Raw genomic sequence first — 144,179 nt, 5'->3', positions numbered from 1 at the left:
TGATACTAATATACATTATAAAATGCTCACTACAATGAATATAGTCACCATCTGTCACCATACAAAATTATTACAGTATTATTGACTATATTCCCTATACTGTACTTTTCATCCCCATGACTTATTTATTTTATACCTGGATGTCTGCAGCTCTAATCTCCTTCACCTATTTTGCCCATCACCACCCTCCCCCTCTGGTAACCACCAGTTTGTTCCTGGTATTTATGGGCCTGCTTCTGCTTTTTGTTTGTGTTTGTTGATTTGTTTTGATATGTGATTTTTAGATTCCACGTATGAGTGAAGTAATATGGTATTTGTCTTTCTCTGTTTGACTTATTTTACTTAGTATAATACCTTCTAAGTCTATTCATATTGTCACATCACAAATGGGAAGGTTCCATTCTTTTTTATGGCTGAGTAATGTTCCATTTTGTGTGTGTGTGTGTGTGTGTGTGTGTGTGTGTGTATACACCACATTTTTATATATTCACCTATTTATGGACACTTAGGTCACTTCCATATCTTGGTTATTGTAAATAATGCTACAGTAAACATAGGGGTACATATATCTTTGATGTTTATTTTTTGAGAGAGAGAGACAAAGTGTGAGCAGGGAGGGGCAGAGAGAGGGAGACACATTTTCTTTTTGACAATAAATTGTCAGCCATTCTGACAAGTTACAGATTCCTCACTGTGGTTTTATTTGCATTTCCCTGATGATAAATTGAGCCTCTTTTCAAGTGTCTGTTGGCTATCTGTATGTCTTCTTTGGAAAAATGTCTGTTCAGGCCCCCTACCCCTACCCATGAAAATGTGTATTCATTACCCTACTCGGGGTAACATGGACCTAATAAAATAAGTTGGGAAGTATTCTCTCATCATCTATATTTTTGAACAGATTGATAAAGTTAGTTTTCTTTTTTTGTTTGTTTGTTAATTTTTGAGACAGAGACAGAGCATGAGCAGGGGAGGGGCACAGAGCGAGGGAGACACAGAATCCAAAGCAGGCTACAGGCTCTGAGCTGTCAGCACAGAGCCTGACACAGGGCTCAAACTCACAAACCATAAGATCATGACCTGAACCGAAGTCAGGCACTTAACCCACTGAGGCACCCTAGCATCTCACTAAAGTTGTTTTTCTTTGCTCTGAAGTCTACTTTGATATGAATATATCCATTTCTTTTTTGATTTATGTTTACATATACCTTTTGCTTTCAACCTGTTATTAATTTGAAGTAAATTTCTTATAAGCAACATTATTAGATGTTTTTGTTTTATCCATTCTGCTTACCTCTTTTAATTGGTGCATTTTGACCACTTCCATTTGAAATCTTTATTGTGTTAGGATTTAAGTCTGCCACTTTATTATTAGTTTCCTGATTGTTTTTTCTGGTACTCTTTTCTTACTTTTCTGTCAGTTTTATGAATATTTTTAGGATTCCATCATAATTTATTTGTAGTATTTTTGAATGTATGGTTCTGTGTAGTTTTCTTAGTGGTTGCCAGAAGTATTGTTGTATACACACATAACTAATCACTGTCTACCATTATCAACATTGTATCATTTCCAATGAACTATAGTAATCTTACTCCCACGGAGGCTCATTTCCCCTCCCCACTTTATCATTGTCTAAAGTGTTTTCTCTATCTACATTAAGCACCATATCAAAATTTTTTAAATTTTTGTTTCAGTCATCAAAAATGATTTAAGACATTCATGAGAAATGGATAATCTATTATATTTACCCTAAATTTTACCCATGCCAATGTTCTTTCTTTATGAAAGTCCAGACTTTTTTTGTCATCATTTCTTTTCTCTTTAGAAAACTTTCTTTAGCCACCCTTTAAGGGTAAGTTTGTGAACAATATATCTTTTACTTTTCCTTCAACTAAAAACGTCTTTATTTTCCCTTCATCCTGAAGGAAAAAAGATACAGGCTTAGCAGTTGACAGTCTGGCCTACATTGCTCAGACGACAAACTCCTTGTTAGGTGTACCATTTAAGGAATGTATGTTTGCTCTCTAGTTGCTCTCTTTAGTTTTCAGAGGCTTAACTGTGATATGTCTTAGAAATCATTTCTTTGGGTTTACCCTATTTGTGGTCCACTCAGTGTTTTAGTTAGCTTGGGCTGCCGTAACATAATACCACAGACTAGGTAGCTTAAAGAACAAAAACATTTATTGCTCACAGTTCTGGAGGCTAGAGGTCCAAGATCAAAGTGCTGGCCGATTCAGTGTTTGGTGAGAGCCTGCTTCCTAGTTTTGAGATGGCTTCTTGCTGTATCCTCAAGGGCAGAAAGACAGATCATCTCTCCTGTGTCTTTTCTTATTAGGGCACTAATCCCATTTATGAGGGCTTCTCCTTCATGTTACCTTCAAATGCCATCACACTGGCGATTAGGGCTTCAACATCAGTTGAGAGGGGACATAAACATTCAGTCCATAGCATGAAGCTTTTTGAATTTGTGAATTCAAATTTCAAATTTCACTGAATTTGGGAAGTGTTCAGCCATTATTTCTTTAATACTGTTCCAATCCCATTTCTCTCTCCTCTCCTTCTAAGACTCTGCTCTTTTGATATCAGCCCATGGGTCACTGGGACTGTTTTGTTTCAGTCTGTTTTCCTTCTGTTGTTCAGAATGAGCAAACTGTATTGATCTATCCTCAAGTTCAATGATTTTATCCTCTGTCATCTCCATTCTACTACTGAGCCTATCCAATAGGTTTTTGTATCAGTATTGATTCTTTTTTGGCTCTTTTTATAGCTTCATTGTCTGGTTTTTTTATTTGTTTCCAGAAAATATGTAACTGATTATTCAAGTATTTTTATAATGATTGCTTTACATTGTCAGATAATCCAACATCTAATTTATCTCAGTGTTGGTATGTTGTCTTTTTTCATTCATTTTGTGGTTTTTCTGTTTCTTTGTATAATGAGTGATTCTCTTGTATCCTCTATATTATGTGATGAGACTCTGCATCCTATTTTACTTTCTTTCTTTCTTTTTTTTTTTTTAGCAGTTAGTCCCCCTGATGAAAGTTGGGTACTCACTGCGTCATTGCATTTGGGTGGGGTAGAAGTTTATCTCCCTCTTCATCCCTACTTACAACTTCCTGGTAAAAGTAGGGCACCAACTCTACCATCCCATTGCTTCCAGCATGTAAGCTCAGCTCTCTGCTGGCCCCTGCCAACACAAGGAGAGAAGAAACAAAGTGAAATACCAGTTAGTCTTGACTCCCTTCTCTTCCCCTGCCTCATTACTGTCCAGTAGGTATGGAGGTTCATTTCTCCTATCTATCTGACACTGGGGCAGGTAGATATTAAAGTGGTAACTACTCCTGATTTACATGACATCATTCAGTCTCATTCATGCCAATTGTGGTAGACAATCAACCTAGCTGCACCCCACTGACACAAGAGTGAGGGCAGTAAAACCTGTTGGTGCCTCACCCCACCTCACATTGCTTCCTTGTCTGGTTCTTGCTTCCTGAGGGTGAGGCTCAGCTCTCCACTGCATCTACAGACACTACTCTGGCAAGCAAATTGGCTCACCAGTGTTTGCTTCCCCCAGGCAAGGGATGGAAAGTCAGTTCCCTGCTTGGCCTGCTAACACCACTCATGGGGAAATTAGAGTGCCACCTACTTCTGCCTGGAAAAGAATAAAAACTTCCCACTCATTTCCATAGACATCACTGAGTGGGACATTACCTGCTTCTGCTTGGTGCAAGTTGGAATATAGCTTCCTGTTCAGCCCCACCAAACCACCTGAGAGGGGAATCAGAGCATGCCATCTGCTTCTGTGAGACAGGAAAGTGGGGTGAAAGATTAGCTCCCTGCTTGGCCCCACTTTCATTTCATGCTGTTTCTTTTGGTCTAAGCAGGTAGTGATTTTGCTGGTATAAAATTCTTAAGAACCTTTTGGGTCTCCCATGTATGCCACAGGGATTCCCTCAATTAAACAAGAGGCTCTTCCAAAGATCTTTCTGTTTTTGGCTTCTTTTGATATGGCTAAGGGGATCTTTGAGTCACGTGCTTAGTGTCTTCAAAGATCCTTTTGTATGACTGAATACTCTGACTTTCAGTATTTCTGAGGTATTAGCAAAAGGTAGTCTAGACACTCCGTTTTTTCTCTAGACCTAGTTTTCTGAAAGTGATCTCTTAACTTTAGTATTTTTTGCCATCTGGGTAAGCTGAGAATTTCCAAAATCATTGAGCCCCTGTTCCTTGTTGTTCAGTAGTTCTTCCTTCTATTTATTTCTTTCTTCTTGCATTTTAGCATAAGCAGCAAGAAGAAACTAGGCTGTACTTCTAACACTTCGCTTGGAAATCTCCTCACCTAACTATCCAAGTTCATCATTTACCAATTTGCTCTCTATATAACTACAGGGCACACTTATGCTTAAGCATCCTACCACTAAATGACAAGGATTCTTATTTCCTTCTGAGCCCTCACTAGAGGCACCTTTAATCCATTTTCTATTAACAGTCTGTTCAAAACATTTTAGTTGTCCTCTAAGGCAATTTATGTTTTCTCTGTCACGGTCCTCACTCCCTTCTGAGCCCTCACTGCTAAGCATGACTTTAACATCTATGTTTCTACCAACAGTCTACTCAAGGAAATCTAGACTTTTTCTATCATGCTTTCCCAGATTCTTCCAGCCTCTGCCCATTGCCTAATTCCAAAGTCACGTCCACATTTTTAGGTGATTATTACAGTCACACTCCACTTCTAGGTTCCAAAATCTCTACCCATTTCCTATTTCTGCTATAACAAATTACCACAAATCTAATGGTTTAAAACAACACAAACCTATTATCTTACAGTCCTGTACCTTGATAAGGTAAAATCACATCAGTAAGGCTGTGTTCCTTTCTTAAGGACCTAAGGGAGAATCCATTTCCTTGTCTTTTCCAGCTTCTGTAGGCTGACCATATTCTTTGTCTTCTGACCACTTCTGCATTTCAAAGTCATCACCATGGCATCTCTCTGACTGTTCTGTAGTTCCCTCTCTCTCTGAACCTGACCTCTGCTGGGAAATGTTATTTTAAGGACTCAAGATCAGGTTGGGCCCACCTAGGTAATCTCCCTCTCTCAAGACCCTTAACCTTAATCATATCTTCAAGGTCAGTTTGTTTGGTAAGGTAACAGGCAGGGATTAGGATGTGTGTACAGCTTATATTATTCTGTCTACAACAGCCATCCTTCTTCTAATGTTTTCTCCCTTGTTTAGGGGAAACAAGCTTTTCTTTGAGTTTTTCTTGTTTGTGCCTGTCATTGGTTCTGGTTGGAGGCTTCTGCACTGCCTTGTCTGGGATATATGAGAGGCATAAGGAGACCAGGTCACTCAGCACCCTGTTGCCTCACAAGTCTTGAGGTCTCTAGACAGCCCACCTTCTTTCTACCTTTCAGTCTTTCTACATTTGTTTGTTGTATTATATCTGGAAGTTTAGTTGGAAGAGGAAGGGCCTTGAAAGAGTGGGGCTACTCCATCCTAGCAGAATCAGAAATCTCTAAAAGTTTGCTTTTTAAGAACTAAGTGTTTTTTGTGGGGGTAGTGAGGGGGTCCCTAAGGCACATTCAGTGATGTGCTAAAAGGACTCATGAGACTTAGCATATAATCATGGTGAGGCTTATTGCAGTGAAAGGATGTATGGTAGGATCAGCAAGGGAAAAAGACACAGGTGGAGTCTGGATAAGTAACCCACAAAGTCTTTCCATGCTTTCTCCCTCCTATAAGGGTTCACATTGAGCTTGCTTCTTTCTCCAACAGGAGAGAAAAATGCAGTACCATGTGCCCAATGCTTCTGTCCAGGGAAGCCCATTAGATGCTGAGAGTTTAAGGTTTTTATTGGAGGCTGGTCACACAGCACCCCCTTGCCTAACACATACTGAATTTCAGAATACTAGAAGGAAAGCAGGTGTTTGGCATACAGCACACTATACAATTGAAAACTGTAAGTTCTCACTTTAATTTGTTGATATATAAAAATTGTACACAGAGCCCAGGCACAGGTGAACCCATCCTTATCAGTTAGGGAATGGTTCAAGAGCCTTCCAGATGCCAGCCAAGATACCAACCTTGTACACAGGCACTGGTAAAGATAACATCCTCAGGTCTGCTCTTTGCTTTTTTCTGCATGTGAGTAACAAACTTATTTGGGATATTATCAGATAGTACCTCTAGTCAACAAAATAATGGAACAAACAGCTTAGGATCTCACCAAATCCCACACCAGGGAAAATGCACACCTATAGCTGGGAATCCAAGGGAGAATGGGTTAAGATTCAGAAATGGGGATAGTGCATAATATAAGGTCTTTTTACCATTTGACTATAACTCTTAAGGTGGAAGTGAATATAGGAGACAGTTATACATAACTAAAGGTCAGAGATATAAATTGCAAATTTATATCTTATAAATTATAAATTAAAAGTATTGTTTTACATTTTGAAATGAATGTTTTGATGCAGCTGCTACTGCAAACTGGCCATGTCAAAATGGTCACAAGTCAACCCATGAGTATAAACAGTTTTGTTATAACAACAATCCTGTGAGGTGGTTATTATGTACTTGTTTTACAGATGAAGAAGCTGAGATTCAGAGACATTAAGAAACTTGTTAAATTCTAAAGTCATATGTTGGCAGAGACAGGATTTGAACCCAATTTGTGTGTCTCCAAAGCCTTTTCTCTTCCTAACTTGCATTGTTTCATGTAGGTTATGGCATGATGGGATGAAACTTCACATATTTTTTACTGTAAGTTCTCATTTTAATTAGCTTATATGTAGAAAAATTGTTGGAAGTGTGTAACCACATAGGGCAAGAACAAATGCTGCATATTTAATATGGTACTTCTCTGGCTTCTAGACTCCCGATGAAAGGTGTACCTGCCAGAATCACTGTCTAAAGAGGAAATAGCTCAATTCTAGCTACACTACCAGTTTTTCATACTAAGATTTATACTGCCGTTGGGGAGGAACTCACTTAACAGTCAATGCATTTCAGTTTAAAGGAATAATTGAAAACTGATCTCCCACCAAAGGCCACATTCCTGTCTGAGACTCAAAAGCAGAGTCCGGACACTGGTGTTCCCAAAGACTATATTTGCCTCCAGCACCCAGAATCTCAGAAAGCCTCTTCTCATTCCTCAGTGCCCTTTGTGTCTGGTGACTCAGTATGAGCTAAGAATGTTTTCCTCCATGCTATTCTAACAATCAAAGAATGATTTACCACTAATTTTTATGAGGAATCTACAAAGTTTGAAACTAAATACAGTTCCTTATTATTCATAGATTCCATATTTTTTAATTCACCTACTCACTAGAATTTCTTTCTAACCCCAAAATCAGTACTCAAGCCACTTTTGCAGTCATTCACGGGCATGTGCAGAGCAGCAAAACATTTGATTCACCCAATGCCAGGTCCTCAGGTCAGGTTGAACAAGGTGATGTTCTGCCTTTATGTTTAAACTCTTTTACTAAACAAATGTCCTTTTGTGGTCTAGTTGGTATTATGTTTTTGGCGTTTTTGTGCATATTGTTGATGATTTTGCTGCTTAAAATGGCTTCCACACCTAGTGCTGAAGTGATGTCTAGTATTCCTAAGCACAAGAGAACTGTGATTGCCTTACAGAAGAAATAGATGTGTTGGATAAGCTTTGCTCAGGCATGAGTTCTATTGCAAGTGGCCATGAATTCAATGTTATGAATTAATCATATGGTACATTCAGAAAAAAGAAAGAGGAAATTTACTGATATGTATATGAAGTCATTCTGGAAGATGCTAAAGTAAACAGCTGTAGTGTTATGATGTAACTATGGAAAATATGGAAAAGCAGCTAAAATGTGGACTCATGAGATGATGAACCATGAAAAAGTGTAGTGGGCAGCATGTTGTAAGACTGAAAGCCAAGGAGGGGAGCCTGGGTGACTCATCGGTTAAGCATCTGACTTTGGCTCAGGTCATGATCTCACAGCTTGTGGGTTTGAGCCCCGCGTCTGGCTCTACACTGATAGCTCACAGCCTGGAACCTGCTTTAGATTCTGTGTCTCCCTCTTTCTGCCCATCTCTCTCTCTCTCTCTCTCTCTCTCTCTCTCTCAAAATTAATAAACATAATTTTAAAAATTAAAAAAAAAGACTGGAAACCAAAGAAATTTATGGTCACCTTACCTAGGGTCAGGAAAATGTTAAACCTATCTACCTAGTGCTGCCCAACTCACTTGTTTCAAAGGGCTATATCATATAAGAAACATTAAACTTACAGGTGAGGCAAGTTCTAGGATCAGGAGACTTCAAGAAAAAAATGTAAACACTGGCTAAGTGTTATACAAGAAAAGGGTTATATGGAAGAGTGGGTTTTCAATGCCAATGAGACTTGCTTATTTGACAAGGATGTTGACAAATGATACAATGTAATGCAAATAGTGTTTTGGTTGACAAAAAATTGTGTGACTAGAGGCTCACAGGAACCTATTTCCCCCAGGAATGAGGATTCAGTATTTGCCAATTCAATGTTTTCAAAGACTTTGTAAAATATGCATAGCACAAATAGTGAGAATTGACTATAATTGGAAGACCACAGCTCCAGGAAGAGAGTATGCAGGAAGCATAGGGATGTGTGGATAGAAAGTTGTGGCTCATTTACTATTTTTATAATAAAAATCTTTTTCCTGTGGGATGCAGTCCCATTCCCTGCTTTTGTCCCTCCCACAACCAGACTGAACTTACAGAATTACCAAGGTTTTGGACCTGTTACTCCTGCTGACAGGATGCTGTCCAGTGTTTATCAAGGCACTACATTTTACCTACTTAAAAGAGCTAGAAGCTAGATACTGAAAATATCTTGATTGAAGTAGAAGTTAGGGGACACCTGAGTGGCTCAGTTGGTTAAGTATCCAACTCTTGATTTCAGCTCAGGTCATGATCTTATGGTTCATGAGGTTGAGCCCCACATCAGGCTCTGCACTGACAGTGTGAGCCTGCTTAGGATTCTCTCTCTCTCATTCTCTCTCTCTCTCTCTCTCTCTCTCAGCCCCCTCCCCTCTCTCTCTTTCAAAATAAATAAATAAATAAACTTAAAAAAATAAAGTGAAAATTAGTTTTACTTATTCAATATGTTTAATTTTAATATATTAGTAGTAGTAGTTAAGGAAGTACCTCTCTTTAAAAAAATTTTTTTAATGTTTATTTATTTATTTTGACAGAGGATGTGTACACGCACGCGTGAGTGGGGTAGGGGCAGAGAGAGAAGGAAACAGAGAATCCCAAACAGGCTATGTGCTGTCAGTGCAGAGTCCAACTCTCAGCTTGATCCCACAACCCCATGACTGTGAGATCATGACCTGAGCTGAAATCAAGAGTCAGATGCTTAACTGACTGAATCACCCAGGCACCCCAACATATATTTAATTTTAAAAATAATGTATGGAGCACTAACATTGTTCTGGGTGGTGAAAATATAAAAATTAAAACACTACGATAGAGGAATGCAAGGATGGGGGAGGGGAGATGGGGGTGGGTCACAGGAGGAATGCTGAAACCAGTCTAGCAATGTAGATGTCCCCTGGGCTGAGTCCTGAAAGCTGTGTAGGTTACTCAGGAAAGAAAGGAATGCAAAAAAGCTGTTAGAGCAGAGAAAACATCCTTAGCACAGATACGTTTGTAATTTTAAGGAGTTAGATTACCTAGTAAATAAAGTATGAGGGGAGTGGCAGGAGATGGAACAGAGGATTAGGTCAAGGCCAAGACATAGAGCATTCTAGATGAAGAGTTTATAGTTTGTCCTTTGGCCACTATGTGGCTTTTAAGTGCAGAAGCAATATAGTCACTTGATGCTGACAATTGCATATCCTATTTAAAAAAAAGGTACTTGGAAGCAGAGTAGAAGATGAATTTGAGGGAGACACAATAAGATATGAGGACCTGAATTAGTCAAGTGGTAGCCAGCATAGATAAAATTATAAAAATTGCTCTAGTATTTATCAAGCATGTTCTATGTAATAGTCACTAATTGATTCAAATGAAATAACACATTCATTCCTACAGATGGCATAAGATGCAAGTATTAATATTATTCTCATTTTTCTAGTAAGAAAATCAAGGCATAAAAAAATAAGGAGTTTGCCCAAGATCACATAACTAGCAGATAGCAGGGATATGATTCAAACCTAAGAAGTCTGGCTCCGGCGCCCATGTTTCAACCACCACATGTTACATCCTCTCTAGGAGAAGGTTGGAGATGTATTTAATAAAGAAAAGTCTAAATATCATATGATTTCACTCATATGAGGACTTTAAGATACAAAACAGATAGACATAAGGGAAGGGAAGCAAAAATAATATAAAAACAGGGAGGGGAACAAAACATAAGAGACTCTTAAATATAGAGGACAAACAGGGTTGCTATAGGGGTTGTGGAAGGGAGGATGGACTAAATGGGTAAGGGGCATTAAGGAATCTACTCCTGAAATCATTGTTGCACTATATGTTAACTAAATAAATAAATTATTCGAAAAATAATAATACATAAGCAAAAAAAGAGAGGTAAAAGTCTATCAGATTTAGTTATTATTGAATGTGAGAGATGCAAAAGGGGAGAAGCTAATGTTGGGTTTCAGCCAAACAATTGTGTAGATGAATAGTAACAGCATTCCCTGAGAAAGGAAATACAAGAGGAACTGGGATGTAGAGAAAGGAGTAGAATATTAAGTTCAGGGTACTTGGGTGTCTCAGTCAGTTAAGCATCAGACTCTTAATTTCAGCTCAGGTCATGATCTCATGGTTCATGGGATTGAGCCTCACATCAGGGTCTGTGCTAACAGCACTGGGCTTGCTTGGGATTCTCTTTCTCCTTCTCTCTCTTTGCCCTTCCTCTACTCAAAATAAATTTTTAAAAAAGAATAAGTTTGATTTGGTACTTTTTCAGTCAGGGGTACCTGTGGCTCATTCAAATGTATATATTCAGGAATCAGTGTTGAAATTATGAGTCTAAAGCTTAGGGAACAGGTCAGGGCTAAAATGGAGATTAAAGAACCATGGGAAGTTTGTATTCTGTCAGAAAAGGAGGAGGCAGAACCCAGAATGCCAACATGAATCATTACAAAGGAAGGAAAGCCAAGAGAGAAGGAAAAGGAATAGAGCAGAAACAGTGGAATGATCAGCAATGTCAAATACAGCAGAAAGCACTGAAAGTGACTCACTGGATTTCACAGTAAGAACTTCGTTATTGAGCTTTGTAAAGCAGTGTGAGTATAGAGTGTAGACAGAAGTCAAACTGAGTGAGTAGTAAAATGAGGAAAGTAGTGGGGCGCCTGGGTGGCGCAGTCGGTTGAGCGTCCGACTTCAGCCAGGTCACGATCTCGCGGTCCGTGAGTTCGAGCCCCGCGTCGGGCTCTGGGCTGATGGCTCAGAGCCTGGAGCCTGTTTCCGATTCTGTGTCTCCCTCTCTCTCTGCCCCTCCCCCGTTCATGCTCTGTCTCTCTCTGTCCCAAAAATAAATAAACGTTGAAAAAAAAAATGAGGAAAGTAGAGGAAATTAAGCAGTAGAAATGGAAATACAGTTTTATTTCAAAAAGGATGGTCCAGAGAATAAGGAGATTTGAGGCATCTAGCTTTGCTTAACCTCTTTGAACCTTTTTCCTCATCTGGAAAATGGAGATGTTAACTTCTTTCTATCTTGACTTGTAGGAATTAAATGAGAAATGATGAATGAACTGTGCAGTACATACCAGACACATATAAATTGCTTAATGAAAGCTATCCCATTTCTCTCTATCAGCCCCTTCCTGAATAATGAGCTTGATTCAGAATCATATGATATGGATAAAAGATGAAGATAGTCACTTTCCTCAGGGAGCTTATAGTGTAGCTAAAGTGCCAACACAATAATAAAATATATGTTGTAATTCACTGAACACAAACCATAGAATAACCATACTGCAAAACAGATGCTGTAGTGATATCAACAGAATACTGTTAACAGAAAGGAGATGTGGGTAATTCTGTGTGGAGGGAGCATGGGAAATACCTTGCAGGAAGGGAGATACTTGCATGAAAAACTGATAAATTTTCACCACAGAAAGCAAATTTTCACCACAGAAAGCCAAGTCAAGGGCATGGTAGGGGAAGTTGGTCCAAGATGGTGGTGTAGGAAGAAACTGAACTCACTTCCTCCTGTCCACACCAAATCTACAGCTACATATGGAACACTTCCATCTGAAAAAGAACTGGAAACTAGCTGAAATGTTTCTCCACAACAATGGATAAAAAGACCACATGGAGATGAGTAGGAGAGGCAGAGACATAGTCTCTCCAAAAACCCCACCCCAGAAGCAGTGACACCCAATAGGGAGGGATCTCTCAAGCCCAGAGTTTCTCTCAGAGGAGGGAGGGGTTTGTGCCCCACATCAAGCATCCCAACCCTTGGGACCTGCACCAGAGAGATGAGCCCCCAAAATGTCTGGCTTAGAAAACTAATGGGGCTTACATCCAAGGGACCCAAAGGACTGTAGGAAACGGAGGTACTCCTTTTAAAGGACTTATATGTAGTCTCACTTGCCCTAGGAACCAATGTAAAATCAGCAGTTTGAAAACCACTTTTACTACATACGAAGGGGATCCATTTGCTAATCTTAGGAGCAGGGCACAGGTGGGACTCTAGAGGCCAGCAGGGTACATGATTACAGCCCCCCAGGACTGGATATATTTGCATACTTTGAAAGCTACTGCCTGAGAGTCAGACTTCCAATAAGCCTGAAACTAGGTGCTCAGATCTTTCTCCTTGGATCATGACAGGTCTTGGTGCACTCTCAACAATGGGGAACTATCAAGAATAAATCAAGCAGCTTAGACAACCAAAAATGTTTGAAAGACATTCATCACTTCCACAAAGCCACATTTTATCACTTCCACAAAGCCACTCCTTCAAGACTTTAGAGTAGCTCTTTTTCATAATTCATAGAAACAAACACAAGACAGTCAAGCAAAATGAGGAAACAGAAGAATATGTTCCAAGCAAAATGGTAGGATAAAACCTCAAATATTATAAGTAATCTCTCTGATAAATAATTGAAAGTAATGATCATAAAGATACCAAACTTGGGACAAGAATGGATGAACACAATGAGAAGTTAAAGAGATAGAAAAATATAAGAAAGTATATTCTTTAAACAGAAGTCACAGAGCTGAAGAATACAATAACTGAACTGAAAAATACACTAGAGGGGTTCAACAGCAGACTAAATGAATCTGAAGAAAGAATCAATGATCTAGAAGACAGGGCAGTGGAACTCACCCAAACAGAGCAAGAAAAAAAAAAAGATTTTAAAAAGTGAATATAGTGTAGGGGATCTGTGGAACAAAATCAAGTGGGATAACATTCACATTATAAGGGTCTCAGAAGGAGAAGAGAGAGAGAGAAAGGAGTAGAAAAATTATCTGAAGAAAACATTGCTGAAAACTTCCCTAATCTGGGAAAGGAAACAGACAGCCAGATCCAGGAAGTTCAGAAAGCTCCCAACAAGGTGAATCCAAAGAGATCTACCCAAGACACATTATGATTAAAATGTCAAAAGAGAGAATCTTAATGGCAGCAAGAGAAAAACAACTTGTTACATGCAAGGGAATCCCCACAAGGCTATCACCAGATCTCTCAGCAGGAACTTTGCAGTTTGAAAGAGAGTGGTATTATACAGTCAAAGCTCTGAGAGGGGGGAAAAGAACTTTCAACCAAGACTACTCTACTCAGCAAGATTATCATTCAGAATTGAAGGAGAAATAAAGTTTTCAACAAACAAAAGGTAATTAAGTCCATCACTACTAAACTGGCCTTACAAGAAGGGTAAAGGGGACTTCTTTGAGATGAAAAGAAAAGGCACTAATTAGTAACTAGAAAATATATGAAAGTAAAAATCACAACAATAAATTTAAATGTACAGTAGAGGTAGTAGACTAACCAGTTATAAAGCTAGTATGAAGGTTAAAAGACAAAAGTAGTAAAATTAACCATAACTACAAAACTTAGTTAAGGGATACACAAAAAGATGTAAAATGAGATATCAAAAAAAAATGCTGAAGGGAAGTAAAAATGTGCTTTCACAATGCATTCAAACTTAAATTGCTGTAAACTTAAAATAGACTATATATATATGTGTGTGTGTGTGTATATATGTATATATATATATATACAGTATTATATATAGACTATATATATGTATATGTATATATATATAGCCTACTATGTGTATATATATATATATAGTCTACCATATATATATATATATATATATATATATATATATAGTATTATATGTGAACTTCATGGTTCCACAGAGCAAAACGCTATCATAGATACATGAAAGATAATGAGGAGTCTATACAACACTAAAGAAAATCATCAAAGCACAAGGGAAGAGAGCAAGAGAAGAAGAAAGATACATAGAACTATAAAAGCAGCTAGAAAACAACAAAATGGCATACCTATCAATAATAACTTTAAATTTAAATGGACTAAATTCTCCAATCAAAAGACATAGAGGCTGAATGGATTAAAAACAACAGTCATCTGTATGCTACCTACAAGAGACTCACTTCAGACCTAAAGATACATAAAGCAAATGGGAAGCAAAAGAAAGCTGATGTAGCTATACTCATATCAGACAAAATAGACTTTGAAAGAACAACAACAAAAAAGCTGTAATGAAAGACAAATAAGGGCGTTACATAATGATGAAGGGATCAATCCAGCAAGAAGACATAACATTTATAAATACATATACACCCAACATAGTGGTACCAAAATATATAAAGCAAATACTAACAGACCTAAAGGGAGAAATTGACAGCAATAAAATAAAGGTTAGGGACTTTAAAACCCCACTTTACATCAATGGATAGGTCATCTTGAACAAACTCAATAAAGATACATTGACTTTCAACAACACATTGGACAAGATTGACTTAACCAATATATACAGAACATTCCATCCAAAAGCAGCAGAATACACATTTTTCTCAAGTATAGACGGAACATTTTCCAGGATAGATCACATGTTAGGCCACAAAACAAGTCTTAACAAGTTTAAGAAGAATGAAATCATATCAGGCATCTTTTATGACCACAATGATAGGAAACTAGAAATCAATTCAAAGAAGAAAACTGAAAATATGGCAAATGTGCAGTGACTAAACAACATGGGTTAATGAAGAAGTCAAAAGAGAGATCAAAAACTACCTCAAGACAAATAAAAATGGAAACACAACTTTATAGAATCTAAGGGACAAAGCAAAAGCAGTTCTAAGAGAGAACTTCATAGCAATACAGGCCTATCTCAAAAACAAGAATAATCTCAAATGAATAACTAAACCATATACCTAAAGGAACTAGGAAAAGAACAAATAGAACAAAATTACTAGGAGGAAGGAAATAATAAAGATCAGAGCAGAAATAAATAGGGACTAAAAGACAATAAGGAAAGATCAGTGAGGGGTGCCTGGGTGGCTCAATTGATTAAGCATCCAACTCTTGATTTCAGCTCAGGTCATGATCTCACAGTTCCTAAGTTCAAGACCCACATTGGGCTGTGCACTGACGGTGTGGAGCCTGCTTGGGATTCTTTCTCTCTCCCTCTCTCTCTGCCCCTCCCCTACTTGTGTGCTCGCTCTCTCTCTCTCTCTCTCTCAAAATAAATAATAAATAAACTTAAAAAAATATCAATGAAACTGAGAGATAATTCTCTGAATAGATAAACAAAACTGACAAACCTTTAGCCAGGCTCACCAAGAAAAAAAGGGATAAGAGAGGGGACTCAAATAAATAAGTGAAATGAAAGAGAAGTTACAACTGATACCACAGAAATACAAGGACTGTAAGAGACTACTAAGAACAATTATACACCAACAAATTGGACAACCTGAGAAATAAATTCCTAGAAACATACAGACTTCCAAGACTGAATCATGAAGAAATAGAAAATTTGAATAGACTGATTAAAGGAGATTAAGGAGATTAAACAATAATCAAAACCCTCCCAACAAACAATTCATGACCAGATAGCTTCACTGGTGAATTCCACTAAACATTCAAAGAAGACTTAATACCTATCTTTCTCAAAGTCTTCCAAAGAATTAAAGAGAAAGCAACACTTCCAAAACTCATTTTACAAAGCTGCAGTACCCTGATCCCAAATCCAAAGACACCACAAAAAAGAAAATTACATGCCAATATCTCTAATGAACAAAGATGTAAAAATCTTCAAAAAAATTCTGAAGCAAGCCAAATACTACAAGACATTAAAAGGATCATACATCATGATCAGTTATTCCAAGAATTTGTGGATGGTTCAAAATCTGTAAACCAATGCAGTACACCATTCAACAAAACGGATAGAATCATGTGATCATCCCAATACATGCAGAAAAATGATTTGACAAAATTCAGTATCCATTCATGATAGAATTCTCTCAACAAAGTGGGTATAGAAGGAACATAACTCACCCTAATAGAGGCCATTTAGGACAAGCCCATAATAGCTAACATACTCAGTAGTGAAAAGCTGAAAACTTTCCTAAGATCAGCAATAAGACTAGGATAGCCACTGTCACTACTTTTATTCACCTTAGTACTGGAAGTCCTAGCCAGAGGAATTAAGCAAGAGAAAGAAATACAAAACATATAAATCAGAAAGGAAAAAGTAAAACTGTTATTATTTTCCGGCAACATGGTATAACTTGTATAGAAAGCCCTAAAGACTCCACCAAAAAACTGTTAGAACTAATAAATGAATTCAGTAAAGTTGCAGAGTACAATGTCAATATACAAAAAAAACTGATTACATTCTATATACTTATAACAAACAATCAGAAAGAGAAATTAAGGGGTGTCTGGGTGGCTGAGTCGGTTAAGGATTTGATTCTTGATTGTGGCTCAGGTCACAATCTCACAGTTCATGAATTCAAGCTGCACATCAGGCTCTGTGCTGACAGCATGGAGCCTGCTTGGGATTCTCTGTCTGTCTGTCTGTCTCTCTCTCTCTCAAAAGTAAATAAATAAACATTTTTTTTAATAAAGGGCATTAGAAAAAATATTTTTAAAAAAGATAAATTGAGAAAACAATGCCATTTACAATTGCATCATAAAGAATACATTCTGGGGGACCTGGGTAGCTCAGTAGGTTAAGGGTCCAACTTCAGCTCAGGTCATGATGTCATGGTTTATGGGTTCAGCCCTGCTTCAGGCTCTGTGCTGACAGCTCAGAGCCTGGAGCCTGCTTTAGATTCTGTGTCTCCTTCTCTCTTGGCCCCTCCCCTGCTCTCTCTCTCTCTCTCTCTCTCTCTCTCTCAAAAATAAAATAAAACATTTTAAAAATTAAAAAAAAATAATACAATCCCTAGGAATCAAAGACCTCCATGGTTAAATTACACTGTACACTAAATTATAAGACATTAAAGAAAAACATTGAAGAAGACACAAATAGAAAGATATACCATACCTATGGATTGGAAGAATTAATATTGTTCAAATGTCCATATTACCCAAAGCAATCTACAGATTCAGTGTAATCTGTATCAAAATTACCATGGCATTTTTCACAGAAAGAGAATGAACAATCCTGAAATTTGTATGGAACCACAAAATATCCCAAATAGCCAAAACAATCTTGAGAAAGAAGAACAAAGCTGGAGACATCATGCTCCCTGATTTCAAACTATATTACAAAGCTATAGTAATCAAAATAGTATGGTATTTTAGTTTTTTTGAGGAACCTCCATACTGTTCTCCATAGTAGCTGCACCAATTTACATTCCCACCAACAGTGACTGGGTTCTCCTTTCTCCACATCCTTGCCAAAACTTTTTATTTTTTGTCTTTTTGATACTAACCATTATGACTGGTGTGAGGTTAAAGCTCACTGTGGTTTTGATTGCATTTCTCTGATGATTGGTAATGTTGAGCACCTTTTCATGTGTCTGTTGGCCATCTATCTGTAAGTACTCTTTAGAAAAATGCCTATTCCTCTGCCAATTTTTAATTGGATTATGTATTTACTTGGTGTTGAATTGTAGGAGTTCTTTATATTTTGTATATTAACCCCTTATCAGATATACCATTGGCAAATACAATTGTTTGTTTGTTTGTTTGTTTGTTTGTTTTAGAGAGTGTGTGAACAGGGAAAGGGAAGAAAGAGGGAAAGAGAGAGAATCCTAAATAGGCTCTGCACTGTCAGCACAGAGCCTAATGTGGGGCTCAATCTCATGAACATGAGATAATGACCTGAGCCAAAATCAAGAGCCAGACATTTAACTGACTGAGCCACCCAGATGCCCCTACTTTCTTCTATTCAGTAGGCTGAATTTTCATTTTATTAATGGTTTCCTTTACTATGCAAAAGCTTTTCAACTTTATGTAGCCCAATTGTTTATTTTTGCTTTTGTTTCCTGCCTGGGGAAACATAGAAAAGTACTGCTAAGGTTGATGTCCAAGAGATTACTACCTATGTTTTCCTTTAGGAGACTTATGATTTCATGCATTAGAGTTAGGTCTTTAATCAATTTTGAGTTAATTTTTGTATATGGTATAAGATAGTGGTCTAGTTTCATTTTCCATATAGCTGTCCATGTTTCACAGCACCATTTACTGAAGAGACTATCCTTTCCTTATTATGCATTCTTGCCTGCTTTGTCATAAATTTATTGACCATACATGCATGGGATTACTTCTGGGCCATCTATTCTGTTCAATTGATCTGTGTTTGTTCTTATGCCAGTACAATATGTTTTTTTTAACTGAGGTACAGTTGGTATAAAACATATTAGTTTCAGGTGGATCACATAGTGATTTGATAATTACGTAACAAAATGCTCACCACAGTAAGTTAGCTACTGTCTGTCACCATACAAAGTTATTTACAATATTCCCTACAACAGTATTCCCTATGTTGTACTTTTTATCCCTGTGACTTATTTATTTTATAACTAGAAGCTTTTACCTCTTAATCCCCTTTTATTTCATCTATTCCCCCACTCCCTTCCCCTCTGGCAATCACTAGTTTTTTTCTCTATATTTATGATTCTGTTTCTCTTTATTTGTGTTGCTTTTTAGATTCTACATATAAGTGAAATCATATATTTGTCTTTCTCTGACTGATTATTTAGCATAAATCCCTAGTTCATCCATGTTGTCATGAATGGCAAGATTTAATTCTTTTTTATGGCTGAATAATATTCCATTGTATGTCTTCATTATCCATTCATCTATCAACGGACACTTGGGTTGTTTCCATATCATGGCTATTATAAGTAACACTGCAATAAACATAGGGGTGCATATATCAATAGTATTTTTCACAGAACTAGAACAAAACAAATCCTAAAATTTGTATGAAACCACAGAAGAATAGCCAAAGCTATCTTGAGGAAGAACAAAGCTAAATATAAATACACAGTGGACTATTACTCATCCATAAAAGAAAATGATATCTTACCATTTGTGACAACATGGATGGACCTCTAGGGAATTATGCTAAGCAAATTAAGTCAGACAGAGAAAGATAAATACTGGATAAATGTGCTTATATGTGGAATCTAAAAAACAAAACAAAACTCATAGATACAGAGAACACAATGGTGGCTGCAGAAGGGAAGGAATGGAGAGTAGGCAAAACAGGTGAAAAGGGTCAAGAGGTACAAACTTCCCATTATAAAATAAATAAGTCATGGGGACATAATATACAGCATGGTGACTATAATCAATAATATCATAGCATATGCTCAAAATTTGTCAAAAGAGCTAATTCTAAAATTATCTTTGTATGGGGACAGGTAGTAATTAGGTTTATGTGGTGATCACTTTGCAATATACATAAATATCAAATAATTATGTTGTATGCCTGAAATCAATATAATGTTATGTGTCAATTATACCTCTATAATTTTTTAAGGGCATGATAGTATGGAATTCATGGAGTATCAGGCAGTAGTGAGTGGTCGGTTCTTGGTGGTAGAGAGGCAGATAATAGTGGTTGCCACAGTGGCTAGAAGACAAAATGTGAAAAAGTTGGCCCCACATCAGTCAATCTTAACTTAATCCTATAAGGAATGGCAGGCTTTTAGGGCTTAAACAGGGAGTGGCATGACAAATATGGTGTAGAGGAAGGAGAGAAGATTTAGGAGAATGTTTTAGTAATCCATGTGAAAGATGGCTTGACAGAAAGTTTTGGAAAAATGATATAGTGTCACCAGTTTATATGACTATTTTAAAAATCAGGTGTAATTGGACCTACACAAATACATGTGTGGGGTCCATTGCCCCCTTAACCAGGACTAAAGTAGATTTCTAGAGAATTCTAAGTCTGAAATTCTCTGATTTTAACAGGTTTGGGGGCCTAAGAGAGAGTCCTGATAATTTAATGGGAAGTGGAGATTATGTACTAGTTGAGTCAAATAATGGTCTGATAGTTTCTACTAGTAAACACAAAAAGAATACTACAGTGTAACTTGAAAGAATCAGAACATTAGGAATTAAAAAAGCATATGTTGAAGGAATTGGAAAACTGGATTACAGTTCTCAAAGTGTGGTCACTGGACTACCATGGATTATTTTGAAGTGTGTTGCTTAATTTCTAAGTAGAGATTCTCTAATTAACTTTCTATCACTGATTTCTAGTGTAATTCCATTATGGAGAAGCATACTCTGTATGATTTCAATCCTTTTTAAACTTACATTGTTGTTGTTACCATTGTTATTATCATTATCAGCAAGGATATAGTCTTTCAGTGAATATTCTGTGTGCACTTGAAAACAACGCGTATTCTGAAATTGTTGGGTGGACCGTTCTATAAGTGTCAGTTCTATTTGGTGGATGGTGTTGTTCCCTTCATCTGTTCACTTGCTGTTTCTTTTATTTTTTCACTGCAGTAGAAGTGTTAAAGTATCCAACCATAATTGTGTCATTTCTATTTCTCATATATTTTGAAGGTCTGTGGTTATATGCATACATATTTAAGGTTGTCCTGCCTACTTGGTGAATTCACCCTCTTGTTATGTATGTAGTGTCCTCCTGTATACCTGGTAATTTTCCTTGCTCTGAAGTCTGTTGTGTCTGATATTAGTGTTTTCTTTTGATTAGTGTTTGTGTAACATATGTTTTTCCATCCTTTTACTTTTTACCCACCTTCATCATTTTGAAAGTGGATTTCTTATGATAGCATATGGTCAGGGTCTTTTTTTTTTTCATTAATCCATTTTGAAAATCTCTGTAATTACATGTTCGTATTTAAATGTAATGTAATTATTGATGTGTTTGGGATTAAGATCTACGGTGTTCTCTGCTTGTTCCTCTGATTCATTGCTCTGTTTCCTTTTACTGTCTTTGGATTATTTTTAAAATTTTCAATTTTAACTTATATGTTGTTTTCTTTATATATTGTTATGTGGATTTTTTTCTTAATAGCCAGGCTAGGAATTAATATACATCCTTAACTTTTCATAGTTCACTTATACTTGGTATTTTACTACACCAAGAGAGATGTATAAAATCTTCCATCAGGGGGCACATGGGTGTCTCAGTCAATAGAGCATAAAATTCTTGATCTCAGGGTTGTGAGTTCAAGCCCCACATTGGATGTGGAGCCTACCTAAGAAAAAAAAGAAAAAAGAAAACCTTCCACCATACAGGTCTCTTTAATATACCCCTTTAATGCTGTAGTTGTCATAGGTCATCTGCATATATCGAAAACCCTATCAGAAAATATTGTCATTTTTGCTTTTAAGTCAAACATACTTTAAAGAACTTAGAGAAAAATATCTATTATACTTACCTATATATTTACTATTTCTATTGCTCTTCCTTTAATTCCTGACTTTTGAAGTTTCTCTCTAGTATCATTTCCCTTTAGTATGAAGAGCTTTAAAATTTCTTTAGTGTAGGTCTGGTAGTGACAAATTTTCTTAGTTTTCTTCATCTAAGAATGTATTTATTTCACTTTCTTCCCTAAAGTATTTTTTTGTTGGATATAGAATTCTGGGTTGACAGTTGGTGTAGCATTTAAAAAATACTGTTCCACTTCTTTCTGGCTTCCATGAAAAATGTGTAGTCATTTGAATGATTGTTCCCTTATATATACATGATTTGTTGTTAGTTTCTGGCTGCCTTCAAGATTTTTTTCATTGTCTCTAGTCTTCACTAGTTCAGTTATGATGTGTTGGGCATTGATATTCTTGGGTTTTCCTGTTTGAAGTTTGCTGAGTTTCTTGTACTGTAAGCTAAGGGTTTTTTTTTTCATCACATTTAGAATGTTTTCAGAAATTTCTTTTTTTTCTTCCTCATTTTTTTTAATTTAAATTTTAGTTAGCTAACATACAGTGCAATATTGGTTTAGGAGTAGAATTCAGTGATTCATCACTTACGTACAACACCTAGTGCTCATCACAAGTGCCCTCCTTAGTACCCATCTAGATCACTGCCTATCCACCTCCCTCCATCAACCCATATTTTGTGCTCTATAATTAAGAGTCTCTTGTGGTTTGTTTTCCTCTCTTCCCCCCACTTTCCCCATATGTTTGTCTGTTTTGTTTCTTAAATTCCACAAATGAGTGAAATCATATAGTATTTGTCTTTCTCTGATTGACTTATTTCACTTAGCATAATACTTTCTAGCTCCATCCATGTCACTGCAAATGGAAAGATTTCATTCTTTTTGATGGCTGAGTAATATCCCATTGTGTGTGTGTGTGTGTGTGTGTGTGTGTGTGTACATATATATATATATATACACATACATACCACGTCTTCTTTATCCATTCATCAGTCGATGGACATTTGGGGTTTCTCCATAGTTTGGCTATTGTTGATAATAGTGATATAAACACTGGGGTGCATGTACCCCTTTGAATCTGTATTTCTGTGTCCTTTGGGCAAATACCTAGTAGTGCAATTCCTGGATGGTAGGGTAGTTCTATTTTTAGTTTCTTTTTTTTTTTTTTTTTAATTTTTTTTTCAACGTTTTTTATTTATTTTTGGGACAGAGAGAGACAGAGCATGAACGGGGGAGGGGCAGAGAGAGAGGGAGACACAGAATCGGAAACAGGCTCCAGGCTCCGAGCCATCAGCCCAGAGCCTGACGCGGGGCTCGAACTCACGGACCGCGAGATCGTGACCTGGCTGAAGTCGGACGCTTAACCAACTGCGCCACCCAGGCGCCCCTATTTTTAGTTTCTTGAAGAACCTCCATATTGTTCTCCACAGTGGCTGCATCAATTAGCATTTCCACCAACAATGCAAGAGTGTTCCTCTTTCTCTGCATCCTTGCCAATACCTGTTGTTTCTTATGTTGTTAATTTTAGCCATTCTGACAGGTGTGAGGGTGTTTATCTCATCATGGTTTTGATCTGTATTTCCCTGATGATGAGTGATGGTGAGCATTTTTTTCATATGTCTGTTAGCCATATGGATGTCTTCTTTGGAAAAGTATCTATGGATGTCTTCTGTCCATTTCTTAACTGGCTTATTTGTTTTTTGGCTGTTGAGTTTAATAAGTTCTTTATAGATTTTGGATACTAAACCTTTATCAGATATGTCATTTGCAAATGTCTTCTCCCATTCCTAGGCTGTATTTTAGTTTTGTTGATTGTTTCCTTCACTGTGCAGAAGCTTTTTTTCTTGATGAAATTCCAATAGTTGATGTTTGCTTTTGTTTCCTTTGCCTTTGGCAGTGTGTCTAGTAAGAAGTTGCTCCAGGTGAGATCAAAGAGGTTGCTGCCTGGGTTCTCCTCTAGGATTTTGATGGTTTCCTGTCTCACATTTAGGTCTTTTATCCATTTTGAATTTATTTTTATGTATGTGTAAGAAAGTGGTGCAGTTTCATTCTTCTGCATATTGCTGTCCAGTTTTTCCCAACACCTTTTGCTGAAGAGAATGTCTTTATGCCACTGGATATTCTTTCCTGCTTAGTTGAAGATGAGTTGACCATACAGTTGTGGGTCCATTTCTGGGTTTTCTATTCAGAACACCAAAGTTCTGTAGGGGTTCTGTATTCAGGGTTTTGTTTTCTGAACCCCTTAGCTGAGGCTAAGACTTCCAGTACTATTTTAAATAGTAATGATGAGAGTGAACATCCTTGTCTTGTTCCTAACTGTAGAGAAATGGTTCTCAATTTTTCCCCTTTGAGGATGATATTAGCTGTGGATCTCTTATATACAGCCTTAATGATGTTAAGGTATGTCCCATGTATGCCTACTTTGTTGAGAGTTTTTATCAAGAATGAATGTTGTATTTTATCAAATGCTTTTTCTGCATCTATTGACAAGACCATATGGTTCTTATCATTTCTCTTATAATAGAGTGTATCATGATGATTTATTTGCAAATATTGAATCAGCCCTGCAGCCCAGGAATAAATCCCACTTGATCATGGTGAATACTCTAATGTACTATTAAATTCGATTTGTTAGTATCTTGTTGAGAATTTTTGCATCCATATTATCAGGGATATTAGCCTGTAATTCTCCTTTGAGTGGGGTCTTTGTTTTGGAATCAAAGTAATGCTGGCCTCAATAAAATAAGTTTGGAAGTTTTCCTTCCATTTCTATTTTTTGGAACAGTTTGAGAAGAATATGTATTAACTCTTCTTTAAATGTCTGGTAGAATTCCCCTGGGAAACCATCTGGCCCAGGACTCTGGTGGGAGATTTTTTATTACTGGTTCAATTTCTTTGATGGTTAAGGGTCTGTTCAAATTTTCTATTTCTTTCTGTTTCAGTTTTGGTAGTTTGTGAGTTTCTAGGAATTCATCCATTTCTTCTAGATTGCCTTCAGTTTGTTGGCATATAATTTTTCATAGTATTCTCATAATTGTATTTCTGTGGTATTGATTGTGATATATCCTCTTTCATTTGTAATTTTATCTATTTGGGTCCTTCCTCTTTTCTTTTTGATCAGTATGGCTAGGGGGTTATCATTTTTGTTAATTCTCTCAAAGAACTAGCTCTTAGTTTCATTGATCTGTTCTACTGGGTTTTTTGTTTGTTTCTGTATCACTTATTTCTGCTCTAATCTTTATTATTCCCCTTCTTCTGTTGGCTTTACTTTATTTGCTTCCTTTTCTATCTCCTTTAGGTGTAAGGTTATGTTGTGTATTTGGGACCTTTCTTGCTTCTTGAGATAAGCCTAAATTACAATATACTTCCCTCTTAGGACTCCCTTTGCTGCATCCCAAAGGTTTTGGACTGTCATGGTTTCATTTTTATTTGCTTCCATGTATTTTTTTTAAATATTTATATATTTTGAGACAGGGAGAGAGCATGAGCAGAGGAGTGGCAGAAAACGAGAGACAGAGAGAGAGAGAGAGAGAGAGAGAGAGAGAGAGAATCCCAAGCAGGCTCCACTGTCAACGCAGAGCACTACGCGGGGCTCTATCTCATGAACTGTGAGATCATGACCTGAGCCCAAATCCAAAGTCAGACACTTAACTGAGCCACTCAGGCACCCCTGCTTCCTGTATTTTTTTAATTTCTTCTATTTCCTGGTCAACCTATTCATTCTTTAATAGAATGTCCTTTTACCTCCATGTACTTGAAGGTCTTCCAAACTTTTTCTTGTGGTTGACTACAAGTTTCATAGTGTTGTGATCTGAAAATATGCATGGCATGATCTCAATCTTTTTGTATTTGTTGAAAGCTGATTTGTGACCCAGTATGTGATCTGTCCTGGAGAATGTTCCATGTGTACTCAAAAAGAATGTGTATTCTGCTGTTTTAGGATGAAATATTCTGGATATATCTGCAAAGTGCATATGGTCCAGTGTGTCATTCAAAGCCATTGTTTCCTTATGAGGAGGTATGTCCTGTGGTTTTCTGCTTAGATGCCATAACTGTAAGTGGGGTGTTAAAGTCCCCTACTATTATTGTATTATTATCAATGAGTGTCTTTATGTTTGTGATTAATTGACTTATATATTTGGGTGCTTTCAAGCTGGGGGCATAAATATAATTGATAGATCTTCTTGGTGGATAGAACCCATTATTATGATATAATGCCCTTCTTCATCTCTTGTTACAGTCTGTTTTAAAATCTAATTTGTCTGATGTAAGTATGGCTACTCTAGTTTTCTTTTGACGTCCATTAGCATGTTAGAGGGTTCTCCATCCCCTCACTTTCAATCTGCAGGTGTCTTTAGGTCTAAAATGAGTCATAGGCAGCATATACATGAATCTTGTTTTTTATTCATTCTGATGCCCTTTGTCTTTTGATTGAAATATTTAGTCCATTTACATTCAGAGTGATTATTGAAATATATGAATTTAGTGACATTGTGTTGCCTGTAGAGTTGGTTTCTGGTGATGCGCTCTGGTCCTTTCTAGTGTTTGTTGCTTTTGGTCTTTTGTTTTCTCCACTCAAAGAGTCCTCAAAATTTCTTGTAGGGCTGGCTCCTGTAGTTTTTGTTTGTCGGGGAAACTCTTTATCTCTCCTTCTATTTTGAATGACAGCCTTGCTGGATAGAGTACTCTTGGCTGCATATTTTTCCTATTTAGCATGTTGAATATATCTCGCCAGTCCTTTCTGGCCTGTCAAGTTTCTGTGGACAGTTCTACTATGAACCTGATCTGTCTTTCCTTGTAGGTTAAGGACTTTTTTTCCCCTTGGTGTGTTCAATATTCTTTCCTTGTTTGTGTTTTTTGTGAATTTGACTATGACATGTCTTGGTGATGGCTGGCTTTTATTGAATTTAATGGGAGTTCTCTGTGTTTCTTGGATTTTATATCTGTGTCCTTTCCCAGAATAGGGAAGTTTTCATCTATAATTTGCTCACATAAACCTTCTGTCCCTTTTTCTCTCTCTTCATCTTCTGGGACTCCTAGGTTATAAATATTATTATATTTTAATAAATTGCTGAGTTCCCTAATTCTGCCTTCAGGATCTCTCACTTTTGTTTTCCTCTTCTTTTCAGTTTCATTATTTTCCATAATTTTATCTTCTATATCACTATTTTGCTCCTCTGCCTCATCATCCATCCTCATTTTTATGGCCTCCATTTGGGTTTGCATCTTGGTTACAGCAATTTTAACTTCAGTCTGACTAGATTTTACTTCTTTTATCTCTGCAGAAAGGGATTATCTTGTGTCTTCTATGCTTTCTTCAAGCCTACCTAGTATCCTTATAATCATTGTTTTAAATTCTAGTTCAGACACTTACTTAATTCTGCATTGATTAAATCCCTGGCTGTCATTTCTTCTGTTTTTTTCTTTTGAGGTGAATTCCTCCTTCTTGTCATTTTGGAGGAAGAAAACAACAACAACAATAATAGTAATAATAGAATGAAATAAAAATTTAAATTTTTTAACTATCAAATAAAGGAAGCTGGATCCTAGGTGTGTTTTGGTCTGCTTGTTAAGAGAAGCTCGATTAAAAAAAAGAAAAATATGGGGCGCCTGAGTGGCTCAGTCGGTTAAGCGGCCGACTTCGGCTCAGGTCATGATCTCACAGTCAGTGAGTTCAAGCCCCGCGTCGGGCTCTGTGCTGACAGCTCAGAGCCCGGAGCCTGTTTCAGATTCTGTGTCTCCCTCTCTCTGACCCTCCCCCGTTCATGCTCTGTCTCTCTCTCTGTCTCAAAAATAAATAAACGTTAAAAAAATTTAAAAAAAAAATAAATAAAAAATAAAAAAAAGAAAAATATTAAAATTAAAAAATAAAAAATAACAAGGTAAAATAAAAATTTTTGCTCTTTTTGTGTCCAAGAAACAAAAGAAAAGAAAAACAACAACAACAACAAAAACAAAACAACAAAAAAGTGAACAAACCAACAAACAAAAAAACCCAAATGAAGCTAGATCCATTTTCCTCTAGAGCTGAATCTTTGCAGCACTCTATGATCAGTAGGCTAAGCTCCCAGAAGGGATTTGTACTGGTCCTCTGGGGGAGGGGTCTGCTGATCTGATTACAAGGCCCACTTGCCCTAGTGGAGTTGGACCTGGAGGCAACAGGGATGCAAGGCTTGGTATAACAGCCCTGTTCTCCACTTAGTGGCACTGTTTTGCTCACTGGAGTCAATCAGTGTTGATGGGCTAATGGTGTAAATGGCTTCACCCTGCTCTCTAGTCTCCGAAGTGAGAAGCTCGCACTCTCACAGACACACGGATCAGTCACCCATCCTGTGCCCCCTGCTTCTGTCAGCTCTCTGCCTTCCTCCTGTCTGTGTCTGAGCTGTCTGCCTACCAGGTGGCACCTCTCTCCAGAGTTTTATCTCAGGTGCAGTTGTGTTCCAAAACCACACATCAGAGACTCCCATGGTTCAGACCTGCAGTGATCTTCTGGGGGAGGGTCTCACTGTGCTATAGCTGGGGCCAGCTTGTCCCAGGAAATAGTCATGCCACTGCAGAATGGCAGAAGTTCAGAGTTTATGGTAAATCACAACACAGAGCTGGCACCAGGATTTGCTGCCCTTAGCTGTCATCCTTTGTTCCTGTATGGGTGCCATGTGGCTTGATGGTGCCTACTGGATCTTTTGCCTGTGGAGAGGCCATATAACCCCTACCAAATGCACTCCAAGGAAGGGAACATCTTCTCCCCACATGATCCGGGGGATCCTCAGACCTTGCTGCCTGCTCCCAGGGCTCTGCCCTGCTTCCTCACCAGAGCACTGCCAGGTGCTGACCTCTGAAACTTCAGATTCAGTGCTCTAATGTTTATAAAAAACTGGCAGTATTGAAACTCTCTCCTTTTTCTCTTGTCAGTGGTTTTGGGGAACAGTTGTTTTGTGCAGTCCCCAGTTCGTGTTTTCACTCTTTCTCTCTAGTTGCTTTCAGAGGGAGTGCTTTCTTGTGCAAACCCAGTGCACTGCTCTCTCTCCCCCTCTCTTTTCCTCTCCCTGAAAACAGCCTCCTCCCCTCTGGGGCACTGCAGCTCTTCACTTCCCCAGTTCCCCTCTCTGCACTATGTACCTGCTGTGTTCTTTCCTTCAAATTATGCAGACTATTCTGTTAATCCTCAGACTGATTTCCTAGGTGTTCAAAATGGTTTGATGTTGATCTCGCTGTGTTTGAGGGACAGACAAGTCCCCTTACTACTCTGCCATCTTAACTCTTCCTCCAAGAAATTTGTTGATATTGTTCTCCACCACACTTTCTCTTCTGTTCCTGCATCTCTGATGGCAGAATGTTAGATGTTTATTGTTGTTCTATAGGTCCCTGAGGCTCTGTTCATTTTTTCCAATACAGTAAAACCTTGGTTTATGAGTAACTTGTTCTGCGAGTGTTCCACAAGATGAACAAACATTTCTAATAAATTTTAACTCGATAAACAAGTGATGTCTTCCAATACAAGCAGTGTGTGATGCTGAACATTGCATGATCACAACTGAGCCAATGGTTCTTGAAATTCACTTTGATATATGAGTGCTTTGGATTACAAGCATGTTTCCAGAATGAATTATGCTAGCAAGCCGAGGTTTTACTGTATTATTATTTCTCTGTTCTTCAGACTTGATCATTTCTTTTGAGCTATTTAGTTTACTGATTCTTTCCTCAGTAATCTTATGTTGTAATTAAAATTTACCAGTGAATTTTTTATTTCAGTTATTATATTTTTCAGTTCTAATATATCAATTTCATTCTTTTTTTTCATCTATATTTAACCCTTGAACAACAGAGGGGTTAAGAGTGCTAACTTCACACACAGTCAAAATCCACACATAACTTTTGATTCCCACAAAATTTACCAATAGCCTATTGTTAACCAGAAACCTTACTAACATAAGCAGTCAGTTATCACTTCTTGTTCATGTTGTATGTATTACATACTTTATTCTTACAATAAGTAAACTAGAGAAAAGAAAATGTTAAGAAAATCATAAGGAAGAGAAAATACATTTACAGCACTGTACTGTAGTTATCAAAAAAAAAAAATCCACATGTAAGTGGACCCGCACACTTCAAACCTGTGTTATTCAAGTGTCAACTATATCTCCCTGCTGTTATTTTCCATTCAGTTCAAGAGTATTTACCCTTACTTCTTAGAGTCTGGTTATAAGAGCTGCTTTAAAGTCTGATAATTTCAACTACCATGTTACCTTGGTGTTGAGATCTGTTGGTTGTCCTTTCCCTTAAACATTACTGAGATTTGCATAGTTGTTTGTATGTTAAGTCATTTTGAATAATACCTTGGACATTTTGAATACTATGTTATGAGACTCTGGACCTTGTTTAGTTGCTGTGGAGAATGATGGCTATTACATTTTTTAAGAAGTTGATCCAATTTAGACTACAAGTTCTTACTGGCCTTCAGGGTCTATGTTTCTTAGGTCATTTCAGTTTTCAAGGTGTTTTCAGTGCTATTTGGATAATGTAGATCACTCAGTGGCTAGTCTGGGACCTGTAAAATATTCTATTCCATAGTTCAGTCCTCAAAGACTTTCTACCCTGTTTAGGCTCAGATCCACCCATGCACAGTTTGGGGTAAGTCCTGGAGTTTATACACTTTTTGGGATCATTTTCTTGAATTCCTTCCTCTCTGAATTCTTCCAGACACTTTATGGTTCCAGAAGCCCCTATATTCCTGATCTTTTTGCAAGAAAGATGGGCTTTTGTTTTCCTACTTTGCAATATACTTCCTGCAAATGTGTCTGCCTCTAGAGCCAAGCAGCTGGAAAACAGAGATAGAAAAATGAAACAGGATTCTCCTCCCACCTCCATGTTCTTAGGACCAGAGCTCCTCTAGTCGTGGAGGATTCCCCTTCCTCAGGGTTTTAGGTGCCTATCGGGCTGTCATTGCCATACTGCAATAGGATTTCCTGGGAATTGGGGGTGGGAGGAAACAACAACAGAGAAGATTTCCTCCATTCGTTCATACTCTTAGGGGCCCCTTTTCCTTCTCTTCAGACCAGAAAGGGCTTCTTTTGGAGTACCTTTTGGGCACACCCAGTTTCAAGTTGCTGTTGAGATCAAGCCAGAGGATATCATAGGGACAACAAAAGAATTTTCTAAGCACTACTTGCTTAATCACTTCAGGGATACAAAAGAGAAGGGAAAGGAACAAACATTTATTTGAATACATACCAAATTTAAAAATTTCTTTTAAACATTTATTTATTTTTAAGACAGAGAACACAAGCAGGGGAGGGGTAAAGAGAGAGGGAGACACACAGAAATCGAAGCAGGCTTCAGGCTCCAACCTGTCAGCACAGAGCCTGACATGGGGCTCAAACTCACAGACTGCAAGATCATGACCCAAGCCAAAGTCAGACGCTTAACCGACCAAGCCACCCAGGTGTCCCTACATATGAAAATGTTTAAGCTAATCTAATAACCTTACAAAGTAGACAAAACTGGAAGGGGCCAATTTTATATCTGGATGATGGGATGATAAAGAATGGGACAATATCCCTTGTCTTCCCAAGACCCTATGCAACACTGGTCCTTACAATTTGAAGGGTAAGTCTGTCTCATATTTATGAAATGCCCAGGACTTCATGGGTAGTGTTTTACTTAAGCACCCCTAAAATAATATGCCTTAATTAAAACTAACAGTCATGCTTTTGGAGAAATGTCAGGCTGTGTGACTGAGCAGCTGGAGATTTGGGGGTTTGGAGACCTTCTCAATAGTCCTTATTTCACATTGTTGAATGACAACCTGTTCTGCCACAATTATCATATATGGCCATACAGGTTACAGACTCCAGGAGAAGTTTTCTGGGTTTTTTCCTCATGGATTTTGATGTAAATGGCACCTCCTGAAGCTGTGTGCATTTTGGCTGTGTACCCTGCTCACAGCAAAGATCCTGGACAATGAAAAAAGTACGATGTGGCAATGACAGCATATCATCTCTTTTCTTCATTTACTCTCTGCCTCTTTCCTCCTCTCCCAGTGTTGGAGGAAGATGACTGTGACCTCTCCAGAGTCTTTGAGTCTCGCTAGAAGAAACCATCCATTCTCCCAGAGTGCCCCAACAGGACTGAACTGCATGGGCTGGCCAGAGTACCTACCAGACACTGGTGAGTCATGTGCCTCTCTCTTTTGTTTTATACTCTGGTGTCCTAGAAAGAAGGACAAGAAATGAGAGAGTATCGTTGACTGCTATGTTTACTTGTCTGGCAGAAGTAGCTTGAAGGTGAGACAGATAAACCAGTGTCTCTTATCCCTTCAGTTAGGAAGAGGTCCCTAGCACCCAGAGAAAGGGAATTATTGGCTTGGGGAAGATTCCATTATTGAATCCCCAAACCTGCCTCCGTTCATTTATTTTGAGTAAAACTAATGTTCATCTCTTGGGTCTAGCAATAGGATATAATTATAGGATATATAACTTGCAGAAGAAATAATCACATAGAGAGTTGTCTTTAGTCTAGAATGGAACTTGAGTGTGTTTTCCCTTTGACAGACAAGCTTCTTCTGTGAGTTTTATGGCTGCTTCTCTGAGTCTCTTACCCAAATCTATGGCAAACAGCATCACATCATATATTTGCCCATAAAAGCACTGGCCTTTGTGCCAGAAGGAAACTGGGCCAAGATAGGGCATCCTCATGCATAGCCACCACCTTTCCCAGACCTAACCTAGGAGGGGCTTGCATATGCTGAAAATGTTCAAGGGCTCCCGGTGTCAAGTGTCAGATCTTGAGCAGGTGCAGATTTTATTAGCAACCTTATTGTCTGAAAGCTGGCTGGAAGGAGAGGCCAATCTGGTGTTTAGGAAAGACAAAGAATGGAGGGCACCTGGGTGGCTCAGTTGGTTGAGTGTCCAACTTCAGCTCAGGTCATGATCTCACGGTTCATGAGTTTGAGCCCCACATCGGGCTCACTGCTGTCAGCCTGTTAGTGCAGAGCCTGCTTCGGATCCTCTGTCCCCCTCACTCTGCCCCTCCCCGGCTTGCACTCACCCAAAAATAAATATATATGTTTTAAATATAAAGAATGGTAAATCCCTAGACAGGGTTGAAAAAGCAAAATAGCTACACCTGTCAAACATGTACTTCATCCAGACTTGGGGAGTGGGAACAGGACTGACATTCCAGGCAAAAGATGATAGGAGCAGAGTGGCTAGGCTCTGGGGGTTCAAGTGCAGCATATGCCATCCTGAGGGAGGTCAGCTCTGATGCAGAACTGAGTCCTGAACTCTGAATCCAACTCAGTGCATACTAGGTGCTGGTCCTGGGGGAGCTAGCTGCTCTGATTAGGTGGTGGACATGATTATTTTCCATTAGCAAATGTATGTGCTTATGCTGCATCATGCAGTGGACTTATTCTTTCCCAGATTGGTTGTGATTTAAATTCACAGTAAGCAAAGTCATGAAAAGGTAAGTTTGACAACTGCTGAAAGAATGTTTTCAAAGGAAACAGATATTTCTAACATAGGTCTTCGTTAAGTTATGGGATTATTTACAGGCTCATGGAAGGAGCAGTAATTGGTGACAATAGTGTTTTTCCAGTGATAATTCTCAAGGCTGAATTTGCCCTTTGAAGTTAGAACTTTCTTACAAATCCAAAGCTTAATAATCATATGTGCCTAAAATTTCAGAGGTTCATTTGAATTAACTGACAGGTGGGGGTGCCTGGGTGGCTCAGTCAGTTAAGCGTCTGACTCTTGATTTTGGCTTAGGTCATGATCTCACGGTATCATGGGTTCAAGCCCCACGTCGGGCTCTGCGCTGACCCTGCGGAGCCTGCTTGGGATTCCCTCTCTCTCTCTCTCTGTCTCCCGCTCTCTGCCCCTTCCGATTCACGCTGTCTCTCAGAATAAATAAATAAATTTTTAAAAAAATTGACAGGTGTGGGCGCCTGGGTGGCTCAGTCGGTTGAGCATCTGACTTCGGCTCAGGTCATGATCTAGCAGTCTGTGAGTTCCAGCCCTGCATCGGGCTCTGTGCTGATGGCTCAGAGCCTGGAGCCTGCTTTGGATTCTGTGTCTCCCTCTCTCTCTGACCCTCCCCCACTCATGCTCTGTCTCTCTCTCTCTGTCAAAAGATAAATAAAACATAAAAATTTTTTTTAAAATTGACAGGTGAATTTATTGCAGAATAATCAAAAAAACCTCAGTGACACATATGTCCTGACATGCTTGCACCCCAAGGATACTGCTCTGGATGTAAGAGATCGGGGCTCTGGCTCTAGCTGCACTAGATATGGGGGTGAGAAATCGTGCACATCCCTCATTTCTCTGTATTTCAGATTCCTTCATTATTCAAAAAAGGAATAATAATTCCTCTTTTCCCATTTCATCAGGTTAATATTGACAGTCAAGTTAATATGGACTTGGGTCTCTGTATTTAGGAAAGCCTTCTTTTCTTTATCACTTCAATTCCAACTGTTCTGTTCCAGACTTCTGGGGTTATATTTCCAGTCTCTATCCCAAGAACCTCTCTCATCATTTTCATTATTTTAAAAAATATTTCCGCTTAGGTCTTGGAGAATTTCTGTTTTATCTTCTACTTTGTTTTTCTGGTTTTACTACCTGTTCATTGCCTCCTAGATTTGTGATTCAGTGATCACACTTTTAATCTACAGTAAATCTTTCCAATGTCCTATAGAAGTTTGGTAAAAACAGAATATTGAGAATTTCGTAAAAACTTTCTCCTGTTCATGTTTTATAAATGTATTTGCAAATTCATCTGCATTTGTTTTGACTGGTAGTTTTTCTATAGGTGAAATTTCTCTATTTGCTTATCCTTACAGACATCAATCTTTCCCCAACAAGGGCTTGTTATCAAGTAGTTGGAGACAACATCCTTTCAGAGACTGCTATAGAGTGCTATTAAACTCCTTCAAACACAGCTGAAGCAGGAAGTGAAAGGCTTCCCCGTAATGTGTATCACAAGTTCAGTCACCTTGGAGGGAGCTGTAAGCAGTGCCACCAGGAAACTTTCCTTCTTTTCAGCATTTCTTTTACATGTGTGGAGTAGCCAAGAATTATCCTGATGTGGGAGCATGCCACCCTTTGCCCCACAAGTTGGTGCCCAGAATAGATTGCACCACATCCACTCCACTCTCAGTGGAACCAGCAGAGCCAGATACAACTCTGCAAGTTGCCAGCACACAGATGCACACAGATTAGTGTAAAACCCTCTGCACCTCCAGAGCCCATGCCCATTACTTAGGGAGGTTGGTGAGGTTCTACCAGGCACTTTCCTACTTGCCTTCTGTTTCCATTGTTATTTCAAAGGTATGGGTCACTTCTTTCTTCAAGCCAATTATATCTCATGGGTGAATTTCTCTACTTTTTAAATAGCTTTATTGAAATATAGTTCACATTCCATAAAGTTCACCCATTTAAAGTGTACAATTCAGATTTTATTAGTCTGTTCACATATAGGTGTAATCATCACCACAAATTTTCCTATTCTGGATTTGCATATGAATGGAATCCTATAGGACCTAGTCTTTTGTGACTTTTTTCACTGAGAATAGTGTTTTCAAGGTTCATCCATGTTGTCACATGTATCATTCCTTTTGATGACTGAATAATAGCCCATTTTATACAGATGTACCACAACTTACTTATCCATTCATCTACTGGTGGACATTTGGACAGTTTCCAGCTTTCAGCTATTATGAATAATGCTGCTATAAAAATTCATGTACAAGTTTTAGTGAAGCCTTATGTTTTCACTCACATACATAGGACTAGAACTGGTGGGTCAGATGTTAACTTTATATTGAATCATTTGAAGAATTGCTAAACTGTGTTCTTTTCTTTTTTAATATATGAAATTTATTGTCAGATTTGTTTCCATACATCACCCAGTGCTCATCCCAACAGGTGCCCTCCTCAATACCCATCACCCACCCTCCCCGCCCTCCCACCCCGCATCAGCCCTCATTTGTTCTCAGTTTTTAAGAGTCTCTTATGCTTTGGCTCTCTCCCACTCTAACCTCTTTTTTTTTTTTCCTTCCCCTCCCCCATGGGTTCCTGTTAAGTTTCTCAGGATCCACATAAGAGTGAACACATATGGTATCTGTCTTTCTCTGTATGGCTTATTTCACTTAGCATAACACTTTCCAGTTCCATCCACGTTACTACAAAGGGCCATATCTCATTGCTATGTAGCACTCCATTGTGTATATAAACCACAATTTCTTTATCCATTCATCAGTTGATGGACATTTAGGCTCTTTCCATAATTTGGCTATTGTTGAGAGTGCTGCTATAAACATTGGGGTACAAGTGCCCCTATGCATCAGTACTGCTGTATCCCTTGGGTAAATTCCTAGCAGTGCTACTGCTGGGTCATAGGGTAGGTCTATTTTTAATTTTTTGAGGAACCTCCACACTGTTTTCCAGAGTGGCTGCACCAATTTGCATTCCCACCAACAGTGCAAGAGGGTTCCCGTTTCTCCACATCCTCTCCAGCATCTGTAGTCTCCTGATTTGTTCATTTTGGCCACTCTGACTGGCGTGAGGTGATATCTGAGTGTGGTTTTGATTTGTATTTCCCTGATGAGGAGCGACGTTGAGCATCTTTTCATGTGCCTGTTGGCGATCCGGATGTCTTCTTTAGAGAAGTGTCTATTCATGTTTTCTGCCCATTTCTTCACTGGGTTATTTGTTCTTCGGGTGTGGAGTTTGATGAGCTCTTTAGAGATTTTGGATACTAGCCCTTTGTCCAATATGTCATTTGCAAATATCTTTTCCCATTCCATTGGTTGCCTTTTAGTTTTGTTGATTGTTTCCTTTGCTGTGCAGAAGCTTTTTATCTTCATGAGGTCCCAATAGTTCATTTTTGCTTTTATTTCCCTTGCCTTTGGGGATGTGTCGAGTAAGAGATTGCTGCAGCTGAGGTCAGAGAGGTCTTTTCCTGTTTTTTCCTCTAGGGTTTTGATGGTTTCCTGTCTCACATTCAGGTCCTTTATCCATTTTGAGTTTATTTTTGTGAATGGTGTGAGAAAGTGGTCTAGTTTAAACCTTCTGCATGTTGCTGTCCAGTTCTCCCAGCACCATTTGCTAAAGAGACTGTCTTTTTTCCATTGGATGTTCTTTCCTGCTTTGTCAAAGATTAGTTGGCCATACGTTTGTGGGTCTAGTTCTGGGGTTTCTATTCTATTCCATTGGTCTATGTGTCAGTTTTTGTGCCAGTACCATGCTGTCTTGATGATTACAGCTTTGTAGTAGAGGCTAAAGTCTGGGATTGTGATGCCTCCTGCTTTGGTCTTCTTCTTCAAAATTACTTTGGCTATTCGGGGCCTTTTGTGGTTCCATATGAATTTTAGGATTGCTTGTCCTAGCTTCGAGAAGAATGCTGGTGCAATTTTGATTGGGATTGCATTGAATGTGTAGATAGCTTTGGGTAGTATTGGCATTTTGACAATATTTATTCTTCCAACCCATGAGCACGGAATGTCTTTCCATTTCTTTATATCTTCTTCAATTTCCTTCATAAGCTTTCTATAGTTTTCAGCATACAGATCTTTTACATTTTTGGTTAGATTTATTCCTAGGTATTTTATGCTTCTTGGTGCAATTGTGAATGGGATCAGTTTCTTTATTTGTCTTTCTGTTGCTTCATTATTAGTGTATAAGAATGCAACTGATTTCTGTACATTGATTTTGTATCCTGCAACTTTGCTAAATTCATGTGTCAGTTCTAGCAGACTTTTGGTGGAGTCTGTCAGATTTTCCATGTATAATATCATGTCATCTGCAAAAAGTGAAAGCTTAACTTCATCTTTGCCAATTTTGATGCCTTTGATTTCCTTTTGTTGTCTGATTGCTGATGCTAGCACTTCCAACACTATGTTAAACAACAGCGGTGAGAGTGGACATCCCTGTCGTGCTCCTGATCTCAGGGAAAAAGCTCTCAGTTTTTCCCCATTGAGGATGATGTTAGCTGTGGGCTTTTCAAAAATGGCTTTTATGATGTTTAAGTATGTTCCTTCTATCCCGACTTTCTCGAGGGTTTTTATCAAGAAAGGATGCTGAATTTTGTCAAACGCTTTTTCTGCATCGATTGACAGGATCATATGGTTCTTATCCTTTCTTTTATTAATGTGATGTATCACGTTGATTGATTTGCGAATGTTGAACCAGCCCTGCATCCCAGGAATGAATCCCGCTTGATCATGGTGAATAATTCTTTTTATATGCTGTTGAATTCGATTTGCTAGTATCTTATTGAGAATTTTTGCATCCATATTCATCAAGGATATTGGCCTGTAGTTCTCTTTTTTTACTGGGTCTCTCTCTGGTTTAGGAATCAAAGTAATATTGGCTTCATAGAATGAGTCTGGAAGTTTTCCTTCCCTTTCTATTTTTTGGAATAGCTTGAGAAGGGTCAGTATTATCTCTGCTTTAAACGTCTGGTAGAACTCCTCTGGGAAGCCATCTGGTCCTGGACTCTTATTTGTTGGGAGATTTTTGATGACTGATTCAATTTCTTCGCTGGTTATGGGTCTGTTCAAGCTTTCTATTTCCTCCTGATTGAGTTTTGGAAGTGTGTGGGTGATTCGGAATTTGTCCATTTCTTCCAGGTTGTCCAATTTGTTGGCATATAGTTTTTCATAGTATTCCCTGATAATTGCTTGTATTTCTGAGGAATTGGTTGTAACAATTCCATTTTCATTCATGATTTTATCTATTTGGGTCATCTCCCTTTTGTTTTTGAGAAGCCTGGCTAGAGGTTTATCAATTTTGTTTATTTTTTCCAAAAACCAACTCTTGGTTTCATTCATCTGCTCTACAGTTTTGTTAGGTTCTATATTGTTTATTTCTGCTCGAATCTTTATTATTTCTCTTCTTCTGCTGGGTTTAGGGTGTCTATGCTGTTCTGCTTCTATTTCCTTTAGGTGTTTGTTAGATTTTGTATTTGGGATTTTTCTTGTTTCTTGAGATAGGCCTGGATTGCAATGTATTTCCCTCTCAGGACTGCCTTCGCTGCATCCCAAAGAGTTTGGATTGTTGTATTTTCATTTTCATTTGTTTCCATATATTTTTTAATTTCTTCTCTAATTGCCTGGCTGACCCATTCATTCTTTAGTAGGGTGTTCTTTAACCTCCATGCTTTGGGAGGTTTTCCAGACTTTTTCCTGTGGTTGATTTTAAGCTTCATAGCATTGTGGTCTGAAAGTATGCATAGTATGATCTCAGTTCTTGTATACTTATGAAGGGCTGTTTTGTGACCCAGAATGTGATCTATCTTGGAGAATGTTCCATGTGCACTCGAGAAGAAAGTATATTCTGATGCTTTGGGATGCAGAGTTCTAAATATATCTGTCAAGTCCATCTGATCCAATGTATCATTCAGAGCCCTTGTTTCTTTATTGACCGTGTGTCTAGATGATCTATCCATTTCTGTAAGTGAGGTATTAAAGTCCCCTGCAATTTCCACATTCTTATCAATAAGGTTGCTTATGTTTGTGAGTAATTGTTTTATGTATTTGGGGGCTCCCGTATTTGGCGCATAGACACTTATAATTGTTAGCTCTTCCTGATGGATTGACCCTATAATTATTATATAATGCCCTTCTTCATCTCTTGTTACAGCCTTTAATTTAAAGTCTAGTTTGTCTGATATAAGTATGGCTACTCCAGCTCTCTTTTGACTTCCAGTTGCATGATAGTTCTCCATCCCCTCATTTTCAATCTGAAGGTGTCCTCAGGTCTAAAATGAGTCTCTTGTAGACAGCAAATAGATGGGTCTTGTTTTTTTATCCATTCTGATACCCTATGTCTTTTGGTTGGCGCATTTAGTTCATTTACATTCAGTGTTATTATAGAAAGATATGAGTTTAGAGTCATTGTGATGTCTGTAGGTTTCATGCTTGTAGTGATGTCTCTGGTACTTTGTCTCACAGGATCCCCCTTAGGATCTCTTGTAGGGCTGGTTTAGTGGTGATGAATTCCTTTAGTTTTTGTTTGTTTGGGAAGACCTTTATCTCTCCTTCTATTCTAAATGACAGATTTGCTGGATAAAAGATTCTCGGCTGCATATTTTTTCTGTTCATCACATGGAAGATTTCCTGCCATTCCTTTCTGGCCTGCCAAGTTTCAGTAGAGAGATCCATCAGGAGTCTTATTGGTCTCCCTTTATATATTAGAGCATGTTTATCTCTAGCTGCTTTTAGAATTTTCTCTTTATCCTTGTATTTTGCCAGTTTCACTATGATATGTCCTGCAGACAATTGATTCAAGTTATGTCTGAAGGGAGTTCTCTGTGCCTCTTGGATTTCAATGCCTTTTTCCTTCCCCAGATCAGGGAAGTTCTCAGCTATTATTTCTTCAAGTACCCCTTCAGCACCTTTCCCTCTCTCTTCCTCCCCTGGAATACCAATTATGCGTAGTTATTTCTCTTTAGTGCATCACTTAGTTCTCTAATTTTCCCCTCATACTCCTGGATTTTTTTATCTATTTCTCAGCTTCCTCTTTTTCCATAATTTTATCTTCCAGTTCACCTATTCTCTCCTCTGCCTCTTCAGTCTGAGCTGTGGTTGTCTCCATTTTATTTTGCAGCTCATTGATAGCATTTTTTAGCTCCTCCTGGAAGTTCCTTAGTCCCTTGATCTCTGTAGCAATAGATTCTCTGCTGTCCTGTATACTGTTTTCAAGCCCAGGGATTAATTTTATGACTATTATTCTAAATTTACTTTCTGTTATATTGTTTAAATCCTTTTTGATCAGTTCGTTAGCTGTCATTATTTCCTGGAGACTCTTTTGAGGGGAATTCTTGCATTTCGTCATTTTGGATAGTCCCTGGAGTGGTGCAGAACTGCGGGGCACTTCCCCTGTGCTGTCTTGAATAACTTGCGTTGGTGGGTGGAGCTGCAGTCAGTCCTGATGTCTGCCCCCAGCCCACCGCTGGGGCCACAGTCAGACTGGTGTGTGCCTTCTCTTCCCTTCTCCTAGGGGCGGATTCACTGTGGGGTGGTGTGGCCTGTCTGGGCTACTTGCACACTGCTAGGCTGTGGTGCTGGGGATCTGGCGTATTAGCCAGGGTGGATCGGCAAGGTGCACAGGGGCAGGAGGGGCAGACTCAGCTCGCTTTTCCTTCAGTGATCCGCTTCAGGAGGGGCCTGCAGCACCAGGAGTGAGTCAGACCCGCCGCAGGAGGGATGGATCCGCAGAAGCACAGCATTGGGTGTCTGCGTGGTGCAAGCAAGTTCCCTGACAGGAACTGGTTCCCTTTGGGATTTTGGCTGGAGGATGGGTGAGGGAGATGGCGCTGGTGAGCCCCTTTGTTCCCTGCCAAGCTGAGCTCTGTCATCCAGGGCTCAACAACTCTCCCTCCCGTAGTCCTCCAGCCCTCCTGCTCTCCGAGCAGAGCTGTTAGCTTATAACCTTCCAGATGTTAAGTCCCGCTTGCTGTCCCAACATACTCTATCTGGCCCCTCCGCTTTTGCAAGCCAGACTTGAGGGCTCTGCTTTGCCAGTGGGCTGCCCCTCGGCCCGGCTCCCTCCCGCCAGTCCGTGTAGTGTGCACCGCCTCTCCGCCCTTCCTACCCTCTTCCCTGGGCCTCTCGTCTACACTTGGCTCTGGAGAATCCATTCTGCTAGTCTTCTGGTGGTTTTCTGGGTTATTTAGGCAGGTGTGGGTGGAATCTAAGTGATCAGCAGGACGCAGTGAGCCCAGCGTCCTCCTACGCCGCCATCTTCCTCCCTTGCTAAATTGTGTTCTAAAGAAGCTGTGCCATTTTACATTTCCACCACCAGTGTAATTTCTCCAACATCGACATCCTCACCACACTTGTTATCTGACTTTTTGATTCTTTCAAACTAGTGGGTGTCAAGTGGTATCTCATTGTGGTTTTGATTTATATTTCTCTTTTTATATACTTATCAGCCATTTATATGTCTTCTATTCTTCTAAGAAATGTCTACTCTTTTACTCATTTTTTAAGTTTTTATTTAAATTCTAGTAAGTTAACATATAGTGTAATGTTAGTTTCAGGTGTATAATATGGTGATTCAACATTTCCAATAGGTGGTGCTTATCACAAGTGGACTCCTTAATCCCCATCATGTATTTCATCCACCGCCCCCCACCCACCTTCCCTCTGGTAACCATCAGTTTGTGTTTTAATTGGGATATCTGGCTGTTTTTAATTGAGTTGTAAGTGTTCTCATTACCTTAGATGCACATGAATTATCAGATAAATAATCTTTACAAATATTTTCTCCTATTCTGTGGTTTGTCCTTTCATTTTCTTGATGGTATCCTTTGAAGCACAGAATTTTTTTTTATTTTTTAATGTTTATCTATTTTTGAGAGAGAGAAAGAGCACGAATGAGGAAGGGGCAGAAAGAGAGGGGGATACAGAATCCAAAGCCAGCTCCAGGCTCCAAGCTGTCAGCACAGAGTCCGATGCAAAGCCCAAACCCACAAACGGCGAGATCTTAACCCGAGCTGAAGGTGGACGCTCAACTGACTGAGCCACCCAGGTGCCCCGGAATTTTTTTTTAATATTGATGAAGTCCAGCTTATCTATCTTTTTCCTTTGTTGCCCATGCTTTTGATATCATATCTAAGAATCCTTTACCAAATCTAAGGTCATGAGTATTTGCCTTTATGTTTTTTACTGAGAGTATCATAGTTTTAGCTCTTACATTTAAGTTTTTTTATTTGAGTTCATTTTCATGTGGATATCCAGTTGTTCCAGTACCATTTGTTGAAAAGAGTATTCTTTCCCCTTTCAATGGTTTGGTAGCCTTGTAAGTTCATTATAGATACGGATTTATTCCTGGACTGTCAGTTCTATTCCACTGATCTGTGTCTGTCCTTGTACCAGTACCGCACTGTCATGTTTGCTATTGCTTTGTAGTAAATTTTGAAATTGGGAAGTGGAGTCTTTCTCTTCCTTTACCCTTCCTTTTAAGGAATGTCTTGGCTATTCTGAGTCTCTTGCAATTCCATATGACTTTTAGAATCAGGTATCAATTTCTACAAAGAAATCAGCTAGGGTTAGCATGAGGACTGTGTTGAATCTATAAATGAATTTGGAGAGTATCTTAAGAATGCTGAATTTCTTGATCCACAAACATGGGATTCTTCCCATTTATTTAGATCTTCTTTTATTTCTTTCAACTATGTTTCATCACCTTCAGAATACAAGTTTGTACCCCTTTTGAAAAATTCACTCTTAAGTATTTTATTCTTTTTGATGCTTTGCAAATGAAATTTTCTTAATTTTCATTGAAAGTATATAGAACTATATAGAAATATAATCGATTTTTGTATATTGATCTTGTATCCTGCAACCTTGTTGAATTCATTTCTTAGCTCTAGTCATTTTTTTAATGGATTCCTTAGGATTTTCTACATACAAGATTGTGTCATCTGTAAATAGAGGTAGTTTTCCCATCTAGATGTCTTTTATTTCTTTTCCTTGCCTAACCGTCCTGATTATAGCCTCCAGACAGTAAAGTTGAATAGAAATGGCAAGAGTAGGTATCCATACCTTGTTCTTGATCTTAGGGGTAAAGTATCCCATCTTCACCATTAAGTATGTTGTTAGCTGTAGGTTTTTCATAGACACCCTTATCAGGTAAATTTACCTTCTATTCCTAGTTTGTTGAGTTGTTTGGCTTTTTCCTTAGTTTTTTGTTTTTTTACCATGAGAATGTGTTGAATTTTGTCAGTGCTTTTCCTGGGTCTATTGAGATAATCATGCAACTTTTGTTCTTTATTCTGATATGGTATATTACATTAATTGACTTTCAGATGTTACTCCACCCTTGCACTTCTGGGATTTATCCCACTTGGTTAAGATATATAAATCCCTGTATGTTTTGATGAATTTGGTTTACTAGTATTTTATTCAGGATTTTTGCATCCATATCCATAAGAGATATTGGTCTGTAGTTTTCTTGTAATATCTTTGTCAGTTTTGGTATCAGGGTACTATTGGCCTCATAAAATGGGTTGGGATATGTTCCTTCCTCTTCTACTTTTTGCAGTAGTTTGTAAAGAATTGGTATTAATTATTTTTTCAATGTTTGGTAGAATTCAGGGATAAAGCCACTAGGGTCTGAACTCTTCTCTGTAGGTAGTCTTGTGATTACTGATCCAATCTCCACTTGTAGGTCTATTCAGATTGTCTCCTTCTTCTGGAGTGAGTTTTGAAAGTTGTGTCTTCCTAGGAATTTGTCCATTTCATTTAAGTCATCTCAATGCCTGGTATACAATAGTTTATAGTAGTCCTTTATCATTCTTTTCATTTCTGTAGGGTCAGAAGTAACATCCCCTCTTTTATTTTTGATTCTAGTAATTTGAGTACTCTTCTTTATTCTTGATCCTCCTCTTCTTGAGTCTTCTTTCTTCAACTGAAGGTCTGCCAGTTTGTTGATCTTTTCTAAAAACCAGCATTTGGTTTCTTTTATTTTCTCTATTCTGTATCTGTTCTCTATTTCTCTATATTTCTGTTGTCTGGTTTTTTCTGTAATGATTTCTACTCTAACCTTTATTATTTCCTCCCTTCTGCTTGCTTTAGGTTTTGCATTTCTTCTTTTTCTAGTGTTGTAAGGTGCAAATTTGGTTGTTGACTTGAGAGCTTTCTTCTCTCAATACAGGCATAAGCAGCTGTAAACTTCCCTATAAGTGTTGCTTTAGCTGTGTCCCATAAGTTTGGGCATATTTTGTCTTCATTTTCATTTATCTCAAAGTGTTTTCTGATTTTTCTTTTGGTCTGTTCTTTGACTCATTGGTTACTTAGGAGTGTGTTGTTTAATTTCCACATATTTGTGAGTTTCCTAAAGTTCCCATTACTGATTTCTAATTGTATTCCATGTGGTCAAAAAACATGCTTTGTATTATTTCTATCCTTTAAATTTACTGAAGTTTGTTTTATGGACTAATATATGGTCTATCCTAGAAGGTGTCCCATGTGCACTTGAGAAGAATATATCTTCTATTGTTGGGTGGTATGCTGTATAGAGACTAGCAGGTCTAATTGGTTTGTAGTTTTGTTCAATTCTTCTATTTGTGTGATCTTCTGTATAGTTGTTTTATGCATTATTGAAAGTTGGATATCCCTTTCTCCCTTCATTTCTATTGGTTTTTGCCTTATGTATTTTGGTTCTCTGTTATTAGGCATATATGTTTTTTAATTGTTATATCTTCCTGATGGATTGACCCTTCTATTGTTAAACTCAGCTTTTAAATTCCACTGATTGGCAGCTGATTAGTCTACTGTTTACAACAATGCCTTGGGGCATAAGCTGCTCAAATTCTGGCTCCTTTGAAGGAATAGTTTCAGAGATCTGTGTTTGGTATTTGTTCTGATCCCAGAAGGGCTTATTCTTGGTTCTTTCTTGCAAAGAAATAGCTCATTCCTGGTTCTTTCTTGAAAACTAATGGGCTTATAATTTTAGGCTGTATTTTCATTAGATCCATGAATATGTTCCCAAATGCCTTTCACCAGAAGCTTCACTGCTCTGGGGAGCACCTTTAGGTTTAAACTTCTCCATGCTCTAATACAAATGAGGGCAGTTCTTCTAGGAAAAAAATAGCAATAATCTGTTTACAGCCTTCCCACAGTCAAAATTCTACCCCTAGGCAAAATATTTGAGCAAGAGCTCTGGATCTGGGGATGGGGATAATGGCAGGCTTCTCTCTGAGTGACAATCACTGAAGGAGTGTACATTGGTCTATGGTCCCCTGGGCTTGCCTGGCATGGAATGACAGCCTCACAAGCAGGGGGAAGAGATATCAGAGCCTTAATATGCTCAGTGTGCTGAAGAAGGGAGTCCCCACTGCTCAACCATTCTCACCCAGGACTTAGCCTCAATAGCAGGTAGTTGGGGACAGGGTGAAAAATACTGCTCTTCTAGGGAAGTAAGCTCTCCATCTGGGAGATGAGAGAGGGAGCCCCAAGTTTTTTGCTTTAGCCATCTGGAGTGAAATCTCCCAACTCACTGAGCTGGGAAGAAGGGGAGAGGCAGTGGTACTGGTTCCGATATCACAGACTCTCACCTTTCTTAGTAAACTTTCACTGATTTTCTTGAACAGATTTTTTTAATTTTCTATTTTCCCCTAGGAATATATCCAGAGGTTTTAAGTGGCTATTTTTAAGTAGTTTCCACTAGTTTCACTGGGGAGTGGGTCAGTAGAATTCGTCATTGTCCTGCTTGCCTGAAGACAATCTCAATTTTCCCTATTATTATAACCTGTTAGTCATCTCAGGAAGAGTCTTAAAGGAGATAATTTGGATGGCTGAGCCTATATCATACTTATTCAATATCAAGATCCATTGCTTAAACTTCCTCATTATATCCCCAACAGCTAGCAGTATGCTATGTACAAAGTAGGCTCACAGTGTCTCTTGCCAATGATAGTGATAATATTCCAGCAAGAACTGTCTAGAGAATCCTCAAAATCAGGAGGAAAGGAATTAACAATTACATAGTGGTTCAAAGCATAGTTGGTGAGCACTGGAACCAATTCCACCACTTCCTAAATGTGTGGCCTTGGGTTATTCTGAGCTTATTATTTTCAACTGAAAAATGAGGCTAATAATGGTACCTATTAAAGTTGTTGTGGAAGTTAAATAATTATGCAAAGTACTTAACACCTAATATATACTTAATAAATAGCTGCTAATAGTTCAGACATTGCTAGGCACTATTGTATATGCACATATCAGTTTATATAATCCCTACAATAATCCTGCAAAAATAGTTCTCAGGAGCATTATTTGATGGGTGAAGGGAGAAAGACTTAAGAAGTTTCAATAATTTACCCAAAGTCACAAGTAGTAAGAGAAAAACACAACTTGAACCCAGATCTCTCTGGTTTTAAAGCTTCTGTTTAACACTTTTGTAGAAACTGAAATACAGGGTTAGCTAGAAGAGACAGGACAGAAGCCAATCTCTAAATTTAGACAACTGTCTGTTTCTACATGTACAGCTGAACATTGCAGCTCCTATTTTCACATCATTGAACCAGTCTCAAACAGTGATCCTTCTGTGCTGACCTTTCTCATAAAGATGCTGTATTAACGTTAATTCAGATAGATAGATAGATAGATAGATAGATAGATAGATAGATAGATAGAAATAGAGATATAGAGATATAATTATAAACTTACCATGTGATGGCAAGAGAACCAAAATCTCATCTCTCCCTTATTGGTATCAGAAATGGATGAGTTTGGAGGGTTTCCCATATTAGGGAGGCAGCTAAGTCTCATTGCATCAACTTTCATCCCCCAAGATTCCCTTATCCTTGGATATTATGTAGTAATTTCAGCTGCCATCACCACCGTGGTCTTAAAAAATGTGGATCCCTTTTTCATACTATAGCTCAAATGAGGACACTCTGATCTTCCCTACAGCAGAGCTGAGACCGGGATAGCTGGTTCAAATAAGAATTTACTGAAGTCTCAGGAAGACTTAAAAGAAAAATGGACTCAGAAAAAGCATGGTGCTTGGCTGTCTGGTTGACTGTGGCTTACACAGGCTAGATCAGCCCATGCTGCTGTCATCTGGAGGCACCACCTTTGTTACCATCCATTCAGTATCACACATCATCTGCTCATCTGTTCTGAACCCGCAGAACAAGAATGTTCTTCTCGTCCTGCTTAACTGGCATCTTGTTCAGTTCCATGCCCCCACTCATTCTCCCACAGGCACTTACCAGGCACCCAGCCTGCAACAGGTGCTCTGCTCACACTGAGACACAGTGATAGGTAAGGAGCTGCTGCCCTCACAGCATCCATGGTCTATGGGGGCAGACAACAGATAAACAACAAGCCATTGACAGATGAGTCCTAGGAAGAAATAAATGAAGTTTCACTGAGGAGATAACATTTGCTAAGATCTGATGTTGAGAAGGAGCCAGTACCTTGAAAAGCAAAAATAAGAGCATTCCAGGTGAAAGGAACAATAAGTGCAAAGGCCCTGAGGCTAGAAGGAGAAACAGCAAGGTGGCCACAGTGGCTGCAGGGCAGAGAGCAAAGGATGGGGGAGATGATCAGAATTGGAGAGATAGGTCAGGTCAGTACACGGGTTTTGCGGGTCTGGCTGATTGTGAAGAGATGCTTCTGAAGGGTTTGAAGCAGGAGCATGACATGGTATGATTTATATTTTAGAGCTCTCTCAGGCTGCTCTGTGGAACAAGTTAAAAGACTAAAGCAGTCTTCCAAGCACAGTATGATACTGGTAGCAGTAAAGTAAATATGGACAACTTTGACACTTATTCTGGAGGCAGAACCCAGACTTGCTGATGAGTTGGGAGTGGTGTCTCTTGATCTGTGCCTCCTGCTGGCAATGACCATCTCCTTCCTGAGCAGTTCTTCCCACCCACAGGAACTTATCTCAGAGCCCTCAACCTGACAGCCACTTAAGAACATGAGGGGGGCCCTTCTTGCAGAACCTCCCATAATCAGGAATAAGGGGAGGACAGAATTGTCCTTCCCAAGGGCAGGAAAGGATAGAGGCATGGATAAGAAGTGTGCATTCCAGGTATGGAGTGGTTAGGAAAGCACACAGTCTCCTGGAACAAGTACAGTAAGTTGAGGGAGGAGCTTCAAGATGCGGATTGGCTGAGTCACCCCCCAGGGCCCATCAATTGAACACCCAACAACGCCGGCATTACCTTATGCTTGTATAGGGTTTTGTACTTTATATAAATGTTGGCATACCATTGTCCCCAGCCCCTGAGTCTATTAAAAGCAGCAGATATTAATATATTAATCTGATAGAGGAGATAACAGAGGGCCTACAAAGAGAGGAGATAGATATTATGAAGACACAGGGTTCCCCATGGTACAGCGCTAGGAGCACACAGAGGAGACAGGCAACAGGAAACGGACCCCAAATGCAAAGGGGAGAAAATGACCACTTTTGCAGCATCCGCCCTATACCAGCTGGTATGTGGCCTCTCATTTCATCCTCACTGTTGTTAATACTTCTTCCACTTTACAACCAGCTTGCTAGGGCTTGGAGGAGTTGGAGGAGGGATGCTGCTGGGGGAGGGGGGTGGGGTGGGTAGGAGGTTGGGAGGGAAGGGTCATTAAAAAGCTGATAAGTCCATATCAATCCATATTAGGACTTCCCTCACACATCTCACGTCCAAGACCAAGTCTCCCACTGTTTTCACCTCCCAGATTTTGTATTTCCTATAAGTACTTCTTGATGTATTGTCCTTGTATGGAACAGTGGATGTACTTCACCCTTTAGGTACACTCCAAGAACCTACAAAACACTCAGGAGTGTCTGGGAGGGTCCGAGGAAACAGCAACTTTTTCCCCTAACAATCCCTATCCTCCCGCAAAACAAACCCCTGTAATCCCTGGCTGTCTTGTGCTTTGGGGCTCCCATTCTCATCTGTGCCTGCTGCTAGGCTGTTTCAGGCACTTTCGTGGCGGGGACCATGCTCCTGAGCGGGGCAGATTCCTGCTGACTGGCTCTCGGGAGGATCGCGGTGCCGCTCCCCTCCGCACACCGTGCTCGCGGCAGGCCCGGGGGCTGGGGGCGTGTCCCGGCCAAGCGCGCTCCCCCGAGACGGTGTTCGCGGAGGTCAGCCGGAGCCCGGCCCCGCGCTCCCGCCTGCGTTCCCGCCCCCACGTGGGCACGGACGCGCTGCCCGCAGTCTGAGCTGGGTCCCTGCGGAAGAGAAGCGAGCGCCCACCGGCCCTACGGGTGCGTCCCCTTGTCAGATGACCCCAGCCTAACTAACACACGCGCGGGAATGCTGGCGGCGGGGCGCGGCCCTGCGGGCACCCAGGGTGGCGGTGCCCCCGCGCGCCGCGCCCGCGCCCGCCGCCGCCCCCGCCGCTCCAGGTCTGCGTGCGCGCGTGCGTGAGCGCGAGCCGACCGGGCCCGCGACCCGCACCCGGGTGGCCGCCGCTGCTGTGCGCCCGCCAGGCTGGCCGGGGGCGGGCGGCGAGCGGTGGCGCCGCGCCCTGCCTGCTCGGCGCCCGACCGCGCCCCGCGCCCGCCCCGCGCGCGCCCCGCAGAGCCTGAGCGGGCGGCGGCCGACCGCGAGCCTCCTTAGCGGAGCCCCATGATGTCAGCCGGGCCGGAGCGGCGGCCGTGCGGCGGCGGGGATGGGGCCGGGGACGCCGCGCTCCCGCCCGCACGCCCCTCGCCCTCCGACGGTGCCGCCGGCCCCAGCCCGCTCGCCCCGCCGCCCGCGGCCCAGCCGCCGCCGAGCCTGTGGCTGGAGCTCGGGCCCGCCTGCAGCCGGGCGCAGCAATGCCCGAGCGAGTCGAGCGGGCAGACGAGTGGCGACCTCGGCACCAGCAGCAGCAGCGGGGGCAGTAGCGCCGGGCTGTCCCCGGGCTCGGACTCCGACAGCAGCGGCGTGGTGTGCGGAGGCCGCGGCGGCAGCGGGGGCATGCGCGGCGCCCTGTCGCGCTCCTGGAGCCTGGAGAGCCTGCGCTCGGCCACCGCGGGTAAGGGCGCCGTCCGCGCCCCTGCCGCGCCCCGCGTCTGTCCTCTCGTGACCTGCCGCTCCCCCTCCCCCGCGACACTGTCTCGCCTCCTCTTCTTTCCTGTCCTCTCCTCCCTCACTCTCTCTGATTTTCGCTTCCATTTTCTGGTTCCTTGCTGCCCGCTGCGTCGCCCTCCAGATTCCTTTTCTTTTCCCTGCTTATCTTCTGATTTACCGCCGCCCCGCCTCCTGTCATGCCTGTCCCTTCTTCCCCCACTTTCACCAGTGGGCTACCTGTTACAGCTGGGACCTTGTTTGCACCCCACTCCCGTAGCAGGGCGCGTCGTCAGCCGGGAGACTGAGTGTTTAAGGTGAGAATAGAATTTGGTCCTTGATGCAACTGTTCTTGCTTGACCAACGGCACGTGGCTGGCTTTCCGAACTGCAGTTTTTTGACCTCTAAAACGGAAGAAGGTGGGAAAGGGCTCGCTGGTCAAGGGTGGACCAGATTCATTGTGTTTGGTCCTGGCTTCAGGACAGAGGCGCCCCACCCAGAGGAGGGGGCTTGTCTCGGGCCCTCTGAAGCAAGCAGTGCTGTTTCTCCGAGATAGGGTTGCTCTGGGGTCCCCAGGACCATGTGCTCCCCGCTCTAGTCGGAGGACCGCGTTCTGGCTACAGATTGAGAAGACTTTGACCCTACGTATTAGTTAAGCAAGTCCAGAGTGGTTTTATAAATGGTGATCCCCAACCCTTGGTTAGTTGGCAAACTGGATTCTTTGTATTTTACTTCTTGCAAACATTCAAAAAGTTATTTTTGAGCCCCTGAAGTGGGAGCTGTAAAGGAAGACAGGTACTGCCCAGAAATCAGAAATCAGGCGGTAGGGGGCAGGAGGTAATGTGTGCATTATGCTTATGCATGGGGTAGAGGGTACAGTCTGTGGTCATACCCAGTGGTGGAGGTGGAAGTGAGGCGCTGTGTGTGCTCTGGTCAGAGCCGCCAACCCGAGAGGAGCAGGGGCTGAGGGTTGGGGGGGTGGCATGCAGACAGCAGTTCCCACCCTCCCCCAGGGGTGGAGCATAGACCACGTTGAGGAGTAGAGTCAAAGGTTGGCTCCCAAGGGTTGTACCTTTACTGGCAGATACAGGGTTGGGACTCTGCTCTAAAGTCAGTGGGTTTAGACAAGGATGGTGATGCCCAGACCCTTGTATTGAGCACTCCACGATTCTCATCTGCGCTGTCCCAAAACAAACACATGAAACTCAGAAAAGTTGGTGTCTCCTCCAAATAAAAGGTTTTCAAAATTCTGCAGCTCTGACACCCTCCCATCTCAATTCCCTTGAAACTCTCCTTCCTCTGTGGGGTACTTAAGTAGAAACCCCACTTGAGAAAACCAAACTAGATAATACCATAAGTGAGACTTTAAGGAAACTGGCAAAGGACTCCTTTTTTTCTCTTTGCCCAAATGGCTTTCCTTCCACTTCCAGAGTGAGAAGACATACCAGCTCCACCTTAGCAATGGCAAACAGGCCCAGAGAAGCTGGAGGAGGTGCCCTGGTGTACCCAAGGATTCCTTTGCCCCAGAGCAGGGGTGAGGCAGATGGAAATGGAAGAAACCCAGGTTTATTAGGTGACTCTGAGATTCAGGGACTCTCCAGACCACAGCAGGGGCATGGAGGCAGCCTGGATGAGTTTCAGAGATAATAGCTGTGTGTGTGTGTGTGTGTGTGTGTGTGTGTGTGTGTGTGTGTGTGTGAAGTTCTGGGGTGATGTGTATGTGTGTGTTGGGGGGTGGGGCAAGGTAAAAGCTAAGGCCCAGAAAACTGCTCCTTGAGGGACTCAGAGATGCCCCTATAATGGGAGGGCAGAGTTTAAAGCAGCATGATATTGGAAGAGTTTATGTGAGGCCCAAAAGCAAATGCCATGCCCCTCACAGAACACAGGTATCACTAGACTTATGGACAGAACAATGCTCGTGCTCAGGGAGTGCTGGTCAGTAACCAACTATGGAGACCCAGGGCTTGAAAGCATTTTGAATCCCCTCTTCATCCTCAGTCCCATCCCTCAACCCTCTACCACCTGCCTTGTTTTGGGAACCCTGTATCAGTAATATCCAAAACCAGATTTGTAACAGTGTACTGCCATGAACCCTGTAGAGCTTTGTGAGTCCATGAAACCATCTCAACTGGATTCCTACAGAGAATTAAGCCCTAATGTCCCAAGACATCTACTGGATGCAATGCAAGAACTCTCTTCTCTTCTGGAATGGTACTAGCTATTTGCCATCCTTAGGAGGAATTGAGAAAATAAGCACTCAAGTAATACTCTTTGGATTTGTGGTTTAGATGAGGAGATCTTGGAAAGGCTGCCATAGATGGGGAGTCAATGGGAAGAACAAAGGGAGAGTAATTTTTTGAGTACCTTCTATATGCCAGGTATGATGCTGCATGTTACCTCCTTCACCACATAAAATCCAGTGAGGTAAGCATTATTATCCTACAACTCAGGTACAACAACAGGCCCAGAGAGATGCAGTAACTCATCCCAGTCTGCCTAGCTAGGTCATGTCTCCCTAGAGCTCTAGGTCTGGATCCATGTGATTTGATAACGGCTCTTTGCCAGATTTGGAGTGGAGGCTGGGCCAGGTACAGAAAGGAAAGGTTGTGTTGTGTGGGGGAGGACATATCAAAGTACTGTCTTGGCTATTTCCATGCTATTATCTTTATTCAACACTCATGGCTTTTTTCTAGATCCCAGTTACCCCATTTTCAAAACGAAGACATTGAAATCAAAGACCTGACCTCTTCTCTAATCAACTATAAAATTCCATGACTCTAGTCAGAGCTATTGATTTGGGGTGGATACCGTCTGTGAGTCGGCATTTATTGTATGCTGTGTTTCTGTTTGGTCTATGGCTCTAAGACAAAGCATGTGTGTGTTTAATTGAACTACGTTTTTCTCTTAAGAAAAATTAAGAATTACCAGTAAAAGATCCTTAGCAAACTTAATTGTTGTTTTAGTGATTTTGTAATGGAGTGTATTGCTAAACATTTGTGTAGTTGTCATCAAGAACCAGAAAGGCTAGTACTGGAGTCTGGAATTGCAGCTTACCGGCAGGGCAGAGCATCAGCCACGGAATCTACCAGAGACCTATAGATTCTCCTTATTTCCAAAAGACTTCTTGAATTTTAAATGTACACTCTTGGCATTTTCCATTGAAACCTCACTTTTTCTGGTGCAGAGAGGGCTTTCCTTAAAGGCAGAATCTGAAAATAAAACATAGATGACAAGGTGGAATTTCTGTAACCCTTCTTTCTGTCCTGCTCTTCTCATCTCCCCCTAAGCAACCACCTAGTCTCCATAGCCCTCAGCCATGTTACACACTGCCACTCCTGAGCTAAGGCTTTTAAAATTCCTACTCTGGGTGTCTTGTCTGACAGAATTAATTCTCAGTTCAGGCTTCTGGAGTTGACAGTTTTTACTACCTGTGCTTTTGCATGGTTAATGCCTTATGATTTCTTCTTAGGAGAAAAGGCTTGCTACTTCCACATTCCTCTGCAAGTCCCTGAGGCATTTTTCTGACTTGGATAGGAATCAGACTTATGAGAAGGCTAGGCCTCTCTTGCAGTCAGACATTTATTTAACACTCATCATGTTCCAGGCACAGTACTAGGCACTAAGATGGTAGGCAAATCATACAAGGTTCTTGCTCTTAAATAAATGACAGCACAGAAAGAGACAGACAGTGACAGCTCATTATAAGTGCTCTGATAGAAGTAAACCCAGTGGTATGATGTGTCAGGGGGAACCCATGGCCCCAAGCCACTCTCAGTGGAGGATTCTCTAGAAAGACTCACACAGCTCAGAAAAGCTGTTCCAGTTTATTATGGTGGAAGCATACAGATTAAAATCAACCAAGGCAAAATGATCATAGGCCATAGTCCAAGGGAAACCAGGAGCAAACTTCCAGATGTCCCCTCCCATGGAATCACATGGACCATGCTTGGTTCTCCCATCAACAGCGTGCGTGTGACAACATGTAGGAAGTATTGCCAACCAGGAGAGTATGCTGAAGCCTTGGTGTCCAGGGTTTTTATTGGAGGTCAATTACTTAGGCATGTAGTGCCCACAAGACTGACCTTAACTAAAGTTTCCAAGCTCTCCAGAGTCACACTGATACAGTGTAGCCCAGGGACCCCATGGTCAATCACACTGTTAGTATAAACTGTCTGGAGTGGCTGAAGGCCCAGGTATACAAAGCCACACTTATCAGGCAGGATATTTCAGACCCTTAGAGTCAATCTCCCTCAAACCAGCTGAAGGCCAGGCCCTTCTTCAAAATGTGTAAGGTTTGAATATCCCCAAGCCTTTATTGCACAGATGGGGAAGCTCAGAAGAGAGGTACCAGAGTCCACCTGTTATGAGGCGCAGAGATGGGGAGGAAGTGAGTCAGAGAAACCCTTCAGGAGAAGGTATTGCCTGAGTCTTCATGCCTGCAAGTTAGCTGGAGTGAGGAGTAGAAAGAGCCTTCATGAGAAAGGGCCAACATAAACAAATGCAGAACGATGTTCAAATGAAGAGAGCCTGTGTTTACTGAGTACCCGCACTGGGTACTGTATCAGGTGCTTTAAATATGCAGGAATTGCAAATAATATGGAATGAGGAGCATAACAAGAGAGAAGGAGGACCAGGCTGTGGCTCCATGCTAACAACTGTGGACTAACAGTTCTTGGAGCTATCGAAAGGTTTCAAGCAGGATGTTGATGTGGTCAAATTGCTTGCATACTTTCTTTCCTTCTTTATTTTATTTTTGAAGTTATACACAGTAAAAGTTACTCTTTTTGCTGTATAGTTCTAAGAGTTTTGACAAATGTATACAGTCAGGTAACCACCATGATAATCTAAATACAGAAGAGTCCCATTAATCTAAAAACTTAATGCTGTCCCTTTGTAGTCAACCCCTCTCCCCACCCCCAGTTCCTGGTTAGTCTAGTATCCATCCATATAGATTTGACTATTCCAAAGTGTCATATAAATGGACTCATTGTATTGCCTTTTGAGGTTGACTTCTTTCACCTGGCATAACGCATTTGAGGTTCATCTGTGTTTTTGCATGTATCAAGTTATTTTTCCTTTTAATTGCTGAATAGTATTCCACTTAATGGATATACCACAGTTTGTCTATTAGTTCACCAATTTAAGGACATTTGGGTTTCCAGTTTTTGTCTATTATAAATAAAGCTACTATGAACATTAGTGTACGAGTCTTTATATGGACATAATTTTATACCTAGGACTAAATTACTGGGTGATTTTCTAAGTGTATCCTTAACTATAAGAAGCTATCAAACACTTTTTCAAAGTGGATGTACCATTTTCATTCTCACCATCAAAGTACGATGGTTCCCATTGTTCTGTATTTTTGTCAGTACTTAGTATTGCCAGTGTTTTATCTGTGTGATATCTCATTTGGTTTTAATTTGCATTTCATCAGTGAGTATGATGTTGAACATTTTTTCATATGCTATTTGCCAGATATATATCTTCTTTGGCAGAGTGCCTGAATGTTTTGCCCAGTTTTCATTGGATTATTTGTTTTCTAATTACTGAGTTTTGAGAATTCTTCATATATTCTGAATACAGATACCTTGTCAGATATGTGATTTGCCAATAGTTTTTCCAGTCTATGGATTGTATTTTAATTATTTAACAATATCTTCTGCAGAGCAAAAGTTTGTAATTTCAGTGGAACCCAATTTATAATTTTTCTTTTATGGACCATACTTTTACTGTTGTATCCAGGAACTCCTTTGATGAACCTGAGGACAAAGTGTTTCCTGTATTTTCTTCTAGACAGTTCCATAATTTTACATTTTATACTCAGATTTTTTTTATCCATTTTGAGTTAATTTCTATATAGTTTGAGATGAGGGTCAAATTTCTTTCTTTTTTTTTTTTTTTTTTTTTTTTTTGCTTTTGTGTGTCCAGTTTCGTAGCACCCTTTGTTAAAAAGACTATCCTTTCTCCATTGAATTGCCTTTGTCCTTTTGTCAAAAACCAGCTGTCTACATTTGTGCCTCTATTTCTGGACTCTCTGTTCTGTTCCATTGATGTAAGGGTCTATCTTTTTGCCCATACCATTTGTCTTGAGTACTGTAGCTTTATAGTATGTCTTGAGAAAAATATATGAACCCTCTCATTTTATCCTTCTTTTTCAGTATTACTGTAGTTATTCTGGGTTTTTTGCCTTTCCATATGCAATTTATAATCAATTTATCAATATCTACAAAATGTCCTTCTGCAGTCTTGATACAGATTGTGATGAATCTGTAAATCAGTTTGAGGAGAATTGAGATCTTGACAATATGAAGTCTTCCAATTTTTGAACATTGTACATCAGAGGCTAGGAAGCCAAGCCATGGACTGCCCACCAGATATCACCTCTAGTACCTACAGATTTGGGTGAATTCCTCCCTTCTAAAAGTTTCCTAAATATCCTCATGTTCCTGGGCCTGCCAGAAACTGACCTTCCTCACTGACCTATGGGGCTGGGAACTGTAAAAGCCCCAAATCTAACCAGTTTTTCCAAGAAGGCTTTATGAGCATTGGCTGCATAAAGGCAGTTTTAGTTCCTTAAAAGCATTTCAGTGTACTTCATTAAATTCATATTCTTAAATACGATATTCTGTGCAAGGCTTTGGTTGTATAGCCAAGTTTCCAGGTGTGCCTCCTGTTAACAAGGAGGATAGATACTTATTGAACCTATGCAAACAATTATATTGCTATGAAAATAAGAATACTCAGAGTGTCCAAATTCTAGAGGGCTCAGGCAGGGAGAGAAAGGTGTAATTAACAAATGTTTAATTTTACAAAAGCATGGTCTACCAAATGGTTATTCTTCAGCTGAAGGTAACTTAAGAGGAAAAAAAGTGGTTCCTTATGTATCCAGAAAATAGAACATTAAAATATTAACAATATTTCAAAGAAACCCCACAATCATCCCTCATCAATTCATATAGTTTAATATAATTAATTATTTCTCTGGTCTGTCTTGGTATTGCAGTCTCTAAAACCCATCTGCTTCTCTGCTAGAGTTTTAGGAATCCACTATTGCAGTCTCAAAGCCGATTATGTAACATCATCAGAACCCTACACTCAAAGGTACCTGTCATAGTCCCTTTCATGGGATTCTGAGACACTTCGCTGTTGCAGCAGCTCTTGGGCCAGTAGCTGAAGCATCAGAATAAAACAAAACAAAAAAACTATCTGCAGAAGACTTAAAGTGTCTGTGGTTAAATTATTACTAATAACTTTAAAAGTGAGAGATCTCATGAGATTCAAAATAAGAATAATATAACAGACAAGGAGTTTTGGATCTTTCTGCAGTATACAAAACAAGATAATAAAGTCAATCAAAACATTTGAGACATAATTATAAACATAATGATTATCCCTATTTTCAAAGAAGATGGTTAACATTATAGCTAATTTATTAAAATAAATGAATATAATCTGTACAGAGAAAAAAATCCTCTGATATATAATAATCCTGAGAAAATTTATTATGAATATACAAACCATGTAGTTAGAATATAGCAAGAATACCTATAAAGAGATTGAATAGTTTGGAGCAGGTCCTAAACATCTGTATATTAACAAAATTGCTGCATACATCTTATTATTTCAATCCCTAATTGAAAACTACTGGCCTACAAAATGCTAGATTCAAATTAAAAAAGTAAAAGTTGCAACCAAGTTAACATTTAAAAATAAATGAGATCATGACTTATAATGCTATGTTATTGTTGTATGATACCAGGCAAAGTAGGATCAATACTCTGATAAATAGGAACACATCATGGATAGGAAGGGCATTGGCAATTCTCTATGAACTTGCCATAAAGCATACAATTTCTGAAATACTTATGTTAAGCTTTTATCCATTCACATTTAACCTAGGGAAGGTCAGATATTTCTTTTGGACTTGACAGGTCTTCCCATCAACTCATCTATGGTAACATATCAGATAAACATAAATATTTATAACACTTGTATTTTTTACAAGGTGAAAGAACAAATGCTTTGTGATTTTCCAAGAACCCTCTGGGAGATCCCAAAGGCAGTTTCAGGTTCAGAAGTTATCTTTAAGAATTTAATTTTGGAAAGACAAAATATCAAAAGTTGTCAAGAGATTTGAACAGTGATTATGATAAGATCATGGGTTACTGAACAACACTTGACTATCTGTGTAACCAAAGTGTATTTCTAAAATAAACATGATTACGGGGGCACCTGGGTGGCTCAGTCAGTTAAGTGTCTAACTTTTGGCTCAGGTCGTCATCTTGCGGTTCATGAATTCAAGCCCCATGTCGGGCTCTATGCTGACAGCTCAGAGCCTGGAGCTTGCTTTGGATCGATGTCTCCCTGTCTCTGCTTCTCCCTGCTCACACTCTTTGTCTCTCTCTCTCGATCTCTCTTTCAAAAATAAATAAGCATAATTGTAAGGAATCTTAGCTCTTGTCTAATTAAGAGATCTTTGTGATCTGGAGTGATCAGAGACATGGCGAAGTCAACATAAACACAAAGATTGGTTTCATAATATACAGAATCTCTGCTGTCTAGGCAAAGTACACAGAAAGCAATAAATAACCCCACACAACCTCATATTAAGAGAAAACCAATAATCCAAGAAATTTTTGTCGTTTTAACAAAGGGAAAACCAAATTCTTCTTTTTTTTGCATAAGTATAATATTTGATACTATAGCTCCTTTTGCTAATCTTATAAAACCTAGCAACTCTTCATCAGCTTTGACCATGACAAGTTGAACTCTTCTCTCACAACTTTCTAGTTCTATCTATACCCCTCACGGAATACTTCTCAAAGTAGAGAAAGGAAACACATTCATTAAAAGACCCAAATACATATATATAGTCTCTCCGTAGCATTAAAAGAACAAGAATACATAAACTTTATGTTTAGTAATCAATGAACGATTCAGTATTCTATCTTATTGAAATAATCTAAGTATCTATTGACTATCCATCAGTTAACTCGAAGGTTAAGTGACATAAAAATCTTGGAAATTATATTCAAGTTGACATACTTAACTATTGAAAGAAAATTTGTTAGAATAATGATTCAAATTTGTTAAACACAAATGCATATTTTTCATAATGGTAAACATTTAGTAACAGTAATGCTAGCTTACTAGCATTAGCTTACTAGCTAGCTTACTAGTCAGTAAGCCTGTGTAAGTTTAGGAGGAACATACCCAAGTAGAATAAAAACCTACACATATATTAGTTAACACTAATAATTATTTAACATATAAAAAACATCACTCCATTTATTAAGTCACATATTAAACTAGTCTTGTCTGCCAAAGATTTACCTAAATTATCTGAACTTAAACAGTTAAACTGTTTCTGAGTTATTTTTTTCACGTTGAAAATATTTTAGGTTCAGGGCACCTGGCTGGCTCAATCACAACAGCATCCAACTCTTGAACTTGGGGTTGTGAGTTCGATCCCCACACTGGATATAGAGATTACTTAAATAACTAAAACTTAAGAATATATAGGGGCGCCTGGGTGGCGCAGTCGGTTAAGCGTCCGACTTCAGCCAGGTCACGATCTCGCGGTCCGTGAGTTCGAGCCCCGCGTCGGGCTCTGGGCTGATGGCTCAGAGCCTGGAGCCTGTTTCCGATTCTGTGTCTCCCTCTCTCTCTGCCCCTCCCCCGTTCATGCTCTGTCTCTCTCTGTCCCAAAAATAAAAAATAAACGTTGAAAAAAAAATTAAAAAAAAAAAAGAATATATATATATATATATTTGAGGTTCAATTTCCTTAACTTCTTTAATATTAGGAATATTCAATTATTACAAATGCTAATTTATTTTCAAGCTGATCAGAATAGAACTCCTTTAAGAGATTTTATGATCTAATTTGGTAATACTGCCTGAAGTTAGGAAAATATTACACACCTACACAGTAAGAGGGAAAGACCTTTCTGATTACAAAGAGAAAGCTTATAAAAATTTCAGGCACAGGTCAAGCATACACAGAAATACAAAACTCGCCAGTCCAGATATCCACATGCTGGTGGGCATGAAATTCTTAATTGATTTGACATTAACATAGACAACTAGACAAACAGAAGACAAACAAACCAGATTCTCTGCCATCTTCACTCAACAGAAACAAGATCTCTATAAACCATTATCTGTTTACAGAGATCACCAAATGGTCAAACCAAGAAACCGAATGAAGCCAGCACCAGAAATCAAGTGAGCACTCAAAAGGAATCAAAATCAAATCCTTACCATGCTACTGATGGACACAAGTGCAGAGCCCAGGACCAGGAGCCCCACACACCACTGTTTCCCCATCACCATTTGGAAAGGAGGGGCTCATCAACTGCGTGGAGCAAACAGGGATCAGAAGTCAGGCTCTGGCGCTGTACACGTCACAGAACCAAAACTGCCAAAGATGAAGAGCACTGGGCAATAGAGATGGTTTTATTCAGGCTACTGCAGTAGGGAGAATGTTCCTTACTGAGGAAAGTCTTGGAGAAGAGGGAGAAAACTTGGGCTTTTATAAAACAAGAGAGTCCTTACAGGACAGAAGTAGTCTTACCTTAGGATATGGGTGGTACTTTGTGGTAGCCCTTTCACAGAACACGAAAGGATCACAAAAGGGGGGAAGTTTTTCTGTTTTCTGGGACCACAGGGCTCAGCTGAAGTTCAGCATTGTCAGAATTGTTCTTTTCTTTTCAATTTTCAGGAGATTATGTAGATTTGGGATTATTTTTCCTGCAATATTTGATAGAATTAAGCAATAAAATTGTCTGGGCCTTGGAGGATTCTGCTGTTGTGGTTAGAAGGGTTTGTTTTACTATGAATTCAGTTTCTTTAATAGACATATGATTATTCAAATCATGGACCTTTGATAGTTGGTGTGTTTCAAGGAACTGGTCCACTTCAACTAAATTTTTGAATGCATAGGCATAAAGTGTTCATAGTTTTCCCTTATTGTGGTTTTAATGCAGGTAGAGTGTCCTTGCTTTTCTTGTTGTTATCGGTAATTTGTGTCTTCTTTCTTTTTTTATTTTTCAGTCAATCTAACTAGAGGTTCTTCAGTTTTATTGACTTTCCAAAGAACCAGCATTTGGTTTCGTTGACTTTTTTCTATTTTTCTGTTTTTAATTTCATTGATTTCTTCTCCTTAATTATTCCCTGCCCTCTGTTTTCTTTGGGTTTATTCTGCTATTTTTTCCTAATTTCTTAAGGTGTAAGTGTAGATAATTAATTTGAAACCTTTCTCTTTTTCTCATAGAAGCATTTAAACCTATGAGTCTTATTCTAAGCACTGCTTTAGCTATATTTCACAAATTTTGATATGTTGTGTTATTTGTATCCAATTAAAAATATTTTTTAGTTTCCCTTGTGACTTCCTTTTTTATCCATAGATTATTTCAATTTTTTTAAACTTCCAAATATTTAGGGATTCTTCCAAATATCTTTTATTGATTTGTAGTTAAATTCAATTATTGTCAGAAAACATATTTTTGTATGATTTAGTTCCTTTAAATTTTTAAGGCTTTATTTTGTGGCACAGAGTATGGTCTATTTTGGTTAATGTTGGGTGCAAATTCCATCTTAAAAGATCATTTTTATTGTTATACAAGAAGAACAATTAGGAGTCCATCATTAATTAAGCTGAGCTGGAGAGAGTTGAGCTGCCAGGTTTTGGAGTAACTAATTAAGACATGCCAAAATGAAGCACAAGTCCAGCCTTTAATCACTCACTATGATATATAAGCAAGAAGAGAAAGTGCTGGCTCCCCCAGTGTTCCATTTTCCCAACTATCGGGGCAGATGGGGAGAATGTGTCACTACTGAGAGAGGACAAAAGACTCCTATTGTCTAATGGACAGGGGGGCAGGGGTTGGGAGCAGGGAAAGGATAGGAGTACTGGGTACTGAGTCAAAGTGGAGAAAAACATCTTCAAAATTTCTCTCCCCCCCCCCCATTAGGAGGTTTCTGCAGAGGCACCTGAGGAAGGCTAAAGGTCCCCAATAAAGAGGTCTCCAAATGGAGGCGCCTGGGCTAGAAATGCAAGTATGTGTGGGAGCATGGCTGGCCAGGAGGCCTGAGCCTTAACTACAACTCCCTTCAGAGACTGCAGTGCACTGTCTGCTGTGGGCAATGGGCGGGGCGGGGGTGGGGTGGGGAGGGACAGCTTTCCCCAGGAAAAGTCTTTGTGATTGCCTGTGATCAGACCTAAAAGATCCCACATAGGTTTCTGGCCAGAAACCAGACTCTTCACAGTCTCTTGTGGATATCTAAGCAAGTCAAGATGGTGGCCATGAACTAAAACACTAATAGTAGGGGAAGACTTGAAAGATTTCACAGATGTGGAGTAGAAGATGTTGCCAGGACTTGGTAATAGATTGGTGTCATAGTTGTGTTACCTGAGAAACAGACTCAGAGAGAATCAACATCCATGAAAGAAGGGGAAGGACCTTCAGACTTGTCTTGATTTGGGCCAAGATGGCTCAGCCTTTAGCCTTCCACATTGACTGACTGTGGGCAACTGGATAGAGGGGCAGGGACTTTGGTAAAGGGTCTCCTTAAGGCTTTGGCAGTCCCTGAAAGGACTGTTACTGAAGACTGCCATCAGTTTCCAGCATTGGGCAGCAAGTCTTTTATCAGAAGGAGAACTGAGTGGTGGCTCACAGCAAAAGAGAGTCTATAATTCCAAGATATTTGATCTAGATACCTGGGTAGATGGAGATGCTCTCACTGAGGTAAGCAGTCCAGGACAAACATGTTTAGGAAAGGAAGATGATGAGTTAAGTTCTAAACATGTTGACAACTTTGAAATCAATAAATAGGATCACATCCTCTTCTTCTAAGCGTACAAAGAATTAATTGCATTAATCATGTTTTTATTTGCTAATGCTTTGATGTCTTGGGGCCTTGCTGACACCGTGGAGAAAGCCACTCCCAGATTACCTCTTTCCCAGAGAGCAGACACTCCATCTGAGACCATTCTCTTCTAATGAAGACTGACCAATCCAGAGCCCACACTCCCAACCCCCTCTTTTATGGAGCTCTCACGCTCAGTGCCACTATCTATTCCCCTGCCCTAATCATCCCAGGGTCAATATGCTGAAATTATTCACACAAGCCCATTCTAGGCCTAGTTACCCCACCTCACCTGAAACCACCCATGTTTTCCCCCACTCTACGTGCCTCCTTACTGATGCTGGTGCTTCCCCATGTGGCCTTGCATGGCATACCACACTTCCTGTTTGTAGGGAACTCTGAGTATTAATTTATTCCTTCATGAAAATCGTTTCCATGTTCCCATGTCTTAACGTACCTGATTAAAACAAATCTGAGGTACATTTTTAAACACCAACTTAGGTGATCTGGGCTTCCAGACTTACCAGTTAGGTACCTCTCCACCCACCCTCTGCAGTCAGTAGTTGAAAGGTGCAGATGAGGAAGAGAAAGAAGAAAGGCCACTTTAAGGATTTTTCTATGTACCTCACAGCTATCCTATTTCATAAATAAGAAAAATGGGATCTCACAGAGTTTAAGTAACTAATTTACAGTGATCACATCACAGCTGCTTGATTATCTTAGCGTTGACCTTAGGTCTATCAGATTTCTGGAACTGTTTGTTCATTTTAGCTGCCTCTGCTCTGAGGCTTCTATTTAGTCTCTGCTGAAAAACAAGGAATTAATGCATGGGGAGCTTGTCTGAGGCCATTCACATGAAAGTGAAGCTAGAAATGTGTACCCGAGAGCATGTGGCCTGGAGCACTAGTCTTGAGCACTGTTCAGGGAAATCCATAGATCAAATCAGTTTGGAAAGCGCAGGTTAAAATGTATCAGAAATCATAATTTTCTTATCTGCATGTAATGCTTTCAAAATTCATTTGACTCCACAATTCCTGTGTGTGTGTGTGTGTGTGTTTGCACACACACACATGTATGTGTACATCTGAGGTACACACAGGAAATGCTGACCTCACCCTTCAGTTTCCTGCTTGCATGGGCACCGTGGGATACCATAAGCCTTTCCTGGGCTGTGAGGTCTCTGACAGGGATGGTTAGATAGTCGGGTGAGAAGTTATAAGGGAACCTTCTGAATAATGCTCGCTAAAATCAGCAAATAATAGTGCCAGCAAATAACTGACTTTGAGGGGAGGAGGAAAAATGAAGCCAGATGTGGAAACTCTTACTCCAGGAAGCTTCAGAAAATCAGATAGACAACTCTCAATGAATCCAAAAGTCTCTACTGAAAACCTGACATATGTTAAGATGCATTGAAGAAGAGATGGGACCCCATAGACTGGAGGCTGGCAATGTAAAATAAGAGATACTAGCTTAGGTAAAAGAAGGGATATGCTGTAAGAAAGGCAAATGCAGTCTGGCCTGCAGAAAGCCTGGGAGTCAGGCAGGTGTGTGTGTGTGTGTGTGTGTGTGTGTGTGTGTGTGTGTGTCTATGCTGCTTTTCTGTGCATCAGCTTCCTTCTTAGTCTGCTTAGGAAAGCCTTTTGCAGGTTGCCTGGAGCAGCTCACAGTGTTCAAGGTCAAATGTTGCAATCTGTCCTCACATTCCCAATTTGAGGTCCCTTGAGGGGAATCCATGCCTTAACATGTGTAATCATCTGAAGCCAGCACAGTCACGATTGCCTATTTCCAAGAGGTACCTACAGCAGGGATTTTCTAGTCTCATTAAAAAGCTGCTATTTATACACAAGAAGCAGTGGAGACACTGTTGCTGGAAAGCAGCTCAGACACCACTGTTGAGGAGGCTGAATGGGGAGAAGCTCCTGTGCAGGCTGGCGAGATTGGCTCCGAGAGGTTTGAGCTGGATGGATGTGGAAGTGCAGCTGGTCTGTGCTTGTGCTCAGGAAGAAGGGGGCTGGGGGGCTGCTGGATGGAACTCAAGACCTCCACTAGCAACTGCGGGGGCAGGTTGGTTTGGGGCCCAGCAAAGGGAGCTCTTCTTATGGGCACACTTCATTTCATCAGTGCCTCTGCCTGCTTTTCAGGTTGCAGCCATCTCCCCCAAGAAAAGAAAGGATCTTAAACGGGCTAGATGTGAGAGACAGGTGAAATTTTGGGAAAATAATTGGCAGTAGGTACCTAATAATAATTGCTTCCAAGTACCTGCAGTCCCAGTGCATCCCTTCACCTGGCTTCTCCCCCTTTCTCCTGCTTCAGGCAATTCATCAGTCTTTGAAGCAGGCTTCCCTCCCTCCCCCTCTCAACACTGTCTGGAGTGCCTTGGGTGCCCTGCCCGAGGTGGTCTGCATTGATGGGGGAGGGGCAGTTGGGAAGAGCACTTCCCTGGCCCTGAAGCAGCCACAGGGAGAATGAGACCCCTTCAGTGTGTTGTCACATCTCACCCACAATGCAAGTAGACCGGCTCTTCTGTATTCCTACACGGCTTTCTTTTACCATGTCTGTCATGGTGCTCCAGCAAGAATGCAGCTGGACACAGGGGGCCCAGGACACAGCCCAGGGAGCAGAGGGCAGTGCAGGGCTGTACTGTGCTGTCCTGGCCCTGGATACATCCATTCTGGGCCAAAGGGAGACAGTTCTGTGAAGTCTGAAGGCAGCCAGCTTTCCCAGATTCTGGAAGGAGCTCTTCAAGAGCCCAACGTGATGGTGAATCTCCACATTCTGATGCTGCTTCTCATGGGGGTTGTAGGCTGAGAGCCTGCAGATCCTCAGCAGTAGGTGCTATGAGGTGTGTCAAGGCCACATTCACTGTGAGATTTTAATGGAAATGCAGCTTGTGAATGTAGTGAAAGATATGGATTAATGTTCTATGCCTCAAATATGATCTTCTAATGTTTTAAAAAGAAATACCCTGTGAGAGGTACTGGAGGATTGCGAAGGACACTGGACTTGTCAGCCACACAGACAGAGGGTTTGGATCTCACCTGTGCCTCTCACTGTGACAAACTGACAAGGGACCTAATTCCCTGCCCTCAGGTTTGTCATCTGTAAAATCAGATGCACGAGATGATTCCAGTGGTTTTCATGAGGAATGAAGACAGTAATGTGTGTGAAGTTCCTAATTTATTGCCTAGCACATAGACACTAGGTGCTCAATAAATGTATGGAATGAATGCCTGAATTTCTGGCAGTCTGCTGTGAATGAGATCTATGTGAGCCCCCGGAGTACCCAGGGAGCCTGGCTGTGCACCTGCAGGCCCTGGCAGGCAGCCAGAGGAGGCCTTGGACACCCTGAGTGCTATCCCGGGGCCCTCACCAGAGTCTGTCTCAGATTGGCAGCTTCCTCTTGGCCATGGATGACCAGAACTCACAGTTCCAGAGCTGCATCTGTGTATGCAGTATTTCATCCCTGGAAGCAGCTCAGGCCCAATCACAGCAGGTTGGAAATTAGTCACCTGAGAAGTTGTGCTGCATGGACACAGAGAACTGAAATGGATCTGGGGTTTAGGAGATTTAAGAATTAACTTTTAGTTGACTTTTATTGTTACAAAAGCAATGTATGTTCATTATAGAAATTTTTTTTAATCACTTATAATCTCCCAACCCAGAAACCATTGCTGTTAACATTTTGGTGTATATTTGGCCAATCATTATTCCATGTATTAACTTTTTTATTTTTTTTTTAAATTTTTTTTTCAACGTTTATTTATTTTTGGGACAGAGAGATACAGAGCATGAACGGGGGAGGGGCAGAGAGAGAGGGAGACACAGAATCGGAAACAGGCTCCAGGCTCTGAGCCATCAGCCCAGAGCCCGACGCGGGGCTCGAACTCACGGACCGTGAGATCGTGACCTGGCTGAAGTCGGACGCTTAACCGACTGCGCCACCCAGGCGCCCCTAACTTTTTTATTAACAAAATGGAACACTTTCTGTATGTTCTGTTTCAGGACCTGTTTTTTTTTCTCCACTCAATATATTGTGGCTTCTCTAGATGTTATTAAATATTCCTATTATTTTCACGGCTACACATTAGTCTATTTTATGGATATGCCATAGTATTTTTAGTTAATAATGCTGTTGTTGAGCATTTAGGTCTTATTTATAATTTTTTAGTATTTTAAGTAGCACCTTAATGGGTATCCTCCATATATCTTTGTATTCTTCCATCATTCTTTTCTTTTTTTTAATTTTATTTATTTATTTTGAGAGAGAGCAAGTGGGGGAGGGACTGAGAGAGAAAGAATCCCAAGTAACCTCAACAACTGTCAGCACAGAGCCCAATGCAAGGCTCGAACTCACGAATCGTGAGATCATGATCTGAGCTGAAGTCGGATGCTTAACTGACTGAGCCACCCAATCAATAAAGCCTTCCATGATTATTTTCTTTTTTTTTTTTTTTAATTTTTTTAATGTTTATTTATTATTGAGAGACAGAGAGACACAGAGCATGAGCAGGGGAGGGGTAGAGACAGGGGGAGACATAGAATCTGAAGTAGGCTCCAGGCTCTGAGTTGTCAGCACAGAGCCTGACACTGGGCTTGAACTCAACAAACTGCGAGATCATGACCTGAGCCAAAGTCGGTCGCTTAACCAACTGAGCCACCCAGGCGCCCCTCCATGATTATTTTCTTAAGCTAAGCTTCTAGAAATAGATTTGCTGAGTCAAAATACATAGAAAATTTGAAGGTTTCTGATAAGTTTGAATTAGATTTTGATTGCAGTTTTAATTCACCTTGCTACGAATCCCTAGAACAGGATTATTATCTATAATTTCAATAATATATTAGAGCTGGTACATTATGTTAGGAAACTATACTATATCATAGATAACATATTTTCTAAAATATTTAATAGAAATACATCATATTCTTGGCAATGAGCATAACTATGATAAAAAATCTGAGAATGAATAAGCATAAAGGAATAGGACAAAATTGCCCCTAATCCCTCTTCCCAATTAGACTTATTCTTAACATCTTAGTATTTTCCTTCCAATTTTTTTTCTGTGCATCTAAACACAACTGAGATCATTCCATCTCCTTCATTTGGTACTTCTGCTCTTGTGAGTTGTGTGTGGTGAAGGGTACTCAGCCGTTCTGTATCAGTTTTTTGATGAGAGGGCACATGTTTTATCCCTGCTTGTGGCCTGACATCACACAGCACTGTCACAAACCAAGCTGGTGCTCTGTATAGACCTTCTCTGAACAGATTTGAGAGTCAGGAAAAGCAAAGGTAAAATCAGTCTTGTGGCCATATGGGCGGGGAATTACTGCCATGTTAAGCCTTAGAGCCTAAAGATGACTCTGCCCTTCCAGGATTAACTCACATTGCCCCATCTCAGAAGTCAGGAGAAAAACGGTTCCCTAGGCACAGATCCCTTTCCAGAAAGCATGGATGGTGATCTTTTCCCCTGCACCGTCCCACACTAGTTTACCTGGGGCTTCCTAACCCCTGCTGTGTGTTGGGATCCATTCAAATTTGCAGCTTTGGAATCTAAAGGTGTTTAGGACCTGGGTTTTGGTTTCAGGTAAGCTTTTAGAGTTTGGCACATTCCAGGAAAAAAAAAATTATTATACATAAAAGGATTTGATGTCAGGCAGACACAAGTCTTCCTTCTTCAGATGAGCCAATTGCTAATTCTATTGAGAAAAATATTCTGATTGGCCAAGGACTAAACAGTAAACTCTTTCTGCTTGAGTATTTTTGATTTTTACCCTAAACTTGAATCCATTTCTTCCCCTTTTTTAAGTGAGTGTAGAAACTTTGATTTAATTTTATGTGTTCATTAAATATCAGCATATACTGAAGAAGTTTTTGTAATGGAGTAGACCTAGCATGGGCTTCAAGGTCAGACCCACCTGACACTGAGCCCTGGCTCCTTCCCTGGTGAACTACTTGGCCTTGGGCACTTATCTAGTCTGGAACCTGAATTTTTTCATCTCTGGAATAGGACTAAAGATACTTCATTAGTTGAAATATTGGATGCAAAGTTCCTAATACAGTATTTGGGACATATTAGATGTTTAATCAGTGTTTAATCTTTTTTTTTCTGCTTTCCCTAAGAACCATAATAAGTGGTTATGATCCAAGACCCCAGATATCAGAAACTGTGGCCAAGAGCTGTAGGAGAAAAGGCATAGGAAATTAGCCCACATAAATAATAGTCTCTGGATATTAAGTCGTTACATTTTTTAATAAATCCTTAATAGCAGTTAGCTTTATTAACTTTCATTTTTTTTCTAATAAAAATTGACTGTATCTGAAATTTAGTCTTCTCTCTTCTTAGCTCAATTTTGTTTCTTTTTGTCTCTGTGGCTGGAGGGAGAATATGTTTTGTAAACAGTTTTAAAAGGTGTGTAAATCATCCTTGAGTAGAAGTGTTTTGAATGTTGGTAAAAAAATAAGTTTTTTTTTAAATTCACCAATCTGATATTTTCCATTATTTCTCTGTTAAAATTGATATTTAATTTTTTATTAGCTTCTTGATGAGTTTACAGTCTAAGAAGCTGCAATTTAGATAATGTTTTTTGTTGTTGTTCTTAAAGTTTACATATTTAAGAGAGAGAGCATGTTCTAGAGCAAGTGTGAACGAGGGAGGGGCAGAGAGAGAGAGAGAAAGAATCCCAAGCAGGCTCCATTCTGTCAGCACGAGCCCAACACAGAACTTGATCCAACAAACCATGAGATCATGACCTGAGCTGAGATCAAGGTAGGATGCTTAGTCAACTGAGCCACCCAGGCGCTCCTGATTTAGCTAATGTTCTATGTATTGATAAAATTACAGCTTCCACTTCTGCAAGATGATAAACAGATAATCTGAAAACTTACTTGCCATAAACCCTTAAATATGCTGGGTAAAATGCAGCAAAAATTACCTTAACTGCATGACGCTGCTCGTAGCAATAGAGAACTTCTGGGTGCCAACATCAGGAGGCTCCAAAGAAGACAGTTGACAGTCACACACTCTGACACTGTATTTGATGAGGAAGAGAGGGATAGTTAGCCTGAAATAGCAGCTAGAGTTGTTGTCTATTTGGGAATGGAAGATTAGGCCTTGGGCCTATGCAAGGTGAGGATGGAACTAAAGCCCTTCTCAAAACTGACATTCTCTAAGAGCTGCACTATCAGTGGAGGGTGGATTTTTAAATTCCACTCAGCTTTTCCTATCTCTGGGTTCTGGGCCTGCATAAGGAAAGACAAAAAAAACAAAAAGACGAAAACACTCTTCTTGAGAATTTGGAGTCTTAGGCCTGTACCTTACATGGATATAGGGTTCAAATTTCCATCATGCAGTCTGAGAACCTACAAATTGGGAGATTGTCTAAAAATTAGTTTCTATTTAGTGATAACTCAGGGCATTTGAGAAGCATTCATATATCTAAAGGTGTGCAAAAAGGGAAAAAATAGACTAAGAATCAATATTTGAAGGATTCATAGCTATAAATGTTCTAAAATAGATGAAAGATAAGAATCTTTAATTCAATAATCACAATATGCTGCTCACCATAGTGAAATTACAGAACACCAAAGATGAGTGGGAGATACTAAAAGCAACCAGAGAGAAGCCAGGCCACCCACCCTGCAATGATATTGGAATGAAAGCCTACTTATTAGCAGTAACTGTAGAGGCCAGAAGAATAGTAACTTCAGAAGTTAACTTCAAAGTTCTTCCAAGTGCTAAGAATTCTTTATGCAAATGAAGTATCATTCAAGAGTGGGGTTAAAATAAAACATTGAGGCCCTTCCTGTTTTCTAATGCAAGTTTATATATTTTTCTCCAAGCAGATTAAGTTGCATTCTAGAGATGTTTATATTATTTTAATTAACATTCAGCTCAAAATATTTTCTAATTTCTATCTAAATTTCTTCTTTGGCCTGTGGGTTATTTAGAAGTGAATTATTAATTTCTAAATATATGCAGTTTTTCCAGTTAGCTTTTTGTCCTTAATTTCTGACATATTTGCATTAGGACATAGAAAAAATTTTTTGAATGATTTCAACCTTTTTGAATTTGTTAAAACTTGGTTGGTTTTCATAGTATTTTCGGTGTTTTTTTCTTTTATTTTTTCCCTTTTAAAAATTTTTTTTAATTTATTTTTTTAATTTACATCCAAGTTAATTAGCATATAGTGCAACAATGATTTCAGGAGTAGATTCCTTAATGCCTCTTACCCATTTAGCCCATTCCCCCTCCCACGACCCCTCCAGTAACCCTCTTGTTTGTTCTCCATATTTAAGAGTCTCTTTTGTTTTTGCCCCCCTCCCTGTTTTTATATTATTTTTGCTTCCCTTCCCTTATGTTCATCTGGTTTGTCTCTTAAAGTCCTCATATGAGTGAAGTCATATGATATTTGTCTTTCTCTGACTGACTAATTTCACTTAGCATAATACCCTCTAGTTCCATCCACGTAGTTGCAGATGACAAAATTTCATTCTTTTTGATTGCTGAGTAATGCTCCATTATATATATATATATATATATATATATATATATATATATATATAATCACATCTTCTTTATCCATTCATCCATCTATGGACATTTGGGCTCTTTCCATACTTTGGCTATTGTTGATAGTGCTGCTATAAACATGGGGGTGCATGTGTCCCTTCGAAATATCACACCTGTATCCCATGGATAAATGCCTAGCAGTGCAATTGCTGGGTCCTAGGGTAGTTTTTAGTTTTCTGAGGAACCTCCATACTGTTTTCCAGAGTGGCTGCACCAGCTTGCATTCCCACCAACAATGCAAAAGAGATCCTCTTTCTCTGCATCCTCACCATCATCTGTTCTTGCCTGATTGTTAACGTTAGCCATTCTGACAGGTGTAAGGTGGTATCTCATTGTGGTTTTGATTTGTATTTCCCTGATGATGAGTGATGTTGAACATTTTTTCATGTGTCGATTGGCCATCTGGATGTCTTCTCTGGAGAAGTGTCTGTTCATGATTTTGCCCATTTCTTCACTGGATTATTTGTTTTTTGGGTGTTGAGTTTGATAAGTTCTTTATAGATTTGGGATACTAACCCTTTATCTGATATGTCGTTTGCAAATATCTTCTCCCATTCCATGTGCTGTCTTTTAGTTTCACTGATTGCTTCCTTCACTGTGCAGAAGCTTTTTATTTTGATGAGTTCCCCACAGTTCATTTTTGCTTTTGTTTCCCTTGCCTCTGGAGACGTGTTGAGTAAGAAGTTGCTGTGGCTGAGGTCAAAAAGGTTTTTGCCTGCTTTCTCCTTGAGGATTTTGATGGCTTCCTGTCTTACATTTAGGTCTATCATCCATTTTGAGTTTATTTTTGTGTATGGTGTAATCAAGTGGTCCAGGTTCATTTTTCTGCATGTCGCTGTCCAGTTTTCCCAGGACCACTTGCTGAAGAGACTGTCTTTATTCCATTAGATATTCTTTTCTGCTTTGTCAAAGATTAGCTGGCCATACGTTTGTGGGTCTGTTTCTGAGTTCTCTATTCTGTTCCATTGATCTGAGTGTCTGTGCTTGTGCCAGTACTATGCTGTCTTGATGATTACAGCTTTGTAATACAGCTTGAAGTCCTTATTTTCAGTGTTTTATCTGTATGTGAAAATAATGTGTGGTTTGGCCTTGTTGAAGACAATATTTGTCAGTAAGTCAAATATTGCTGTATTTTTTTGTCTGCTTGTTTTATCAGATGCTGAGAAAAGTATGCTTAAATTTTCCATTTGGATTTTTAATGTTTCTACTTGCTTTATAAATTTAGGGGCTATGTGATTAGGAATATATAAATTTAGATTTGGGTTATAGCTTTCTTAAATGTTAGCCTTTTATTATTAAATGTTCTTTTTAATCTCTAATAATGTATTTTGCCTTAACATCTACCTCGATATAAATAGAGCTGCATCAGCTTTCTTTTTGTTAGTGTTTGATTGACATTTCATTTTCCATTAATTTACTTTTAATCTTTCTCTTAGACATATCTTTTATAAATAGTAAGGGGGTTTTTTAATCCAGTATGAAAATCTCTCTTTTAATTGGAATATTTAGTTCCATATAATTAGTGATATATTTTATTTTAAATCTACCATCTTATTAATAAATGTGTTTTATTTGTCCCATCTATTTTGAGTTGCTTTTTAGTCCTTTTTTTGCCTTTTTTTAGGATTGACTACATTTTTCCTTTTTTTTTTTAATCTTCTGTTAGTTTGGAAGTTATAAACTTTATTAATCACTCAGGGGTTATCCTAGGGATCACATCATAAAACCACCTTCATCTTATAAGAGTCTAATATAAATTAGTACTTTAAATATCTTTCTGAATAATGCAAGGACCTTGGAACATTTATTACCTTACTCCTCTATTGACTTGTGGACCATTATTGTCATATATTTTAAGGTTTTGTGTATTTTTTCTATGTTTTTTTAAATCAACAAGACATTATTGTTTTGTAGAGTAAATGTTTAATTATTATATTTTCCCATATATTTACATTTTCATTGCTTTTCATTTCTTCCTGAATCTCCAATTCACACCTGGGATGCTTTTCTTTCTGCCGTGATAAACATGCCTAGTATTATTTTGGGTTTTTTTTTTATGTGTATCTTCTATGGATGAATTCCTCCAGTTTTTGTTTGTCTGAAGATGCCTTCCTTTTGCTTTAATTTCTTCATTTTTGAATACAGATATTGATACTTTGAAGATATCATTACACTGTGTTATAGTTTCCATTGTTTCTATCGAAAAATCAGCTGCTGGTCTAATTTTCCCACCCTTAAACTCAGTCTTTCATCTCCCCAGGTATTCTGTTTGCCTTTTATCAGCAGTGTTGCAATGCACCCAGATATAGATTTTTTCTTTTTCATTTTTTTTAATTTACTACTTAACATAGGATTCATAGAGCTTCTTAAATTTGTGGCTTGATGTGTGCAATCTGTTTCAGAAAAGTCTCAGCCATTTTTTTCAAATATTGCTTCTAGTACATTCCCTCTCTCCCATCTCCTGAGGCTATAATTACATATAGACCTTCTCAGTGATTTTGCAGTGTCTTTTTACCTTCTCTTCTTTGCTTTCCATCTTTTTCTCTCTGCTGTATTCTGAATATTTTTATCTGAACTACCTTCTCTATTCAGCTGTGTCTAATTTTCAATTAAACCCATTCGCCAAGTTCTTGATTTCAGTTACTGAACTTTTTAGCTCTGCGGTTTCCATTTGTCGTTGTTGCTGTTGTTGTTGTTGTTGTTGTTGTTGTTGTTGTTGTTGTTATAGTTTTAACTTCCCTGCTGAAATGATTATTCTTGTCTTTACCTCCTTGAACCTAAAAGTATGTTAATTTTAAGATCTGTATCTAATAATTCCATTCTCTGGATTGCCTGTGGGTCAGTATCTATTGAAGTTATTTCTTTTGTTCGTATTGCCTTTCCTCCACATGTACCTGGTTATATTTGGTGATGAACACAGTATTTGCAGAATTGTTTATAGAAATAATTTTTAGTTTAGGAGGATATTATCTATCTCCAGAGCAGATTTGTATTTGTTTCTGCCAAGTAAGTCTGGGCACTAGCAATTAGAGTTACCTTGGCCCAGTTTAAAATTATTCAAAGCTAAGCCAAGTCCTGCAAGCGCCTATCTTTTATAACTTATCCACCCTCCTAGGATATAGTCCTTCAGAGTTCCAACACAAGGATAGACCCCACCCCGCCCAATTGCGTTCATTTCCTCCTCCTCATGTCTTGAGGTTTTCTAGCCCCTCAGCCATTCATCTGAGTTTACTTTTATTTTTTTTTAAGCTTATTTATTTATTTTGAGAGAGAGTGTGTGTGCGCACAAGCAGGGGAGGGGCAGAGACAGAGGGAGAGGATCCCAAGCAGGCGCCACACTGCCAGCACAGAGCCTGATGTGGGGTTTGATCTCCCGAACCACAAGATCATGACCTGAGCCTAGATCAAGAGTCGGACGCTTAACTGACTGACTCACCCAGGCACCCTACCATTCCTCTGTTTGATCAGGAGTCAGCACCTCTCTTCACCAGGGAAATACAGCACTTGGCTTCTCTGCTTATGCCTGTTTTCCTCTGGATCTTGAGCTGGTTGTTCTTCATATCTTAATCACCCTTACATGTCTTGAAACACATGTGATGTATGCTTGTCTAGTTTTTCTGATTGTTCCCCATAAAAGGATTGTGTGAATTATAGTAGGCCATCACCAGAAGCAGAAGTTCCTTATCTTTATATTTTTTGATCTGCCTATGTTGCTGAGTATATTTTTAGTCCTTTGATTCTCACTGTAGTCTATGTTGTGCATTGACTGCATTTTGCCTATTATTCCAATGATAAACACCTAGATTGCCTTCAACGATTACCACAATTAGTACTACACAAAAACATATAGCATTGTAAGTATTTCTTTATAAACATTGTAAGTGTTTATAAAATGTGTGGGAATTTGGGGGGACTCTATCCCGGAAGAGTTTGCCAAAACATTGGGAATACCTGTGTTTGTTCTAATTAAGACCTGCCAGGTGACATGCATCAATCCAGTTTCATCACTATACTTTCCACCAGCACTGTCCCTACACTGTCACCAAAACCTGGAATGTTCCAGCTCCCCAATGTCTATCAAGTCTAATAGAAATAAAGTGATACCATAATTTTAATTTGCATTTCTCAGATTACAATTTTTCTATTGGATTTCTTTTGTCTCGTTGATTTTCAAGAGTTTTGTTTTTAAACAGTACCCTGTGTTAGATGCAGATATTGCAAATATATTCTCAATCTGCCATTTAACTACCATCTTATTCATAATGCCTTCATTGATAATATTGTTGGTTGATGACTTGTGCTTTGTGCTGTTATTAAGAAGTCGTCTACTGCCCTATTTCTTCTATATTATGGGTGTTTAATTTTATATTTTTACTGTTTAATTTATAAGTCTTCAAATCATCTGGAGCCCCCTTTCATATCATGTGTTGATAGGAATCCAATTTCATTTTTCTTGATATAAATAATCCAGTTTTCCCAACACTAGCTGTTGACATCTTACCTTTTCCTCTCTTTTCACTTCTTTTCATTTTTAATAAACTCCTGTCTTTTTTAAACATGTTAGTTACTAACCAATTTTCAAGTTTTATCCCCCTAACCCCTTGTTCCCCCAAATCCTGTGATGCTTGTTGCATGGTTTTACACAGCATCGTGCTTTTTAGGAATACATATGATACGTTGTAAAACTACATGTATTTGGAAATCTCCATGATAAAATCTTTTTACGTTTTTAAAATAAAAATGTAAAACAAGTAATTCTCTTTTATTCCAGTTTTGCTAAAAGGTTTTTTTTTTGTAAGTAAACATTAAACTTTTTAATATGCCTTTTCAGAATTGATTGAAATATATTTTCAGTTTTTTCTCTTTTTGTCTGCTATTTGGTCAGTTTTATCAATAGATTAGCTCATATGAAACCATCCTTGCATTTCTGGATGAATCCCTATTTTACCACAATATATTATGTTTAATGCATTGTTATACTTGGTTAGCTAAGATTTTATTTAGGATTTTTGTGTCTGCTTTCGTAAAGGAGATCTAAACCTGATTCACTGTTGTTGTCGTATTCCCTTATTTGGTTTTGAATCATAGTTATACTACCCTCAAGTTAAGCAGTTTTTGTTCTTTTTCTTTTTTCTAGAACAACTTGTATAAGATATGAATTAACTATTCTTTTGAAGATTTATAGCTTCCTGTATAAAACAGTCTGGTCCATGGGATTTGACACAGGAAGGTTTTTTTTTTTACACTACCATTCTAATTTCTTAGATCTTTGTTGGTTCAAATTTTCTTTTATGCCAATTTTACCATTTTATGTACATTTTCACCATTTAATGAACTTTTTCAGAATGTATTTATTTTATCTAGGTTTTTGGATTTAGAATTGAATGAGAAACGCAACTACAACCATACCTAGAAGGAAAGATATATGCCTTAAAGTGGCTAGAGAAAATCAAAACCAAAAAAGAAGCCCTAATATAAAGGAAAAAATTAATAAATGTGATAACATTAAAATATAAAACTATGCTTCAAAGGACAATCTAGACAATGTGACTTTTCAGACTAGAAAATAGGCCACATCATAGCATAAGAAAGATATTTACAATATTTTGTAAATGACAAAAGATTAGTGTAAAGGATGTGTAAAGAACTTCTAAAAATAGATAAGAGGAAGACAGACAGCTCAATATACAAATGGATTTATGGTACATATAGGCAATTCTTAGAAGAGGCACTTGAATAATCAATAAAAATATGAACAACGCTCAACATCACTGATAATCAAGAAAGCAACATACAAGTCATATCACATCCTTCAAATTGGCAGACACTTTAAGTGCAAAAGCGAAATATTGGTGAGGATGTACATGGTCAGGAATTCTTGTAAATTGCTGGTGGGAGTATAAATTTATATAGGCTCCTCAGAGAGTAGTTTGTCAATATCTAGTAAAGTTGAAGGTAATCTTCTGTGTATCCTAGATAAACTTGTCAGTATATGCATGAGGGGACAGCTGTGTGTTGATTAGTGCTTCAAGGTTTCACTATAATCAAGGAACATAGAAGAAGCAGGGTTCAGAAGGATACATGCAGTGTGATAGTATAATAGGGTTTATGTAAGAGTGCAAAACGCAAATAACAGAATTCATAATAGTATACCTTTGGCTATATACATGTGTAGTATTAGCAATATAACAATACCTTTGGATATATACACATTTAGTCAGATTATACAAAATGCATGAGAATACAGAACAATTTTAAGTACAGAGATATACTTCCTGGAGAGGAAGATAAAGAGTTTGCATGAGGGTGGGGCATCAGATATACTCATAATATTGTCAGAGATCAACAGAGAATATAGCAAAATGTTAATTAGCACTTGTTTAATTTTTGTGATGGTTGTGTAGATTTTTTCATCTTATTTCTATACTTTTCTGTATGTTTAGTTTGCATTTATTCAAAAAATAATTTACTGAGCACCTACTAGCTGTCAGGCTTTGTTCTGATGCTTAGGATAGAGCAGTGAACACGATGTACATGTTGTCCTCTCCTCGTGGATCTTATAGAGTTTAAAATGTTTTAGAATTGGGGCACCTCAGTGGCTCAATCCAACTTCTGCTCAGGTCGTGATCTCACAGCTCATGGGTTTGAGCCCCACATCAGGCTCTGTGCCGACAGCTCAGAGCCTGGAGCCTGCTTCGGATTCTGTCTCCCTCTCTCTCTGCCCCTTCCCCACTCATGCTCTGTGTGTGTGTGTGTGTGTGTGTGTGTGTGTGTCTTTCAAAAATACACATTAAAAAAAATTTAATAAAAAAATAAAATGTTTCAGAATTAAACTTTTTTAATGCTTAAGATAATTTTTTTAAAAGACCAATTTGCACAGAGAACAAACTGAGGGTTGCTGGAGGAGTTGTGGGTGGGATGGGCTAAATGGGCAAGGGGTATTAAGGACGATACTTGTTGGGATGAGCACTGGGTGTTATACTTAGGTGATGAATCACTGGATTCTATTCCTGAAATCATTATTGCACTATATGCTAACTAAGTTGGATGTAAATAAATAAACAAATAAATGACCCATTTGGGAGCTCTTCCTTCTATAAAGCTCTAATTACACTTTTAATTCATTCAATTTCATTTCTCTTTATCCCTGGAATCAGGCACTTAAAAAGCTGCGGGGGCAGGGGAGCGGGGTGGTGGTTCACCTGGGTGGCTCAGTTGGTTAAGCATCTGACAGTTGATTTTGGCTCAGGTTATGATCCATCGGTTCGTGGGATGGAGCCCATGTTGGGCTCCACACTGAACGTGGGGCCTGCTTGGGATTCTCTCTCTCTCTCTCTCTCTCTCTCTCTCTCTCCCTCTCCCTCTACCTTTCTCCCTCCCTCCCTCTCTGTTTCTCTCTCTCTCTTTCTGTCTCTCTCTCAAAATAAATAAATAAGCATTAAAAAAAAAAAAGCTGAGGGCAGCAAACATACCACTATGGTGCAGAACATTGAGAGGAGGGTGCAGGCGGCAGGAGGCATATAGGAAGCCACTGGACTTTCTGCTGACTTTTGCTATTGCTGTGAACTTCAAAGTGCTGTTAAAAATAGTGTACTGGGGTGCCTGGGTGGTTCAGTGGGTTGAGTGTCCAACTTCAGCTCAGGTCATGATCTCAACGTTCATGGGTTTGAGCCCAGAGTCGGGCTCTGTGCTGACAGCTCAGAGCCTAGAGCCTGCTTCAGATTCTGTGTCTCCCTCTCTGTCTGCCCCTCCCCCTGCTCTCTCTCAAAAATAATAAACATTATTTCTGTCTCTCTCTCAAAAATAAATAAACATTTTTTTTTAATTTTTAAAAAATAGTCTATTTAAGGGGCACCTTGGTGGCTCAGTCGGTTAGGCAACTGACTTGATTTCAGTTCATGTCATGATCTCACAGTCGTGAGTTGAAACCCTGTGTCCAGTCCCACATCCAGCCCTGCTCTGACAGCACAGAGCCTGCTTGGGATTCTCTCTCTCTGCCCTTCCCCCACTCACATATACACTCTCTTTCAAAATAAATAAACTTTTTTTTAAATGGTCTATTTAAAAGGAAAAGAAAGCTATGAGGGAAGAAAGCTCTTTGTAAAATCAGCCTTCATAAACAGAATGTACAGTCTAAATGAGCTATTGGTCTGCCTCCCATATTAGTTTTTCAGGATTGTGGTTTACACTTTTAGGTTCGTAGTTTTTGTAAATAGTCACCTGTGGGAACTGTTTTCATGAATAAACAAGGATGGCTTCTAATTACTGTGGTCACTGAATGTATTTGGGCATCCTTACTTTGTGCAAGACCACATAAGGGGCCATGGGGCCAGAGAACAATAAGCAGAGTTCCCTGCTCCCAGAGCGCCAATATTGTTCATGGTCATAATAGATACTAGTAACAGCAGCTGTGACCTTCGCTCTTCTACCTCCTGCATCAATTATTGAAAGATCTGGAAGACTGGGTCGCCAGGGCACTCAAGGACTGCTGTGCACAGGACTCTGTGCCCAGAGATCTGGGGAGTCAGTAGTGGTTGAAGCATCAGTAAAGGATGGTAAAGGAGGCCCCTAAAAGATGAGCAGGCACAAGCTGACAGCCCTTTCAAACAAAGGAATGGCCTGACCAGAGGCACAGGGCCTGCCCAAGAAGTGTCAGAGCAGCCGAGTACTCAGGACAGAGAAGGTAGGTATCAAGCTAGTCATGGATCAGAGGAGATTGTTTGAAACCACAGACATGAGTGAAAGGGCCAAAGGGGACTAAAAAGGCAGGAAGAGAGAGAACAGGAGAAGGCCAAGGGCAGAACCCCAGTACCTGGGTTTTGGGGTGTGGACACAATGGGAGGAGGTGAATAAGGAGCCAGTGCAGTTGTCCTATGCTGCTGAACCAAGGTTCTGAGTGGGCATGACAGGCAGCCTCTGTGCTCTAGGCTTGCGGGTCTGTCTAGGACTGAAAACAAGGAGCACTGCCTGACTGTGCAAACCACCATATACCCAAATTAGTGAAAGGCTTCCCCCAGGAAAGACCAGTAGTCACAGCTGGCAGCAGTTGTAGGATGGGCAGCATCCTTGCTGAGTCCTAGCATAGACACTGACAAGAGTCATATACACACAGGTGTCATATCAGGGTTCTGACAGTTCTGTGGGACTTGCCACAGGCCATGTTCCAGAGTTAGTGAGGTCCTGTGGTCCTCAGGCCCCCTTACTCCACTTCTACCAGATGCTCCAAATGTTCCATGGCCATGACCTGAGTTCCAGACTTTCCTTGAATGGAGGTCTCTTTCCTGAGGACCTGGTCAGTCTCACTTCTACTTCTGTACAGAATGTTTGAGGATGGCCCAGAGCAAAGCAGAGACCACTAGTGGCAGTTGTGTGTAACCAGAGCAAAGGGTTGGAGACAGTCCTTCCCCTCAGAACTTCACATGAAGCTCAGAGCTAAAAGGTCCCAGCCAAAAGAATCCCTCTGGGATCCGTGTCTGAGAGCTGGAATGTCCGAGTTGGACGTTTGCACCAGGTGTGTATGGGTGCCCTCTGTGGGTCAGGCCTTGGCAAGGTGGCGGGATACAGTTGAGAGCTGGAATGTCCCAGTCAGACGTTTGCACCAGGTGTGTATGGGTGCCCCTGTGGGTCAGGCCTTGGGCAAAGTGGAGGGATACAGGTGGAAACAAGAAGTTGTTCCAGGCTTTCACTGAAAGTTTACCCTAGCAGAGGACCCAGACCAGTAAAAGGGGCAGTGAAACACACATTGTCAAGAATGATTGCAGAGTGTTATTGTTCGTATTTCTGTAGACAGAAGTACTGGGTGCTGTGAACACTGAGGAAGGAGGAATCTCACCAATCTGGAAAGTCCCAGAAGATATCCAGGGGACATATGAAAAGGCCACAGCTAACATCCTACAAATGGTGGAAGACTGAAAGCTTTCCCCCTAAGATCAGGAATAAGACAAAGATGTTTGCACTCACCACTTCCATTCAGCATTTTACCAGAGGTTCCAGCTAGAGCAATAAGGCAAGAAAAAGAAATAAAAGGCACCTACATTGGAAAGGAGGAAGTACAACTATCTCTATTCACAGATGACATCATCTTCTATATAGAAATTTGAAAGAATGCACACACATACACACTCACACAAAAACTAAAGCTGATAAATGAATTCCAGGATTCAGGATCACACACAAAAATGAATTCTATTTCTGTCTTCTAGCACTGCACAATTTGAAGATGAAATTAAGAAAGCAGTTCCATTTACAGTAGCATCAAAAATAAAACTTTTAAGAATAAATTTAACAAAAACAATGCAATACTTATACACTGAAAACTATAAAACATAACTGAAATAAATTAAGGACCTAACTAAATGGAAAAACTTTCCATGATCAACAGATTCAATGCTATCCCTATCAAAATCCCAACTGCCTTTTTTGCAGAAATTGAAAGATGATCTTGAACTTAATTCATATGGACTTTCAAGAGAACCAGAATACCCAAACAACCTTGAAAAAGAACAAAGTCAGAGGATTCCCAATTTCAAAACATACCACAAAGCTACAGGAACCAAGACAGTATAGTACTGCTATAGGATACACATATAGTTCAGGGCATCTGAGTGGCTCAGTCAGTTGAACATCTGACTTCAGCTCAGGTTATGATCTCTCAGTTTGTGAGTTCAAGCCCTGCATCAGGCTCTGTGCTGACAGCTTAGAGCCTGGAGCCTGCTTCAGATTCTGTGCCTCCCTTGCTCTCTGCGCTGCCCCTACTCGTTCTCTCTCTCTTTCTCTCAAAAATAAACATTAAAAAAATTTTTAATAAAAAAATAAAGGATACACATATAGGTCAGTGGAATCAAGTTAAGAGTCCAGACATAGATCTACATATCTATTCTCAATTAATTTTCAACAGATGTGCTAGGACCATTCCCTGGATGAAAGAATAGTCATTCAAAAAATAGTGCTGACACAAATGGACATCCACACACAACAAATAGTGCTGACACAACTGGACATCCACACACAAAACAATATAGTTGGGCCCCTACCTCATGCCATATTCAAAAATTAGCTCAAAATGCAGCATAGACATAAATATAAGAAGTAAAATTTTAAAACTCTCACTGTGCAGGCAGGATATGGGAGACATGGCTCCACAGGAGAAAAGCTACTGAGGGGTTTTAGTTGAAAACTAAAGGAGTCAGCAATAGGGTGGAGAGATCAAGCAAATTAAGACAGTCTTCCCAGCATTAGGCGGAGGGATTTGAAATCTAATCTTGGAGTGGTTGGCTAGGCCATTGCTGGGACATTGCAGATATGTGTACTACAATATAGGAAGGGCAGAGCAATCCAGAGTATGTTCAGAAGAGTGACCAGGCTCACTCTGCTGTGTCCACACCTCCTCTGAGATCTGTGTTCTGTATATATGTAGTAGTACTATCTCTTTCCCTGGGCACAGACGTGACCAGTTCTCTGGGTGCCACGAGGTGAACAAGACTGAGAGGTGCTTTTGCTTGCCATCCAGGGCTTTCCCTTGTCTGAATGGACCTCTCCACATGGGTATACTTCCTCTGATTCCCTTACATACATCTGCTGACTTGAGAGTCCAAAACAGACTCTCAAGTACCAGCATGCTCGTTCCTGTTTATGTGTCTCCACCCATGCACTTAGTAACCTCATTTTGAGTTCCTTCCCCACTCTTCTCTTTCTCTCCAAATCATACCTACCCTTCCCTGGCCATGCCAGCCCATATTTGTCTTTCTTAGCTCCTTTCTGGGTTACTCATTTACCCCCATGGAGGGCAGAGATGATCAGCTGTTACATTCCTGGACAATTTCTCAGTCTTCTGCTCAGTTATTGATGTGTATCATGGACAGTGGCAAGATTGGTATGATCTGTTCTTTCTGGTAACAGCTTGGTTGAAGTTATTTACATTGTTGCCCTCATTTATCATGCATTGGTAGTTTCATCAAGCAGACTGTCCCATCTCCCATAGATCATAACAGGAGTATTAGGCACATGGTTGTAGTTCAAGAATGCCTGTTACCTTACTGGTTCTACTGACTCTTTTATTTGGGGACACAATTGTGTGATTACAAAGCCCATGTTGAAATCTGGAGCCAAAATTATTTATCATCAAAATTACTAATTCCACAAGGGTTTAGGGTCTTTGTGTACTCATAGCAACTTTCTCTGTTTTCATCTTTCCAAAGTTCTCCAAACAAACCTTTTTTCTCCAGTGGTCCAGAGCCTCTCACAGTCTTCCTGACAATCCAGAGCTTCTCCCACTCCTGGTCCTGCCCAAATTCCTTGCCCCTTCCTCAGGTTATCACAAATCCCAATTGTATATAAGGTCCAGCTCCAGTGTCTCTGGTTCCGGGAAGCATCCCCTCCACATGTCTTCTTTAGTGTCTTGTACATGGGAGTGCCTGCAATTCCTCTGCATTTGGTTGTTTACTATCATCTTGTTCACCATGGTTTCTCAGCAGGAAGTAGTTTGCTCTAGATATAGCTAGACTTCACATCCAGGCCCTCCCACTTACTCCGGATCACAACTGCTCTGAGCCTCACTCAGTTCCTTATTTGTAAGACAGCGGTAATTCTTGTTTCACCCTATCTTTGTAGTGAGTAAAATAATATATATGAAAATTCCTGGTGCATCTTAACTTCTCAGTAAGCTTCTTAGTTTTATCTTCTTTTTAAAAAAAAAATTATTTATTTATTTATTTATTTATTTATTTTGAAAGAAAGAGAAAGTGCATGTGCAAGTGGAGAAGGGACAGAGAGAGAGGAAGAGGGAGAATCCCAATCAGGCTCCATGCTCAGCACTGAGCCCGATGCAGGGCTCAATCACACGACTGCAAGATCACAACCTGAACCAATAACAAGAGTCAGACGTTTAACCGACTGAACCACCCACGCACTCCTATTTTCTTCCTTCTTGAGCCTGAGAACCATCTCTTAAAATTTCTCCAGTAATCTCTGCAGAGATTCTCTTCTCTGAGCAGAGTTCTGTCAAAGCAGAGACACTCAGTACTTAACACTGACTGATGGGAATGTATGGTTCACTGAGTCCCCAGAAGCACTGGGATGAATGCCCTTGTGGGCACATGGCTGAAAAATAATCTAAAAGACACTCTGTCCAGACTTACTGGGTCACTGAGAAAGATGACAGCCCAGCTGCCTAGGAGGGTCTGCCCTGTCTCAGAGACTCAAGTGACCCTGATGTTAAGATTGAGATAATCCTTTCTGAACTCTGACTTAGCCAGCAGTCTGCCCTGCTCTGGACAGTACGTGACAACACTTGCCAGAATGCAGCTAAAATGCAGAAACATTGAGGAGAAAATGATATCTGACAACCTAGCCTAGAAATCCAAACCTAAGCAGTTATATGTCCATCAGCTGATGGCTTTCAGATCTGTCTCCTGGAGGAGGAGCCAAGATGGTGGAACAGCATGGAAGCTTTTGTGTGTCTCACATCCATGAAATACAGCCAGACCAACACTAAACCATCCTACACACCTAGAAAACTTATTGGAAGATTAACAGATCTGTCTCCTGGAAAACAGGCTTTGGTGAAATTGATGGGCTTAATCAGAAAGAACTTAAGTAGGATAACTGGGTAATAATGGCTTTGAAACAGTTATGCAGAGATCCTTCACAAGGAGTTTTTGTTGAAATAGGACTTTTTTAAACCTCAAAGCTTTCAACAGCCCAAGGGCCATCTTGTGAGGGACATCACAGGACGGGAGCTTCACCCCACAGAGCCCCCCAATGCCCTGGAGGTCTGGACCTGCCTCTGGGGGAGATAAGTAAGGGAGGAGCCTGGGTCAAGTGTAGTGTGAATTCTGGGCACACCTTTGGAATCAAGATATGTTAGTTTTTAAACTACATTCTGAAATGTTTCCATTTTATGATTGTCTTTTCCCCTTTTTTTAATGCTTATTTATTTATTTTTGAGAAAGAGGGCAGGGGAGAGGCAGAGAGAGAGAGAGAAGGAATTTCAAGCAGGCTCTGTGCTGTCAGCACAGAACTGGACATGGACTCAAAATCTCAAATCGTAAGATCATGACCTGAGCTGAAACCAAGAGTTGGACGCTTAATCGACTGAGCCACCCAAGGCTCCCCTGTCTTTTCTCCTCAAAACAAAAAGAAAGGCTCAGGGAGGGAAGTGGGTTGACAAAGCTCACTTAGCAGCAGAGCTAAGCCCTCCTGGACACACCTCTGGAGCTGGTATCAATAGTCCTTCCAGGGCCATGCCCCAAGCTCTGCCTCCCTGTCACGTGTATTCGGACCACAGGGCCTGCCATCCTCAGCCAACCTCCAGGTGTGTGCAGTGGCCTCTGTGCCACCCACATCCTTGCAGAGCCCAGGTCTAGATCTCCATGCCAATGTGAGAATGAAGAATGACCTGTACCCAGGGGGCACACCTTTCAACTGATACCTTCTGGAGCAACATCTCCACTTTTGCATTTAGTCCTGTGTTGGCATAGAGCTTGCATATTGTTTCATGGTTGCCTCATGGAGGGCAGGATCAATTCCTTGCTCAGTGTACTAAAACCTGGGAGAGATCCTGAGTCTGATGACACCACATATACACCAAGAGATTATGAAAAGGTTTGTTGCTCACATAAGGGGGCTCTCTGGGAAAATAGGGTAGACTGCCAGCATGCCTGGAATAGCTGAAGCAAAGAGTGGTATTGGCTTAGGATTTTATTGTGTTAAGGGTGGGTTGGGATGAGTGCTCTCCACTTCCTGCCACCTCAGAAAGGGCTAAAAAGGTAGGGGGGATCCTCAACAGGATTTGTTAACCCCTAAAACACGGAGAGGACTTTGCCTTTCTGAGGGTCATAATCTAGTCCTGAGCTGTGCTGTTTGCAGTGTGAGTGGGCTTGTTCTATAGAAAAGGTTCAGTTGGAGTGTTTTTGGTTCAAAGCATGGATTTTATATAAGTCAGGCTTGGGGGGCATGGGTTTTGGAGCTAGAATGTCTAGATTTGAATCCAGCTTCATTCACTATTTCTTTGGCCATGTGACTTTAGGCAGATTAATTTAAATGCTCTGTATCTCAGTTTCTTTAAACTGAGATAATAGTGCCTATCTAGAGGTTTGTTTGGATTAAGTGAGATTATAATAAAGCACTAACTGAATTTCTAATACATAGTGAAGACTCAAATTTTTATTATTATTATTATTATTATTATTATTATTATTATTATTATGGATGTACCAACACATGCAGTAAAATAAGAACATAAATCAGCCTGGGTGGCTCAGTCGGTTAAGTGTCTGACTCTTGGTTTTGGCCCAGGTCATGATCTCATGGTTCATGGGCTCAAGTCCGAAGTCAGCAGTGCAGAGCCTGCTGGGGACTCTCTCTCTCTCCCTCTCTCTGCCTCTCCCCAGCTCATGCTGCTGCTCACACGAATACATACTCTCTCTCTCTCAAAATAAATAAATAAACATTAAAAAAAAAGAAAAGAAAGGCATAAAAATTGGAAAGGAGGAGGCAAAGGTATTATAATTTGAAGGTTACTGTCTATTCCTGGAAAATTAAAGAGAATTAACTATTACATGCAAACAGATTCAGTAATGTAATTGGTCACAAAACTGGTGCACAGAATTATATATCTAATATAAAAGGCAGGGGCTCCTGGGTGGCGCAGTTGGTTAAGCATCTGACTTCAGCCAGGTCACGATCTCGTGGTCCGTGAGTTCGAGCCCCGCGTCAGGCTCTGGGCTGATGGCTCAGAGCCTGGAGCCTGTTTCCGATTCTGTGTCTCCCTCTCTCTCTGCCCCTCCCCCGTTCATGCTCTGTCTCTCTCTGTCCCAAAAATAAATAAACGTTGAAAAAAAAAATTAAAAAGGCAAAATAAATAAAATGTTAAAAATCAGCCATTTAAAAATATATAAACAAGAATAATGCAAGAAAAGATGTCACACCTATCTCTACTCAAAATTAAAAGATACCTTTTGATCTTGAAAAGAAAGGTGGTGGAGCTATATAAAGAAGTTTTTAAAATTCTACTGAAACAAAACTTGAAAGTTAGAAAACTTATTTTTAAATATTATAAAGTAAAATCTCATCTCTTTCCTAAATTAATCTAAAAAGTCTACTTAGTTCAGTTCATTCATTTATTCAACAAAAACGGAGCATTTTCTAATGTCCTCCTGTCGTTGTGCTAGAAGTAAGGACATAACCACAAACAGGACAGCTGTGGCATCTATCACAGTACACGGAAGTAGCCAGGTACTGGTGTTTGTGAAAAGTGGCATGGAGAAAAAGTTTAGAATATAATGAGGCCAGTTATACAAAAATAGGTGTTCCAAACATGGTGGCCTACTTTTCTGAGTTAGAAGAAACTAAAAAGATACAACAATCAAATGCAGAGTGTAAATATTGTGGCCTTTTGCTGCTACCTAATACCTGATACCCTACCTGACCCCAAGTGTTCATTCATTCATCAAATTGTTATTGAGGCATTGTCCTTATTGCTGAGATACAATGGACACAGAAACCAGTTATAAAAACTTCTTTAGGGGAAAATTGAGAGCATTAATGTGAGCTATAGGCTAGCCAATATTATTGAACTAATGTTAATTTTCTAATATTTAATAATAGTATTGTGCTCAAATAGGAGTAAGTCTTTCCTAGGAGTTATATGCTCATATGGCCACAACTTACTTTTAAATGGTTTAGCACAAAACAAAGTGTGTGAAATAAATCACTTATGTGTGGGAGGAAAATGTATGTATAAAGAGAAAGACCTAGAGAGGTGCTGTTTAAGGGCACAAACCTGCAATTGGTAGCTAAGTAAGTTCTGGAGAAGTAATGCACAACAGAGTGATTATGGTCAACAATACTTACTGTATTATAAAACTTGAAAGCTAATTGTTCTCACCACAAAAAAGAAAGAATTATGTGCCTGATTACAAGTATTAGCTAATGCTGCTACAGGGTGTTAATCACATTACAATATATAAATGTATCAAATCAACATGTTGCATTCTTACCCAATGCTATATGTCATTACCCAATGTTATATGTCAATTAAACTTACCCAATGTTATATGTCAATTGTATCTCAGTTAAGAAGAAAAAACTAGATGAAGTGAATGTGGCAAGTGTGAACAGCTGGTGAATCTAGGTGAAACAGCATACTTTCAGGTTTGCCATTTTCAAAATAAAAACTGGGGGGAAATCCAAGTTCTCTCTCTACAGTTAAAACCTCAGACCTCATACCCCATTTGAGAACTGCCTTGTCAGCAGACTTTGGAAGACTTGTGAGCAGAGACTGGGCAGGGAGATTTGATACTGAAGAGGAGAGAAAATTGCATCCTCACAGATGAGCAGGTTAGCATTTGAAAGAAAGGTTGCATTTCACAAGTCATGGTCACGTGCATTAGAAAGGCGTTATAGGATCTCCTAATAAAACATTAAGGAGCTGTCATTTGTTGAGACTGTTTAGATTATGTCTAGTTTATGTCACTCAAGGTTCTCTCTATTTAGGGGCCCGAATTTCTTCATCAGCATACTGGTTGTGAGAGCACAGTAATGGAGAACTGCCTCTTACAGTCTTCAAGAGACGGGGAGTCCAAACAGTACAGGGTGCCTGAGTATTTCATGAAGAAAGAAAGTCCAGGTTCAACTCTGGACTCAAGCACTTACTATGAAATTCACTATTTTTCTTCACCTCCACTTCCTTAGATTTAAAATGGAGATGATAAAATCTACTTTCTGGGTTGTTATTAGAATTAAAGAAGAGAAATGATGTAAAGCTCCTGGCAAAATGCCCTGCCATTTAAGAAGCATTCAGTGGTCACTGGTTCCATTTTTCCTTGGATAAATGTTAAGAATCATATATATGTGGATTTATATACAAGTTAAATTTTGAAAAGCTGAATCTTGACACGTATGTATATGTATGTGTATAGAATATGGATCTAGAAAGATATCTGTCAAATTATTGATAGTGTTTTATACAGGGAGTATGGTGGGCAGTATTCCACTATTTACTTTAGATAATGTTTAAAATTTTTTTACAATGAGAACATATTTGTTTCATAATTAGAGAAAAGAAAGAAAAGCTGAGTGGTTTAAATGCATTGGATGTAGGAATGGGTTGCCTACTACCATTAAAAGGAATCTTGTGGTGAATCCTTGTGATGAAGACTTTCCTTCTACCATTCATCTGCAATCATGATTTTATATGCAGGAGTTTTGTTTTTTAATGAGGTGTCCTAGAGTTCTGGCCGGTAATGCGACACGGCAGGATGGGAGGAGAACAGAAATAGATAAGAAATCTGTCCTCAGGTACTTTGGCTTGCTCTACCCTTGCCTCCCCATTTCCTTCTAAGAGGATAGGATATGCCCTGGGCTCTGCTGGAAATGCTGGGGCTATGAGGGCCTGTCCAGGGGTCCCCTCTTCTATTCAGTGAAACTGTTTATATTCATTTACACTTTTAAATAACAGAAACTTAACTGAATGATTTAACAGAACCATCATGCATCAGCAGCATCCCATCTAGCAGACAGAAAGGAGTTTCATCAAACTGCAGAAAAGGAAAAGTTTTTAAAGGTAGAGAGAGAGCAGAAAAAAAGGAAATTATTAGCAAAGAATCCATTGTTTTAGGCAAGGTCACCCTCCTCAGGGGGCCGGAAAGGGTCTATCAGTAAATTTCCAAGTGCTGACCAGGAAATTCGAGTTGATTCAAAGGTTGAAGATTACATTCCTGGAGAAGGAGGATAGTAAGTCTTGTTTGCGGATGTGGAGTCCTTAACAAAGTGTCTCTCCATTTTGGGCCTGTGGTTTTCTTTTTAACAATACTCATGGGACAGGCGTGCAATGGTAATATGTGCGCAGAACTAAGGCTAGTCTTTGGCTTGATAGAAGAATATCCCAAACGGCTAAAGGCCATTCTGGTTTAATCATTAACCACAGGCAAGAACCCCTTCGTTATTACTCCCATCAGCCATCGTACCCCTCTTCCTGGATTGAATACATTAGTTTTGATTTTGGAAGACTTTATTGCTTTAGAAAAGGCTTCGTCCTTACGCTGGGCCAAAATCAGCCTTTCTGTCGCTTTTCATTGTTGCTTATGCTTTAAAGTAATTCAGATAAAGTTTTATTGCTCTTAAATGTGACAACCCTATAAAAGCCTGAAAATCTTTCTCATCTACTCTGTATCCAAGTGTTCCCTTTGCCAGCATAACCACCAATAGTTACTTATACATGTTCCTGATATTTATAGACATACCATTGTCCCAGTTACCTTCCACCAGACATGCTCATATTGGTGAGAGTTCATCTTGAAAGTATGTTGCCAAGTACCAGACATAGTATTCCAAATGTGTTCAGTCAGACACAATGGAACTTATACCTCCTTAGATCACCACAGTACTACATTTAAGATATGTGTATATATATAAAGAAGTTAGAAAAAGAAGAGCAAGTTGAACTCAAAGTTAAATAGAAGGAAAGGAATACCAAATATGAGAGAAGATATTAATTAACTATAAAGCCTTTAAAAAAAAGGGGGGGGGTCGCCTGGGTGGCTCCGTCGGTTAAGCGTCCAACTTCGGCTCAGGTCATGATCTTGCGGTCTGTGAGTTCTAGCCCCGCGTCGGGCTCTGTGCTGACCGCTCGGAGCCTGGAGCCTGTTTCGGATTCTGTGTCTCCCTCTCTCTCTGCTCCTCCCCTGTTCATGCTCTGTCTCTCTCTGTCTCAAAAATAAATAAATGTTAAAAAAAATTTAAAAGAAAAGTATAAAGCCAAACATAGGATAAAGATCAACAAAAACAAATGTTGTTCCCTTGAAAAGTCTAGTAATTAATTTGTTAAAGTCTGAAATTCATAACCCCTACCAAGAGTGATCACAGAGGGTAAGAAAGAGAGAAGACACAAATTCCCAGTGTGAAGATGGGAAAAGAACTCATTACAGATCATATAGATATTAAAGAAGTCTTAGGACCATATTTTGAGCAACATTTTGACAATAAACTTGAAACTTTGAAATCCTAGAAAAACCAGCTTATCAAATTTAACCAAGAAGAAACAATATCTGCAGAGTTTTATATCTAAAAAGAAATTAAATTCATAATTAGAAAACCTTCTCACAAAATAAAATGGGAGTATGTGGCTTTACTACTGAATTCTACCAAACTTTTAAAGAAGAAATAACACCAATCTTATATAAACTCTTCCAGAGAATAATAAAGGAGCAAATACTTCCCACTTTGTTTTTTGAAGCTATATAACATTGAAACATTACAAGACGTACTTATTAGAATAGAGAAAAGCTCTAAACAAAAAAATTAACAAACAATGCAGATTCTGCATTGTAAAATAATGGACACATCTAACCTGGTTAAATTCTCAAAAATCAGTCAGTAAGTATAACTACTGTGGAAAACAGTTTGGCAGTTTCTTAAAGAGGTAAACATACACTTACTGTATTACCCATTCCACTCCTAGGTATTTTCACATGAAAAATGAAAATATAAATCTAAAAAAAAATTATAGCACCTTTATTTTTAATAGTCACAAAACTGGAGGGGTACCTGGCTGGCTCAGGTGATGGAACATGCAACTCTTGATCTCAGGGTTGTGAGCTTGAGCCCCACCTGGGTGTAAAGATCACTTAAAAAAATAAAATCCTTAAAAAAAAAAATAGTAGGGGTGCCTGGGTGGCTCAGTCAGTTAAGCATCCGACTTGGGCTCAGGTCATGATCTCACGGTTCGTGAGTTAGAGCCCCACATCTAGCTCTGTGCTGACAGCTCGGAGCCTGGAGCCTGCTTCAGATTCTGTGTCTCCCTCTCTCTCTGCCCCTCCCCCACTGTGTTCTGAAATAAACATTAAAAATAAACATTAAAAAAATTAATAAAAATAAAAAATAGTTAAAAAAAAAAACCTGGAAACACCCAAATGTCCATTAGTAGGTGAATAGGTAAACAAATGTGGTATATCCATACCATGGAATACTATTCAACATAAAAAAGAATAAACTACAGATACACAGAATAGCATGGATGCATCTCAGAACCATCATGCTGAGCAAAAGTCAGACAAAAAAGATTGAATGATTCCATTTACATAAAATTCTAGAAAATCCAAATTAATCTATATTAATAGAAAGCATAACAGTGCTTGCTGCAGACAGGGATAGATGGAGGACAGGATTTCAGAGGAGCACGAGGAAACTTTTGGGGATGACAAGTGTAAGTAATCTTGAATTTAGTGATGGTTTCACAGGTGTATGTGTATATCAGCACTCATCCAATTTTACACTTTGTCACTTATACCTCACAAAGTTACAAAACAAATTGATCATTGTAACTGGCCACATGACAATAAAGGAGAAAATCATAAGATGATTTTAATAGGTCTAGAAAAAGCATTTGACAAAATCAACATTTATTCATGGTTTTTGTTTTTTGTTTTTAACTTAAACTAACACTAAAAAGTGTTACCAATAACAACAAAGACCCTTAAACATCATACTTAATGGTCAGGTATTGGCATTTTTTCCTCAGAGATCAGGAATACCACATGGATGCTGGTCAGCACCACTTCTGTTTAACATTGTATTAGATATCTTAGCCAGAACAACAAGGCAGGAGAGAAGAAATGACAACTGCAAAAAAAGGGGAAAAAACTCATTATTTCAGGATGACATGATTTCATAATTAGAGAAATCTGAGTCTTCCCATTGGAAGGTAATCAGGATAGTGATGTGTCTAGAAATACAAGGACACAATTAGAATTAATAAGTGTATTTATAAGAACACTAGATTAAAAGCCAATGTGCAAAAATCAATTGTATTTCTACACAGAAAACAATTAGGAAATGAAATTTTTAAATAATATATTTACTTATATTACTTAAATATATTTACTTATATTATTTAAATAATATATTTACTTCAATGCCAATTATTTGGCATTGAAAATACCAAAACATTAAGAAAAAATCTAGTAAAAGTTATTTAAGACCAGCAAGCTATACTATATAAGTGAAGGAAATTAGAAGACCTGAATAAATGGAGAGATGTACCCTGGCAAGGGATTAGAAGATCCATTACTGTAAAGATGTCAGTTCTCCCCAATTTTCCCTTCCATTAACTTAATTAATTATACATTCTTTTATTATTCGTTTAGTGGTTAGCCTACATATTACAACATCATTGACTTGTTAAAGTATAAAATGGTATTTACAACTTCCTTGACAATGCAAAGACAATGTACTTTCATTCAATTTACCCACCTCCCACCTTTTATATTCTGTTGTTTGTATTTTACTTCTATAGTTTAAATTCCACAAGATATTGTTACTGTGTACAGTCAACTGTCACCTAGAATTACCCACTTGTTGACTCCTTCCTGGCTTGTTGTTACTCTGTTAGAGATAATATGGCTTACTTAAGAGCAAGGGCTGCTGTCATAATTTTCTCTTTATCTTTGCCAATAATTTTACTCTGATGAGCTAAGAGTACTTTTCATTGTCATCATCCTGATCAGGTTTCACTGTGCTTCTTAAAACTATAGCTTCATATCTTTTGTCAGTAACGAAGAATTCCTAGACTGTATCTGTGTTTCTTCTGCCCCTGTTATCTCTCCTCTTTCTTTACTCCAGTTACATCCATATTAGTTTTCTCATTGTATCTTTTATGATCTTAACACTCTTTACTATATTTTTCACCTTCTTTCTCTTTATGCTTCAGTCTCAATATTTTTTCCAAATTGTGTTCCAGTTCACAAAAAATCTCTCTTCAGCTATATCTACACACTTAAACTTTCTTCTGGTTTCTTAATTTCACTTACTTCTCTTTCAGGTCTATAATTTCCATTTTGTTCTTTTTATAATTTCTAGTTCTGTGCTAAAATTCCCAATCTTTTCTTTTAATTCTCCAATGTATTAAGCATAGTTATTTGATTTTTTTTTTTTTTTGAGAGAGAAAGCAGGGGAGAGGAGCCGAGGGAGAGGGAGAGAATCCCAAGCAGGCTCCACACTCAGCACAGAGCCCACCTGGGTTCTATCCCTGAGTTCATGACCTGAACCAAAATTAAGAGTTGGATGCTCAACTGACTAATCCAACCAGGCGCCCTGTTAAGCACAGTTATTTTAAAGCCTGAGTCTCACATCTTCATTTTGAGTGCTTTGTGGATATGTTTCTATTGTCAATTATTTCCCTTGGCTTTCTTTTTTTTATTATTTAAAAAAAAACTTTTTTTAATGTTTATTTATCATTGAGAGGCAGAGCATGAGACGGGCTCTGAGACGGGAGACACAGAATCTGAAGCAAGCTCCAGGATCCAACTGTCAGCACAGAGCCTGATGTGGGGCTTGAATTTACAAACCGAGAGATCATGACCTGAGCCGAAGTCAGACACTTAACCAACCGAGCCACCCAGGAGCCTCTCCCTGAGCTTTCAATCTCATGCTTGTGTCTCCTCTTATGCCTAATTATTTTTTATTGAATACTGAACATAGTATACGAACACTTTGAGAAATAATTTATGGCTCTGAGTGATCCTATCTCCCACTAGAGAAGACTTTGTTTCTTATGGGCAGTTAGCTAGTGGCACTGTCAATCTTGTATCACCTCACATCTGGGATTCAGTCCCTGTATGAGAGCTGGTCTGTCTCTGTCTTATTTCTAGAGTGTGGCTCATTGAGGCCCCAACCCAAAGCTTTGGGAATTTACTAGGGTCTTTCCTCATTAGAATGTCCTGTCCCCCAGCCCCATGTGTCTGGTCAAAATCTCTGCTCAGCTTTTTCAGTCCCTGTTTCAATTCAATTTCAAACAAATAGGCAAATGCTTGAAATGGAAACAGGCCCACATGCTGCATATGCCCTCCAAGCCTCCCCTCCTCTCCTCAATTTTAGCCCTATAATTTCCTGTTTCCTTAATATCTCCCTGGGATCTTCAAGCAGATTATTTTCTTATATTTCACCCAACTTTTCTTAGCTATTATTCCTACCTTTTTTTTTTTTTTAGCAAGGGTATTTTCTTCTGTTTATTGATTCCTCCCAAGTATTTGTTTTAAAATGTAAACAGTGTATATTTTCCTATTTATGAAAATAATATATTCTTCTTGGAAAATTCAAAATAACAGAAAATTATTAAAGTTAAATTCACTTGAAATCCCACCATTCAAAAAATTGACACTGTTAACATTTTGGTAAATAACTTTCTGTACATGTATATCTTTTTCATTATTTGTCATCTCACTACTTTTCATAAATAAGGTCACACTCTACTTACGAATTTGTAACCTACTTTTTTTTAGTACTATGTTTTTAGTGACTTTATGTTTTAATATATAGAGAAAAATCATCCTTTTGAATTCGGCTGCATGATATTTCATTATATAAGTACTTATTTTCTTGGGATAAAGTCCTAGAAGTAGACTAGATCAATATGGTTTTTTCTTTGTAAAACTTTTCTTGAACTATAATACACATACATAGAAGTACATACAACAATAATTGCTGTATGCTTTGATGAATTTCACAATTTTCATTCCTGTGCAACCCACACCCAGATCAAGAAATAAGACATTATTCTCACAACAGTCTTTGTCTTTTAACAGGGGGTTTTAGCCCATTATATTTAATGTGACCATTAGTATAGTTAGACCTACATTTACCATTTTTTTCTTTCTCTCACTTCTTCATGTTCCTCTTTCTCCTTTCTGGCCTTCTTTTGGGTTAATTTATTCCTTTCATTAAATATCATTTTTATTTACTATTGGTTTGCTACTATTCCTTTGCATTGTTTTATAATTCTTGCTCTAGAGATTATAATATATATCTCTAACTTCTCACAGTCTACCAAGAATAATACTATGCCACTTCATGCAAAATGTAAGAACCTTGCATTTATCGCTTTCTCATTTTTTATGATAGGGCTGCCATATATATTCATCTACACAAACTATAAACCCCACAAAATAATGTTATAATTTTTGCTTTAAGCGTTTTGAAGAAGTTGACTTTTTTAAAGAACGTGTTGTGTGTGCCCACATTTCCACCATTCCGGTGCTTGTCATTTCTTCTGAAGATCATCTATTATTATTTCACCACAACCTGAGGAACTTAATATTTTTTGCAGTAATGACCTACTTGGTCACTAACACTCTTAATTTTTATTTTTTTTTGAAACTGTCTTTATTTTACTTTTATTCTTAAAAGACATTTTTGCTCTGCATTGAATTCTGAGTTGACAGCTTCTCCCCTAGCCCCCAGCAATTCAAAGATAGTCTTTTTATTTTTAATGTTTATTTATTTTTGAGGCAGAGAGAGAGAAAGAGAGACAGACAGAGCGTGAGAGGCGGAAGGGCAGAGAGAGAAGGAGGCAGAATCCAAAGCAGGCTTCAGGCTCTGAGCTGTCAGCACAGAGCCCAACATGGGGCTTGAACTCATGGACCATGAGATACTAGTAGGATGCTTAACTGATTGAGCCACCCAGGCATCCCCTTTTTTTAAAAAAAATTTTTAATGGTTATTTTTGTTTATTGTTTTTTGGGTTTTTTTTCAATATATGAAGTTTATTGTCAAATTGGTTTCCATACAACACCCAGTGCTCATCCCAAAAGGTGCCCTCCTCAATACCCATCACCCACCCTCCCCTCCCTCCCACCCCCCATCAACCCTCAGTTTGTTCTCAGTTTTTAAGAGTCTCTTATGCTTTGGCTCTCTCCCACTCTAACCTCTTTTTTTTTCCTTCCCCTCCCCCATGGGTTTCTGTTAAGTTTCTCAGGATCCACATAAGAGTGAAACCATATGATATCTGTCTTTCTCTGTATGGCTTATTTCACTTAGCATCACACTCTCCAGTTCCATCCACGTTGCTACAAAGGGCCATATTTCATTCTTTCTCATTGCCACGTAGTACTCCATTGTGTATATAAACCACAATTTTTTTTATCCATTCATCAGTTGATGAACATTTAGGCTCTTTCCATAATTTGGCTATTGTTGAGAGTGCTGCTATAAACATTGGGGTACAAGTGCCCCTATGCATCAGTACTCCTGTATCCCTTGGGTAAGTTCCTAGCAGTGCTATTGCTGGGTCATAGGGTAGATCTATTTTTAATTTTTTGAGGAACCTCCACACTGTTTTCCAGAGTGGCTGCACCAGTTTGCATTCCCACCAACAGTGCAAGAGGGTTCCCGTTTCTCCACATCCTCTCCAGCATCTATCGTCTCCTGATTTGTTCATTTTGGCCACTCTGACTGGCGTGAGGTGATATCTGAGTGTGGTTTTGATTTGTATTTCCCTGATGAGGAGCGACGTTGAGCATCTTTTCACGTGCCTGTTGGCGATCCGGATGTCTTCTTTAGAGAAGTGTCTATTCATGCTTTCTGCCCATTTCTTCACTGGGTTATTTGTTCTTCGGGTGTGGAGTTTGGTGAGCTCTTTATAGATCTTGGATACTAGCCCTTTGTCCGATATGTCATTTGCAAATATCTTTTCCCATTCCTTTGGTTGCCTTTTAGTTTTGTTGGTTGTTTCCTTTGCTGTGCAGAAGCTTTTTATCTTCATAAGGTCCCAGTAGTTCATTTTTGCTTTTATTTCCCTTGCCTTTGGGGAATGTGTCAAGTAAGAAATTGCTACGGCTGAGGTCAGAGAGGTCTTTTCCTGCTTTCTCCTCTAGGGTTTTGATGGTTTCCTGTCTCACATTCAGGTCCTTTATCCATTTTGAGTTTATTTTTGTGAATGGTGTGAGAAAGTGGTCTAGTTTAAACCTTCTGCATGTTGCTGTCCAGTTCTCCCAGCACCATTTGTTAAAGAGACTCTTTTTTCCATATTCTTTCCTGCTTTGTCAAAGATTAGTTGGCCATACATTTGTGGGTCTAGTTCTGGGGTTTCTATTCTATTCCATTGGTCTATGTGTCTGTTTTTGTGCCATTTAATGGTTATTTTTGAAGGAGAGAGAGAGAGAGAGAGAGAGTGTGTGTGTGTGTGTATGTATGTGTGTGTGTGTGCGTGTGTGTGTGAGAGAGAGAGGGGTGGGGGGGGGGGGAAGGCAGAGAGAGAAGGAGGCAGAATCCAAAGCAGACTCCAGGCTCTGAGATGTCAGCACAGACCTCAACATGGGGTTTGAACTCACGAACCGTGAGATCATGACCTGAGCCAAAGAATTCAAAGATAGTCTTAACACATTTCTGTCCTCATAATGATCAGTCAACTGTCATTCAACTAAGGTCTGTCTAATTATGTTTCTATTTATACTGCTTGGAGATCACTGATAACCTTGAATCTGTACCAAATTTGTGAAAATTTTGGCTGTTATTTCGTAAGATTTATTTCTGCCCCATTTACTCTCTCATGTTAAATATCAAATGTTAAACCATTTGATATTGTCCCACAAGTCACTAAGGTGCTGTTTATTATTTTCCAACATTTTAAAATCTCTTTTTCAGATTGGATCATTTCTTTGGTCTATATTCAAATTCACTGACTCTTGGGACACCTGGGTGGCTCAGTTGGTTAAGTGTCATACTTCAGCTCAGGTCATGATCTCACGGTTCACAAGTTCAGGCCCTGCGTTGGGCTCTGTGTTGACAGTTCGGAGTCTGGAACCTACCTCAGATTCTATGTCTCCCTCTGTCTCTGCCTCTCCCCTGCTCGCACTCTGTCTCTCTCTCACTCAAAAATAAATAAATATTAAAAAAAGAAAACAAACAAACAAGAAAAACAAATTCACTGACTCTCTCCTCTGATATCTCCAATGTGCTATAAGCCCATCCAGTGAATATTTTTATTAAACATACTATACTTTTCAGTTCTAGAATATCCATTTGATTCTTTGTTATAATTTCCATTTCTTTGCCATTTCTTATTTCTTCATTCATTAGAAACATGTTTTCCTGTATATTTTTGAGCATTATCACAATAACTTACTTGCTGATTCTGACATCTGGATCATCTAAGTGTTGGTTTCACTGATTGACTCACTTTTCTCTTGAGAACCAGTCATGTTTTCCTTTTCTTCATGTGTATAATAAATTTGGATTGTATATTGCTCGTCGAATGATAAATTGTAGAGTCTCTATAATCTGTTTCTCTGTAGAGTAGTATGGGTTTTTTTTTTTCTTTTAGCAAGAAATTAAGTTTACTGAATTAGAACTTCACATTCCTGTTCAGTTTTTTAGCCCTAGCGAGACTTCTTAGTCTTTCCCATGCCTCCAGAGTTCAGGAGTCAGCCAGATATTTGGGCAGAGTTCCACCCAGAAATTATTTGTAGCTGTTCCCTCTCAATTGTCTCTTTTCTGGGATTGTCTTCCTCACTCCCGCTTTTATGATCACCCTGAATCCTGTTTTCTGATTCTCCTGACAATGAGACTGTGACCGCAGGTTCCTACCTGAGTTTTAGTGAGCTCTTAGAGCCTGACTTAAGGCAAAAAGGTAGAAGGACAGGAAACTCCTCCAGTAGTGTTCTGTTTTTCTCACCTCTAATTTCTTCCAGCTTTGGGTCATTCCCCAGGGCCATCACATTGTTGACTTCTACATTTTTTTCAGTGCGTATAATTATCCATGGGAGAGTTTTTCTGATAGTTTATTGCACTATTAACTAGGAGCCTTTGAGATAAAAATATTTTATTTATTGAGTTGAGGGAGATATTTTGACATTCTCTGACATGGGAAAATACATTTTACTTGACCTTAAACACCTTGAAGTAGAATAATTAAGGATGAGTGTAAGTCACAGTGAGTGTTAGTGTTGTAACCAAGATTAATTTATTTGCACACTTGGTAATAAAGTCCTACATTTTATCATATTTTAAGGGACTTTTCTACTTCAGAAATCAAATTCGTTCACATTTGTGTTTTAAAAGGAGATCCAAAATGGACAATGTCTTTAAGTTAATTCTGGAGAGGTCTTCAGAAAAAGAAAAAAACAAGAGCTGGGTAAATTGGTAGTACAGAGGTATATGTGTCAGACTTGAAGACATAGGACTCAAGTTTCTATGTCAGTTCTGACACAGTTTACCACTGTGACCTGGTAAAGCTTTCCAGGCTACAGCATTTCTCTCATGTAGAATGAAGACAAATAACTTAGTTTACATGACAGAGGAATAAATGCAATATTTGTTGAATCTGAATCTTAAAGGTTTAGACTGCATTTTCTTGGTATTAAAACAAAATAGTCCAAGCATGTTAGCATGCCTGTTCTTTTAGCCCTCTTTATCCCAACTTTAACCCCTCTACCCCACCCCCAGATTATTCTAAGTTTCACAGTGTTCATGCCCATGGCCAGGATTTTTATGGAAAATATTTTGACAATGGGAGGAAAGTAGCCTTGAGCAAATTTATTTTATCTGTCTAAAAGACTATGATCATTTGAATAGACAGTATCAGGATTGATAGGGAAAGGGGATGGTAGCAGAGAAGAAGAAAAATGGAATTTCTGGGAAGTCTTAATGATTCCAGCAGTATTCTAGGACTTGAGCCTCAAATGTCAGGATGTAAACACATGCCTCTCTCTGCATCAACTACTTTGGCCAGCAGTGCATGTTATTAACATCCACATGAGTGGTTCCCAGTAGCTTCAATCAAAACTGGCTAGTCCTCAAGGCACCTAGGTGGCTCAGTCTGTTAAGCATCCAACTTCGGCTCAGGTCATGAACTCACAATTCATGAGTTTAAGTCCTGCATCGGGCTCTGTGCTGACAGCTCAGAGCCTGGAGCCTGCTTCGGATTCTGTCTCCTTATCTCTCTCACCTTCCTCCACTTGCACTCTGTCTCTCTCTCATTCAAAAATAAATAAACATCAAAAAAAAGTGGGATTGGGGCGCCTGGGTGGCGCAGTCGGTTAAGCGTCCGACTTCAGCCAGGTCACGATCTCACGGTCCGTGAGTTCGAGCCCCGCGTCAGGCTCTGGGCTGATGGCTCGGAGCCTGGAGCCTGTTTCCGATTCTGTGTCTCCCTCTCTTTCTGCCCCTCCCCCGTTCATGCTTTGTCTCTCTCTGTCCCAAAAATAAATAAACGTTGAAAAAAAAATTAAAAAAAAAAAAGTGGGATTAGTAGATCATATGATAGTTCTATTTTTAATTTTTTGAGGAACCTCCATCCTATTTTCCATAATGGCTGCAAAACTTTGCATTTCCATCAAGAGTATACACAGGTTCCAGTTTCTCTGCATCGTCTCCACTTGTCTTCTAGGTTTTTTTGATACTAGCCACTGACAGGTGTGAAGTGATATCTCACGGTGGTTTTGATTTGTATTTCTCTGATAATTAGTGATGTGGAGCACCTTTTTATTACCTGTTGGCCATTTGTATATCTTATTTGGAAAGACATCTATTCAGGTCTTTAGCCCATTTTTTAATTGGGTTATTTCTGCTCTTGAGTTGTAGGAGTTCCTTTGGAGATTAACTTCTTATCAGATATTATGGTTTGCAAATACTGTCTCCCATTCCATAGGTTACCTTTTCACCTTGTTAATTGTTTCCTTTGCGGAGCAGTAGCTTCTTAATTTGATGTAATCTGACTTGCTTATTTTTGTTTTTGTTGCCTTGTTCTTTTGGGGTCATACTCATTAAATCATTGCCAACACAAATGCTGTAAGCTTTTCCCCTGTGTTTCCTTCTTTACAGTTTCAGGATTTACATCTAAGTTTAATCCATTTTGAGTTGACCTTTGTGTGAGGTGTAAGATAAAGGTCCAGTTTCATTCCTTCATGTATGGATATCCAGTTTTCCCAACCCCATCTGTCAAGGAGACTGTCTTTTCATCATTGTACATTGTTGGCATCCTTGTCAAATATCAGTTGACCATATGCGCATGGGCGTATTTCCGGGTTCCCTGTTCTGCTGCATTGGTCTACATGTCTGTCTCTATGTCAGTACCATATTGTTTTAATTACTGTAGTATAGTTTTATAATATAATATAGTTTAAAATCAGGAAGTGTGATGCTTCCAGATTTGTTCTTCTTTCTCAGGACTGATTTGTCTGTTTGTGATCTTTTGTGTTTCCATATGAATTATACAATTGTTTTTTTTTTTTTCTATTTCTAAAGAAATGCCTTTTGGATTTTGATAGAGATTACATTGTGGGTAGTATGAACATTTCAATAATATTAAGTGTTCTGGTCCATGAACACAGGCTGTCTTTCCATTTGTTTTTGTCTCTTTGATTTCTTTATTCAGTGTTTTGTAGTTTTTAGTAGACAAGTCTTTCCTCTCCTTAGGCTCATTTCTAAGTATTTTTTTTTTTTTGGTGCTATTTTAAGTGGAATTGTTTTCCTTTTCTTTTCAGATGGTTTTTGCTAGTGTATAAAAACACAAGTGATTTTTGTATCTTTATTTTGTATACCCATCCTTCACTGAATTCATTTATTAATTCTAACAGTTTTTCTAATAGAGTCTTTAGGGTTTTCTATATATAAGATAATAAAATGCAAGCAGGAAAAATTGTACTTCCTTTCCAGTTTGGATGCCTTTTTTCCCCCCTAGTTACTCTGGCTAGAACTCCCAGTGCTGTGTTGAATAGAAGTGGTCAGAGTGGGCAATCCTTGTCTCATTCCTGACGTCAGAGGAAAAGCTTTCATGTTTTTACCATTGAGTACCATGCCAGCTGTAGAAATTTTTTTTTTTAATTTTTTTTTCAACGTTTATTTATTTGTGGGACAGAGAGAGACAGAGCATGAACGGGGGAGGGGCAGAGAGAGAGGGAGACACAGAATCGTAAACAGGCTCCAGGCTCTGAGCCATCAGCCCAGAGCCCGACGCGGGGCTCGAACTCCCAGACCGCGAGATGGTGACCTGGCTGAAGTCGGACGCTCAACCGACTGCGCCACCCAGGCGCCCTGCCAGCTGTAGAAATTTATACATGGCCTTTATACATGTGGAGGTACTTCTATCCCTAGTTTGTTGAGATTTTTTTTATCATGACAGGGTAGTGAATTTTGTCAAATACTTTTTCTGCATCTCTTGAAATGATCATGTGATTCTTATACTTTATTTGGTTAATATGGTGCATCACATTCATTGATTATCATTTGTTGAACCCGTTGTGCATCCCAGGGGTAAATCCTACTTGGTCATTGTGTGTAATTCTTCTAATGTGGTGTATGATTCTCTAATTTGGTTTGCTAGCATTTTGTTGATGACTTTTACATCAATATTCATTAGGGCTATTGGTCTACAGTTTTCTTTTCATATTCTGTCTTTGTCTGGCTTTGGCATCAGGGTAATTACAGACTCATAAAATGAGTTTGGAAGTGTTCCTACCTCTTCGGTTTTTTGGAAGACTTTGAGAAAGATTGCCATTAAGTCTTCTTTAAATGTTTGTGCACAAACACCTTTTAGACAACATGAGATTGTGCTATTGCATTTAACTTAAGCAGCCTGTACACTAAAAGAAGAAAGTTGTATCATTTTAAAGCCCCAATTTATTTCAGTAACAGGCTCAACTATAACCTACCATAAACAATCATGATATTTTATTTGGTACTTAATTTTTTGCAGTGAAATTTATTATTGCAGTAATGTATGACATGATTCTATTGCATTGCAGGGTATTGAGGTAAAAATGAAAACTTTCAGTAAAGCATGTGACGGTATTTTACTATATTGTAGAGTATAATTACTCTATAGAGTAATAATTGGATTACTCTACAGAGTAATAATTATTATTTAGAGTATATATAATCTATATTATATACTATATACTATATACTATATATATATATACTATATAGAGTATATATAGAGTATAGAGTATACTCTATATAATATATATATATACTATATATATATACTATAGAGAGTATATATAGAGTATAGAGTACTATATAGTGTATATACTCTATATTATAGAGTAATAATTACTCTGTAGAGTATAATTGGATTATATTGATTTACTAAAACTTTATCAAAAATTTGGTCAAAGATATTGACATCTTTGGATTTGTACTCCAAAAGTCTATGATCTAGAGTCTATGATCTATTGTGGGCTGGTCATATTAAATACAAAATCAAAGTCATTACGTAACTTTTGCAAGTCTGTACTTAGCGGAACAGTTACTGACATCCTTAGCACCTCATCCTTAGCATCCTAACATAAAATTGCCATGTGTCAAAAACCATGCTTCACTTCTTGCTAAAGTATGACATGTCAAATTTTTTTACATTTATTTATTTTTGATAGAGAGAGACAGAGCACAAGTGGAGGAGGGGCAGAGAGAGAGAGGGAGACACAGAATCCATAGCAGGCTTCAGGCTCTGAGCTGTCAGCACAGAGCCTGACACGGGGCTAGAACCCACAAACCATGAGATCATGACCGGAGCCGAAGTCGGACGCTTAATGGACTGAGCCACCCAGGTGCCCCTACATGTCACATTTTTTAATGTAATTGCTTTTTGAAGTAATTGTGATCACAAAGCCTCTTTTAGATGTGGAGACCTGCACTTTGACTGATTTCCCAAGTACTTAATTCTTTGAGTAATACGGAACCATAGCACCATGCAGCCAGGTGCAAGAAGGTGATCGCCGGGCACGAAGGCCAGAGGGAAACGAGGGGCTGTGTGCTCATGAGTGCAGGACAGCAAGGAGGCCCTTGAGAGGTTCAGGGAAGAATGTGGGCATTTGGGCAAGTTTTATCCTGCCTTTGCTGCTCGCTATCTGTGAGACCTTCACAAGCATCTTAACCTCTGGGGGCCTCAAGTCTTTATCTATGTGATGTGTCTAATATTACCCATCTCATAGGTAGGCTTGAATCTGATGTGTAAAGCACCCAGACATTCTAAATGTTCAGAAAAAAGTTATTTTCTCTCTCCATAAAAGGACAGGAGACTAAAAGGAACAAGAGATGTTCAGGTCTTTCCTATGATAAAACCCTGCAAGCAGGCCTTGTGGGACAGAGGGCATTCAGGTTTGGTGCTATAGATCCCATAAAGTTTTACTTGCCAGATGAACAAAACTCTCAGAAGCTTAAATAAGTGAGTCTTTGTGCACCTAAATAAAAAATCTTGATCTGTGGAGATCACTAAATGTGATATAGGATCCTGGAACAGAAAAAGGATATTAAGGAATCACTGAGGAAAAGCTGAAGAGAGCAGGGACTTTAGTTAATAATATGTATTAGTATTGGTTCACTTTTTTTTTTTTTTTCAACGTTTATTTATTTTTGGGACAGAGAGAGACAGAGCATGAACGGGGGAGGGGCAGAGAGAGAGGGAGACACAGAATCGGAAACAGGCTCCAGGCTCCGAGCCATCAGCCCAGAGCCCGACGCGGGACTCGAACTCACAGACTGCGAGATCGTGACCTGGCTGAAGTCGGACGCTTAACCGACTGCGCCACCCAGGCGCCCCAGTATTGGTTCACTTTTGTAACTAATGTAGCTCAAGATATTAATAATAAAGGAAACTGGGTGTGGGGTATATGGGAACTTTATTATCTGCTTGATTGTTCTGGAAAGCTAAAATTTCTAGCAAATAAAATCTATTAATCGAAAAAAACTGTTTTAACCCTGGAAGCTGGAAAGGATTTGGGGCAGAAGGCAGACTCCAACTCATGAGCAAAGGTACCAGTGCAAACAAGAGCGCATGAAGAGAGATTAATCATGTCAGGACAGCCTGGCATCGAGACCAGTGGGGGCTGGCCTGAGAGGATGCTCCTCGCTCTCCACCCTAATCCACATTCTTGGCCCCCAGACCTGGCCTGGGACACAGTGCAGGCCCCTCCCCACCTAGATCCACACTCCTGACCCCAGACCTGGCCTCAGACACAGTGCAGGAAGTGTCTGCTTCACCTGGTTACTGCTAGACGATGCAGGGCAGGCAGTAGGTTATTAATGAATGCATGGACACTGCCTATGCTATGTGCTCTTTTAACAATCAACACAAACCTTACCATCTCTTGTTTGACTTGCCATCAGCAGGAACCCCTCGTGCAGAAGAAGAGAAATAAATGTAAACAAACTCAATTCAAACAAACTCAGTTCGGTGAAAACAGTCCAGAGACCTGGCTGGTGTCCGAGCTTTGGCTCCTTGCCAGCGGGGTGATTTTTCGAAAGGAACATTACCTCTCTGAGTCCCCACTTCCTCATCTGTAGAACGGGTTACATAATTTAACCTTTTCTGTCCATGTCACTAGGATGTAGTAAAAAGCCTATGTGGTGACAGACCTGAGAATTTACTTCAGTTGCTAAGCAAGGGGCTGCCTAGGACAACGCTGTTTGCACCAGCTGTCCTCCCCAAGAAGTGACCATCAGACCTTGCCTCGTCCTTCTCTTTCCCTTTCTCTATTCCTGGAATTCCACGACTCTTGCATGTCCTTGGACAGCCCCACCCTCTTGCTTCTGGGGCTTGATGCTGCTGCCCCCATTGCCTGGAACACCCTTTGCCCCTGGTCCTGCAACCTCGAGATGTCCAGCACGTCCCAGGCTTGGCCAATGTCTCCTGGGCTTGCTCTTCCACAGCTCTGCCGCTTGTCAATGGTTCCATTCCTGTTTCCCTTCAGACACTGATCCCCACAAGAGCAAGGAGTGTGTCTGTCTTCTTCACACCACATCCTCAGAACCCAGTGTGTATCTAATGGTACACACACAATGAGCACTGAGTACTTCTGAGTGAATTCAGAAAGAAAGAAGCAAATGCATAGTAAGTGGACCCGCTGGCCAGTTGGTGCCCGGGGAACAGCTGAGGCTCCCTTCACCACTCCAGATGCTCCGACATTCTCGAGTTCCTGTTTTTACTCTGCAACTATGTGCCAGTCTCTTCACAGGTTTCTAAAAGTGCCCTGAGGCCACCCCCTAAAGAATGTATTTCCTGATCGATCTGCTGGAGCAGAAATTTCCTGGCAGTTAGTTAAGTCACTTTGTTAAGGACTCTTGACTGAGAGCAGCAATCTCAGACTTTCAGCTCTGCCTGCTGGGTTCCACCCCAGAGGTCCTGGGAACCCCAGAAACCGCATCTGTAACAAGTTCCCAAGTGATGCTAATGTCTGGGGACCACACTTTGAGAACTGTAATTTCCAGAGGTCTAGAGCAGCACCGAAAAGATTCCCCTGGGACTGTCTCCACTTGTTGGCAAAACCGTGGCCTTTCCTTATAAGTGGAGATAAGGAATGGTTTGGGTGCTGTTTATCAGAGGTACAAGGGCCTTGCTGGCCTTTATCTAGAATCCAGATTTCTTGGTTCTTTTGCTGTTTCAGTGTTCTAAACTGTTAGATTCTTAGAGTGGATCAGACATCTGACTTGTCTTCCTATATACAAATTAAAAATTTAGGTCACAACTGACTCGTGTTGACCAGGCCATGTTGTGGTTGTGTATTTATTTACCCAAAGATGCTTGTGGTACACTTGCTTCCCCCCTTTAGCACTTTCATTTAAGCCAACTACATGTGAATCTTCCACTTGGCCTTGCTTTGTAAGAAAGGGGTTTGGGCTACCTCTCAGAGAGAAGGTGACAACTCTGTCCCTGCCCATTTGTACAAACCAGCCAGGGCCTGGGTTTCCTAACTTAGTCCTGGGGTCATTCTCCCACTATGGCCTCCACTCACTCCCAGAAATTTCCCCCTCTTTCCTTTTAATGCAAACACTACCTCCACCCTAGACCTGGGTGATGGAAGCTGGATATTAGACAATAAATAAAAATATTGGGACACTCATGTTGAAACACTTTTCTTTTCTCCTGAGCTGCAAGTTTGCTAGGTGAGCAATCCTCCTGTGAGCTGCTGAGACTCCATCTGGGACTGGCTAAGAAAAAAGGCAAGGAAAGTAGGGACTCTTACAATGAGTTTTATTTCCCTCAAGACCACTGATTTTTAAATTCCCTAGAGAAGAAGGTGTGGCAGAGAGAGACAGAGACAGAGACAGAGAGTCTGTATCTTTTAAGACATATTCTATAGTATTTACAGATTGAATTATACGATGTGTGAGATTTGCTTTAAAATAATGCAGTGTGAAAGAAATCAAAGATCTGAATTATGGAGAGATATTTTATGTTCACAGATTAGAGGACTCAACAGAGTATAGATGTCAGTTATCTCCAAATTGATCCACAGTTTTAATGCAATTTCTATCAAATCTCAGCAACTATAGTATTTTTTTAACTATAGACAAGATTATTCTAAAATTTATATAAAAGGGAAAGAAATGAGAATAGCTAAAACAATTCTGAAAAAGGGGAATAAAGTAGGAGGAATCACTCTACCAAATTTCAAAAATTATTATACAGCTACAGAATACTGTATGGTACAGGCTGTGTGGTATTGGAGGAATAAACAAATAGATCATTAGAACAGAGCAGAGTATTCAGAAATAGTGCCAAACAAATATAGCCAACCAATGTTTTAATCAGCTTTGTTGAGATATAAGCCACATACCATACAACTCACCCACTTAAAGTATAAAATTCAGTGGTTTGTGGTATATATTAGTAATTTTTTAAATTGTGGTAAATATATATCATAAAATTTGCCACTTTAATTGTATAATTCAGTGGCATTAATTATTTTTATGTGTACAACCGTCACCACTATATATCACCAAGTTTTTCATCACCCCAATTGGAAACCCTTTTAAGTATTACACAGTAATTTATCCCTATAGCCCCTTGTAACCTCTAATCTACTTTCTGTCACTAAGAATTTGCCTATTCTAGGTACCTTATATAAATGGAATCATACAATATGTGTCCTTTTATGTCTGGCTTATTTCACTTAGCATAGTGTTTTCAAGGTTCATCCATGTTGTAGCATGTATCAGAACTCCATTCCTCTTTATGGCTGAATAATATTCTGTTGTATGTATATACTGCATTTTGTTTATCCATTCATCTGTTGATGGACATTTGGGTTGTTTTCCACTTTGGGCTATTGTAAATAATGCTGCTCTGGATATCGGTGCATAAGTATCTGTTTGAGTCTGATTTCAATCCTATTGGGTCTATACCTAGAAGTGGAGTTGCTAAGTCATATGGTAAGTCTATGTTTTGGTTTTTGAGGACCTGCCAAACTGTTTTCCACAGAAGCTGCACTGTTAATTTTCCTGTCAGCAGTGCCTAAGGGTCCTAGTTCATTCAGTCTTCTTCAGTGCTGGCTATTTCCATTTTTTGTTTTTTTGTTTTTTTTAATCATAGTTATCCTAAAGAGTGTGAAGTGGTTATCACTGTGGTTTTGATTTGCATTTCCCTAATCATTACTGATGTTGAACATTCTTTTATGTCTTTATTAGCCATTTGTGTATCTTCTTTGAAGAAATATCTACTCAAGATTTTGCCCATTTTTTATTCAGTTTGTTGTCCTTGTTCTTGAATTATAGGAGTTCTTTATATATTCTGCCTATTAATCTCTAATTAGGTATGTGATTTGCAATTATTTTCTCCCATTCTGTGGGCTTCCTTTTCACTCTCAAGACTATCCTTTGGTACACAATCCTTTCAAATTTTGATGTAGTCCAGTTTATTTTTTCTTTTGTTACCCATACTTTTAGTCATATACAAGAAACCATTTTCCCATCCAAGTCTTAAAGACTTTCCTCTGTTTTCTTCTAAGAGTCTTACAGTTTTTGTTCTTATATTTAGGTCTTTGATTCATTTTGAATTAATTTTTGCGTATGGTATAAGGTAAGGATTGAACTTCATTCTTTTGAATGCAGAATTTCAGTTTCCCAACACTATTTGTTGAAAAGACTATCTTTTCCCCTCACTGACTGTCTTGGCATCTTGGTCAAAAATCAAATGACTATATGTATGAATGAGGGTTTATTTCTGGGATCTCTATTTTATTCTTTTGGCCCGTATGTCTATCCTTAGCACAGGGCTCACTGTTTGATTACTGTGGCTTTTTAGTAAGTTTTGAAATCAGGAAATGTGAGTCCTCTAACTTAATTTTAAAGGTTTTGTTTTTGGTTTTGTTTTGTTTTGTTTTGTTTTTTAGATAATTTTGGCTATTCAGGGTCCCTTTAGATTCCATATAAATTTTAGGAGGAGTTTTTCTATTTCTGTAAAAATGCCATTGGGATTTTGATGGAGGTTACATTGAAATCTGTAGATTGCTTTGCATAGTAATGTCATCTTAATAATATTAACTTTACCATTTCATGAATACAGAATGTCTTTCCATTTATTAGATTTTTTGTAATATCTTTCAGCAGTGTTTTGTAATTTTCAGTGTACACATCTTTTGCCTTCTTGGTTAAACTTATTCCTAAGTGTTTTTATTATTTCCTTTTTTAATGTTTATTTATTTTGAGAGAGAGAGATAGAGAGACAGAGAGAACATGCACACATGAGCAGAGGGGGGCAGAGAATGAAAGAGAATCCTAAGCAGGCTCTAGGCTCTGAGCTATCAGTGCAAAGCCAGATGCAAGGCTCAATCCCACGGTTCATGAGATCATGACCTGAGCTGAAGTCAGACGTTTAACCAGCTGAGCCACCCAGCTGTCCCTGGTGCTAATTTTTATTCATGTGTTTGGTAGAATTCACAAGTGAAGCCATCTACTCTTAGGCTTCTCTCTTTTGGGTAGCTTTTGATTACTGCTTCAATCTCCCTACTAATTTTAGGTATATTCAGATTTTCTGATTCTTCTTTAGTCGGTTTTGGTAAGTGTGTGTTCCTAAGAATTTGTCCATATCATCTAGTTTATGTAGGTATACAACAGTTGACAAAACAAAACAAAACAAAACAAAACCCAACTCAAAATGGATCATAGATTTACATGTAAAAGGTAAAAGACTTTTAGAAGACAACATAAGTGAAAATATTTTAGAACTAGGGTTTGTGATGAGTTCTTAGGACATGATTCCAAAAGCATGATCCATAAAAGGGAAAATCAATGAATTGAACTTTATCAAAATTTAAAATTTTTCTTCATGAAAACCTTTGTTTTTTTTTTAATTTTTTTTAACGTTTATTTATTTTTGAGACAGAGAGAGACAGAGCATGAACGGGGGAGGGTCAGAGAGAGGGAGACACAGATTCTGAAACAAGCTCCAGGCTCTGAGCTGTCAGCACAGAGCCCGACGCGGGGCTTGAACTCACGGACCACGAGATCGTGACCTGAGCTGAAGTCATTCGCTCAACCGACTGAGCCACCCAGGCGCCCCATGAAAACCTTTATTAAGAGGATGAAAAAAAATAAGCTGCTAAGAGAAAATATTTGCAAATCACATATCTGACAAAGGACTCACATCTAGAAAATATAAAGAGTTTTCACGGGTTCAGGGTTTCAGCTGGTTCAGTCAGTAGAGCATGAGACTCTTGATCTTAGGGTTGTAAGTTCAAGTCCCATGTTGTGTGTGGAGATTAGTTAAATAAAATCTTTAGGAGTGCCCAGGTGGCTCAGTTGGTTAAGCATCCAACTTTGGCTCAGGTCATGATCTTACAGTTTAAGAGTTTGAGCCCTGCATCAGGCCCCACACTGATAGTGTAGAGCCTCCCCCCACTTGCACTCCCTCTCTCTCCCTGTGTCAAAATAAATAAATACGTCGCTTCTCATCAGGGAAATACAAATCAAAACCACACTCAGATACCACCTCACGCCAGTCAGAATGGCTAAAATGAACAAATCGGGAGACTATAGATGCTGGAGAGGATGTGGAGAAACGGGAACCCTCTTGCACTGTTGGTGGGAATGCAAACTGGTGCAGCCACTCTGGAAAACAGTGTGGAGGTTCCTCAAAAAATTAAAAATAGATCTACCCTATGACCCAGCAAGAGCACTGCTAGGAACTTACCCAAGGGATACAGGTGTGCTAATGCATAGGGGCACTTGTACCCCAATGTTTATAGCAGCACTTTCAACAATAGCCAAATTATGGAAAGAGCCTAAATGTCCATCAACTGATGAGTGGATGAAGAAATTGTGGTTTATATACACAATGGAGTACTACGTGGCAATGAGAAAGAATGAAATATGGCCCTTTGTAGCAACGTGGATGGAACTGGAGAGTGTTATGCTAAGTGAAATAAGTCATACAGAGAAAGACAGGTACCATATGTTTTCACTCTTATGTGGATCCTGAGAAACTTAACAGAAGACCATGGGGGAGGGGAAGGATAGGAAAAAAAAAAAAAGTTAGAGAGGGAGGGAGCCAAACCATAAGAGACTCTTAAAAACTGAGAACAAACTGAGGGTTGATGGGGAGTGGGAGGGAGGGAGGGAGGAGTGATGGGTATTGAAGAGGGCACCTTTTGGGATGAGCACTGGGTGTTGTATGGAAAAAAGTTAGAGAGGGAGGGAGCCAAACCATAAGAGACTCTTAAAAACTGAGAACAAACTGAGGGTTGATGGGGGGTGGGAGAGAGGGAGGGAGGAGTGATGGGTATTGAGGAGGGCACCTTTTGGGATGAGCACTGGGTGTTGTATGGAAACCAACTTGACAATAAATTTCATATTATAAATAAATAAGTAACTTTCTCACAGATCAATAAATAAATAAATAAACTTTAAAAATAAAATATTTAAAAAATATATAATTTAATATTTTAAATTTAAAAAAAAAGAAAAAAGAATTTTCAGGGGTACCTGACTGGTTCAGTTGGGAGAGCACATGACTCTTGATTTTGGGATCATGATTTGAAGCCCCATGGTGAGGGCAGAGTTTACTTGATAAAAAAAGTGTTTTTTAAGAATTTACAAATCTCCACATTAAAGCAATAAACAATCTAATTAGGAAAGAGGCAAAAAAAAAAAAAAAAAGACCTGAAGGAATACTGCACCATTAAAAATATATGGATGACAAATAATCACATCAAAAAATGTTCAACAGCACCTGCCCTTTGGGAAATGCAAAATAAGACCATGATGCAATATCACTGTACACCTATCAGAATGTCTAAAATATAAAATTGTGACAATACGAGATTCAGGTAAGGATTCTTGAGAAACAAACATTACTGGTGAGTATGTAAAATGGTACCACTACTCTGGAAAACTGTTCTGCAGTTTCTTAAAAAACTAAACACTTGGGGCACCTGGGTGGCTCAGTCGGATGAATGTCCGACTCTGGATTTCAGCTCAGGTCATGATCTCACAGTTCGTGAGGTCAGGCCCTTCCTTGAGCTCTGCCATATGACCTGGCAATTACACTCCTGAGCAATTACATTCATCCCAGAGAAATGAAAACTTGTTCTTAGTACCTTTATTTGTAACAGTGTAAAATTGGAAATCACTTGGATGTCTGTCAGTGGGCTGAATGATTAAACAAACCTGTAAACCCATTGCATGGAATACTAGTAAGCGATAAAAAGGAATGAGGTTTAAATACAAACAACTCAGACAGATCTCAAGGGCCTTTGGCTGAGTGAAAAAAGTCAACCGCTAAAGCTTACATACTGGTTGCTGTGGTGGTTACACAAATCTACACAGGTGATAAAATGACTTAGAACCATATACACACATTGTACCAAGGTAATTTTCCTGGCTGTGATATTATATTAGAATTCCATAAGCTTTAATCACTGTGTGAAGGGTACACAAGACCTCTTCACTACTGTTACAGATTCCCTACACTCTATGGTTATTTCAAAATAAAAAGTTTTTTTAATGCTCTAGAGGAGAAGGTATGCCACTCAGAGAACCTTTGATGGATTATAGTTTGTTTTAGATGTGTATTGCAGCTACATTTTTTATAAAGACAGAGTCCTCATCTCTTATAAATATATACTACAGTATTTACAGATGGAATTATGTCATATCCTGGATCTGTGGAGAGGGGATAAAGATGAAGCAAGATTGCCCTCATGTTGAGAATTGTTGAAGCTGGATGATGGGTGTACAAGATTCATTTACACTGTTCTCTTCATTTGTACATATTTCAAACTTTCCATTATAAAACAATTTAAAAACATAAATGAAATAAAAATGATGAGGGTTCCTTGGGACTCTTGATTGCGTGGGTCAGTGGCAGAACTATTAGCTCCTGCCCCCAAGCTGGGCTCAGACCATTGCTGCCAGGCTAGAGCAGAGGGCTTTCTCGGGTCAGTTCCAGGGACAGGATGCTGCTCTCAAGTCACATGCTTCTGTTTCCATATTCAGCCACGTGCATGCAACTTTAACTGTATTCCTGGTATTGGCTCTGCCAGGCCTCATAGGCTCTGCCTTCAACTATTTCTCTTCTAGGCCTCTCTGCGTTCATTTATTCATCTCTCCACTTTTTTATTCATCTGTTCTATCATTCCTCTGTACACCATTCTTCCACCCATCTGTCTACTCATTCATTTCTTTAACACTTACAGAAGTCTACATCAATGAATAAGGCATGGTTACTGCCTTTGGGAGAGACAGTCAGACAATGCAATATATAGGGGACGTATGATAAATGCCATAACCATTGTCTGTACAAAGCACCTCGGGAGTGAAATAGAAGCCGATGTCAGTCCTTGGAGTGATGATGTCTAATAAGACTTGCACAGAGGAGGTAATGCTTGAGGTGAGTCTTGAAAGTTAATATTTTCACCTATGTTTGGCTCACCCGGGTAATCCGGGATAATCTCCCTATTTTGAGGTCAGCTGGTTTGCAGACTTAATTCCATCTGCAACCTTAATTCCTCTTTGTCATGTAAAATAACATATTCATGGACTCCAGGGATTAGGATTTTGACATTTTTGGGGGTCCATTACTCTGCCTCCCACAAGAATAGAGTCAACAACTTGATTTAAGGACAGAGCAAACATTATGGATCCATAGGAAAGGACCATCTATTCCACAAATAGTGCTAAGACAATCGCTTATCTTTACAGAAAAAATGAAATTGGATTCTAAAGGTTCTGGACCCCATTATCATGTGTGCTCCCACCACCAAGCAATTCTCAGACACCAGCGAGGTGTCCTACGATTCAACTCAATTCTCACACTCTCTACCTGGAGATAGCATCAGATCCCACAGATTAACAAGGCTCAGTCCTGTACAATTACCCTTCTTCTCCCACTTTGGACACTAGTCACAAACTCCAGGTGCTTCTGACCAACAGGCTGTCGATTGGAGGTTCCAGCTGACTCCCACCTTGTGTTCAAGTAATTTGCTAGAGCAGTTCACAGTACTCAGAGAAACATTTTACTGACTGATTACTGATTTATTATAAAAGGATATAACTCAGGAACAATGAGATGGAAGACATGTACAGGCAAGTAATGAGGGAAGGGTCACAGAGCTGCCATGCCCTCTCCAGGTATGCCACTCTCCCAGTCTCCGTGTGTTCACCAACCAGAAAGCTCTCCAAACACTGTCCTTTGGGTTTTTATAGAGGCTTCATTATGTAGGTATGATTGACTAAATCATTGGCCATTGGCTATTACCTCAACCTCCAACCCCTCTCAGTGCCCCAGAAGTAGGTTGGGGGATGGGACTAAAAGTTCTAAACCTCTAATCTCAGGGTTGTTTCCCCTGGCAACCATCCCCATCCCTAGGTTACCTAGGGGCTTTCTGGAAGTCAGATTAATGTAACAAAAAACCTTTATCTCTCTTATCACTGGATATTCCCAAGGGTTTTAGGAGGTCTTTGCCTGGACCGGGTGGAAGACCAAATATATATTTCTTATTATAAATCACAGTACCACAGATTCCAACCCACACAATACACGATATACAATACACAAATATATTCCCAGTTTCATAAAAACTTGATGTCAAAAGAAAAACTATAGGGGGTACCTGGGGGGCCCAGTCAGTTAAGTGTCTGACTCTTGATCTCAGCTCAGGTTTTGATCTCAGGACCATGAGTCCAAGCTCCATGTTGGGCTCCATGCTGGGCATGAGCCCTACTTAAAACAAAACAAAACAAAAACACTATAAAACATTGAAGAATAACATAGGAAAATATTGTAACTTTGAGGTAGGGAAGAGTTTCCTAAACACAAAACCATATAGGACAACATTGATAAATTTGTCTATATGAAAATTAAGAACTTCTGTTCATCAAAAGCAATTTAAGGAGACAGGACAAGCCACAAAGTGGGAGACCATATTTTTGATACATGTGGGTGACAAAGATTTAGTATGGAGAATGAGAGCGGTGTATGTACATATATATATACATAGAAATAAATTTTTTTTACATTAATGATTACATTAAAGACCAACAAGCTCAGTTGACATAGATATTTCATATGAAAGGAGATACTAGTGACTCATAAGTATAGATAAGGTGTGTTCACCTCATTAGTGATCAGAGACGGGTGAATTCAAACCACAGTAAGATATGGTTCCATACCCAATAGCCTGTCAACAATGTCTGACAATGCCAGTCCTCAGAGTGGTGGGAACATTCATACACACTGTTGGAGGTCTTAAGTGGTAGAATAGCTTTGGGAAACAGTTTGGCATCCCTACAACCCAGGAATGCCAAACCTGGGCACACGCCCCCTAGAGCATGAATTCACACCAGGGGTAATAATTTTGCCAAAGGGGGCAAAAACCTTAGGTATTATGATAGTTTGTGGCTTTCCAAAGAGCCACAGAACATAAAACAAACATATGGTATATTTGTAGTATTAAATTTTCATTGAGATGATTAGGAAAACCATGTATAAAAGGCTCTTTAGGGGTTAATAATGAGAAAGAGTTGAGAAACACCATCCAAGGTGAAACTCTGAGACATGTGCCCAGGAGGTTTGTAGGTATGTTTGCAATGCCATCGTTCACACTGGCAACAACACAGAAAAGCACCCAATGTCTCCAGCAGTGCAATGGGTATGTAAAATGTGACGTATTCATAAAATGCAAGATTGTGCAGCAGTGAGACTGAATCAGTCACAGCTGCATAACCCAAAAAAAAGCCGTTGAGGAAAAAAAAAAAGAAAAAAAAAGTTGAATTAAAGAAAGAAAGGAAAGAAAGAAAGAAAGAAAGAAGAAAGAAAGGTCAGTCAGTCAAAGAGAAGCTACTGGATGGTCCCATTTATGTAAGGTCAAACCATGCAAAACTTGACAGAAATAAATGCTAAATACAGCATGGGTATGATTTATAGAACTTTGAAATATTGGATAGCCTAAAGGAAAGAGAGAAGAGAGGGGAATGCAATTGGAGTAGGGCATACAGGCGGTTGAATTCTAAGACTCTGGTGTTTTTCTTAAACAGAGTAAGTACTATGGGAGTTCATTTTATTAATTTTCTACCTATATTTAATTTTTTTTTCAACGTTTATTTATTTTTGGGACAGAGAGAGACAGAGCATGAACGGGGGAGGGGCAGAGAGAGAGGGAGACACAGAATCGGAAACAGGCTCCAGGCTCCGAGCCATCAGCCCAGAGCCCGACGCGGGGCTCGAACTCCCGGACCGCGAGATCGTGACCTGGCTGAAGTCGGACGCTTAACCGACTGCGCCACCCAGGCGCCCCTCTACCTATATTTAAATGTATATACTATATATTTCTTTGGAGATATATATATATGTATATCCAAATACATATATTCATATATATATATTTCATAATAAATTGTTAGCATTATTCTTTTTTTTTTTTTTGTAAAATTTTTTTTTCAACGTTTATTTATTTTTGGGACAGAGAGAGGCAGAGCATGAACGGGGGAGGGGCAGAGAGAGAGGGAGACACAGAATCGGAAACAGGCTCCAGGCTCTGAGCCATCAGCCCAGAGCCCGACGCGGGGCTCGAACTCACGGACCGCGAGATCGTGACCTGGCTGAAGTCGGACGCTTAACCGACTGCGCCACCCAGGTGCCCCTGTTAGCATTATTCTTAAGGGCCTTCTATCAGACTTGGCATGTTGGTTCAGATGGAGGGGCTCTTGAGTGCCATGCTCTGGCAGACATATGAGTTTCCTTGTTTATGGAGTTGGTGGGAATTGAATGGTGATTAACAATGATGGGGTGAAAGTCAATCAGTGCCCTCTTTCAACTAGACAACGATTTTGCAGCAAAAATGGTTTGAGAAACTAGTTCCCAGGTCTTCTCCCTCCTCTCGAAGGAGCATTTATCCTGAAAAAGGTCATCTCCTTCTCTGCCTGTCCCTCTTCCTCAGCTCCTCTTTGCCAGCTGGTGTCTCTCCTTCCAGCTATCCCTGATGGAGTTCTGGACCCGGCCATCCGTGCTGACGAGGCAGGGAGTGAGGAGGACCTGTATGAGGACCTGCACAGCTCCAGCCACCACTACAGCCACCCTGGAGGGGGTGGTGAGCAGCTGGCCATCAATGAGGTAGGGCCAGGGCTGCATGGGTGAAGGGAAGGGACTGGGACAGATGGCTTGGCTGTCAGGATGAGTCCAGCATGCTCACACAGACCTAGATGTCCACAGGCTCTGTGTTCCAAGCAGATGGCAGTGGCACCAGCATGCACACAACACCATTTGAGCCTGTGGTTCTCCCTTTAGGATGTGGTATCTGCTAGCAGAGCTAACCCAAATACAGGGCCCACCCCACTGCCCTTATGGACCTACAGGGAACCCAGAATGGCAGGCATGACTCAGGACCTACAATCAAAGTGTACTGGTCTATCCTACCCAATTCCTGGATGCAGGAACTCTGCTTGGTGGGAGGAAGGCCAGGGCTTAACCCCCTCCCTCCAAGAAGTTTTCAGGACAGGATTGGGGGGAGTGAGGCAAGTGAAAATTGATTTCTTTCCTGTTGACTCCTAGAGCTCAAAACTTATTATTGTTGCTATGACAACTGTGTGCAAGTTACTCTTTTTTTTTCTCTTTCTGTTCCTACCTACGCAGAAGAAATTAGTGACAAACTTCCTCTAGGCAAAACTGGTTCCCATACCGAGGACTCCTTCTGCATTGTCCAAGGACAGAGAAATTTTGAGACCTTGACTCCTCTCTTTTTATCACTTATACTCCTATTTTCTCCCCTTCTTCGCTTTTAATTCAGGGGTGAGGGGCATTAAACATAATGTGGTCCATAACCCACATCCATAACAACACCATGTTCTCTTCCTAGTCATGAGCTACTATCTATTAATGCTTCATCAAAACCAGAATCTGACCACCCAGGATCTTACACCTCAGAAGGGATCAATTTACAGTTTGAGTGAATGAGTGGGCTGGTGGGCTTCTCAGAAACCCTCAAGGAGTGTCCTGTCCTTATTACCTACTTACTGGACAGATGGTTACAAACTGTTGATGGTGGATGAACTCTTTCCCCAGGCCCAGCTCTGAATAAATGATTTAAAAGTCATTGAATAATGCTTTATTCAAGATCCATTTGTTAAAGAATACATATTCAAATAAGTTAAATAAGTTGATTTTTCCAATGCATAAAGCCTTTCTTTAAGTGCTTCTCATAGGTTATTTTGAATGGAAGATGCCCTAAAATATGTCTTCTTAAGCAGAATTCACAGATAATGGTTTTTCTTGAAGTCTCAGGCTGCCCTCCTCAGTCTTGGGCCCCAGCCCTGGTGGAGAGCAGCATGGTGTAAGAGGGGAGAATCCGGACTTTGGGGCCTCCCACTCCTGGATGGGAGTTCCTCCCTGCCCAGTACCCTGCCTGGCATAAAGCTCTGAGCAGCTAACCCTCTGAATTCTGGTTTACTTAACTGTAAACAAGGATAGCCATGAGCTTACATAAGGACTAACTGAAATAACATAGATAACCTGGCATATGGTGGGTTGTCCAGCAATGAGGATGATAGTGAGGAAGGAATGCTAACATAAAGCTTTTAGAGACTCTGAACAGTTGTGGGGATATTTGATTAGCCATCAGTGCTGCATTGTTAGAGGTCTTGTGTCTGCTTTTCATAGTTGTGTATCTCCTACTTGAGGGTGAAATTCTGGTCTGTCATATCTTGCTGCTGGTAAGGAAGTGCCTTCTGGGGCCCTTGACAAGTTATTCATTCTAAAAGGTTTTGGATAAGGAAAGCCAAGAGCCAGGAGTGCTCTAAGAGAACCAATAGCTGCTGGCAGAGGGCACCTCTATGAAGGAAATAAAGGTAATTTAGATCATGAATTGGATAGCACCTATTTTAGCTGCTTAGAGACTTTGTTTCTTGTTTGGTTCAAAGGTCTTTCTTGGTATTTGAGGTTCCTGAGTAGACGGGGGGTGATGTTGTATCTTATGTTTAAAGTGCTTGGTGCTTCAGGGTACTTGTCTTTCCTGGACATGCCCCTGTGGGGAAGGACATGTCACATGATGCAGGAGGGCAGCCAGTCAGACTGGGGAGCCCCTCTCCAGTGATGCAGCAGCGAATGCAGGTGTCAGTGTCCACCAGGCTGCTCTCCTTCATGAGACCCACCAGCACTTCTAGATCCCTTTTCAGGGCAACATAGCATGAAGGGCAGGGCCTGGGTTTGGAGGCTGGCAGCACTGCATCTGCCCCCCCACCCTGCCACTGGACAGTGGAGGACATGTGGCCAGTCATCCAATCCTCAGGGCCTCAGTTTCCTCTGGTGGGATGGGTGTGTCACTTGAGCTGCACTGGCAGCTACAGGAGGGTCACTGTACCCAGGTGTATAAGGGACTTAGGAAAGGCAGCACCCATTTGTCAGCAGCATTTAATAGACCCACTTTATCAGAAACTGAAGAGATATAAAAGGTGATTCTGCAATAAGGCTACTTCACTTGGCCTTCCAAGAGCAGTGAAGCCCCACCATGAATGCCCTGAACACACCAGCACTCACTGCTGGTTCACATGTGTGGCAAGCTGATTTGCTAGGGTCAACATGAGTTTCATACTTAGAGATTATAGCAGCAACAGATGTCAGAGAAAAGTCCATACTAAAGAATATTTATCTTGCTCTAAAATCACATATTCACTTATATTTTTTAGACACACATATCATGTTCTAAATTGTGACACTTTCTCGTTTGTATTGACCTCAGAAGAAGACACCACATCTCAGTTTCCTAAACAGAAGGGAGTTCAAACCATCCAGTCCAAAGCGCAGTAGACATAGGGGAGAATAGTGAAGCATTTTTGTATTCTGGGTACAGAAGAAATGAGTGCATGTGCTCACAAACACATGCACATGCAGGTTTATGAGTGTCATGTGTATATGTGTGTGTTGAATGCATGTGACATATTTACTGAGCATGTAATTACTGTCAAGTAATGTCCCAGGCCCTGGGATACAGAATATATAGGAATGTTGAGGGTGGGGACAGGCAGTGCATGTCTGTGCGCTGACAAAAGTGAAAAGGGACACAATATCATATTCATTCTGTATTCTCTGCATCTCACTTGTGCCTTGCACCTCGTGATAGTCCAGACCCTGCAACATGAGTTAACTGCAGTGCCTAGAAGTGTTCCTTTTTTTTTTTGAGCGTCATGCGGTCTGGTACCTTGTCCAGATGCCCATGACTGAGGCCTATGTCTGTTTGGCCAATTCCTCACCCTCTTCCCGGCCTTTCCCAGCCTTTCCCTGCCTCACGAGGCTCTGAGCATACTTTGCTGGGCTGGAGTCAGGCCTGAGGGTATCATTAGCCCAAGGATTTTTTTTCTGGGGTTGAGGGCTGAAAGGAAGAGGTGTCTTCTTTTCATTTCCACCAGTCCTACACCGCCCCCACCCCCCGCCCAGTTGTGAGATGGGACCAGAGGAGGGGAGGGCATGGCTCCTGGCCTGGGGTCTTCTGATGCCCCCTCCGTTGTGCTGTGGGTGGCAGCATCTCCCCTGGGGGCCAGGTCATGGCTGCATTAACAAAGGGCGCATGTGTGGAGCCAGTCTTCCCTAGTTCTGCCCACTACCTGACTCTGGCTCTAAGGGTCTTATTGTATCCAGGTCTGCTCCAAGCACCTGATGTCCCTGCTCTAGGAGGGCATGGAGGGGGCGTGCCAAGGACAGTTCCTGGATCCTCCTGCTGAGAAGAGATAAGTGTGAACTAGAGGGCAGTCAGACATAAATCTTGTCCTCTAACCTGGGGCTTAGAGCATAATAGGAGCTCTACCAATAATTAGGCCAGCACAGCGGGTGGGAAGCAGGACTGTCCTGGCCCACAGGCCATAGGGTAACCTGAGGATAGAAGACAGTCTTGCCATCCTCAAGCTCCCAGAAACTCTTTGTGGAACACTAAGAGGACACTCAGGACACCAGGCCAGCTTATGACCTCCCCCTCCATGGAGATAGTCTGACCTTCTCTCCAGGTGTTTCTGTCTTCCCCAGTGTCTGTGAGCCTGGAGATCCATCCCAAGGCCTACCTGGCTCTGGTACCCCTTGTGGCACCAGCCCAAGGGAAGAGCCTGATACTGGTCAGTGCCCCAGATACCTTTTCATGCCCTGTTGTTGGACAACAACCTCACTTAACTCTCCATGAGATGGGGTAGCAGGAGACCCTGGGCCAGGACTGTAAGTTGTCTGGTGGCCAGCACACCCAGAGCAGTTTTCCTCATCCATCCCCAAGCCACAGTGCTGGGGGCTTATCCCTCATCTGTCCAAACACCTATGTCACCTGTCCATCTCCCTGCCAGTCCTGCCACTGGCAGTGCCTCCCTGCAACTCCCTGCTACCTCCTCCACTTACCCTCCCCTCCCTGGCTTGGAACCATCCAGTTTGAACCCCTCAAGGGCCACAGCCTTTGCTTTCAAGCTTTTCTGGCTTTGCTTTTTTGGTCATGAAACATACACAAAAAGGACGTTGTCATTGTGTTCCCTGCTATCACCCCAGTTCACCAGGATCAAAAGTCTGGGTGCCGCCCGGCAAGGCAGTGGCCATCTCTTAGGTCTTGGTCCCAGCCCAGGTTCAGAGGTTCTTCTGCCCCAAGGTGGTCAGCTACAGGGGAGACAGAGGTCTTGTTCCAGAAATGGGCCATGTTGAAGCCCTAAAACAGGCCTCTGGGGCCAGTACAGCGTCAGGTAGAGTGCTATAGACCCACAGCCCTCAGCACTGTGCTGACCAGTGGATTCCCAGAACTGTCCTCTGTGCCTTTCTTCCTTGCTGTCCAGTGGCTCTGGAACCACAGGGGAACAATGAAACATCTGGCCTAAAGTCAGGACTTCTGAGCCACACCCTACCAAGAGGGCATGTCACACAGTCTTACAGAGGAGCCCTGGGATTTGGGGTGGCTGGGAGCCTTTGATGCCTTCTGTTACCCCACTATCCTCCTGAGAAATTGAGGGAGCAAATCTTGAGCCTAGTTTTCTGAACTGAAGAGAAACAGAAAAATGACTTTCCCCTCACAACCAGACAGATGGGAACAGAACCTTCAGATCTGAGGAGGGCAGCCAGCCTCTCTAGATGTAATCCTAGCCCTCCCCTGGCACACACACAGGTACCCACATGCGCACATATATCCCGGCACCTGCTTGGGGTGTTCAGCAGGATGGTGGTGTCCACAGGTGACTCATCTGTACTCACTCACATGCATGTAGTACTAACACACAGAAACCTCAATATACAGGAAACAAAGTCACTCATGTGTGAACACCTGCCTCTGCACAAATTCCATGACTCCTTCTGACCCAGGAGGCCATAGTGTTGAGCATGGAGCCTGGAAATCTCTGAGCAGGTCTTTCTGATCTGCTTTTAAGTCTCCTTGGCCAGCTTGGCTGCATCCTTCTGATCCATCAGAGGGGCATGGTGACTGTGACAGAGCACATCTTTGTGGATGGAATGATAGACACCTGCTAAGTGTACAGCCTCTGTCAGGGAGGCAGTGGAAATTCCCCAGGAGGGAGCATAATAGGAGCTGACATAGGATACTCCTGCATAGCTGACACAGGATTTTTTTAAAAAGCTGCTGAACCACATGCAGAAGAATGAAATTGGGCCCTTAACTCACACCATACACAAAAATCAACTCAAAATGGATTAAAGACTTAAACCAAAAACCTGAAACCACAAAAGTACTAGAAGAAAATAGGGAAAAGCTTCTCGACATTGGTCTGGGCAATGTTATTTTGGATATGATGCCAAAAGCACATGTAACAAAAGCAAAAATAGATAAGTGGGATTACACCAGGCCTAAAAGCTTCTGTACATTAAAGGAAACTATCAACAGAGTGAAAAGGCAATCTGTGGAATGGGAGAATGTATTTGCAAACCATATATCTGATAAAGGATTAATATCCAAAATATATAAGTAATTCATACAACCCAGTAGCAAAAAACCCAAATAATCCATTTTTAAAATGGACAGAGGACCTGAATAGACATTTCTCAAAAGAAGATATACAAAATGGCCAACAGGTATATGGACAGATGTTCACCATTGCTAATCATCAGAGACATGCAAACCAAAATCACAATGAGATATCACCTCACATCTCTTAGAGTGGCTATTATTAAAAAGACAAAGGATAAGTGTTGGTGACAGTGTGGAGAAAAGGAAACCCTTATAAACTATTGGTGGGAATGTAGATTGGTACAGCCAGTATGGAAGCTCCTCAAAAAATTTAAAATAGAATTATTATGTGATCCAGCAATCATATTTGTGGGTGTTCCAAGAAAATGGGATCAGGATCTCGAAGAGATATCTGCACTCCCGTCTTCTCTGCAGCATTATTCAGTAGCAAAGACATGGAAACAACCTAAGCATTCATTGCATGATGATTGGACAAGCAAAATGTGGTTTATATGCCATGGAATATTATTCAGCCTTTAAAAGGGAAAGCCCACCATTTGTGACATAGCGGATGAACTTGGAGGACATTATGCTAAGTGAAATAAGCCAGACACAGAAAGATGAAAAGTGTGTCATCTTATTATATGTGTAATCTAAAAGTCAAACAAACTCATAGAAGCAGAAGATAGACAGGGGATTGCCTGGAGTTGAGGGAGGGAAAAATGGGGACATGTCAGCCAAAGTATACAAAGTTTCTGTTGTGCCAGATGACTAAGTTTTGGAGATCTAATGTGCAGCATGGTGACCATAGTTAAGGAGTACTGTGTTGTATACTTGAAGTGTGTGAAGTGGTTAGATCTTAGTGTTGTCACCACACACACACACACACACACACACACACACGAGAGGTGATAGGGTAATTAGCCTGATTGTGGTGATTATTGCACAATGTATACCTATTTCAAAACATCAAATTATATCTCTTAAATATATACAATTTTTGTCAGTTATACCTCAATAAAACGGTGGCGGGGGGGGGGGCGAGAAGGGGAGTAGCCACTGAAGAAGCCAGCTGCTTTCCCAAAGGAACAAAATGCTGCTGGGATGGGTCAGTAAGGAGAAGTCCTGAGTCAGGACCTTCCTGGAGCACCTCCATGTGGGTGATGCCTCAGTCTGTCCTGACTCCACCATCCCTGTATTCCTAGGCGCTTTTATGAGTGAGCAAATTACCTGACCTTTGCGAGATGCATTGACTCCTGAAGTGGGGGCCACGACAGCTCTTGGTATTAGGGATCAGAGCCCCTAGCCTATCCCCATGGCCCGGTGCCCCAATACTGTGAAGCCTTGAGGCACCCCCACGCACCTCCTCCCACGCCCTGCCCCGAGCGCAGCGTGGCCCTCCGCGCCCGGTCAGTGCGGGGTCCCCGATCGCCGGGAGCGCGTCTAGGTCCCCCTAGGAACTCCCCCCCCCCCCCCCCCCCGTCAGGAGGCGCCCCGGGCAGGCCGCCTGGCACGCCCGTGCCTCCTCACCCCTCCCACCCCGGCTCCCCCGCCCTTGCGGCCGGCTCGGTTGCTAGGGCTGCGGGGCCTGGAGACGCGGCGCACACGTCGCTAGCTGAGCTGGAGAAGCCCCGGGCCCGGCGACCGCAGCGGCTCCGCCCCCCTCCGGGCGCTCCGGGCCGCCCTGCTCCCGCCCTATCGCGGCGGGATCTCCGGGCCGCACGGGGCTGGCAGGCCGGGGCCATGGCCAGAGCCCCGCAGTCCCGGCGACGCCCCGCGGCGCCCGGCAGCGCCCTGCGCGCCTTGCTGCGCTGCAACCTGCCCCCCGGCGCCCAGCGCGTGGTGGTCTTCGCTGTGCTGGCGCTCCTGGTCCTCATCAACGTCGTGCTGATATTCCTGCTGGCCTTCCGCTGACCGCCCGGGCAGGGCGCCGCGGGGGATCGCGCAGGGGTGAGTGGCGCCGCGCCGCGGAGCATCTTCCTTTTCAGCCGCGTCCTCCTCAGTGCCCGCAGTGGCCGGAGGTGCGCCGGCTGACCCCGCCTGGCCCTGGTCCCCCCCCTCCTCTGCCAGCTCCATGTGCCACGGCCCGGTGTGTGCGTGCGTCCCCCGGGTGGTGCGGCCCTGCAGGTGACTCTGGGGCCTGGTGACCCTTGTGCCACGGGGTTCTTCTGCCTGTCCTTTGTGCCGTGCGCGTGTGCGTGTACCTAAAATGGCGCGTCTCTACGTGTAACTGAGGATGCGGATGCAGCTGTGGACACGGCTGTCTGTGGTTGTCTGGAAAGTGTACGTGTGACTGCCGTGTGCGCGGAACTGGACATGCGTTTCTGTGTGGGTTGAAAAATGGGGAGATGAGTGGGCTCCTGTGCACGTGTCATCTGCCGTTGCTGTATCCAGGTTAGTGGTCTCGGCCAGCGTGCAGCTACTACGGGTAGAGCCCTGCCTGCATCCCTGGAACGTGGGCACTCTGAACACCCCCTCTCCCCTGCTGGGCTGTGGCCTGGAGGAGCTGAGCCATATTCCTTCCCAGACTGTCTGATTGGAATCCTCCACCGGCCTGCATGTGTGAGAGAGAGGAGGAGATAGGACAGGGTGGGCATGTGTGAGAGAGAGGAGGAGATAGGACAGGGTGGGAAGGGTGGTGAGTGGTCATCAAGAGCAGCTTTGAGGTAAAGCCTGGCTTCCTCCAGCCTGTCAAAGTCTCCAGGGCACAAGACTGGATCCTGCCCCCTCCCTCTCCCGACCTGCCCCCGGTAAACAGCCCATGTCTCAGAGCCAGCTTCTGCTCCCCACTGCCAGGCCAAGAATGAACCTGCAACCCTTGCCCCTCAGCCTACTGGACTCAAATCTGGGTTTCTGTGCAGCCGTACCTCAGACAGAGAGCTTCAGGAAGGGCCTCTGCCCAGAAACCCATCTAGTGTGGGCCCTGATGGCCTCTGGACTATCCTGGAGGTAGAATGCATGTCTGACCTCTTGGAGCTATATTTTATCTTGGTGACAGAGTGCCGCCCTTTTGTGGATCTATAGAGGAGTTTTGTGGCCCAGGGAGAGCACATGGTTACTGTGGGCATCAGTGAGGGAGACCAGGGGATTTGCTGAAGACTGTGAGTCTGTCAGGCTAACTCCTGTGCACAGCAAGGTACTAGGACAAGAAAGTGACAAATGTGACCAACCGCACCACCACCACCACCACCAAGGGCTTCTGGATAACTGGACAAGGCAGGTATTGGGGCTTGTCCATAAAGGTCAGGAACCATGGTCTCTCTGGGAAGCCTTACCTGTTTGTCCCATACCTGGAGCCCTTCCCCCCATAGCTATACAGGAAACCACTCTGTAGGATGTGCACCTCTCTGCAAGGGCTGGCAGAATAAAGCAGAAGGGGGAGTCATTGGGCCTTACAAGAGGGGCTTTTGCTCAGGGCTCACTTGAGAAAACCTGGAGTTAGAAGGAGGCACCTGGCCTGGTTAATATTAGTAGGAAACAACCTGGGAAGAGAAATGGTGGGAAGCTGGGCTGTGTGGGTATGTCTGAATTGCTTCCTCCCTGCCTGGGCTCCAGCAGTGAAGGCAGCATCCATGATGTCCTAGAGACCTGCATGTGTATGTAGCTGGTGTGAACTGAGGGTGGAGAGCATATACCTGCAATATGGCATACTGTTCTCCAGAGATCAAAGTGTAGCATCCTGTTAGTGAGTATGTAAATGTGTGTTGGCAGGTGCATGTCATGGTGTGTGCAGGAAGAGGGGGGTCTCGGAACACCCGCCTCTCAAGGATCAAAACTACCCAAATAGCCTATAGTCACATATTCCCTCCATGGTGATGCACACATTTGCCTGATGTCATACACACCCTCTGTCTTTATGGCCACACTCATCCATCGTCACACACACCTTCGGTCCTGATGCACATGCTTACCTGTGATCACTGTCCCTGAAAGAGGACATTCACCTGCAGCCCACATTCTCATTGGCTCACCCACACCACCCTTGAGTACTCTGTTTCTTCCTCGTCTTCAGGCAAGATCTTTCAAGGCCAGGAGTGGTAGCCTGCTTGTGTGGAGTGTGCCAGCTATGGGCTGCCCAGTCTAGTGCCTGCTCCCTAGGTACAGCAGGCTGGCTCCTTTCATGATGCCTTGCTGAGTCCTCTGGTCTCATCTTGTCATATTGCAGCCAGGAGGTCTTGATCCTGGGGGCCAGGCCTTCTTGCAGAAGAGGACATACCTGTAGTATGTCTTTTTAGCTGGGATGATTGCAATGGTCCCTTGAGGAGGCATGCAACCCCCCAGAAATAACCCAGTGCTTGGTGCCTGTGGTCTCTGGTGGGCCTTGGGCATCTGCAGCCCCTGAATGGCTGTTGCGTGAGAGTAAATGTGCATATAATCATTCTGAGGAATGATTTCATCAGGGTTTGGAGTAGGCTCCATTCCCAGAACACATAAACTGAAGGTTTCTGAATGTGCTTGCTCAGGCCCTACCCTAGGGAAGGTTCCAGCCTGAGTGGGCTCTGGTACCAGGTGGCCTGCCCTACCCTTCACTCTGCCCATTCAGGGTTTGGGGGAAACATTTTAGCTACTGGAACTCTTAGGTGAAGACCCAGCTAGTCTTGCTGCAGCCCTGCTCTGGTTCCCATTTCAATCTGAAGAACACACACTGCCCTGGGAGCACCGAGGAAAGGTCCCATTGGACCTGAAGCCAAGGGAGGATTCACACTCATGAATGGGGGCAGAGGCAAGCAGCTCAGAGGAGGAAAGAGTTGGCGCAGACGGCCTGACTGGTGATGCTCTGCGGTAGTGACTGCTTAACCAAAGAGCCAGCCCATGGCTGTGATAGAACCAACACTTGGTCCCAGCAGAAAGGGGCATAGATCTCACCTCTTGTATAGCCCCCTGTCTACCCTTCCTCTTGTCCTAAGCACTCAGAGCCATTCATTATTCACGGAGCAGAAACTGAGCCCATGTTACAGGAAAGCAGGTGTCAGCCCAACAGGAAATGGAGCTCTGAGCACAAGGGCTGCCTGGGGGCTTGGTGGGGGGGGGGGGAGGGGGGCGGCGCAGAATTCCATCTCCTCCTGATGTGAGGTCCATGATAGGAGCATCGCTCCTGATGTGAGGTCCATGGCCATGTTGGAGTAAGGAAACACACCAAGTTATTTCAGCAGAGAGAAATTAATATAAAGAATTATGAGCCAGTTTTAAAGTACTTGACTCCATAACCCAAGTGCACAAGAACAATCCTGAGGTATCTGTTACAGAGGTAGCAGCTGCAAGGTGAACCTACCTCTCCTACAGCTAGGGAATATAGGAAAGAGGTTGGAGTAATTAAAGCTGAGGATCCTGTAGGGCTTGAGACCTAGAAGTCTAAGGATAGGTGCTGCTCAGCTAGTGCTGGTGGATGTGGCAGGGGAGGGCCAAGAGACCGGTTCTGCCAGTGTTGGAAAAACACTGCAAACCAGATCCAGCTACCGTGATGGCTGGGAACCGCTGTCCCTGGGAGGAGTGGTGCTGTTGCTTGCCAGGTGACCTCACAGGTAATGCAAGTCCACAAGAAGCCAGCAGGAGGGAGCAAGCCCTTCTCCCTCCAGCCTTGTGGTACCCTCCAACACCACATTTGGAGAACCTAACAGGGAGCAGCTGGCACAGAAGAAATGTAGCTTGCTGTGCCCAGCCCCAGCATCACAGAGGAGAGCAGAGATGGTAAATGAAGCTGAGAACAATAATTTAATCACTAGTCCAATGGGGATGGGAGGAAGGTGTGCCCTGTGCAGGAGAGTGAGCAACATGCTTGCCTCTCAGATTCTGTGGCTCACCAGTATTCTAGTGGTCAAGTTCACTTCAGGCTTCATCATGAGCCCTGCCAGTCCAGACATGCCCAGGGCATAGTCCTGTTCCCTGAAGAATGGCTGGCTCAGGAGGAGCCTCCGTTCACTCCTTTGTAACATGAGTCAGGATCCCCTCTTCTCAGGGCTGCTGAGGGGTGGGGAGGCAGAAAACAGGAACACCCTGCCCCATGAGGAGGTCCCTGGCAGGTTTACCCCACTGATCTGCCTATCTGTGGCTCTCTTTACAGCTCATCAGTGATGGCAGTGTGGTCTGTGCTGAAGCACTCTGGGACCATGTCACCATGGATGACCAGGAACTGGGCTTCAAAGCTGGGGATGTCATCGAAGTAATGGATGCCACCAACAGAGAGTGGTGGTGGGGTCGTGTTGCTGATGGCGAGGGGTGGTTTCCAGCCAGCTTCGTGCGGGTATGGCACCAGCCTATGCTTTCTCTGGGTCCATAAGGAGCCAACTGGCTCTGCTCAGAAGTGCAGACCTGAAACTGCTCTGGGGTTAGAGGTGCTGGGCATGGACCCCCACCTACCTATGGCTGTGCTGGGACTGCAAGACTGCGGGCTGGAGATGGGAGGTGTGGGGACGGGGATGTGAAGAAGGCCAGCCACAGAATTGTGACACAACCTTCCTCCACCTGCAGACCATCACAAACTCCTGCCTGCCCCACCCCTCCCACCAGGGTGCCCTTGGTGTGCAGAAAGGAATGGGTCAGAAACGATGGTGTGTGGATTCCTCCAGGGGGAATCTGCATGTTAGAATGCCACCACCACAAACAACTCGGTGTATCAGGCATTTACTAAACACTTCAGAAAAGTTGGATAGGCATCTCAAACTTCCGCAACGCTCTGGGAGCTGGGAACAGCCACTTATACCTGAGAAAATTGAGGCTTGGACAAGTTAAGTCGTTAGCACAAAAGATCACAGGGAGGAGACCCAGAATCTACCTATGGTGGCCTTTGGTGTCCAAGGAAGGAACCCGGGTACCCTCAAAGGCCATGCAGAAGGCAGTGGGGAGTAGAGTTCTCAGACCTTGGGTTTCATTGCTTCCCCTGCCCCAGACCTCATGGATAAACGGCCCATTGTCCATCCCAAGCCTGTCCTAGTTCCAGGTCACAGAGCCAGAAAGGCCCCAATCACCCATTCACTTCTGTCACAGGCCCTAAGAGGGGCTGGAGTGAGCAGGCACTGGTTCGGAAACCCCCTAAGAGTGAGCATCCACTCTGCTCCCAGCACGGAGTCCAGCACCAGCGCGGGAGGGGGAGGGGGACAGAAGGCGACAGAGAGGGAGAGGGACAGAAGCTGGCGCCTCTGAAAGGGCTGGCGAGCCTCCGGTGTTGGGGGCAGGGGGCTGCCATGCCTACCTTCCTCCCAGCCTCAGTTCACCACTGCCCCCGCGTGCGGGCCACAGGGGCTGACCCTCCGGGCACTGACTGGCCACGTGCTGCCTGCAGCTACGGGTGAACCAGGACGAGCCCGCCGACGATGACACGTTGCGGGCTGGGGACGGCGGGGCCGAGGATGGAAGTGCTGAGGCACAGAGCAGCAAGGACCAGATGCGGACCAATGTCATCAACGAGATCCTCAGCACTGAGCGGGACTACATCAAGCATCTGCGGGACATCTGCGAGGTGAGGCCTGGCAGGAGGTGCGGAGGGTGGCGTGGGGGGACCAGAGAGAGACCTGACGGGCCATGGGCTGCAGGGCTACATCAGGCAGTGTCGCAAGCGTGCTGACATGTTCAGCGAGGAACAGCTGCGCACCATCTTTGGGAACATCGAGGACATCTACCGGTGCCAGAAGGCGTTCGTGAAGGCGCTAGAGCAGAGGTTCAACAGGGAGCGCCCCCACCTGAGCGAGCTGGGCGCCTGCTTCCTGGAGCACGTGAGCACGCCCTGCCCCAGCAACCTCTCTGCCCAGGGCCCATTCTCCAGGCCTCCCAGCCAGGCAGTCCCCCTCTGCCCTTCTTTGCTGGTGGTCCCCACTCCCCTGCACACACACACCCTGGCCCCCGAGCATGTAAGCCACCCTTTGCCCTTGGCTCCCATTCCTGCCTCCTCGCAGACAGAAGTGGGCCCTGCAGGCTAAAAGCCCAGGCAACTTGCTCTTCTCTTCCCAGAAGCTTCCAGGCCCCACTCCCCTAGTACCCAACCGCCTTCACCCTTTCAGCAATGTCTCTGCTTCTTTGGGAGGCAGACCAAGTCAGAGAAGGCTCCTTGGAGCAGGGGGCCTTAGGCATCAGCGGAAAAGGTTTTCTTGGGCTACAGGAAGTAGAAGGCAAAGCTGGGCGGGGCCACCTGCTGAGCATCCTCAGAGCTGTCATAGCAGATTCTGGGCTTCCTCACACAGTAAGAAAACTGGAATTTGTGTAATGTGTAGCACTTACTTCCACTCTAAATGCCAGTTGGATTGGTGATTTAATTGGATGGTGTGGGCTAGATGGACTCCTGGCCTTGCCTGGTAAGGAAGCACTTGTTTCTGTCTGTCTCCTGTGGCATTTATGTGGGGTTGAGCAGAGGATGCCAAGGCCAGCCCATCAAGGACAATATGGGTTCCTTCCTGGCTACTACCAGTGTATGTGGGGGTGGGGGTTGAGGGGGCTGTTGGAAGGGCCCTATTTCCTGGCTCCAGTGGCAGGAGAACTGGAAGGGGAGACCTTAGATTCCCTGAGCAGGAATGGGTAGTGGGGTCAGAGCAGCTGAGTGAGTGTGGGATTTGGAGCCAGTTATGCAGCAGGCAGAGTTGTGATGGGGGCTGGAAGGGAGGGATAGGCACTTTATTGACATCACCCAGTGTGACCATCACAGCAACTGGCCAGTGAGCTTACTGCTGTTACCCTCCTTTCCCACCTAAGTCCATGAAGTCCTAGTCACTAAAGACCCAGTCTTTCTCTGGGTCAGGTAGATAGAACAACAACAAAAAAAAAAAAAAAAAAAGAAAAAAAAAGGCACAGTGAGTCTCATGTGCCTCATGTGTGTGTGTGTCTCAAGACACACACAAGGGGCACCTGGGTGGCTCAGTTGGTTAAACATCTGACTCTTGATTTCAGCTCAGGTCATGATCTTGTGGTTCGTGGGATTGAACCTGGTGTCAGGTTCTGCCCTGGCAGCGTGGAGCCTGCTTGGGATCTCTCTCCCTCTCTCTCTCTCTGACCCTCCCCTGCTCATGCTCTCTCTCTCTCTCAAAATAAATAAACATGAAAAAAAATTTTTTTAAACAATACACACACAATGTGGACGTATCTGTCACATGGTGAATGGATAAAGTGGCACTGGCTGCCCAGATATGAAGCCAGAGCTTTGTGAGGAAGAAGCGACACACCAGGGGGCACAGCCATAGACCCTGGAAGCCATTTAATCTCCCTTAATCTCCTTCTGTCTCTCTCTTCCTCTCAATCCTTCTCTCTGTCCTTCTCCCTCCCTCTCTCTCTCCTTGTCTCTGTCCCTCCCTCTCTCTCTCTTCTCCCTCTCTCTCTCTTCTCCCTCTCTCTCCTTCTTTATCTCCTCTCTTCTCTCCCCTTCACTCTCCTTTCTCTCCCTTCTTCCCCCCAATCCTCTCTCCTCTCTATCCTTCTCTCTCTCTCTTCTTCCCCCCACTCCACTTTCCCCTTCTGTCTCTCCTTTCTTTCTCTTCTCTCCCTTCTTTCCCCTGTCCTCTCCCTCCTTCTCTCTCTCCTTTCTCTCTCTCTTTCTAGTTTTTGGCCTTGGTAGTGCTTCCTTATTAACATCATTGATTTCACCCAAAAAAAACCTGACATACAGTCAAAATATCTGCTGAGAAATCTGGGTGGTGACAGGACACACACATGCCTGAGTTTTCAGGTGTCTAATACCCCTGTGTCTAATTCCACATAGCTTGTGCCCAGTGACATGGGTAGAGAGAGCCTGGGCCCTCTGAGCCCAGCTCCTGAGGGAAATACAGAGGCCCCTGCTCCCTCTCCTATGCTGTGCCCGAGTTGCCTGGGTGGCCTGAGGGAGCAGGAGGTCACCATCCTGACCTCCAGCTGTGCCCCCAGCAAGCAGACTTCCAGATCTACTCGGAGTACTGCAACAACCACCCCAATGCCTGTGTGGAGCTCTCCAGGCTTACCAAGCTCAGCAAGTATGTGTACTTCTTTGAGGCCTGCCGGTTACTGCAGAAGATGATAGATATCTCCCTGGACGGCTTTCTGCTGACACCGGTACAGAAGATCTGCAAGTACCCTCTGCAGCTGGCTGAGCTGCTCAAGTACACACCCCCCCAGCACAGGTAGGAGGCTGCTGGAGAGGGAGGGCAGTCTGAGGCTCTTCATGCCTTGGGTCAGCCAGAGTGTTGAGTTCTGACTGACAGCACATAGTAAAATAGTCCCTGCTGTCACATGCTGTCATTACAATGAAAGAAGAGGACAAAAATAGGATGTTAAGTTTTGTGGTGCCCAGACGCACCGTCTGGCATTGACAAGTGAAAACTGCCAAGGGCATAGCCCCAGAGGGAGGCAGCTCCACAGCCCCTCTCTGCCCTCCCTAGTACAACCTTCTTCCATGTCTGTTATGCCCCAGGGACTTCAAGGATGTGGAGGCAGCCTTACATGCCATGAAGAATGTGGCCCGGCTCATCAACGAACGGAAACGGAGGCTTGAAAACATTGACAAGATTGCTCAGTGGCAGAGCTCCATAGAGGATTGGGAGGTGAGGGCCCCACAGCTCGGAAAATACCGTGGGGCATGGCTCCTTGCTTTAAAATCACGCTTGCCTTTGAAAAATCTAGGAAGGAGCTGAAGTGGGAGTCATGCTCTGGGAGCTCGCAGTAGGAGAGCTGGTCCTCTGCCCAGGCCAACCCACTGGAGCATGCAGCTGCAGGCCTGGTGGCCTCTTTCCTGGTCAAGAGTGCCCAGCATGTGTGACATAGGATGCTGCTCCCAGTGCAGTCAGCTGGCCCAGCAGGAGGAGCTAGTCCTCAGCCCTCAAGGGACAGGCCAGATCCCCAAGTGGCAGTAACTACTGGGACTCCCAACAGAAGGGTTCAGGCCTGCCACAGCATGACCGAAAACGGATTACCATGGGTTTTCATTCCATTCCTGATTCCATTCTTCAGGCTTGCACATGCCCCTTATATCCACCAGTCTTGCCTTCTGAAGCCACCCAGAGACCTGAACTAATGGGGACATTCCTGTCCTTTAGAGGCCTTCTCATCCTGCTCTTTCCACCCCCACCCACCAGCCATAAAATGTTATGAAAATACAGATTCCTGGACCCCACCCTAGAAACACAGAATTAGAATCCCTGGTGTCAGGGCTGAGCAGTGTAGTTTTTGGGGTTTTTTTGTTTGTTTGCTTGTTTTCTTTTCCTCGTGACTGGTTCTGAGGCCTAGCCCTGGCTAAGGACCCCTACAAACTCACTTATCCCAAACTGAATGGCTGCCAAGAACTGGCTATGGTTTGCATTTTCTAAGGAGGAACCAGAGTGAGGTTTGGCTTAGCCTGAAAGTTTGAGGTCTGATGATGGAGCTTCAGGTACTAACTACATTTAGCTAAGAAAACTTCATAAGCCCCTAAAGACAAGGCTCACAGGTGACTTGAGCCAGGTCTAATTATTCTTGAGCATAGCACTGTCTAATCGAAGTATCATGGGAGCCACATGGGTCATTTTAGATGTTCTAATAGCCATCTGGAAACAGAAAAAAAGCAGGTAAAATTAATTTTAATAATGTTTTATTTAAGTCAGCATATCCAAAGTGTTTCAACATGTAAGCAACAAAATCATTAGTGAAATATTTCACATTCTTTATACTAAGTCTTCAAAATTGGTGTTTACTTACATGACATCACAATAGGGATCAGCCACATTTCAAGTGTGCACATGACTGGCCGTCACTGGCCCCATTTTGCAGAGACAACTAGTAGGTTAAACCACCTTTTTACTCCTTAACACCCCACTGTGCCCACCACTGCCTTGGGCTTCAAGAGCAACCCCTCCCTCTGTGGCCTGCTGCTCACTGCAGACCCTAGCCCAGTGGGGGCCACAGGCAGACCAGGCCAGTGGGGAGCCTGCCCAACTCATGACAGAGGCAGGGGGCAGTGCCCAGTGGAGGGGGCTTCCCAGTTTGGGTACACTCAGCTCATAGTGTTCCTTGGGGTCCACCAGGGGGAAGATCTCCTGGTCAGGAGTTCGGAACTCATCTACTCGGGGGAGCTGACCCGTGTTACACAACCACAAGCCAAGAGCCAGCAGAGGATGTTTTTCCTCTTTGACCACCAGCTCATCTACTGCAAGAAGGTACCAGAGCTGCTGTGCCCTGCTGAACGAGCCGTTCAGAGCGGGAGTGGAGGGGGTGAAGCTGGGGGCTGGGAGTAGCTGCCAGAGAAAAGGAGCCACACACGTCCTGAGGACGTTCAGTACAGCAGGCCCTTCCCTGTTCAGGCCCATAGGACCAGGATGAGGATCGTTGTTTGTGAAGGAAGCCAAGTAGCTCGAGGACCATGGGGTGGCCCTCACAGTCTGACCAGGGTCCAGTGCTGTTGAGAACACCCTCCTTCATGACCTAGCCTCTGCTTGCTTCTAAAGCCACCTCAGCTCCCCCTGAGCCCTGGCATCCTCTGCTCCTGTTGCCTCTTCTTTGCCGTTAGCTTCTGCTCCTCTCAGCACATGGCCCAAGTGGCCCTGTTCAGGAAGCCCTCCCGGTCAACTGATACTGGGCCCGGCCCGGTAGGCCTGGTACTCTTCTGTTGTGCAGTATGGGCCCTGACCCACTGTCTCCATGGCTGCCTCTCTGTGAGGCAGTGGGTGCCCTCCAGGCTAGTCAGTAATTTCACTGAAGGCACGAGGCTCCTCCAGCATGGGTTCAGCACACAGCTGTGGGCCACACCACACTCTGCCCTTGTGAGCTTACCACCTGCTGGGAAAGTGGGTGTGCAGCCCGCTGGCCCTTCTGACTGCAGGGCAGGGGGTGAGGCATAAATAGGTCAGGAGAGTGGTTCAGAGGCCTGAGAGGTAAGGACTTGAAAAGCAGGATATAGAACAGGAGCTCACAGAGTCTCTGGTAGGACCTTCTCCGCCGGGATGTGCTGTACTATAAGGGCCGAGTGGACATGGATGGCCTGGAGGTGGTGGACCTGGAGGATGGGAAAGATCGAGACCTCCACGTGAGTGTCAAGAATGCTTTCCGTCTGCTCTGCGGCACCACGGGAGAGAGTCACCTGCTGTGTGCCAGGAAGCCTGAGCAAAAACAACGCTGGCTCAAGGCCTTCGCCAGGGAGAGGGAGCAGGTGCGGCTGGACCAGGAGACAGGTGCGAGACCCCACTCAGCCTTGATCCACTGTGAGGGCCCACCCAGCCCTCCTCACCCCTGAATGCAAGGTCAGGACAACCTTGAGACTGCGAGGTAGCCATGTGCCACAACCCAGGGCAGCTCTTCATTTCAGCCCCAAGGCATGGCATGGTCTGTTGGCCTGTCCAGGTTTTTCTACCACACACACTCCATAAGGTGGGGGCCTTCTCAGTTGCAGAGACCTGATGAGGCCCCTTTCCAGCACAAAGCATTCAAGTAGGATTTGGGCATGGGCTTTGAGAAACCTCACCCACCCCAACATAAGCAAGATACCTCCCTGCTGCATTCCTTTTCTCTCCATGGGCCCCTGGACATCACACTCAGAATGACCAGATTGGCTCTTGGTCTGGGAAAGAGCCTCCACCATAGTGGAAAGGACACTAGATGCTGAATAATACATCAAGGACTGGGTCTGGGTGAGAGATGGGGTAGGGCAAGGATGTAGGGAGGGCCCACTGAGCATCTCCTCTGCCTGGTTGGCCAAGGCAGGATGGCTGAGCAGGATACTGAGCATCTGCAGCATGATGGGACACCAGACCCTGTGAGAGATGCAGGATACACCAGGTGCCGAGAGGCACAGGACAAGAGCAACACTGGCTGGGGAGGGGGAGGAGGTGGAAGTCAAGTCCTCAAAATAAGAAGAGGTCAAGCAGAGGTCTCATTTGGGGTCCTCCCTCCCAGGCTTTTCCATCACCGAGCTGCAGAGGAAGCAGGCCATGCTGAATGCCAGCAAGCAGCAGGCCACCGGGAAGCCCAAAGGTAAGTGGATGGTACCCTACCTCCTCCCACAGCAGCCTGGCCCTACTACCTGATCAAGATCAAACTCCTCTCTGACCCCCAGAACAAAGCCAGCTAGCATGTAGATCCCATCTGCTGCCCACTGCCCTTTCCAGGTGTTTGTTCCCAAAGGTTGGTGGTAAGGGGCCACTGGTGACAAAGCTTTAATCAGTGTGCAGTTGATAATTTTGCTCTCAATCCCCTCACATCCCCCAGAGCAGTAGCATTAATGACAGCACACCTCCCCAGGCAGGACTGCTTTCTGGCAGGCCTCCGTACAACCTCCTGGCAAGGAGCCCATATCCCCATTCCAACAGAGCTGATAAATGCCTGGCACGGGGCCTGTGCCATGGAGAAGCTCCAGGGCCCCACACCGTCCCAGGTTTCCTGGCCATCCCCTCTACAGTGGCTCAGGCCACTGGATGTGGTCAGCCCCATGAAGGAACTTCCCTCCCATGGGATGGGACCCATTCCACCCCCTACCAAGCAGAGGCTGCCATTCTGCCATGTGACACCTGGCTCCCTAGGCACCTATGATCCCTGCTTTCTTTTCCTGCTCAGCCCTCAGCCGGCCCTACTACCTGGCACGCCAGAAGCACCCGGCACTGCCGGCCAGCCTGCCCCAGCAACAGGTCTTGGTACTGGCAGAGCCCAAGCGGAAGCCATCCACCTTCTGGCACAGCATTAGCCGGCTGGCACCGTTCCGCAAGTGAGTCAGCCCCCACCTGAGAGCACCATATGGACCTGTCCCTCCAGTGGGCCTCCAGCTTTTTCTCCCTGAGGCCCACAGCATGTGGCCTCCTCTGCCTGTCATGTGCACTGGAAGTTACAGGCTGAGGGAGGGAACTGCTTGGTGCCCCATTCTTCGTTTCTTCCCCACCACTGGTGCACTGAAGACACCAGCTGGAGGGGCAGGGGCCCACAGCGGTGAGCCTTCCGCCATCCTCTGGACCTCTATGGGGCCTCCTGGGAGCCACAGCTCGGAGCCACAGCTCAGAGCCACCGGCCAGGTCAACACGCGTGAGAGGACTGGCCACTCTGGACCCTCTTCTCTGGACATCTTATTATCCCTCCTCCTGCTGTCTCTGGGCAGACTGCCTTCAGCCCCTGCAAAGTTGGGCTGTGTGCCCCTCTGTCCTCCTTCAGGCCCCTGGTCCCCAGCTGGTGGTGCCAGGCAACTTGCATCCCTGGAGGGTGGGAACCGGAATTCTGTGCACAAAAATGTCGGGCCCAGAGCCCACCTCTTTTGCCTCCCAGTCCCTCTCTAGACACTCCTGGCTGCTGGACACCCTCTTCACTTGTGATGTGTTTATAGTGGAAAGAAAACAAAACCATAGTCACTGCATACTTCTGTCAGGGTTTGTGACCAGTCCACGTGTAGTTGTGGGTTGACTCCAGAACCTGCTCCCAGTTTGTCTGGATTGTTCTGTTTTTCTAACATTGGGGAAAAATAATTGTTATTAGTGACACAGAAAGATTGCCTTACCCTAAGTGAGTGTGAGAAGCCATAAGGACTGAATTCTGTAGCCCAGCATCCAGGACTGACCCACTAACCCAGAGTCCAGTGAGCATGTGAGTTAAGAGGGAAGCCCATGTCCTGCCGAGAAGGGTCACAAGTACAGCCAGAACCTGGCTTGTGGGTGCGGGAACACTGAGCTGCCCCTCTGGCCTAAGGGAATTCAGCAGCATGTACAGTCAGTCACTCTTGCACTATACCTTCTCCAAGCCAGAAGCCACATTTAATTTCATAAAGAAACATGAAAAAATAACCTGTTGGCCCTGGTTTTTCCATTTGTGTCTATGCATTTTCTCCTTTGCATGCTCCATCCTTCCTATGACAGTTACCTTTCTCTGCCCTGGGCCTCTCCTTAAACAGAAAGGATGAGCCCAGCATCACCCAGTGTGGTGGGAGCTCACTTACTTGCAAACCATACCCTCAGAGCTTCGGTGGAAAGAAGCGAAGGTGGCAGGAGAAATGCTTCAGACGCTCAGGAGCTGCGAGGACAGCATGTGGTCTGGGAGCTGTCCTGGTATGGGATACAGCTGGCTCGGCTCCTCCAACCACAGGGGCCTGGAAGCCTGTTGGCTCCCTGACTGCTCCCAGAGTCCATGTTTAGCTGAAGTTAGCAAATGTGAATTTGGGGGGATTGGCAGTCTGCAATCTTTCTGGGTTTTAGCATCCTCTTCAATGAAATAGAGAAGAATGTGTCCTCCAGGATGGGGACCAGGACACAAGACCAAGAGAAAAGGAACAGGGTCAGCTTTCTTCCCCTTTCCCCTCAGGAAGCAGTCTTCCCAAACTGTTGCCTCCACACACCCTTACACACTGTGCTGTCACAACGCCACACAAGGTCACCACGGCCCAGCACAAGGCCTTCTGCCCCCAAACCCTGCATGTCCTAACTAGAAAGAAGCTACACCACCTTCCAGCCAGGCCATGCCACCTCAAAATAAACCCTACAGGAAAAAAAAAAAAAAAAAAAAAAACATAAAAATCACACTATGCAACACAAGTCAATCTTTATTGAAAACTGCAGTATTAATACATAACAAGTCTTGTTACAATAAACGTGCTTTTAAGAATTTTAAATCTGAGCTCTACTCATCAGATTGCATAAAAAATTAAAATAGTATGAATTTACACTTAATGGAACTGGCTCAGGATGGATGTTCCATTCCTTTGTATTGATTGACACCGTAAGTTCAATGCAGAGGTGAGGGATGCCTTTAACAATGGAAGACAATGCCGACATAAGCTTAAAAAAAGTACCAAGAAAATGGTCTAAAAAAAGTATTTAAAAATCATTAAAAAAAAAAAAAAAGGAACCATTTCCTAGTCAGTCATAACCCACGTGGCTCCTTGGGACCTCTCCTCAGAGCAGCCATCACGTTAAACCCTGCCAGGAGCACAGCAGAGCCCATCTATTTTACTGACCACTAGTCTACACAAGGACCCATGGGAGACTGACAGGGCTCAGGAGGACCAAACGAGACACCTGTCATCTCCAACACAACAGCCCTGGGAGCACACATTTCCTGAAGCCCACTGCAGGTTCCCTGAACAGATGCCTGCCTCTCCTCTGTCTCCCTGTCCCAAGTGAGTAAACTTTAAGGTTACCCCTAGGGTTTTCTGTTCTTCAAATGAATGTGGGGGGGGGGGGACAAATCCTCTAAAACACGTAAGATCAACTTTGCAACTTTCTACCCAAAATGATCAGACCCTCCTCTGCAGCGCGTCATCTGCAAGTCTGTTCAAAATAGTCTGACGCACCTTCAGAGAGCTCAGGCTGAATAATAAACAGCTCAGGGGAAAAACACAAATATTTGAGATATGCTAGAAACAGCTAAGAAGTCTGCCCTTCCCCTGAGCCAACCACACTCCTCTCTAGAGAACTCCCCACCCTTAGAAAGCACCAGAAAGAACCAGAAGCTGCCCCTCACCCTCCAAGCACTTGCCCTTAAAACTGCCCGTGAGCCTGCTGAGGGGTCAGACAGGCATCCTGTCCTGACTGGGCAACACCCAGGTTGGCGACGACTAGGGTATCCAGCCATTAGCTGCCAGGTGGGGAGAAGGTGGCCCAACCAGTCAGAGTAATACTGTTTCCAAATGTGTACAGGAACAGGTGAAGAAGGGTGGATTTCCTTTTGAAGTAGGCCCCAATATTGATGTGGTTGGTGTGTGCCACCCTTTCACCACCAACTGGCAGGCACACTCACAGAAACTCATGTGCCAGATATCAGCATATCCAAAATGCCGTAAGAATATATTTCCTCTTATTACAGAAGCGATGGTGCCACCAGATGGAGCAAGGCACTGTACGCCGAGAGTGGGAAGGGCAGGATGCTCACCAACAAGTACCCAGCCCAAGTCTCAAGACCTCTCTCATGTCCTATAAATACATTTGCATAGCACTCAAGAAACAGATTCACAGAACAGCAACTGGTAGGCCTCATTAACCATACCAACAAGAATGTTCTGACAAGATTTAACACAGAAGACATAAAAGGTTCTGGAAGCGCCTTGCCTTCATGCCTCCCACGAATGGCCCTGGTCCTGATGTTGGCCTCACTTCTCAGAGGCAGCGGGTTGATGGGAACATTGCTCATCACTAAACACTCAAGTCACCAGGCCCAGATCCAAACAAAACTTCCATAAGCAGAGAAACAGGCCTCCTGAACCTTGGCAGAGAGGCTGTAGAAGATTTTTTTTAATTATCCATGATGATGACGTTCATGTTTAGAGGAATTAGGTCCTTGCCTACCTGTCTCCACTTCCAAAAGAACCATAATTCAGCTGAAAGAGTATCAAATTAGGAATGTCACATACAAAAAAAAGGCCGTTTCTCTGTTCCACAATTATGCTTGGGATATCAAATTATGCAATTTTATAACAAGTTCTATTCCTTAATTATTTTTACTGGAACTGCTGTTAAAATTACAATCTATGATAGTTTTGCTACTATTCATATGTCCAGATTCTTACCTACTAGATAAGATCTACCTTTCATTATATTTGGTAGCTGATGCCCTGATGTGAAGAGATTTCCACACAGATGTATTCCATTATGCAAAGGTATTTGATAAAGTCTCCCAACTCACCTTCACAAAAGGGAAAAAAGATTTTAAAAAATTATAGGGGGTAAAGTGTTTATGAGCTGATGTAAATGGGGGCAAAATGCAACCCAACCTTCTTGCTCTTGAAAACACTATTTAATTCAGTGCTTGTGAAAACACTCACCCTGTGTGCACCATGTCTCAAGCAAGCCCAATGAAGCATCCGATAAAACTTCTACATTTGAGTGACTCCACCCTTACACATAGGATGTGTGTGTGTGTGTGTGTGTGTGTGTGTGTGTGTGTGTGTGTTTTCCCATTTTGATGTTTAGGGCTTTTTTAAAGCATACACTAAAATCATATTTTCTCCTATTACACTAAACTGGGAAAATGGACTTTTCTGTTACTTGATCAGTTCAGCCCTGGAACCCTTGGAACCTCATGGATATTATAAACCATCCACCGTACAGATGGAATAACCAGCACAGAGCTAAAGTAGACACAAACTGTGTGCCTGGGGTACATGGTACACACACACACACCCACACCCCCCCCCCCACACACACACACACTCCCTCTCTCTCTCTCTCTCTCTCCACACACACACACACAGACACACGTGGGTTAAGTGCTAATGAAGCAATTTAAGGTACTTATCAGTAAGCACACTATGTTAAGAGACATTAGGAATAAGGAACCTTCTGTTTACAATGATCCATGCAAAAATATTCCTAAACTTCTTATAAAATAACACGTGAAAAAAGAAAATTATGGGGTACCTACTATAAAAAATAAGGTTACCAAAGGCTCAGGGGTCAGGTGTCCCACTCAGGAAATGGGGCTGAAAGCCAAACCAGTGCCAGAGCCCTGACCTAGCTGCCAGAGACGTAAGAGCAGGGTCCCCTCCCCAACCAAAGCCCATACACTTGAAATGATGGGGTGAATAGGAGCACACCCACCCCCTGACAGACTGCTGAAAGGGAACAAAACCCTCACCCTCCCACCCCCTCTGTGAACAGACACACTCCCACTGATACAAGCTGGGCACATTTAAGCA

General features: G+C 41.6%; 1 protein-coding gene across 1 annotated transcript; it reads left to right on the top strand.

The window, feature by feature from the left end:
- Nucleotides 1-50,033: 50,033 nt before the first annotated feature.
- On the top strand, nt 50,034-139,281 carry ARHGEF4 (Rho guanine nucleotide exchange factor 4). The gene is made up of 10 exons (XM_047083230.1): nt 50,034-50,297; nt 130,722-130,901; nt 131,940-132,116; nt 132,190-132,369; nt 134,501-134,733; nt 135,024-135,153; nt 136,609-136,740; nt 137,508-137,751; nt 138,473-138,550; nt 139,130-139,281. The coding sequence occupies exons 2-10, from the start codon at nt 130,776-130,778 to the stop codon at nt 139,279-139,281; spliced, it is 1,452 nt and encodes a 483-aa protein (XP_046939186.1). The 5' UTR covers nt 50,034-50,297; nt 130,722-130,775.
- Nucleotides 139,282-144,179: the final 4,898 nt, after the last annotated feature.

Source organism: Lynx rufus, unplaced genomic scaffold (genome assembly GCF_022079265.1).
Source record: "Lynx rufus isolate CCGP_SWC_20201006 ecotype Redwood Valley unplaced genomic scaffold, mLynRuf1.p SCAF_2, whole genome shotgun sequence".
In the NCBI taxonomy this organism is placed as follows: domain Eukaryota; kingdom Metazoa; phylum Chordata; class Mammalia; order Carnivora; family Felidae; genus Lynx; species Lynx rufus.
The sequence above is the reverse complement of the archived record's forward strand: the minus strand, read 5'-3'. Positions and strand labels throughout refer to the sequence as shown.

Coding starts and splice junctions, on each gene's coding strand:
- ARHGEF4 (XM_047083230.1), top strand. CDS start 130,776: ATGGATGACCAGGAACTGGGCTTCAAAGCTGGGGATGTCATCGAAGTA. Junction 135,154..136,608: donor GCTCCATAGAGGATTGGGAG/GTGAGGGCCCCA, acceptor GGGGTCCACCAG/GGGGAAGATCTCCTGGTCAG. Junction 136,741..137,507: donor AGCTCATCTACTGCAAGAAG/GTACCAGAGCTG, acceptor AGTCTCTGGTAG/GACCTTCTCCGCCGGGATGT.